The sequence below is a fragment of the Microcaecilia unicolor genome, chromosome 2 (genome assembly GCF_901765095.1).
Source record: "Microcaecilia unicolor chromosome 2, aMicUni1.1, whole genome shotgun sequence".
In the NCBI taxonomy this organism is placed as follows: Eukaryota; Metazoa; Chordata; class Amphibia; order Gymnophiona; family Siphonopidae; genus Microcaecilia; species Microcaecilia unicolor.
The window spans coordinates 113,255,874-113,400,052 of record NC_044032.1 but is presented as its reverse complement, the minus strand read 5'-3'; the positions used below and the strand labels follow the sequence as shown (position 1 = coordinate 113,400,052).

At 47.2% G+C, this 144,179-nt stretch overlaps 1 protein-coding gene across 1 annotated transcript; it reads right to left on the bottom strand.

The window, feature by feature from the left end:
* Positions 1-25,741: 25,741 nt before the first annotated feature.
* On the bottom strand, positions 25,742-121,246 carry CENPH (centromere protein H). Its single transcript, XM_030192285.1, has 10 exons — positions 121,009-121,246; positions 114,933-114,988; positions 109,486-109,534; positions 92,488-92,559; positions 68,451-68,507; positions 58,385-58,448; positions 42,538-42,589; positions 37,094-37,254; positions 25,861-28,283; positions 25,742-25,766 (listed from the first exon to the last, which is right to left on the bottom strand). Exons 1-9 carry the CDS (start codon positions 121,119-121,121, stop codon positions 28,191-28,193), a joined length of 717 nt encoding a protein of 238 aa, XP_030048145.1. The 5' UTR covers positions 121,122-121,246; the 3' UTR covers positions 25,742-25,766; positions 25,861-28,190.
* Between the last annotated feature and the right edge of the window lie 22,933 nt (positions 121,247-144,179).

Here is a 144,179-nt window from a genome sequence, read left to right as displayed (position 1 = left end):
AACCCCAGGCTCCTAGCTAGACATGGTCTGCCTATCTATGTACACCCCCTCCTCAATAATACAATGGATCAACCCCCCCCCCCCCGACCCCCCACAACCCCTTCAGACAACTGGCACACAATCCCCTGTGAAGCATGTCCCCTCATGGCGGCTTAAGCCTCACGTGTCTCCACCACCTCGAAGCCACCCCCACCCCTTTTTCCACCCTTTCCCACTTCGCCGCTTCCTGCACCGCCCTTACCACATCCCAGCTGACTACCTCCGCCGGCCGGACCTCCTGGTACAGGGACACCCTGCAGCGCGCCATCCAGAGGCAGTACCGCAATATCACCGAAATCAGAAAGCGTGTTACCGGATCCCCGCGTCCCTCTCCACCCTCTGGGCCATACACCCAGTCCGCATAGCTGTAGTTGCGGAAACTGGGATCTGCAGCAACGAGGAAACCCGGTCAGAGACCTGGACTGTAAATGGGCACCTCACCAGGAAATGCTCCATCGTCTCTTCAGTTCCAGCACATTCCTCCCGTGGGCACCCTCTATCCCGCACATTGCGATATTTCAAATTTCCTCGGACGTACAGTCTACCGTGAAAGGACAGCCACGCCAGGTCTTTATACTTCACCGGGATGCGGTTCGAAGCAATCAACCGTAACCCCTGCTGCATCCGTGGGGCCGGCGCGTCCCTCAGCGCCAGAGGAGCTGAGAACACCTGCGCCCGTACTCTGTCCATCCAGACCCCCCGTTGTCCTGCCTTCACCTCCCCCACCGTCAGCCCCCACACCCTCACCAATTTCACTAGGGTCTTGCAATAACTCACCCCCCCCGGAGCCCCCCTTCGCAGTGCCACTACCCTCCCCCCCTCCCGCCATAGGTCCCAATATCTCGGCCACCACTGCAGGACACTCCTAGCCCACCCCGGTGGCTCCCGCCCTACCGCCCTCCCCAGATTGAACTGCAGGAACAAAGCGCTGAAAAACAGGACTGGGTTTATCATGCCCACCCCCCCCTCCCTCCTAGACAGATAGGTAACATTCCGTTTTACCGGATTCGTCCTGTTGCCCCAGAGCAGCCGGAAGAACACCCCATACAAGGCCGCGTACCGGCTCTCCGGCAGCAGGCAGATGTAACTGACGAACAGAAACAAAGGAACTAAGTGTGCCTTGATGAGCTGTACCCGCTCCCCCATGGTCATTTTCCACCCCTTCCATCTATCCACCCTCCCCTTCACTTCTTGGAGACACCTATCCCAGTTGTAGAGCCTATAATCCCCCTTCTCGAAGTATATTCCCAAGACCCGTATACGTTCCACAGCTGTAGGAAACCTACCTCCCAACTCAAATTGCAGCCCCTGATCCCCAACCCACAGGCTATTGGACTTTTGAAAATTGACCTGCGACGCTGTTGCCTGCGAGTATTCCTGGATCAGGTTCTGCAATCTACCTCCCTCCCTCTGGTCCGCTACCCACACTGTAACGTCATCTGCATACGCCACGACCCTTAACTGGTTATTGTCCCCCACCTCCACCCCTTCCAGCCCCTCCGCCCCCCCCTTCTCCAGCCGTCTTATAAAAGGGTCGATGGCGTATGCATACAACAGCGGGCTGAGTGGGCACCCCTGTCGGACCCCTGCCCCTACCTCAAACCCCTGCCCTCTCCACCCGTTAACCAGGGGAAAACACCCCGCATGCCGATAGAGTAGCTGTAATTGCTCTATCCAACCCTTCGGAAACCCATAGCGCTCCAGAATGCTCCATAGGACACCCCACTGCACTCTATCAAACGCTTTTTCCTGGTCGAGTGTTACCAACAGCCTACCATGCCCTCCCACTCTACTGCGTTCTACCCCCTCCCGCACCCACGCTGCAGCTTCCAAGACCCCTCTCCCTTTAACCCCACATGCTTGCGAGGCTGCTAGCAAATCCCCAGACACCTGCCTCATTCTCTGGAATAGCATTCGCGCGAAGATTTTTCGATCCGTATTAAGCAGTGCTATAGGCCGCCAGTTGGCCAGCATCGCCGGGTCCTTCCCCTTACTTAGTAGGATAAGAGCCGCCTCTGTCAAGGAACTAGGCAAGGAACCCTCCAACTGGGCTGCCCCCCATACCCTCACCAGGATCGGCACCAGCTGCTCCTTAAAGGCCTGGTAGAACTCAGTTGTTAGCCCATCCGGCCCCGGCGAGGTCTTCCTGTGGAGCGCCCCGATGGCTTCCTCCACCTCCTGTTCTGTCCACGGGTTCAAGAGGGCCTGAAGCTGGGGTCCCCCGTGACCTATCCCCGGGGTTCCTTCCACATAACACTCCATCTGCTCCATATCAATCTGCTGGGCTGAAAGGAACGCCGCAAAGTGGTCCCTCACTGCCCCCAGAATCCCCTCCATGGTGTCCTGCAGGACCCCCTGTGCATCCCGCACCCCCTCCATCACCCTGCGCGCCCTCCGCTCCCGGCAGCATGCGAAGGGGTCCGGGCTACACATTTTCCCGAAGTCCCGCTCATACACCAAGGAGGTGTAGCGGTTGTACTGTACCTGCTCCAGGAGTGCTTGGAGATCATGTATTTCTTCCTCCCTCCCCCCTTGTGAAATCAATGTGTCCCTCTTTTTCTTTATTGCCATGCCCAACTTTGTCCTTTCCCTCCCCTCCCTTCTCGCCTGTCTGAGAAAGAATCCCCGCGTTCGTCTTTTCACTGTATCCCACCACTCCCCCAATGACTGAAATGCCCCCTGCACTGACACCTGATCTTCCAAAAACCGGCGGTACTCCTCCCGCACCTGCTCGCTACCTAACCACTTTAAATTTAGTCACCATAACCCCCTCCCTGGCCTCTGCGCTGCCGCCCCCCCCACCTGAAGGAGGACCATGTGGTGGTCTGAAAAGTCCACGTCCACGGTTCGTGGACCCCCCAGACAAACCCCCTTCTTTACCAGGAATCTATCGATTCTACTTTTACACTGCCCTCGAAAGAACGTGAACCCCTCCTGTTCCTCACAGAAGGCCACATGCGCGTCTACCAGCTCCGCCTCCCGCATGATCCCTGCCAGCCTCACCCCATCATAGCCCACCTGTACCGATCGTCCCCCACTATCCTTTTTCCGCAATATGGTGTTAAAATCTCCCCCCCAGACTACTTGGCGCGAAGTGTATAGGTAGGGCTTGATCTTCCCAAAGAGGAGCACCCTTTCCTTCTTGCTTTGGGGCCCGTACACATTCACCACCCTCAGTGCTCTATCCTCCCAAATCGCATCCACAACAAGACATCTCCCCACCCCCAGCTCCACCACTCGCTGAATATTCACCCGGTGGGACTTAAATAAGATCCCCACCCCACCATACCTCTCCCCCGCCAACCCCCACACCGAGGGACCCCACTTCCAGGCCCGCCTTGCCCGCCTGATCACCTCAATGGACCGCAGCCGAGTCTCCTGGAGCAGGAAGCAATCTGCTTGGACCCTCGCGAACCAGTCATACGCTAAACACTGCTTCTTTGGAGAGGCGATGCTGGCCACATTCAGCGTGGCAAATGTCAACACTAAGCCTGCCATCCTCATTGCGAGTCACGGGTCTGCTCACTCCCAACTTCTTTCCTTATCTCCTGGGATACCCCCTTCTTACCCTGAAGCAGGTCCTCTGCTATGCGGTCTACATCATCCCCTGCCAGATCCCCCTCCCCCCCCTGCAGCCGTCCTGTCTGCACCTTACCCCCCCCTCCCCCTTTCTTCCTTCCTTTCTTCTTTGCTCTATCCGGACCCACCCCCTGATCCCTCCCTCTCCCCTCTTCACCCCCGCCCCCTACCTCCTCCTCCGAGTCCTCCACCTCCCCCAAGTCCTCCAAGTCCTCCAGATCCTCCTCTAGCTCCACTCTGTCCCCCCAAGCCTGCACTTGGGCCTTCACCACCTGCCCGGCCCCCTCAGCTTTCCTCTTACTCCCCTTTCCCCTCCCTCCCTTCCTTCCCTCTTCCTCCTCCCTCACCCCTCCCCCTCCCCCCAGAGCCTTCCCGCCCTTCTTCCTACCACCAGTACCCTCCTCCAGTGCTTCCTCATATTTCCGTTTGCCCTCTCCAATCCCCCCTGCCCCCCCCCTCTTCCTCCATTAACTCCACCTCTTCTCCTTTCCCCTGTTCTTCCTCCTCCCTCCCAACCTCCCTATCCTCCTCCTCCTCCTCCAACACCTGAAATCTGTTCCCCCCCCTCTTCCCCTGCAGCGACCCCTCCCTGCCCACCCCTACTTTCCCCCCCCTCCGAAACTTCCCTTTCCTCTGTGGCACTTGTACCCACTCCCCTCTCCCCCCTGCTCCACTCCTGACCCAGCCCCCTGCCGCCCCCCCTCCTGCATCCCCTCCTTCTCCTCCCCTTGCCCCTCCCTGCCTATCACCCCCTGCCCTATCCCCTCCTCCATTACCCCCCCTCCCCGTCCCTTCCCCCACATATCCCACTCGTTATGGGCCGCCCTAGGGCAGTTCCGATATGCATGGCCTAACCCGCCGCAGAGGTTGCACCTGATCGCGGTGCAGTCCTCTGTGGCATGCTGATCCCCGCATCTTCCACACTTTACCACTGGGCATGACATGCTGAAGTGCCTAAACGAACCACATCTGAAGCACTGCCGCGGCTGCCCCTTGTAAAAGCACAGTATCCTGTCACGACCGATAAAGGCAGCCGAAGGAATGTGCTGGACCACATGGCTCTCCTGTCTCAATTTGACCAGGGCTCCCCAACCTCCTGCCCAAACCCTGCTTGGATCCGGTAACTTTGTAAGTGGGGATCTCAGCTCCGCGTACCTCTGTAGCCAGTAGGCTAAATCTGCCCCAGAGATAGACTCATTTCTCACGAGCAGGGTGATCTGCACCAGGTCCGGCTTGCTGACTGGAATGGCCCTGAGGTCCCGCCACTCCCCCTTTCCCCTCACCCCCTCGTACCTTTCCCAGAATATTTCCATCCCCCTCTGGGTCATGAAGCTCAAGTCATATTCTGGGATGTTGATGGGGTGTATACACGCGTAAAAGTCCTCGGGTATAAACCCCATCCCCATCACCAGCCTCAAGACCCGATCCCTGGAGGGCATTGCCCCCTCCCCTATCCATTTGAGCTGTACCACATTTCGCCGCTTAGGCAGCTGTCCACCCCCTGTCCCCGCTCCCCCCCAACCCCTCCCTGGGCCCTCAAAACCACCCGATCTCCCCCCCTCCCTCCTTCCCCCTCCCTGGACTACTGCCGCAAAGGACTTGGACCCCAGCCCCCACCGCCCCCCCTCCACACTTGTTCCAGCCCTTCCCTCTGCCTCCCCCCCCTTCTGTCCCTCTGCCCCTCCCCTCATCCCTCTCCCTTCCTCAATATCCACCGCCCCCTCCCCCTCCCGTTGTCCCCCGTCCCCTTCCCTCTCAGACAAACATCCAGCAACGTCCATAGTCAGTTCTGCGGCTTGGGCTGCCTCCAACTGATTGTCCTGCCCATCTCCACTTCCTGGAACATCCCTGCTCGTCCCTGCCACTGCAGGCTCCAGCCTCTGGGCTAATCGCCTCCTCTCCTCTGTCTCCTGGCGATACTCTGGCACCTGCCCAGTCAGGTCTGCAGCTGGCGATACCAGACTCCCTGCTCGCTCTGCCCCCGAACTCCCTCCAACCTCCGGCACCAGGGGCGAAGCCTCCGGAACTCCGCCGCTCCCCTTGGCTCCTCGCTCCCAGCCGTCCTGCTGGCAGGTCTGCTCCACCACCTGCTGCACATCTGTTAGACTTGCCATGTCCACTTCTGTAGTCAACGAAAGTCTCTCAACAATCGGGTTACTTCCCCCTTGCTTCTGGTGCAGTCCCTCCTGCGTTCTCCCAATGGCTGGCGCTTCCCGGGGGCATGGCTTGTCTGTTCCTGATTCCGCCACAGGCTGGCTGTTAGCACCCCCCGATTTCACCTCTTGTAATGGACAGCTGGTCAAATGAGCTCCCAGCTGCTGCCCGCTCCTATTCCTCTCTCTCCGACCCCTCTCCTGTAAACCGCCAGCTACTCCATGCTCAGGGAAGACCTCCCCTGCTCCCGGACTTCGTGGGCGGGGCTTCTCCAGATGCCATGCTGCTTCGGTTTCCACTTCAGTCATTGCAGACCCAGCCAAAAATACCGGAGTCTGCCTCTGCTGACCCTTTTCCAACAGGGCCTCCTTCACGGCAACTGTCTCTGCTGTTTGCACAACTGCAGGTAAGCCCTCTGAGACTTCGACCACCACCTCTGTAGAAAACAGGCTGCTACCTGCGTCTCCCTCTGCTGCCTCCATTATCTGGAGTTTTGAAAAGTTACTGAGTTCTGTCCTCCCCTCCACAGGTAGGATCTCTACTCCAGCCCCCACCTCAGAGCCATGTCCTGCCGCTGCCTCCTTATCCTCTGGCTGCTGGGTAAGTGCTCTAGACTGTGTTGCCAACTGTCTCATGTATTTTAAAGTGGGGTCACCTCTGAACCCAGACAACTCTTTTGAGTCTAATGCTGCTGAAGACACTGAAGCTTGCTGCAACTGTAGTGTTCCTGAACCCCCAGACTGTGGTATTGAAGCCATCCTTTCTCGGTTAACATAGAGCTCCCTCAAAGGATTCACAGAGCCCTTTTTTAAACAGTTCAACAAGTGTTCTTTTTTCCCCAACAACTTTGATATCCGGGCTTCCTCTTTAACATACATTTGTCTGTGCTCCGCTGGGGCAAATTTACACATAGTTCTTGCCATTTTCAGACGTTTTCCTAGCTCCACTACTTCTTTTTCCACCAGCTTAATTCGTCTTACAATATTTACCACACTACTTGCTGGATCATCAGGGTCATAGCTCACTTCAAGGAACTCCTCATCTGACGATCCACTCTCCTCACTCTCACTCTCAGCTGCCTCCAGCAAAGGCTTCTGGCAAACTTCCATCGCCTCTTCCTTCTCCCTTCCTTGGAAGCGCCCTTCTGGGGCCTGTACTATCTTCCTCCCCCCTCCACTGTCTTCTCGCTTACCTTCCGCAAGCTGGGCCATGGAGGGGGAAATGCTCTGGTGGCCTCCACTGGGCTGCTTCTCCCTTCGGTCCACTGGACTCCTTTCCCTTCTCCCGGTAGTCAAACCAGGGAGAGAGCCACTCCTTTCGGCCTTCTGGTCCCGGGCCCCAGGAGGCCCCATAGCCTGGGACTTTCCTGAGGCCTTCTCCCCAGGGACCCTCCTCATCTTTGGGGAGGGAGCTAGGTCTCACTCCCTTTCCACTGGAAGTCAGCAGAGCTCTCTAAAACACCTCCTTCCTCCTCAGCAGACTGGATGGACCGTGCAGGTCTTTTTCTGCCGTCATATACTATGTATATTACTATCTGCTGAGCTGTGATCTGCTGAGACGCTCTGGCCAAGGAAACAAGAGACAGAAGGTTGTCCGCTGTCACCTCTAGAAGATAGGCATGAGCCGTCTGCGAATCCAGCAGAGCTCCTATGAATTCTAGTTTCTGAACTGGAAGAAGATGGGACTTTGGGTAATTTATGACAAACCCCAGTAGCTCCAGGAGTTGAATAGTCATCTGCATGGACTGTAGAGCTCCTGCCTCTGAAGTGTTCTTCACCAGCCAATCGTCGAGATAAGGGAACACAAGCACTCCCAGTCTGTGTAGCGACACTGCAACTACCGCCAGACATCTGGTAAACACCCTGGGCGCAGACGCGAGCCCAAAGGGCAGCACACAATACTGAAAATGCTGTGTTCCCAGACGGAATCAAAGATACTGCCTGTGAGCTGGTAGTATCGGGACATGGGTATAAGCATCCTTTAAATCCAGAGAGCATAGTCAGTCGTTTTTCTGAATCATGGGAAGAAGGGTGCCTAGGGAAAACATCCTGAACTTTTCTCAGACCAGGTATTTGTTCAGGGCCCTTAGGTCTAGGATGGGACGCATCCCCCCTGTTTCGCACAAGGAAGTACCTGAAATAGAATCCCAGCCCTTCTTGCCTTGGTGGAACGGGCTCGGCTGCACTGGCGCTGAGAAGGGCGGAGAGTTCCTCTGCAAGTACCTGCCTGTGCTGGAAGCTGAAGGACTGAGCTCCCGGTGGGCAATTTGGAGGTATAGAGAGCAAATTTAGGGAGTATCCTAACCGGACTATTTGCAGAACCCACCGATCGGAGGTTATCAGAGGCCATCTTTGGTGAAAAAATTTTAACCTCCCTCCGACCGGCAGATCATCCGGCACGGACACTTTTACAGCGGCTATGCTCAGTTGGAGCCAGTCAAAAGCCCATCCCTTGCTATTGCTGGGCAGCTGTGGGGGCCTGTCTAGGTGCACGCTGTTGACGAGAACGAGCATGCTGAGGTTGAGCCTGATAAGCCTGGAAAGGTGGATTGTTCCTACACTTATTGTAAGCATAGGGAGCATTCCGCCTTCCCCGGAAAAAATGTCTACCTGATGAGGTGGGAGAGATTGTCCATAGCGGTTTCCCGCTGGTTGAGCTATTCAACCACTTGCTCGACTTTCTCACCAAAAATATTATCCCCCTGGCAAGGGACATCCGCTAGCCGCTGCTGGACTCTATTGTCCAGGTCAGAGGCACGTAGCCATGAGAGTCTGCGCATCACTATACCTTGTGCAGCGGCTCTGGATGCAACATCAAAAGAGTCGTAAGCACCCCTGTATAGGAATTTACAACACGCCTTCAGCTGCCTGACCACCTCCTGAAAAGGCCTGGCGTGCTCCGGAGGGAGCTTATCCATCAAGTCCGCCAGCTGCTTGACATTGTTCCGCATGTGGATGCTCATGTAGAGCTGGTATGACTGAATCCTGGACACGAGCATGGAGGACTGATAGGCCTTCCTCCCAAAAGAGTCCAGAGTTCTAGATTCCCGCCCCAGGGGCACCGAGGCAAAATCTCTAGAACTTTTGGCTCTCTTGAGAGCAGAATCCACAGCCATAGAGCGTGAGGTAACTGCGACTTCATCAACTCAGACTCCCCATGGATTCGATACTGGGACTCAGCTTTTTTGGGGATGGTGGGATTAGATAATGGTTTTGTCCAGTTCTTTAGCAATGTCTGCTTAAGGACATTATGCAGAGGTACAGTGGACGACTCCTTAGGTGGTGAAGGATAGTCAAGGACCTCGAACATCTCGGCCCTGGGCTTATCCTCAAATACCACCGGGAAGGGAATAGCCACAGACATTTCCCGCACAAAGGAGGAGAAAGAAAGACTCTCCGGGGGAGAAAGCTTCCTTTCAGGTGAAGGAGTGGGATCAGAAGGAAGACCACAAGACTCCTCAGAAGAGAAATATCTTGGATCCTCCTCTTCTCCCCACGAGGCATCCTCCTCGGTGTCGAACAAGAGTTCACGAACTACAGTCCGAAACCAGGCCCATCTCAACTCCTAGGAACCATGTCCTCTATGACAACGTCGAGAAGTTGACTTCCATGCCGGCGGCGATGAAGCTCCCTCCAGCGATGTCAACGGGGAGTCGACCTGGGTGGCAGCCGAGGCCGCAAGCAGCTTCGGCATCGGTGACCGCACCACAGGCACAGAGCTCACTGCCGCTTCCATCAATGGTACCGAAGGCGCAAGCACCCCCCGGTACTGGAACTGACTGGTGCAGCAGCCCCTCCAGGAGACCTGGAAGAATGGGTCTGAGGCGCTCGTCAAGAGTGTCTGCCGGGAAAGGCTGTGGGGCCGGTGCAGGAGCCGGAGGCAGAACCTGTGCAGAGGAAGGAGGCGGTACCGGACTGTCCGAAGACCGGCGCACTGACACCTCTTGGATGGAGGGTGTGCGCACCTCCCGGCATCGACACTTCTCGGGTGCCAAGTCCCTCGACGCCCCGGAGCTCCCGGTACCGTGTGTAGAAGGAGATCGATGCCGATGCATCTTAGCCTTTGCTTGATGTACGGCATCTGTACTCCTTGGTACCGACGAGGAGGACGTGGAATCCACACGCCTCCTCGGGGTCGGGTCCGAAAGTGGTCGGTCCCGATGGGCCTTTGCAGCAGGAGCCTTCGAGACAGGTGAAGACCCACTTGACGGCTCGCTGCTCCCAGCATGCAGTTGTCTCCGGACAGGTATTACCTGCTCTCCCAATGTCGATGCCATCTCCGGTACCGATGCTGACACCGCCAACCTCGGTACCGCTGTCGACGTCGAAGTGCCAGGCAAGGCTCCAAACAGATGTTCCCGCTGATCCTGTCTAAACGCCTTTGTCCGCTTTTTAAGGCTAAGACATAACTTACACGCGTCTGGGCGATGGTCGGGCCCAAGGCAGTGGATACACCACAAATGGGGATCGGTACCTGAGTTTGCCCGGCTGCACCGACTGCACTTCTTGAAGCCACTAGGAATCCTCTATGTCATGGATGGAAAAATAGCGGCGGCGAAGTCAAAATTCGCGATGGTGCCAAGAAAAAAGGCACTAAAAAGGAGAAACAAAGAAAAATCCTGAAAACTCGCGGCTAAATGAAGGCTCTTTCTCAGGGGCACACAGAGAGAGACAGCCAAAACAACTGCTCCCTGACGCGGAAAGAAAAAAAAAACTGATGGGGTGCCCGCGTGCGATCGAAGAGGATGATTCCAGTCTCGGGGCTGCCGCAGATGTCACCCATCAGTGAGAACAAGCAGCCTGCTTGTCCTCAGAGAAAAACTTTTACTTTTACCCCAAGAACCCTTCCCCTCCCATACTCAACTCCCTCCCTATAAGCCCACCTGACTGTTTCCACCCACCAAAATAACACAACAGATGTACAGATCAGTAGGACTCAAAGCATTTCATAACAAGTCATAAATAACAGTGTATACCAAATTGTTTAACCACACTTTGGTTATGCCTTTGGGTTTAAGAAGCAATGCCATGTGCATGTGAGGTCTAGATAAAGGGTATGATACATACCTGTAGCAGTTGTTCTCCGAGGACAGCAGGCTGATTGTTCTCACGACTGGGTTGACGTCCGCGGCAGCCCCCACCAACCGGAAGAAGCTTCGCGGGACGGTCGGCACGCAGGCCACGCCCACCGCGCATGCGCGGCCGCCTTCCCGCCCGTGCGCGACCGCTCCCGCCAGTTGAATGACAAGCAATAAAATATGAAACACACAACTCCAAAGGGGAGGAGGGAGGGTAGGTGAGAACAATCAGCCTGCTGTCCTCGGAGAACAACTGCTACAGGTATGTATCATACCCTTTCTCCGAGGACAAGCAGGCTGCTTGTTCTCACGACTGGGGTATCCCTAGCTCTCAGGCTCACTCAAAACAATAACCCAGGTCAATTGAACCTCGCAACGGCGAGGGTACAACAGAAATTGACCTACGAAGAACAACTAACTGAGAGTGCAGCCTGACCAGAATAAATTCGGGTCCTGGAGGGTGGAGTTGGATTTACACCCCAAACAGATTCTGCAACACCGACTGCCCGAACCGACTGTCGCGTCGGGTATCCTGCTGGAGGCAGTAATGTGATGTGAATGTGTGGACAGATGACCACGTCGCAGCCTTGCAGATCTCTTCAATAGTGGCTGACTTCAAGTGGGCCACCGACGCTGCCATGGCTCTGACACTATGAGCCGTGACATAACCCTCAAGAGCCAGCCCAGCCTGGGCGTAAGTGAAGGAAATGCAATCTGCTAGCCAATTGGAGATGGTGCGTTTCCCGACAGCGACCCCTAGCCTGTTAGGGTCGAAAGAAATAAACAATTGGGCGGACTGTCTGTTGGGCTGTGTCCGCTCCAAGTAGAAGGCCAATGCTCTCTTGCAGTCCAATGTGTGCAACTGACGTTCAGCAGGGCGGGTATGCGGCCTGGGGAAGAATGTTGGCAAGACAATTGACTGGTTAAGATGGAACTCCGACACCACCTTCGGCAGGAACTTTGGGTGAGTGCGGAGCACTACTCTGTTGTGATGAAATTTAGTATATGGAGCATGAGCTACTAGGGCTTGAAGCTCACTGACCCTACGAGCTGAAGTAACTGCCACCAAGAAAATGACCTTCCAGGTCAAGTACTTCAGATGGCAGGTATTCAGTGGCTCAAAAGGAGGTTTCATCAGCTGGGTGAGGACGACGTTGAGATCCCATGACACAGTAGGAGGCTTGATAGGGGGCTTTGACAAAAGCAAGCCTCTCATGAATCGAACGACTAAAGGCTCTCCAGAGATGGCTTTACCTTCCACACGATAATGGTAAGCACTAATCGCACTAAGGTGATTCCTTACTGAGTTGGTCTTGAGGCCAGACTCTGATAAGTGCAGAAGGTATTCAAGCAGGTTCTGTGCAGGGCAAGAACGAGGTTCTAGGGCCTTGCTCTCACACCAAACGACAAACCTCCTCCACTTGAAAAAGTAACTCTTTTTAGTGGAATCCTTCCTAGAGGCAAGCAAGACCCGGGAGACACCCTCAGACAGACCCAACGCAGCGAAGTCTACGCCCTCAACATCCAGGCCGTGAGAGCCAGGGATTGAAGGTTGGGGTGCAGCAACGCTCCGTCGTTCTGCGAAATGAGAGTCGGAAAACACTCCAATCTCCACGGTTCTTCGGAGGACAACTCCAGAAGAAGAGGGAACCAGATCTGACGGGGCCAAAAGGGCGCTATCAGAATCATGGTGCCGCGGTCTTGCTTGAGCTTCAGTAAGGTCTTCCCCACCAAAGGTATGGGAGGATAAGCATACAGGAGGCCGGTCCCCCAATGAAGGAGAAAGGCATCTGACGCTAGCCTGCCGTGTGTCTGAAGTCTGGAACAGAACAGAGGCAGCTTGTGGTTGGTCTGAGAGGCGAAAAGATCCATCGAGGGGGTGCCCCACTCTCGGAAGATCTTGCGTACCACTCTGGAATGGAGCGACCACTCGTGCGGTTGCATGACTCTGCTCAGTCTGTCGGCCAGACTGTTGTTTACGCCTGCCAGGTACGTGGCTTGGAGAAGCATGCCGAACCGACACGCCCAACGCCACATACCGACGGCTTCCTGACACAGGGGGCGAGATCCGGTGCCCCCCTGCTTGTTGACGTAATACATTGCAACCTGATTGTCTGTCCGAATTTGGATAATTTGGCAGGACAGCCGATCTCTGAAAGCCTTCAGTGCGTTCCAGATCGCTCGGAGCTCCAGGAGGTTGATCTGCAGATCCTTTTCCTGGAGGGACCACAGACCCTGGGTGTGAAGCCCATCGACATGGGCTCCCCACCCCAGGCGAGATGCATCCGTCGTCAGCACTTTCGTGGGCTGCGGAATTTGGAATGGACGTCCCAGGGTCAAATTGGTCCGTATGGTCCACCAGAGCAGTGAAGTGCGGCAACTGGTGGAGAGGCGGATGACATCCTCTAGATTCCCGGTGGCTTGGAACCACTGGGAAGCTAGGGTCCATTGAGCAGATCTCATGTGAAGACGAGCCATGGGAGTCACATGAACTGTGGAGGCCATATGACCCAGAAGTCTCAACATCTGCCGAGCTGTGATCTGCTGAGACGCTCTGGTCTGCGAAGCCAGGGCCAAGAGATTGGTGGCCCTCGCTTCGGGAAGGTAGGCCTGAGCCGTCTGGGAATTCAGCAGCGCTCCTATGAATTCCAGAGACTGAGTTGGCTGGAGATGGGACTTTGGGTAATTTATCACAAACCCCAGCAGCTCCAGAAGTTGAATAGTGCACTGCATGGACCGGAGGGCTCCGGCCTCCGAGGTGTTCTTGACCAGCCAATCGTCGAGATATGGGAACACGTGCACTCCCAGCTTGCGTAGGTAGGCCGCTACCACCACGAGGCACTTTGTAAACACTCGTGGGGCAGAGGCGAGCCCAAAGGGCAGCACACAATACTGAAAGTGCCGTGCGCCCAGGCGGAATCTGAGATACTGTCTGTGAGCTGGCAGTATCGGGATGTGAGTGTATGCGTCCTTTAAATCCAGGGAACATAGCCAATCGTTTTTCTGAATCATTGGCAGAAGGGTGCCCAAGGAAAGCATCCTGAACTTTTCTTTGACCAGGAATTTGTTCAGGCCTCTCAGGTCTAGGATGGGACGCATCCCCCCTGTTTTCTTTTCCACAAGGAAGTACCTGGAATAGAATCCCTGCCCTTCCTGCCCGGGTGGTACGGGCTCGACCGCATTGGCGCTGAGAAGGGCGGAGAGTTCCTCTGCAAGTACCTGCTTGTGATGGGAGCTGAAAGACTGAGCTCCCGGAGGACAATTTGGAGGCAGGGAGGCCAAATTCAGGGCGTATCCGCACCGCACTATTTGGAGAACCCACTGGTCGGAGGTTATGAGAGGCCACCTTTGGTGAAAGAATTTTAACCTCCCTCCGACCGGCAGGTCGTCCGGTACGGACACTTGTAGGGCGGCTATGTTCCCATGGATCCAGTCAAAAGCCCGTCCCCGGCTTTTGCTGTGGAGGCGCAGGGGGCTGCTTAGGCGCACGCTGTTGACGGGACGAGCGCGCTGGGGCTGTCCCTGTGCCTGACGAGGCCTTCGGGCCGGCTGGTTGTACCTACGCTTCGCAAAAGAATAGGGTGCAGCCTGCCGAGCCCGGGAAAAACGCCCACCCGCGGGCGGGTGCTGAAGGCGCCCGGTGGGAGAGCTTGTCGAGAGCGGTTTCCCGCTGATGCAGTTGGTCAACCATCTGCTCGACCTTCTCGCCAAAAATATTATCCCCCCGGCAAGGGACGTCAGCCAGTCTCTGCTGGGTGCGGTTGTCCAGGTCAGAGGCGCGCAGCCATGAGAGCCTGCGCATCACTATACCTTGGGCCGCAGCACGAGATGCCACGTCACAGGTGTCAAAAATCCCCCTGGACAGGAACTTTCTGCACGCCTTCAGCTGCCTGACCACCTCCTGATAAGGCCTGGACTGCTCCGGCGGGAGCTTATCGACCAGGTCCGCCAGCTGTTGCTCATTGGTCCGCATGTGGATGCTCATATAGAGCAGGTAAGATTGGATGCGGGTCACGAGCATGGAGGATTGGTAGGCCTTCCTCCCAAATGAGTCCAGAGTGCGAGACTCCCGCCCCGGGGGCGCCGAGGCGGTATCCCTCGAACTCCGTGCCCTCTTGAGAGCAGAATCCACGACCGCTGAGTCATGGGGCAACTGGGGCCGCATGAGCTCTGGGTCAGAGTGGATCCTGTACTGGGACTCTGCTTCTTGGGAATGGTGGGGTTAGTTAGTGGTCGCACCCAGTTCCGAAGCAGCGTCTCCTTCAGGACATTGTGCAGCGGTACCGTGGAGGACTCTCTAGGTGGTGATGGATAGTCGAGGACCTCGAGCATCTCGGCCCTCGGCTCTTCCACAGAGACCACGGGAAAGGGAATGCTTATAGACATATCCCGCACAAAGGAGGCAAAGGAGAGACTCTCAGGAGGTGAGAGCTTCCTCTCCGGTGACGGCGTGGGGTCCGAGGGAAGGCCCGTAGACTCCTCTGAGGAGAAATATCTCGGGTCCTCCTCTTCCCCCCACGAGTCCTCATCCTCGGTATCGGACATTAGCTCATGTAGCTGAGTCCGGTACCGGGCCCGGCTCGACGTCGAGGCACCAAGGTCTCGGTGTCGTCGAGCGGTGGACTCCCGCGCCGGCGGGGGACGGAGCTCCCTCCATCGACGTCGACGGGGACTCCACCTGCGTGGCGGTCGAGACCGGCACCGCAAGCGGCGGCGGTGTCGACAGCCCCGGCGCCGGGCTAGAGCTCGCCGGCGCCACAGTCATCGGCGCCGGGGGCGCAAGCACCCCCGACGCCGGCACAGCCTGGCGCATCAGCCCTTCCAGGATCCCCGGAAGGATGGCTCTGAGGCACTCGTCCAGGCCCGCTGCCGGGAAAGGCGGTGGGGCCGGTAAGGGTGTCGGTGCCAGAAGCTGCTGGGGGCCAGGAGACGGCACCGAGGTGCCGGAACCCCGACGCGTCGGTACCTTCCACCACCGACGGAGATCTCTCCTCTCTGCGATGACGCTTCGGCGTCGACTCCTCTTCAGGGTGCACGAGGGCTCCCGGTGACGGCGCTTCTTATCTTTTTTCCGGTGCACGTCACCGGCGCCGGAGGGCATGGAGGAGGAGGAGGTCGATCCCCCTCGGTCTCGAGGGTACCGGGTCCGACAGGGTTCGGTCCCGTGGCTCACGAGTTGAGGGAGTGACCGGGGCCGACTGCCCACGCGGCCTCTCAACCCCACTCTCACCGGCGGACCGGCGGGCCAACGGGACCTGTTCTCCTGGGGTCGCTGCCATCGGTGCCGATGTCTCGGGCATCGATACCGGTACCGACGAACCGGCCTTCGATACCGATGCCGTCGAGGTCGACGTCGAGGGGCCGGCGCAAGTTCCAAAAAGACGGTCCCGCAGAACTTGCCTCGCAACCTGAGTCCGTTTCCGGAGACCGAGACACAAAGCGCACGACTTGAGATTGTGCTCCGGCCCGAGGCACTGGAGGCACCAAGCGTGGGTGTCGGTCTGCGAGATCGGCCGGCCGCAGCGACCACACTTCTTAAATCCACTCGGGACCTTCGAGGACATCGACGGAAAAAATCGCGTCGGCGAAGTCAAAGTCGGCAATGGTGGCTAAAATCACACCACGAAAAATCAACCGACCGAGCGGCCACTAGGCCGCAACGTGGCGTCCCCGCTAGAAAGCGAGGGAAAAAGGGGAGCGCGTGCTCCACACGCGCAAAAAATTTCTTTTTTTTTTTTTTTTTTTCTTTAAACAATACAAACAAAAACCGAGGGGACCGAACGGTCCAAGCGACGATCCGCGTAAACACGGTCGAAAATCCGGCGGCTGAACAGAGAGAGAGGCAAACGCACCACTCTCTCAGTCGCGGAAAAAAAGTAACTGGCGGGAGCGGTCCGCGCACGGGCGGGAAGGCGGCCCGCGCATGCGCGGTGGGCGTGGCCTGCGTGCCGACCGTCCTGCGAAGCTTCTTCCGGTTGGTGGGGGCTGCCGCGGACGTCAACCCAGTCGTGAGAACAAGCAGCCTGCTTGTCCTCGGAGAAACAAACGTAAACAATCTATGCTTAAGGCATATGCCCTAAATATGTAATACTCGATAGCAATAATTAAACAATGATGGAATATTCACATAGCAGGCAGCCAACAGATTTATTTTCCACTGAAAATAATCAACTTTTTATAAACTTGGCGACTAATACTGTGCTGCTTGCTATTTTGTATTATGGCAGTGTATTGTTTGCCTGCATAATAAAATTGCACTTGTAAATATTTTTCTGACACGGCTTTAACAAAAGCTACCATAAGAGGCAGACACGGTCGTATAATTAACATTATAATTTTATTTGTATTTGGGTAATGACTGAGACAAATGCTATTAAAAATTATATTACAAAGCATGAAATTGACTTGGTTAACTTCTGCTGTAACTCAGCCAGTAGTAAATAGTAGTAATAAACAATATTAAGTGCATTTTTATAATATACCACTGCATTCTTCAAAACAGAAGGAGCAAGTTCCCACAAACCATCTAGACACAAAAAAAAAAAAAAGCTTTCAAATGCTCCCAGGTTTCAACCTAATACATGTTAAATGTGGGATATGACTGTCCTAAATAAATAAGATAGGAAGCAGAGAGTAGGATTGCGTGGCCAGTATTCTCAGTGGAGGAGGGTAGTTAGTGGGGTCCCGCAGGGGTCTGTGCTGGGTCCGTTGCTTTTTAATGTATTTATAAATGACCTAGAGAAAAGGGGGGGAGGGGGGGCGCTCTATTTGGAGGGGGAGGGGGGGGAAGGGGGGGTGGGGAGAAAATAGCACACCGTTGTTAGTCAGACACATTTGAACCAGTGGAGATGTTTGTATATGGACTATGTCTGTCAAGTTTGGTTATGACTTTATAATAAACAGATTTAAACATAAATGACCTAGAGATGGGAATAACTAGTGAGGTAATTAAATTCGCCGATGACACAAAATTATTCAGGGTCGTCAAGTCGCAGGAGGAATGTGAACGATTACAGGAGGACCTTGCGAGACTGGGAGAATGGGCGTGCAAGTGGCAGATGAAGTTCAATGTTGACAAGTGCAAAGTGATGCATGTGGGTAAGAGGAACCCGAATTATAGCTACGTCTTGCAAGGTTCCGCGTTAGGAGTTACGGATCAAGAAAGGGATCTGGGTGTCGTCGTCGATGATACGCTGAAACCTTCTGCTCAGTGTGCTGCTGCGGCTAGGAAAGCGAATAGAATGTTGGGTGTTATTAGGAAGGGTATGGAGTCCAGGTGTGCGGATGTTATAATGCCGTTGTATCGCTCCATGGTGCGACCGCACCTGGAGTATTGTGTTCAGTACTGGTCTCCGTATCTCAAAAAAGATATAGTAGAATTGGAAAAGGTACAGCGAAGGGCGACGAAAATGATAGTGGGGATGGGACGACTTTCCTACGAAGAGAGGCTGAGAAGGCTAGGGCTTTTCAGCTTGGAGAAGAGACGGCTGAGGGGAGATATGATAGAAGTGTATAAAATAATGAGTGGAATGGATCGGGTGGATGTGAAGCGACTGTTCACGCTATCCAAAAATACTAGGACTAGAGGGCATGAGTTGAAGCTACAGTGTGGTAAATTTAAAACGAATTGGAGAAAATTTTTCTTCACCCAACATGTAATTAGACTCTGGAATTCGTTGCCGGAGAACGTGGTACGGGCGGTTAGCTTGACGGAGTTTAAAAAGGGGTTAGATAGATTCCTAAAGGACAAGTCCATAGACCGCTATTAAATGGACTTGAAAAAATTCCGCATTTTTAGGTATAACTTGTCTGGAATGTTTTTACGTTTGGGGAGCGTGCCAGGTGCCCTTGACCTGGATTGGCCACTGTCGGTGACAGGATGCTGGGCTAGATGGACCTTTGGTCTTTCCCAGTATGGCACTACTTATGTACTTATGTAAATAGAAACTCTGAATGTTAAGCACCTGATTGTCATAACATGATGTCTGTTTTACTTGCCCATTATCAGGAGAAAAAAAAATCTCTGCGCGAATATAGAACTAGGGTGTCCCTGTAACCAGCCCCTCCAACTGATTAAGATTTATAACAAATTACTACTCTACCTATGAAAAGTTATCCCGTTTTTATGCTTCCTATGTGTACATCTGTATGCTGCACAAGCTGGCATGTTTGAAAATATAAGTGAGATTAAATAAAAATGCTACCAACAATAACAACAACGTAGATGCAGCAGCTCAAAGGTTTGCTTGCTTTGCTTTGAGTATACAGGCATGAGGGCTGCGCAGGGAAGGGAAAACTCAGACTGACCTAATTGGTTTCAACATTTTGACGTCACTTCATCTCCTGTCTATTAAACCTCCTTGTTATTCTCGCTGCTTGGTCTCACGCACAGGAAGTTGCCTCAAAAAGTCTGGACCGGGCAGTCAGAAGCAACAGAACGTCTTAGAGCTGCCTGTGACTTGCTGGTTTTTTAGGACTGTGGTGGGAGGGGAGGAGATACCACTGGAATTGGAGGGGTGGGGTGGGGTGGAAGAGGGAGATCTGCAGGAGGGTAGGCAGGGAGCGGCAAAAACAAAACAAAAATAAAAACAGCTGGTTGGCAACCCTAGCCAGAGACCAGGGAAGCAATGTGTGAGATCGGGCCCCTTAAAAACGTGTGAACTAGAGAAAGGGCCCAAATGCATGACTTGGCATTTCTGGCATGTAGGTGATGAGCATGTTAAGAAGGTGAAAAAAATGGTATGGGGTTTGTACCATAAGAAATATGAGAAGACCTAAATGTGTAATACTCTACAGGAAAGGCAGGGGAGATGTGATACAGATGTTTAACTACTTGAAAGGTATTAATATTCAAACAAACCTTTTTCAGAGAGGGGGAAGTGGTAGAGGACATAAATTGAAGTTACAGGGTACTTAGGAGCAACATCAGAAAATACTTTTTCAGTAAGAGGGTGGTAGATGGCTGGCATGTCCTCCCAGTTGAGGTTGTGAAGACAAAAAGCTTGACATAATTTTAAAAAATGCATGGGATTAACAGAGGACCCCTTTTTAGAAAGGGGATGGATCCAAAATAAAACTTAAATGATCTCTTGGCTGTAGATGTGTTAAGATGGCAGAAGTGATGCTTAGAAAGCAGCTCTAGCAGTGGGGAAATGAGGACTTGCTGGGCAGACTTCTATGGTCTGTGTCCCAAAAATGTCAAAGATAAGTCAGAATGGGCCAAAGAGGGCTTCCACACAAAACAAGCAGAAGTACCCCCCCCCCCTTATAGCAAAACATAACCAAATGCAAAAAAAAAAAAGTAGGGGGGTAGACCAATAGCATTTTTTTTATTTGTACCCCGCGCTTTCCCACTCATGGCAGGCTCAATGCGGCTTAGGTACTTATTTGTACCTGGGGCAATGGAGGGTTAAGTGACTTGCCCAGAATCAAAAGGAGCAGCCTGTGCCTGCAGTGGGAATCGAACCCAGTTCCCCAGGACCAAAGTCCACCACTCTAACCACTAGGCCTACTCCAACATGTTGCTGCTAAATGGGTTTCTGCCAGGTACTTGTGACCTGGTTTGCCACTGTTTGAAAACAGGATACTGGGCTAGATGGACCATTGGTCTGACCCAGTATGGCTACTCTTAAGACAGACTCGACGCTGTCCTGTGTTTTGGCGCAAGGCGCCTGCCTCTGGGAGTCAAACAAATTATCTCAGCCATTGATGAAGAACACAATAAACATGCTAAGAAATCCAAAAACTGCATGGATCAAGAAATATTGCCACGTGAAACATGCCACTTGCAAACTATGTCACTATGTTTGACTGCTGAGGCAGGCACCTTGCGCTGAAACACAGAACTGCTTCAAGTCCTTTAATAAACCTTCTTAGCCAGTCAGGTTTTCAGGATACCCACAATAATATGCATGAAAAAAAATGTGCATGTCCTACCTCCATTGTATGCAGATTTATCTTATGCATTCATTGTGGGCATCCTGAAAACCTGACTGGCTAGGTGTGTCCCTGAGGACGGGCTGAAAACCTCTGGTCTAGGACTAGGGTTCTCAGTCCAGTCTTGGTAAACACCCAACCAGTATGGATTTCAGGTTATCTACAATGAATATACACACTATATATAGACATGCATTGCCTCAATTTTATGCATGTTAAATGTAGATATCCCGAAAACCTGATATGTTGTGTGCCCCAAGGAGCTGCCAGCTTACCCATTCCAGGAAGGAGACTTTGGCTGGTCCTGGTTTTACATCCCCAAAACAGGATAGTATAGTCCATGATTCTATCCACTGAAATCAGTGGTGCATGTCCCATAATACACCAGGATGAGGTTGGCAGAAATCCAGGACAGGCCAAAACGTCTGTCCTGGATTGGGTAACTTGGCAGCTCTGCTGCTGGTCTAGGAGGGAACCTGAAGACTGCTGATACTGTGCAATTATGTTCAGGTGTGGACAACCACTGGCCTCAACCCATTCAGGTTTTCAAGATTTCTACAATGAATATGCATGAGATCGATTTGTATACAATGGAAGCAAACATGCAAATCAAGCTAATGCATATTTAATATATACTTCCATTGTATGCAAATCTATCTCATGCATATTCATTGTGGAAATCTTGAAAACTCAGTTGGATTGTGGCCCTCAGGGACTATGGTTGCCCCACCCCTGAATTAGTTAATTACTTGACTAGCAATGGTGGTTAATAGAGCTGTGGTTCTCAACCCAGTACCCAGGACACACCTGGCCAGTCAGAGTTTTAGAATACTACTACTACTACTACAAATCATTTCTATAGCGCTACCAGACGTATGCAGCGCTTCACAGTTGAACATGAAGAAAAGACAGTCCCTGCTCAAAAAAGCTTACAATCTAAATCTGGACAGACAGAAAGGACAAATAAGGGAAAAGGGTAGGACAGACAGATAGAATACCCATGATAAATATGCATGAGATAGATTTGCATACAATAGAAGTCGTGAAAGCAAATTTATCTCATCATATTCATTGTGGATATCTTGAAATGCTGACTGGTTGTGTCCTGAAGTCTGCATTCAGAGCCCCTCTTCTAGAATGATTACTGAGGAAACAATAGCAGTATTTTAAACTTACCTGCTTAAATAACCAGCTAGAAACTAGCTGTAGGTCAGGTCACTGAAGTCAGAGCTCAGCTGCAACCTTAGCTAAAGCAAGGCCATTTAAACAAAACAAAAAACCTGAAAAAGGAAAGGGAGGAGCTGGGGATGCAATAGGTTTGGTGGAGGCGTGTGTGTGTGTGGGGGGGGGGGGGGGGGGGTTCAGCTCATGGCACAGTAATGAGTTTGGTAGGGGCCAATTGAATGCAGCAGTGGGTTAGCAGTCAGTGGTGTGTATTACTGGATTTGGGGACATTCAGGATACATCAGTGGAGGGTTGGAGGGGCTCTAGAGGGAGGCAGGCCAAGTGTGTGTGTGTGAGGGGGGGGAGGGAACTATAGAGGAAGTGCTTTAATGGGGTGGGGTATGGTGAGCAAGGAGACTAGAGTAGATGGATGGTGAAGCTCTGTGTGTGTGTGTGTGGGGGGGGGTCCTTCCTCAGGTTCCCTAGATCAGAAAATCTAAAAAATGTTTAACTAAGTGGTCAGAGATGTGAGCTCATATTAAGCTTTTGTTTTACTACTGTTTACTTAAGTACCTGTAAGTGAAACAAAACGTATTTAAAAACATAGTTAACTTCCATTTTACTGCATTTTTAAGCACAGCCTCTAATTATATAACAGCAGTAAACTTTTTTAGTATGGTAGTTAAAAAAAAAGAAAAAAAAAAAAAAGCACTAAGGGGACAGTTCTAAATGTGGGCACCCCAATGCCACAGAGTATTCTATTAACATTATAGAAAAAAGGTTCCAACTATCATTACTATTGGCACCTGCAGTTAACACCAACCATAGAGCTGGTATAACTGCAGGTGCCCAAATGCAGCATGGACATGCACAGCTTACAGTATTCATGAGGTAAGTTTGCATGAACTGCCTCAACTGCATGCTAATTTCTCTCGTGCATATTCAATGTGGATTTTCTAAAAATCCAACTGGCTGGGGTCCTCCTTGGACAGGATGAGAATCACTAGTTTAGAGGAAGAAACATATTTCCAACTACTAAGAATAAGTAGTAAGTCAACAGCATGACAGTACGGCTGCCATGAAATGAGTCTCTAAAGAGCAAAGTCAGGGCATTGGAGTTGCTTATTTGTAATGAGGTTCCTCATAGATGTGGTCTGGTTTCTCCAGCAGGCTTCAGTGAAGGAACCGACTAGCAGCTAGGTTTGGCTGACAGGTATTCTGTAATTAGATGTTCTAGTGAAAACTCAGGTGGCTCACTCACATAGCTGGGTCTGGCAGACTATGCAGGGGACCTAAAAGACTTTCTAGTACTATCAACTATTTAGATCAGACTATAAAAGAATCAGTTTAGTCACTAGCCCCCCTGTTTACTAAGCGGTGCTAGTATGGGCTGTGTCGGCATTGCCACACGGCTTAATAAACAGGGGGGTAGGCCTGTCAGGCTAAAAGTACTATAAGAACCTAGAAGTAACAATGAGAATACCTAGCAAAAATGCAGGCACTTACATTGCTGGGTTGGTCTGGCAGATGACCTATAAAGCTGGATGTTCAAATAGTGGCCATGCTAGTATTGTTGGCTGCAATGATAGCTACAGAGCTTTCTAGTTGGATATCAGAAGGATGGATGTGGGAAGGATACACTTTTGGGGGGTTAAATTGGTCTTCTGCTATTGTTTACTGCCAAAAGAGATGATGAGACGTTTCCTGTCTGTTCTGAAAATGATGTAGCTACATTAGTGACCACAAAAAAAGGGGCACATCCACTATATTCTGATGTCAGTAGGATCATTTGTCACTGTGGTCCCTCCTGACCAGAAAGAATCAGTGGCAGTGGTGGATTTCCCACAAGTCTGGCTTATACCCCAGCCTTGTTTTTAAAAACAGTAGCAGAAACCATGATCCTGCTAAAGGCCCGCTGAAATGATATATGCTAGGACAACACTGGCTAAAATACACACCTATGTTCTAGTGCTGAAAGGGCAGCATCTGATTACTTGCACCATGGGAGTGTAGTTCTGAAGGTTATAGATGGAGGAAGAGGTTCTCTGCTTGACATTTGTTGTATTGTTTTCTGTTACCAGTTCAGATGAAAGTGGGATATAAAAATTATGAGTTAATATTTGCTATGAATGAAGTGATTTTCTGAACATCTTATTGCACACATGTGAAAGATACATTTTAAACCCTTCATGTTCCTAAATTGCTAAGATACTAGAATTCAAGTTATAATGATATTCTGTAATAAAGTTAGCCAACAATATTCTAGGTTTTATGTTTAAATCATTTTTATTGATGGCACAACACATACATAAGTTATACCTTTTCTCCACGCAATGAATAAACCATCTTCAATTTTTTTTAAACCCCAACTCCTCCCTCCTAACCTTTACCCTCCCTCCCTTTACCTTCCTTCTCAACTTTATCTACCCATTACATCATAAAGTTCTCATCATATTTGTCTGTCCCATCATATCAAGTCTATCTATTTAGTAGCCGGCTTCGTGCCATTGGGGTCAAAGTGTTCCAGAACAGGTTCCAACAACGTTGTAACTTCCATATGCCCCTCCTCTCTAGCCTTTAGAGTGTGATCATCGTCATTCTCCATTGTTGTCCTGTGGGGTAACTGTTAGATATCCATTCCGTCAGTATGGATTGCTTTGCAACTATTACAGCCTTCCGTACAAACACAGTCATTCCCCTCCGGGGAGATGGGTATAAAGCAGGGTAACATAGTAGATGACGGCAGAAAAAGACCTGCACGGTCCATCCAGTCTGCCCAACAAAATAAACTCATGTGCGCTACTTTTTGTGTATACCCTACTTTGATTTGTACCTGTCCTCTTCAGGGCACAGACCGTATAAATCTGCCCAGCACTATCCCTGCCTCCCAACCACCAGCCCCACCTCCCACCACCGGCTCTGGCACAGACCATAAAAGTCTGCCCAGCACTATCCCCGCCTCCCAACCACCAGTCCCGCCTCCCACCACCAGCTCTGACACAGACTGTATAAGTCCGCCCAGCATTATCCCCGCCTCCCACCACCGGCTCTGGCACAGACCATATAAGTCTGCCCAGCAGTATCCTTGCCTCCCAACCACCAGCCCCGCCTCCCACCACCGGCTCTGGTACAGACCGTATAAGTCTGCTCAGCACTATCCCCGCCTCCCAACCACCACCTCCGCCTCCCACCACCGGCTCTGCCAACCAATCTCGTCCAAATAAAAGTGCTGAGTCATATTGCCATCTCACTTTCCATATCCTCGTCACCTGCAGTGTTATTGCTTTCCAAAATTATCCAATCCTATGTGGCCCAGGGTGGCTCCTTCCACTCCGCATTTAGGACAGGCTCCTCATGGCGACACTCCCATGTGGAAAGCACGTCGGGGTGCTATGAAGCACGTAAGGCAAATTTGTATTGCATTTCCAGTGTGCTGCTGACTCCATCTGCTTACGGATTGCCAATATATGCGCTCTCAGCTGCTCCATTGTCAACGAAGTGGGAATAGCTGCCTGCCATTCTTGTAGTATCTGCGAGTAATTGAGCTCTGGGATTGTGTCTTTAATGTGACGGTAATACATAGTAACATAGTAGATGATGGCAGAAAAAGACCTGCACGGTCCATCCAGTCAGCCCAACAAAATAAACTCATGTGTGCTACTTTTTGTGTATACCCTACTTTGATTTGTACCTGTCCTCTTCAGGGCACAGACCGTATAAGTCTGCCCAGCACTGTCCCCGCCTCCCAACCACCAGCCCCACCTCCCACCACCAGCTCTGGCACAGACCATATAAGTCCGCCCAGCACTATCCCCGCCTCCAACCACCAGCCCTGCCTCCCACCACCATCTCTGGCACAGACCGTATAAGTCCGCTCAGCACTATCCCCGCCTCCCAACCACCAGCCCCACCTCCCACCACCAGCTCTGGCACAGACTGTATATGAAATGAAAGGGACACTGTCTCCTGTGCCTCTAGCGAGTACGTTGTTGACAGCTCTATCTGGAATCCTCCGTTAAATCAGTCCATGTTAACGTTTTAACATAATGTCTCAGCTGGGCATAATGAAACCCGTCTCTGGCAGAGATGTGGAATTCAGTTTGTAAGTCTTGGAAGGATTTAAGTTTTCCTTCTGGTGTTATCACTTAGGGGATAGTGTAATCTGTTACTTCTCTGCCACCTACGGAAGGCGGGGTATAAACCACCCGGTCGAAACCTTGGGTTATCACAGATTGTCAGAAATGGTGTCACCATTGCCGTAAAATTGTGCAGTCGACATACCCACTTCCATACCGCCTTAGCGGTAGTCATGATTCCTGTTGCTTTCATTGTAGTTGGTATCTCTCCACCAGCGGCATACAAGTGGGCGCTGAAATGGCAAGTGGGCGCTGAAATGCGTGTTTCCCAAAAGTTGCAATTCCATTCTTGTGTTTGATTAGTCTGATTTGGACCGATACCAGTCATTAACATGTCTCATCCCGCTGGCCACTGTTATGTATTTCTTGCTAATCAGGCCCAGTCCTTCATATTCCACTGGTATTTGTAAAACTTGTTGGGAGAGGCGTGCTCTTTTCCCTCTCCAAAGAAAGGTCCTTAACATTTTATTCAGTTTTAGTTCGTCTTTCCTTTTTAGAAATAGAGGTAATAGCTGAAAAACATAGAGCCATCTTGAAACCACAAACATATTATATAAAACTATTCTCCCCAACAATATATTGGCAATGACCCCCACGCCTGAAAGTTCCTCTGTGTGTCCTTCAAGAGGCGTTGTATATTATAATTGTACAATTATTTTAGGTCTGTAGGGATCAACACTCCTAAGTATTTTACCTTATCCACTGCCCATGTAAAGGGGAACGTCCCCTGATCAGTTATTCACTTATCTGCCACCACTGACAGGGCCTATGATTTGCTGTAATTCAGCTTAAACCCTGAGAAAAGCCCGTATGTCTCCAATACCTCCACTAATGGTCCCATGGAGCATAAGGGTTCAGACATCATCACTAGCACGTCATCTGCATATGCCAGTGCTTTACAATGTTGATTTGCTAACCTCACTCCTGTCACCTCCCCAGATAAACATATGTGCGTCAACAGGGGCTCTAGAGAAAGCACGAACATCATAGGGGACAGTGGACAACCCTGCCTGGTTCCTCAGTGAATCATGAACTCCTTGTCTCTAACCCCATTAACCACTAGTGCTGCCGCAGGTTGATGATATAAGGTTTGTATCGTACTCTTATACCAACCCCTAAACCCCATGTGTTTTAAAAAAACATGAAACATATATTCCCAGTCAATCCTGTCAAATGCCTTTTCGGTGTCTAGGCTTAGTATTAGGGATGGTGTGCGTTCTTCCTGACACTGGGCCATGGCTAATAGTAACCATCTAACACTGGTGACCGAGTGACGATTTCTAACAAAACCCACCTGTTCTCGCCCGATCAATCTGGGTAGGATGGGGGCCAGTCGCTCCAATAAAATTTAAAAAAAAAAGTTTTGTGTCTACATTAAGGAGCGAGATAGGTCTCTACGATTCTGCCTGGTCTCTTGGCTTGCCTGGCTTAGGTATTAATGTTATTAACGCGGTGTTTGCATAGGTTGGGAGAGAGCCCCTAGAAGGTTTTTTTTTTAATTGCTATACTTGTTTAATCATACATCACTGGGTTTTCTCTGTAAACTGAAATAAAAAAGAAAAAAAAAACCCAAAAAACCAAAATAAAATGTCTTGCCAAGGTAAATCTGATAAAAAATAAAATATTTAAAAAAATCTGCTAAGTCTGAGGGTCCTATTTAATAAGAATTCCAACTGTTAACTACAGCTCAAAGCTGATAAATGCATATTTTGATATAGTACATAAAACATATACAACCTAAAACGTGTAAAAAAAAAAATGTAAGAAAATGTTAATTTCTACATTTAACAATAGTCACTTTACATGAAAAGACAGATTTACAAGAAGCAATCAGCTTGGCCGATTGGTTGATCTGGTGAATAAAGCCTCACTTGTGTGTTCAATATTAGCTCCATATCATTTTATCCAAAATTTAAAAAATAAAAATACCCTTCAGACACTATCCTGCAGAATCTGATTATGCAGGGCTCCCCAGTGGATTCCCAATAATTAGTGCTTCAAAAAGATCACTAGTGAAAGACTCCCCCCACCCCCAGACAGAAAAGTTTATAATGCTTTCATTGTAGAAGAATTTTGTAGATGAGCATAAACATGTGTCATCCTGCTCAGAGAGAATCTGCATTTTTCTCCAGCTTTAGAAAAATGGCTTTTAACTGTGGATCTTCTGCCCAGTTGACTCGACTTCCAATAATAATGTTCTGCAATAAAAAAAAGTCAGCTGAATATTAATTCACTTTTCCTCTGGTATGAAAACAAACCAAATATGTTCTTCTATTCACTAAGGATAACAAATATCTTAAGGATCATTTTCAATGCTACTGTAACCTAATGTCTAGCAGAATGTTTGCGTATTGATGACAGCAGGGACTATACCGTTTACCCTTCGAGAAAGCTAGTCTTTTGTCTAAAAGAAAACAATACCCCCAAATGAAGTAATTTTGTAAATTTGGAGCTAAATTGTATGTCAAACTATTCAACAGAACTACCAGCCCACTGAAACAACAAATAGTAACCCCCCCCCCCCCCCCCCAAAAAAAAAAAAAAAAAAACAACCTTCAGACACTATCTTGCAGAATCTGATTATGCATGGCTGTGTGTGGGGGGGCCTCTAGGACTGCTTTGTAGGTGTGTGTATATAGGATGCATAGGTGGGGTGTGTGTGTCCAGATATGTATTGAGGAGGCTGGTTTTGTGGAGTGAGTGTGTTTGAATTGTTAGGGGTTTATGTAGGTAGAAGATGCTGCATGTGGTACTGTGAGACAATAGCTGTGTACTCGTAGGTAGTGTAGGTGGACTAATATTTATTTATTTGGATTTTGCTCACACCTTTTTCAGTAGTAGCTCAAGGTGAGTTACAATCAGGTACTCTGGGTGTTTCCCTGTCCCTGGAGGTCTCACAATCTAATTTTGTACCTGAGGCAATGGAGGGACAAGTGACTTGCCCAAGATCACAAGGAGCAGCAGTGGGATTTGAACCGGCCACCTCTGGATGTCAAGACTGGTGTTCTAACAATTAGACTTGAAATCTTTACGCTAAGCCTTGCAGATTCTCTAGCAGCTGGAGTGCAGGAAATATCTGGCCAGGGGCACTTGCGATTCATTTGATATTGTGTCCAGACTCTCCACCATGGGTGTAGGGATGTGCAGACTCTCATGGCTACATGTCTCTGACCTGAAACCAATGGTTCAGGAGAGGTTGGCAGATGTACCTTTTTAAGGTCAAGGTGGAAGAGGTTGCTGACCTCATCAAGAAACATACTGGGGGGCCGATATTCAGACTGCGGGAGTTACCACATACTAGGGAATAAGATCCAAGATGATAAATATGTTATTAACAAAAAGAAGAGTAAACATAAGAGATTCGCCTCTCCTACCCGCTACTTCAGACGTCCTCTAACAGTGAACATGTCAAACTACACTACAATATTAATATCTTCCCTTGAACTCAGAAAATCTTCAAGCTGCTTAGGTTCAAAAAATTGAAATTGCTTACCTCAAATACAGCAAAGCAAATACAAGGAAATCGTAACACACAGCCCCCAAAGCCTGAACCTTAGGCCTAATGGCCAGGAAGACTTTGCCAAATCAGGAAATACCCTAATTTCTGAACCCATAAACAGCGACTCAAAGTGTCAAAAAGTTTTAAAACAGTATTACAATCAGGCTGAAGAGCAAATGTCACCCCAAAGTAGTCTTTTGAGTAACTACCTCCAGGAAGATTCCAAAAAAGTTCATATCCTCTTCACCTCTAGGCTGAGAAACCGGGCCATCAGAGCTCCTAATGCCCGGAATATACTGAATCCTGCTGATAGGAAGCAAAGCATCTGAATGCATTTTCAGTATCTCTACCATGTACTTCTTAAACATCTCAATCGCAGGCAAAAGTGGAGATCTGGGAAAGTTCAGTAATCTCAAATTAAGTCTCCTAACCTTATTCTCCAAATATTCCAAACGTCATTGAGTAAAACTTTTCTCTTTAATCGAGACTGCCTCCAAACTTTCCACTGCATGCATTTTAGATTTCAGGGAGTCCAATTCCTGGGCTAATTGGCCAGTTGCTTGTGCCTGAGCCAGTACTGTATCAGAAATTATGTCCTTAGACTATGTCCTTAGAATTCTGCCTAGTAATATCCAACAAGGAAGAATGCATGTTGCCTATGGTGTTCCACAATGACTCAAGGGTCACTACAGCAGGTTTAACCAGAATCCAACTTCCATCAGGAAGTGCCTGGTTCACAGCTTGAGTGCATTTACTTAAAGTTCCCTCTCTACTACTACTATTAAACATTTCTATAGCGCTACTAGACTTACGCAGCATTGTACAAATTAACATGAAAAGACAGTCCCTGCTCAACAGAGCTTACAATCTAAATTGGACAGATGAACAGACAGGGGTGGGGAAATTGCAGTGGTAGGGGTGATAAGTGAGGGTGTTGAGTAAGAGTGTCATGGTTAGGAGTCGAAAGCAGTAGCAAAGAGGTGGGGCTTTAAGCCTTGACTTGAAGACAGCCAGAGACTGAGCCTGACGTACTGGCTCAGGGAGTCTATTCCAGGCATAGGGAGCAGCGAGATAGAAGGAACGGAGCCGGGAGTTAGCAGTGGGGGAGAAGGGGGACGACAGGAGACATTTACCCAGCAAACGGAGTTCACGGGGAGGAGTGTAGGGAGAGATGAGAGCGGAAAGGTACTGAGGAGCTGCGGAGTGGATGCACTTGTAGGTCCAAAAGGAGAAGTTTGAACCGTATGCGGAAGCGGATAGGGAGCCAGTGAAGCGACTTGAGGAGAGGGCTAACGTGAGTATAGTGACTCTGGCGGAATATAAGACACGCAGCAGAGTTTTGGACAGATTGAAGAGGAGATAGATGGCTGAGTGGGAGACCAGCGAGAAGCAAATTGCAGTAGTCTAGGCGAGAGGTGATAAGGGTGTGGGTAAGGGTTTTGGTAGCATCCTCGGAGAGGAAAGGGCAAATTTTGTTAATATTATAGAGAAAGAAACGACAGGTTTTGGCAATCTGCTGAATATGAGCAGAGAAGGAGAGAGCGGAGTCAAAGATGACTCCAAGGTTGCGCGCAGACGGGACAGGGAGGATGAGAGTGTTATCTACCGAAATAGAGAACGGGGGGGGGGGGGGGGGGGGGGGGGGGGGGGGGGGGAGGCAGGTTTAGGGGGAAAGAGGAGAAGCTCGGTTTTGGTCATATTTAGTTTCAGGTGGCAGCGAGACATCCAGGCAGCGATGTCAGACAGGCAGGCCGATACTTTGGTCTGGATTTCAGCTGAGATATCCGGTGCAGAGAGGTAGATCTGGGTATCATCAGCGTAAAGGTGGTATTGAAAGCCATGGGATGAGATCAGAGCACCAAGGGAAGAGGTATAGATGGAGAAGAGGAGAGGGTCCTAGGACAGATCCTTGGGTACACCGACTGTTAGCGGGATAGATGTGGAGGACGAACCACCAGCATATACGCTAAGAGTACGTTGGGAGAGATAGGAGAACCAGGAAAGAACAGGGCCCCGGAATCCAAGAGAGGATAATGTATCAAGGAGTAAGGTGTGATCAACAGTATCAAAAGCAGCAGATAGGTCGAGGAGGATGAGAATAGAGTAGAGACCTTTAGATTTGGCCAGTAACAGGTCATTGGAGACTTTGGCAAGTGCCGTTTCAGTCGAGTGAAGAGAGCGAAAGCCAGATTGGTGCGGGTCAAGAATAGCTCGAGATGAAAGGAAGTTGAGGTAGCGGCGGTGAACAGCACGTTCAAGTATCTTGGAGAGGAAAGGGAGGAGGGAGATGGGCCAATAGCTAGAGGGGCAGGTAGGATCCAGTGAAGGTTTTTTAAAGCAGCGGTGTGACTACAGCATGTTTGAAGGCATCAGGAACAATCTCCAAGGATTCTGTTCACAAAAAGCTGGTTCTCCCTCAAAGTAGGAGCTGCACTTACAACGGGTTGCCCCCCCCCCCCCCTTGAGTGCCGAGTTCTTCCCCCATCTGAGGCATCTCGGCGATTTGCATACCCGATGCATAGATACTTCCTGGTTATGGAGGCGCTTTACGTTCGACGAGGCTCAAGGAAACCCCACTCAAACTGCTGCCCAAAGCTTCCGAAACAGGCACGGGCAAAAAGGCAGCAGGTGCGGAGTCAGCTGCTGCTCTGAAACACTCCAATATTGCCTGTCTCATTGGGGGTATTGAGGAGGAAGGGGCTTGAGGAAACCCTCAAATCTTTGCTCTCCTCTTATCCATTAATGCTCAAAAGGAGTCCGAAGAAAGTCAAGGGGACAAGGGAGACAGAGCGCCTGCAGGTATGTCTCTCCTTTACAGCTATACTATTAAAGAGAGCTATAATTGGAGAGAATAACTACTATAAAATATAGAACATTAATATTGTTTTATCAAGAGGGAAAATACCTCAGTGGCTCTCATATCTCCTGTATGGAGAATATGAAAGAACCTCACGAGGTTACCACTATCACTGGTTATAAAATCCCTCTGAGTACCTTTTATGATACTTACACCATGTCATAACACATTATATATTAATACCCACGTTCCCTTACTTTATCTTACTAAAGCAACAACTGTTGGGTGCCGCAATCTTATTTGATGGCTTCACTATATTAAACAATGGTAAAGCTGCATTTAACTTATCTTTTAAAAGATTTGATTGAACTGCACTCCAATGGCTCCCCCTCTCATCGGTTCCTGGACCAGTTGCTCCAAGAAACAGTAATTTTTTTACATCTAGAAATGTTATCTCCCTGGCACTCCCTGATGTAACATTTATCCAGTCAATATCAGGGTAATTGAAATCACCCATTATTGTGTTGCCCAATTTGCCAGCTTTCCTAATCTTGGTAAACATTTCTTCATTCATCTGTTTGCTCTGTCCCGGCGGACGGTAGTACAGCCCTTCAAGAACACTCCTTCCCTTCACAGATGGAATTTCTATCCATAATGATTCCACTTTGCTATCTGTGTCATGTGGAATGTTTATTTTATTTGACTCAATTCCCTCTTTAACATAATAGTGCTACCATCCTCCCTCCAATTTGATCCTATCATTGCGATACAATTTGTACTGTTAACACAGTGTCCCATTGACTGTCCTCTTTCCACCAAGTCTCTGAGATGCCTATTATATCTACGTCATCATTTAGTGCTATATATATATATATATATATATATATATATATATATATATATATATATATATATATATATATATATATATTCTAACTCTCCCATCTTATATTTAGGATTCTAGCATTTGTATATAGGCACTTCAAATTGTGCCTTTTCCTTGGATCTACAAGCTTCTTAGAAGTTAAAGGGGATAATGTGCATCCTTTATCCTGCTCTCTCATTAAGCACACCTGGCTTACTTTCAGCACTGTTGAAACCTCTCTACTGGGATTCCCTAAATGTCCTGTTTCAATAGTATCCTTCAAGGATACTCTACACTGAACCATGCGCTCCTGGGCAACTGCCGGTCCCCCCCCCCCCCCCCCCCCCCCCCCCCCCCCCCAATTCTATTTTAAAAGCTGCTTTATCTCCTTTTAAAAGTTAGCGCCAGCAGCCTGGTTCCATCCCAGTTAAGGTGGAGGCCATCCTTTCGGAACAGTCTCCCCCTTTTCCAGAATGTCGCCCAGTTATTAACAAATCTAAATCCCTCATCCCTGCACCATTGTCTCAACCATGGATTGAGACTTCAGAGCTCTCCCTGCCTTTTGGGTCTTGCGCGTGGAACATCTCTGAAAATGCTATCCTGGAGAATCTGGACTTCAGCTTTCTACCTAAGAGCCTAAATTTGGCTTCCAGAACCTCCCTCCCACATTTTCTTATGCCATTGGTACCCACATGTACCAAGACAGCCGGCTCCTCCCCAGCACTATCTAAGATCCTGTCTAGGTGACACGTGAGGTCCGCCACCTTCGCAACAGGCAGGCAAGTACTAGGCAGAGCAGCGGGCAGGAAAGTGTGGGCTTCTTTTCTGCCTCAAAAAGATTAGTCAGCCCAGCAAGTAAGCAAAGCCAGCTGAGCAAGCTAGCCAGCCAAGCCAAGCCAGCTTCTACATGATCGAATCACCAATTACAACAGCTGTCCTAACCCTTCCCACCTGGGCAGAAGTTCTTGGAGACATATCCTTGGTGCAAGAGGATAGTGTATTCCCTGGTGGGCAGGTCCTGGCTACAAGAGTACTTCCTACTTCACCAGGGTGATGTTCTCCTTCTAGAAGACCTCCGTCCTCCAAGGCAGCACAGGGGCTGCCAGACTGGGACTTCTCTACAATGTCCCTGTAGGTCTCCTCTATGTACCTCTGTCTCCCTCAGCTCCACCAAGTCTGCTACTCTAGCCTCAAGTGAACGGACCTGTTTTCTGAGAACTAGGAGCTCTTTGCATCAGGGGCTGCCAGACTGGGACTTCTCTACAACATCCCTGTAGGTCTCCTCTATGTACCTCTCTGTCTCCCTCAGCTTCACCGTCTGCTACGCTAGCCTCAAGTGAACGGACCTGTTTTCTGAGAACTAGGAGCTCTTTGCATCGGGCACACACATATAACTGCTCACCAACTGGGAGAGAATCATACATGTGACACTCAATGCAAAAGACTGGATAGCACCCCTCTTGCTGCTGAACTGCTGTCTCCATCTTACTATTTTTGAGTTTTTCAATAATAAACTTGCTAAGGTATTAAAGATATTAGTCTAATATAAAAATGTCTTTAGCTTATATGATAAGTGTGATTTATTTAGTGTTTTCTTCTTAGAAAGTAATGAAATATAATTAAAACTCTGTAAGAGCACTCCTCACTTGTTATCCTAATTAGAATAACTGACCATAAACAAAGAGTTGTGCTACAGGTGGGTGGGTGGAATGAAGACTAAACTAGTTCTTGCTATGCCTGCTAGAGATTATCTGTTAATGCTGTGGTACAATGTTCAAGTTTTAAAACTAGGGGGAAAAGAGTATGGAGATTAGTTGATAAAGTTTGCTTTTTTATATTTTTATTCTGCCTATCACTAACCTACAATGCCTCCTTTAAACCCCCATCTTTAAGTTCCCAAAGCACAAAGCAAAATAATGTTCACTTACCAGAGAAATGTCCTCTTCTCTCAGAACTTCTCAGAAAGAAAATTAAGTTGGACCTTTCCTCTTTATATATTTTTGAATCTAAGGGGACTGCTTCAAACAGAGCCTTTCAAGCTAACTCAGTAATCAGATTGCCCTTCCTAACCTCTGCAAATATTCTACTTCCTCACACCTTAATTGACATCTTAGCTGGTGGTTCCCACCAGAATGAGCTGTCAATTCCACATCATGTCTATCAATGGACACATCAAATTCTTGCAACTAAACACTGCAGCTTTTTAACTGCCTCATTGCAAGATGGCTATATTAAATCAAAGTTACATAGCTCTTCATTAATTTAAACTTACATGCTTGACAAACTAACAGAATGGCTATTTCTATATCCTAAGATATCACAAGATTATGCCAGTCACAATTCAATACTACAGAATAAACTCTTATAACTTTCACCACAATCATGGACCATGAAGCAATTAATCACTCTAGTGAACATGGCATAACTTGGGACATCTATATGTAGCCTTCCTCCTCCATGATTTTTTCTTTAACATCTCTACTTGGACTCTCAGTTTTTGCAACTTGGTGTCTTTTCTCATCCCAGTAAGCTCTGTTCCTTGAGGTCATCTAGTCCTCGATGGTGAAATGCGATATTGCAAAGTATTTGCAATTTCTTCCCACTGTTTAAAGGGCAAGCCTATTAACTAATATCTTGTACTCGGAGAAAGAAAGAGAGATAAGAATTCAGAAACCAGCTTGTCTACTTCACAGCACACACCATATACCCTAAACACCATGATCCCACTTATATTTGGAATCTTCTTTGGTTGTATGTCTCTAAAAATAGATGCAATAACCTACAAGACATTCTTTGTTTCTGGAGTGGAGGAGTAGTCTAATCGTTAAAGCAGCAGGCTGAGATCCAGGACTGCCTGGTCAAATCCCATTGCAGCTCCTTGTGATCTTGGGTAAGTTGCTTAACCCTCTATTGCCTCAAGTACAAACTTAGATTGTGAGCCATCCAGGGACAGAAAAGTTACTGTACCTGAATGCACACAGTTTCAATAGATTCTGGGCTTGCAGGTGGTATATAGATTTTTTTTTAAGTGAAATTTAGGATTTTCAAAAAAAAGGTGGTGTGAAGAAACAGTGTGTTTTAAGCCTGTAAAATGTATTGGATATCTTCCTGTCTTAAATATGTCTGAAGTGTATTTTTCCTGTTTGGCCAGCAGATGGTGCATGTTTATGCTTAAAGGTGTTACAGAGGACTGACTTTTTTTTCTTTTATTTGGCACACAGATAATAGAAAGTGCCTGTAGTGATGTAACCAGTTTTTATTTGAAACTTGACTGTTCTGGGCTCTGATTGGCCTGGAGTTTTGAAACTACCCAGCAGATGCTGGCTGTTACGTCAGTCTTAGCCTGGAAGAAGAGGGAGACAGATCTGTTTGCTAAGGCTCTGTGAACAATTATATGTCCTGATCTTCCCAGGTATGGTTTACACAGTATATAGATGTTTAATTAGTTTTCTAATTGATCCATTTTTCAATTACTTGTTACTGTTTGCTATTTGCACATTTTTATAATAAACACAATTGTTTGTTCATTCTGCCTGTCTGGACTGATAAAGAATCCTGGTGGTTTGTGTGTTGGGTCTGTCAGTGCTTTCTGGGAACTGTGGATTCAGTAACCTAGAAAACACGGGGGATAATTGGAGAGCGGGAGACTCACCCAGAGGCGGTTGTGATCCAGTCAGTGAGAGGTGGGTGCTAGTGTAGAGCACAAGCGGCAGGTGCAGGCGGACCTGAACTGTGCTGGGGATAGACCCTTTAAGCTGCGGGGTAACCCCAGGTGGGTGGCTAGGTGTTTCGTGACAGGTGGTATGGAACTGTTTCATTGTCCCTGCAGAACAAACTGCTAGTTTACCTGAAAAACACTCTGAACCAGTGTGGTCATCCGTATTTCTTTTTCTAAGATAATGCGTATCCGTTTTAACTTCTCAGTTTCCTTGTCATTCAAGTCCTCTTTCTGCTTCTTCTTCATGCTCTGAAGTTGTAACAGCTTCTCTCCTCCAAGTTTTTTTAGTGCTTTTAAGATACCAATGAAATATTATACATCGCATAAAACCACCTACATAACAGATCATAGTATACAAAGTGAAAATATATGGGGACAACACTAAGCACAGGGAATCCAGGTTCAGTTCCTCGTCTGCCATATAAAAGCCAGCAAAGCCTGGGTGTACCACAGAGCTTACTGAAGGAGACAAGGTAACAGATGGTGCTAGGATTCTGCTTCAGAGGCTGTACTTCTCTTACCTCAGGTTGGCGAGTGTGCCCTGAGCTGTGAGGACATGCTGTCTGGTTATGCTCAGTATTCTCTCCAGAATTTTGCAGCTGGGGTGGCATGAAGGAGTAGCTTGATATGGGTGGGAGGAGTACTGCAGCTGAGATAACCTAGCTGAAATAACATTTTTATCTCTCTGACCTCATGTGCAACTTTCTTTAAATTTGTCACCCTATTTTCTAACACCTCTTACTTTCTAACCTATCTATATCCTTCTTTGCTTATACCCTACACTGTCTATTAAAATGTGTTGACATTGGAAGTAGTGTACTATGCCATACTTTGTATTGTTATTTGAATATTTTTACTGCTGTAACTGTCTATTGCTTATGTATGATTTATTCTTACTGTACACCGCCTTGCATGAATTCTTTCAGAAAGGTGGTAAATAAATCCTAATAAATAAATACAATTATAAAATTTTCCATTAGGTTAGCCAAATGGACAGTAAAATCAGCTGGGTGGCATGCCCTGTCAAATGATCCTGGGAAGAACACTAGTGCTACTGATGGAGTTGGTGGTGACAAACTGCATGGGTGGGGGTGGGGGGTGGGAAAGCTAATGCTGCCTTCTCCCCAGGACTTTTTGAATGGGCGTGCCACCCAGCTGATTTCATAATATTGTGCAGTACTTCCCTGCCTCCATCCAACTAGTTTTTCATGTCACCAAGCTGGCAAACATTTCTGGGGAGAACACCATAATGGTAGGAAATGATGTGCTAATAAAATTATACTGAAAGCCTGAGTGAAACATAAGTACGTAAGTATTGCCATACTGGGAGAGATCGAAGGTTCATCACGCCCAGCATCCTGTTTCTAACAGTGGCCAATCCAGGTTACAAGTACCTGACAAGATTCCAAAAAAGTACAATACATTTTATGCTGCTTATTGTAGAGATACCTTCAATTTACATAAAACACAATTGCCAAAAAGCAATTGCTTAAGAATCAATGATAGAAGTTCACAGCCATGTGTTACAATACCAACTCAAATTTGATCTGAGGGGGAAGGAAGAGATCTCATATAATCTCCATGGGCTATCAAATAACTTTGTGTACCCAATATTAGGGTGTTTGCCCAGTGGTATCCTCATGTAATCATCGACTAATCCCCCTCCTACCAAATTAATTTTTCTGGTTTTTAAATACTTTTTTTTATTTATATTTTTTCTATTTCTTCTTATTCACTTTGTCAATGTGCACAATACAGTCTCTCCTGGTGTGCATAAATCCCTTTTTATGCAATGTCATTGAAAAAAGGACAGAACTCTTCTATACGACACAACTTATGGTGGCAGATGGACTGAAGCACTCAAAAACAGCCACTTATCTGAATTGTGTCAGCCAACGGGACCCCGACAGGTACCCATTTCGCAGAAGGCTTTATCAAGGGGTCACAGGCAATATTTATGATAAAAAAATTATTTCGTAAAATTATTCATATTCTAAGTACATATTGCCATACTGGGAAAGACCAAAGGTCCATCAAGCCCAGCATCCTGTTTCCAACAGTGGCCAATCCAGGTCACAAATACCTGGCAAGATCCCAAAAAAGTACAAAACATTTTATACTGCTTATCCCAGAAATAGTGGATTTTCCCCAAGTCCATTTAATAATGGTCTATGGAGTTTTCCTTTAGGAAGCCGTCCAAACCTTTTTAAAACTCCACTAAGCTAACCGCCTTTACTACATTCTCTGGCAACGAATTCCAGAGTTTAATTACACGTTGAGTGAAGAAAAATTTTCTCCGATTTGTTTTAAATTTACTACATTGAAGCTTCATCGCATGCCCCCTAGTCATAGTATTTTTGGAAAGCGTGAACAGACGCTTCACATCTACCCGTTCAACTCCACTCATTGTTTTATAGATCTCTATCATATCTCCCGTCAGCCGCCTTTTCTCCAAGCTGAAGAACCCTAGCTGCTTTAGCCTTTCCTCATAGAAAGTCATCTCATCACCTTTATCATTTTCATCACCCTTCTCTGCACCTTTTCTAATTCCACTATATCTTTTTGAGATGCGGCAACCAGAATTGAACACAATATTTGAGATGCGATACAAAGGCATTATAACGTCCTCATTTTTGTTTTCCATTCCTTTCCTAATAATACCTAACATTCTATTTGCTTTCTTAGCCGCAGCAGCACACTGAGCAGAAGGTTTCAACTTATCAACGACGACACCTAGATCTCTTTCTTGGTCGGTGACTTCTAACGTGGAACCTTGCATGACGTAGCTATAATTCGGGTTCCTCTTTCCCACGTGCATCACTTTGCACTTGCTCACATTAAACATCATCTGCCATTTAGACTCCCAGTCTCTTAAGGTCCTCTTGTAATTTTTCACAATCCTCCTGCGATTTAACGACTTTGAATAACTTTGTGTCATCAGCAAATTTCATGATGAGAGACTAATCATGTGGTTGCATGACCCTGCTGGGCCTGTTTGCCAGACAATTGCCTTTTCCCACTAGATATGCGGCTCCGAGTACAATGTTGTAAGTTAGAGCCCACTGCCACATCTGAACTGCTTCCTGACACAAGGGGTATGAGCTTGTACCCCCTGCTTGTTTATATAATACATTGCAACCTGATTGTCTGTTTGAATTAGAACAATTTGATCATCCGATCACTGAAAACCTTTAAAGCGTTCCATATTGCTCGGAGTTCCAGGGAGGACCAAGTCCCCTGAGTGTGAAACCCATGTACATGAGCCCCCTAGCCCAGGTTAGATGCATCCATGGTCAAGAATTTGGAATGGTAGTCCCTGGACCAAATTGGATCGAATTAGTCACCAGCATAGTGATTGCTCGAGCTGTAGAATGACCTGGATGATATCATCAAGATTCCCAGTGGCCTCATGCCACTGAGAAACTAGGGTCCACTGGGCTCTCCTGAAATGGAGACGTGCCAAGGGGGTGACATGCATTGTTGAGGTCATGAGGACTAGCAATCTAACGGATACCTGCTGACTGCTGTAAACCTGGTTGGCGATTGACATTAGAGCAGTCGCTAGATCCTGAGAAAGAAAGACCCAAGCTTAAACTGTGTTTAGCAGGAGTCCCATATATTCCTGTTGTTGAACAGATTGGAGATGAGACTTTGGGTAGTTGATTACAAACCCTAGCAGCTCCAACATCTGGATCGTCTCTTGCACTGATTCCTGAGCATCCTCCTACGACGTGCTCTTGACCAGCCAATCGTCCAGGCAGGGAAACACATGAACTCCCAGTCTGTGAAGCGACACTGCGACTACAACAAGGCATTTGGTGAAAACCCTGGGTGCGGATGCGAGGCCAAATGGCAGAACGCAGTACTGAAATTGGTGCTTCCCTACAACAAAAGTGAAGAGGACAGCACGCTTTATATTCTCACAAGTGGGTGACGCTGATCCACGTCGCCCAGTCCGGCATTTGCCATAGCTAAAAGAGAGCTTTGTGGAGTGCTAGCAGCGCTCCACCATGAATGAGTGCCTTCCTGCCCGTTGAGCAAACGAACATGGAAGTCTCGCGAGGCCGCCGCTGGAAGTCTCGGCAGCCAAGTTAAAAGAGTAGAGAGGAGAGAATCAACGCCATAGCAGCGGGCAGGAAAGAGTAGGAATCTTTCCGAAGAAGTCACTAGACCACTAGGCTACCTCGAGGTATGTGCCCAGAGGGCACCCTGTGCTCGGGGGAGGGAAGGCACTTCCGCGGGGATCCCGCAGGATCTAGGTCCATCCCCACAGGAATCCTGCAGACCCGAATCCATCCCAATGGGATCCCCACAGACATGGAGGGGATCGCCACAGGAATCCCGCTATCCCAGTTCCTGTGCAGCTCTCTATTCTGAAAGTGCTATAATGTTAATAGGTTTAAGTTTCTCTCCCAAAATTTGGAAGTCTCTCTGCACTTCAGAAATCCTGTTCTAGTCAAGTCATTTGTTCCCAGTTCAGTATCAATCAATTTTAGACTTCTTACTTTCTTATGATTTCACTAAATTTGTTTGTGTTCTTGTTAGCTGAGGATTCTGGGACATTTATGGGGCAATTATATAACTTGGCACCTCCAGTTAGATGTGACCATGCTGTGTACTGAGCACCAATTCTATCATGGCATCTGTGCATAAATAGAAAGTAAACACTCCACTGCCAAATTTCTTAGTACTTATGCGTGCATTGCAGGCACCCAGTTATAGAATTGCCCGGTTAATATTTTTTTATTCCCTGAACTGTTTTTCTAAATTAATGACTGTAATAATGGAGTCTTCAAGGAGTAACAATTTTCTGTTTTGTTTTGATATTGCCTGAGGTCTTTTTGGTACACTGAATGTCACTTCTCTTCTCTAAAGCTAATTTATGTTCTGCTTTGTAGCATCACTTCCCAAAGCAGATCAAGCATTTCGTAAAGGTGTCCTTTGGAGGGGGGACTGGGTGTCATTTTGAAATGTATTTTTGAGACAGCAGAAAGTGAAAAAATGTATAAGGGTATGAAGACCTTTACAAGGCACTGAGGGAGGCAACTGGAAACTAACGCTGACAAGTCACAGAGCCAAAAACTTCACAACAGTTGGACACTAGAAAAAAAGAGGAGCTGAGGGAGGCCCTACACAACCACTGACACAGGATTCTCTGCTTATATACATTATAGCATGTCAAAACTCTTCAAAGCTTGTCAGCCACTTAAGACATCCATGTTTAAGTCTTTCATCTTGCTTGTCCTCAGAGAATCAATCTAATGATTCAGTAGAAAAGAGGAAAGATGATTTCCCCTTTTTTTCTTTCCAGAGAGTTATCCACAAGAGGGATGCAGAGATGCCTCATTAATATACACCCTCCCACCTGTGCTCTTTGGAAAGAAGCCTTAAAATTTCCTTTATGTCCTTTCAGTGTCCTACAAAATAATGAAAAACCTACCATATTCCCAAGTGCAGCACCTCACAGAAAGCAATCTATCATCCACAGATATAAACATACCACTCTAAGAGCCATGTAACCTACATGTGCAACAAGCTTCCTAACTGACAATAAGACACACATACATACTTACTCAGTCTCTTCTTTCTAATTTCACACAACTGGTCTTCTAATACACGGGCCTCCTGTATTATTAAATACAAGTAATTATTAAAGAGGTGTGACACAGTGGACTCCACATGCAAACCTGAGAAATATATGCTCTTTTGTCAGCTGCACTGAACCCTATTGGGCATTAGTGGCATATAAGATTTTTATGTAATGTAACAGAGAAACACAGTAAATGACAGCAGATAAAGACTAGTGTGGTTCATCCAATCTGCTCAGTAGTGGTTAGGGTTATTGTAGCTGGTAGAAACAGCAATTATAAACTGTATTTTGTGCTCATTTTTCTACACTGTTCTATACAATACAGATGGCCAAATTTCAGTTACAATATCTTGTTTCCTAATGGGTTCATCTTAACTGTTGTTGTAATTTGCCTTAGGAAGCCTAGTGTTATAAAGATGATGGAATATATTGCAATGAAATTGAAGTATAATTAAACTCTCCTTTCAATGGGGCACATGGAATCACATCTGCATCTGTTTTGTAGAAGTTTACCTTTTAGATACACAAATGGATTATTCTGATTTGAACATGTTTCAGGGGCAAGTAGTTTTGTAAGTCAAAATAAAAGTAAATATTTTGTTTCATGCAGATCTCATTTGTTTAAACATAACTAAATGGGCTATAAGCCCCTAAAATAGTCCATTAGTTTTCTTACAGTTTGTTCCTGTGATGACTTATACTGTGCCAAAACTGAAAACTCTTATCTGGTCGATAATAAAAGGAGCTCATTGTGAACACTATCCACTCTATAAGGTTGTTTTGTGGCTGTACATAAGGAATTGTGATATTGAATAAATAAATGTATGTTTGTACCTCTAGTCATGCATCCAAAATTTATAAAATCTTTTCAAGAAATCCAGTTAATTGTTTAACTTATTAATGGACCATAACCTCAAAGACATGGTATGGTCTCATTTTCAATATGTTTCCGTATGTTTATGGTACTGTATTGTAAAATTGGATTCTTACAACAAAATTACTTTCTTATGCATTATTCTTTTGTTATGTATCCTATACTGTTTATTGTATGCCACATTGAACTCAGACTTGTTTGGGATAATGTGGGATATAAATGTCACAAACAATGTCCTGATCATTGAAGCAGCAATTTAAGTCGGATTCCCATGCTCCCTTGAAGCGAAAGGGGGCAGGGTCACTGCCTCTCATAAATTTGTATAGCACCGAGATGGATCTAGGCACCCTCCGTAATATACCCCATAAATTCTCCAAGCTCTCCTTATCCTGAGGGCTGCCCCCCCCCCCCCCCCCACATCCCATCGCTACCCATAAAATACTTAATCTGTAAGTAAGAAAAACGATCTCCTTCAGGGAGTCCATATTGTAACCTCAATTCCTCAAAGCTCTTAATCTCGGCCCCTTGGAGCACATCTCGAAAACTCGAAAGGCCCAAGTGATCCCATCACACAAAAACCAGATTATCCTTCCCGGCCCCGAACTTCGGCTCCCATCTTATCCCCGCCCTAGTGGAGACCCCCATCTCCCTGTCCCCACTTCCTCCGAAACTCCTCCCATACAGCCAAAATGTACCTAAGATATGGGTTATCCACGCCCGCCAACAACCCCCCCCCCCAATCCCTCAGTGGTCCATAGTAACGATTTTAAACCCCTATGTGGGAAGTACAATTGTTCCACTTGACCTGTTGGCTTAAGCCTGCCCCCTTCCCACTCCAGCACCATCTTGACCTGAGCAGCCTGATAATACCACTCAAGCCGAGGCATTGCTCAACCCCCTCTTTCAATCTCTCCCCATATCACCCTTCCCGCTAACTGGGGATGTTTGCCGTCCAATACAAATTGCAATATCTGGCGTTGTAATTGCTGCATCTCCCGCTTGGGGACCGCCACCGGCAAACACTGAAACAGAAACAACAGCCTAGGCAAGACGTTCATCCTTATTACCGCCATCCTCCCCCACCACGACAGCCACAACCCTTTCCACCGTGATAATTCATTTCTAATGCACTCCACTATTTTGCCATAATTAAGTCCATAGACTCTACTCAGATCTCTAGGAATACAAACCCCCAGATACCTAATATGACTTCCGGCCCACTTAAAAGCAAACCTCTGCTTCAAACAGTTTTCTTCTTCCTGGGAGACCGAAATGCCTAATATTTCGCATTTCTCCATATTAATCCACAACCCCGCATACTGTTCAAATTCCCCCAGGACATCCACCACCACCTCCAACGTTTTCCCTGGATCTGTCACATAAAGCAACAGATCATCCGCATACAGTGCCATGCGATGTTCCCTCTTCCCCACTGTGAAACCCCGAAACTCCGGATGGCCACGTAACCTCTCTGTCAAGGGCTCTATATATATAGCAAATAATAGGGGCGACAGGGGGCAGCCCTGCCTGGTTCCACATTCAATAGCAAAAAAGGAGGTATACTGGCCATTGATCTGTATACAGGCCTTCGGCGCCGCATACAAGGCTGCTATCCACCTGCAGAAATTATCCCCAAGACCCATACGCTGCATAACCTCTTTCAGAAACACCCAGTCAACCCTGTCAAACGCTTTCTCTGCGTCTAGTGTTAACAGTATTGCCCCTGGGAGTCTCTTCTGTGCTTCCCATTGCAAGTGGAGGGTACGGCGAATGTTGTCACCCACCTGTCGACCCGGGATAAACCGAGACTGGTCATCCCCTATCAACTTTGGTAGGACCTGTCCCAACCTGTTGGCCCACACCTTGGCCAGTATCTTTACGTCAACATTTAAAAGTGAAATGGGTCTATAGGAGCCACATACAGTGGGATCCTTTCCTGGCTTAAGCAACAAAGAGATCCCTGCTTCCATCATTGAATTCGAGATCCCCCTTCCCTCCAATACTCCATTCCCTAGCCTGAAAAGCTGGGGCCCCAACTCCTCCGCATAACACTTAAAAAACCGAGCGGTGTAACCATCCAATCCCGGGGCCTTCCCATTCGGGAGGTTCTTAATTACCCCATATACTTCCCCCCATCTTATCGGTTCTCCCAATCGTACTCGCTCAGCTTCACTAAGACACGGGAGCTGTAGCTGATCTAAAAATTGTCCTATTTCCCCCCTACTCATATCCTCCCCCTTCTTATACAATTCTTCATAGTATGTCTCAAAGCTTCTAGATATATCCACATTTGCATAATGCCAACCCCCCTTACCATCTCTCAGCCTTTGAATAAGTGTCTTCACTCGCCTCGCCCGCAACCAACGTGCCAGAAAAGCGCTTGATTTATTAGCAAACTCAAAGGTCTGCTGTTTCAGCTTGGTTTGCATATATTCAATCTCTATCATTTGCAATTGTGCCAATGCTCCCCTCACTGCTGAAAGCTCCTCCCCCAACTTTTTTGTGGGTTGCCTCTTATGTTGTTTTTCCAGTTGCACTAGGTGAGCTCGTAACTCCAAGGTTTTCTGACCTCTTTCTCTTTTTCTCCGTGCACCCCATTTAATAAAAACTCCTCTAATCACTGCTTTCATAGCGTCCCATAAGGATCCATCATTAACCTCACCATTATCATTAAGTTGATAAAATTCCTGTATCGCCCTCCTGATGTCCTCCCTCACTGTTTCATCTCCCAATAAAGTCTCATTGAGCCTCCATAGGCCCCCCCTCTGCCTACCCCCCAGCCCCTTAAACCTAATCCATATAGGAGCGTGATCAGAGACCTGACAAGTCTCTATTTCTGCTGCTTCTATCATATGCCAACTGTTGCAGTGTACCCACAAACTGTCTAACCTCGCATAAGACTGTGCTGCATGTGAATAATGGGTGTAATTTCTCTGTGTTCCATGTAATAATCTCCAGCAATCCACTACCTCACATTCCTTCAAAAAGTTCAACAACGCCTTACGACCGGCGCTTCCAACCCCCCTCCTTCCCATGGAATGATCCAAATCCGCGTCTGGGGCAATATTGAAATCCCCCCCTATGATCACTTGGCCTTTAATAAAACCTTGGATTTCCTCCTTCAGAGAATCAAAAAATTGCTTCTGACCTTCATTAGGTGCATAAATATTAATAAATGTGATCTCCTTACCTTGTAGAAGTCCCCTAATCCCCAAACATCGGCCACTCGAGTCCCGAAATTCTTCTTGTATGTTTAGCCCACAGGTGTGCCACAGTACAAAATATTTTATGCTGCTTATCCCAGAAATAAGCAGTGGATTTTCCCCAAGTCCATTTTAATAATGGTCTATGAACTTTTCCTTTAGGAAGCCATCCAAACCCCGCTAAGTTAACAGCCTTTACCACATTCTCTGGTAACAAATTCCAGAGTTTAATTACACATTGAGTGAAGAAACATTTTCTCTGATTAGTTTTAAATTTACTACTTTACAGCTTCATTGCATGCCCCCTAGTCCTAGTATTTTAGGAAAGAGTAAACAGAAACTACACGTCTACCTGTTCCACTCCACTCATTATTTTATAGACCTCTATCATATCTCCCCTCAGCCGTATTTTCTCCAAGCTGAAGAGCCCTAGCTGCTTTAGCCTTTCCTCATAGGAAGTCGTCCCATCGCCTTTATCATTTTCGTTCCCTTCGCTGCACCTTTTCTAATTCCACTATATCTTTTTGAGATGCAGTGACCGGAATTGAACACAATATTCGAGGTGCAGTCATACCATGGAGTGATGCAAAGATATTATAACATCCTCACTTTTGTTTTCCATTCCTTTCGTAATAATACTGAACATTCTATTTGCTTTCTTAGCCGCAGCAGCGCACTGAGCAGAAGGTTTCAATGTATCATCAATGATAACACCTAGATCCTTTTCTTGGTCGGTGACTCCTAACGTGGAACCTTGCATTACATAGCTATAATTCGGGCTCCTCTTTCCCACATGCATCACTTTGCACTTGCTCACATTAAACGTCATCTGCCATTTAGACGTCCAGTCTCCCAGTCTTGTAAGGTCCTCTTGTGATTTAAAAACTTTGAATAACTTTGTGTCGTCAGTAAATTTAATTACTTTACTAGTTACTCCCATCTCTAGGTGATTTATAAATATGTTAAAAAGCAGTGGTCCCAGCACAGACCCCTGGGGAAACCCATTAACTACCCTTCTCCTTTGAGAATACTGACCATTTAACCCTACTCTCTGTTTCTATCTTTTAACCAGTTTTAAATCCACAATAGGACTCTACCGCCTATCCCATGACTCTCCACTTTCCTCTGGAGTCTTTCATGAGGTACTTTGTCAAACACCTTTTGAAAATCCAGATACACAATATCAACTGGCTCACCTTTATCCACATGTTAGTTCACCCCTTCAAAAAAATGTAATAGATTGGTGAGGCAAGATTTCCCTTCACTGAATTCACTTTGTCTCTAATCCATGCTTTTGAATATACTCTGTAATTTTATTCTTTGTAATAGTCTCTACCATTTTGCTTGGCACTGACGTTAGGCTCACTGGTCTATAATTTCCTGGATCACTTCTGGAACCTTTAAAAAAAAAAAATCGGTGTTACGTTGGCCACCCTCCAATCTTCCAGTGCCACGCTTGATTTTAAAGATAAATTACATATTACTAACAATAGTTCCACCAGTTCATTTTTCAATTCTATCAGTACTCTGGGATGAATGCTATCCGGTCCAGGAGATTTGCTACTCTTCAATTTGTCAAATTGCCCCATTACATCCTCCAGGTTTATAGAGATTTCATTCAGTTTCTCCGACTCGTCAGTTTTGAATACCATTTCTGGCACCGTTTTCTCTCCCAAATCTTCCTCGGTGAAGACTGATGCAAAGAATTCATGTAATCTCTCCGCTATGGCTTTGACTTCCCTGATTGCCCCTTGGTCATCGAGCAGTCCAACCGATTCTTTTGCCGGTTTCCTGCTTTTAATATACCTAAAAAAAATTTTACTATATGTTTTTGCCTCCAACGCAATCTTTTTTTTTCAAAGTCCCTCTTTGACTTCCTTATCAGCGCTTTGCATTTGACTTGACATTCTTTGGGTACTTGTGGCTGTGGACTCTGTCCCTCTCTGTCCTTGCTTCTCATCCAACATTAATTCCGGGCTATTCAAGGATGGGGTTGACACCAGGGGGCCACCAGAATCCGTCACCCCCTTGCCTCTACCTCTGTCATAGCATCAAGCTTGTGCTGCAAAGCAGCCAACTGTACCTTTAAGTCATCTGAGTCCGGTATTCTCTCTCATTTTCAGGGGTGAGCCCACTGCACTCCTCCCCCTTTTCCATGAGCGCAAAAAATGCAGCCATAACTCAACAGTTTCTTCCCGTCCTTTCCCAGGAACTTACAGTTGTGATGTTATCTCTCAGGTCCATTTGCATGGGCTGTTGCAGGGCGGGAGAATCCAGACTTTTGCAGCGTCTGCTCCAACAAAGTATCTCTGGTATCTTTCCCAGCCGACCTTTCTTTCCCTGCCATTGGTTGCGACACTGTCGGCTACTCTGCCTCTCAACGCTTCTGTTTCTCTTTCAAGCTCTGCCTCTGCCCGTGCCCTGCTCCTTTCGCCCCTCCTCCTCCGGCTCTGGTGTTCTACGTGACGTCAGCCTGATCTATGGAGCCTAGCAGACCAACTCGGAAGAAAGCCATGGACACAGGCAGCAAGAATAGAATGTTGGAGGTGAGAATTATTATACAGGAAGGATGATAGAAAAATCCGAGGCATTTGGTTGATCAAAATTTGATTACTGACGCTCGTTAGAGCAGTGTAGTGAGAACTTAAGAACAAAAGATGTCCGACACCAAAAGGCTAATCAAGCTCAGCATCTTGTCTTCAGCAGTGGCCAATCTAGATCATATTTTTTATTTTTTTATTTTTGTTACATTTGTACCCCACACTTTCCCACTCATGGCAGGCTCAATGCGGCTTACATGGGGCAATGGAGGGTTAAGTGACTTGCTCAGAGTCACAAGCAGCTGTCTGTGCCTGAAGTGGGAATTGAACTCAGTTCCTTAGTTCCCTAGGACCAACGTCCACCACCCTAACCACTAGGCCACTCTATCCAGAAGGATCCCAAGAAGTAAATTCATTCCTTGTTGCTCATAACCAGAGACAAGTAGTGGCTTTCCCAAGCCTACATGGCTAATAATAATTTATGGACTTTTTGTCCAGAACTTGTCTAAAACTCTTTTTAAACCAAACTATGCTACCCGCCTTGACCACATTTTCTGGCAAATAATTCTACAGCTTAATTGTAAATTGAGTGAAAAAAAATATTTTCTATGTTTCACTTTAAATGCGCTATTTCTTTTATGGAGTATTCTCTCATCTTAGTACTACACAAAGGGGTAAAAACTTCTTTTGGATCAGGGTCCCCACTCAACTTTGTCCAATTTTGACTACATTTTTTATGAATGTTTTAATCTAGGTTGTCTCCAAGTAAATGGTTCAGAATTTTAGGAACAAGTCTTGTAGTCGTGAAACTGTAGGCCACAGACAAAAAGCAACGTTGCAAATACCAAATTGTTTCTAGTAATAGTCCACCTTCTCTCACTTCAGGGCCGAAAACCCCCTGTAAATTTAGTCTAAAATACAAAAACAATTACAGGAAGAATTGCAACTCTCTAAAGAAGGAGAAAGAAAAGACTTTAAAAAGAATAGGGTGGGAGTATGTTATGGGGAAGGCACGGTCCTGGTGCCCCCATTGCCCCTTTCCCACTAGACTTGCACATAAGGAGTGTAAGAGAGTCCTAAGAAACTCATCTCCAGGGAAAGGGCTCTGGGCCATAGATACAAGGGAGAGAAGGAAGACCTGGGGTGCCCTCAAAGAGAATGGAACAGGGTAACCCCCCCTTCAGGAGTTGAGATTAACTTACCCTGGGTGGTCACTAGGGGGAGCCCCAGGGATGAAGCCCAGTTCCTTGGGTAAAGAAATAATATGGGATGCCTCCTCTCAAGGGAAAGGGGGTGGGGGGGGGGGGGAGGTTGAGCTTTCTGAAGCCCAGCTGAAAAACAGACAGAGCTCAGCATGGCGTGGGACTGAGCAAAGAGGGTGAGGACCACCTCCTGACACTGAGGCCATAGGCAGCCTTGAAGCAGGGGACCCCCCTTTCCTTTTCTGGCCCTTTACAGACTCATACACAGCAGAAAAAAAGCCCTTACTGTCTTGCTCTTGCAGGGACGCAGCAGAGGAAACAGCCTTGCTATCGTGGCTTGCAAGGACGCGACTTGCGGGTACGCGGCAGAGGAAACAGCCTTGCTATCGTGGCTTGCGGGGACACGACTTGCGGGGACGCAGCAGAAGAAACAGCCTTGCTATCATGGCTTGCGGGGACGCGGCAGAGGAAACAGCCTTGCTATCGTGGCTTGCGGGACACGGCAGAGGAAACAGCCTTGCTATCGTGGCTTGCGGGACACGGCAGAGGAAACAGCCTTGCTATCGTGGCTTGCGGGGACGTGGCAGAAGAAACAGCCTTGCTATCACTGCTTGGAAATGGAAAAAAGCAAAAAAAGCACGTTTTGTCATGCTGTAAAGCGAAGATACTTACCTGTAGCAAGTATTCTCCGAGGACAGCAGGCTGATTGTTCTCACACTTGGGTCGACGTCCACGTCGGCCCAGGATCGGAAGTTCTGGTATCAAAAATCTGTCAGAGTCTTCTGGTGCATGACCGGCGCGCACCACGCACACCAGTTTCCCGCCTGTCGTGTAAGGACCTCAGTGTAGTCCAAAAGCAAGAGGAGAACAAGGAACAACTCCAAAGGGGAGGAGGGCGGCTTTGTGAGAACAATCAGCCTGCTGTCCTCGGAGAATACCTGCTACAGGTAAGAATCTTCGCTTTCTCCGAGGTCAAGCAGGCTGCTTGTTCTCACACTTGGGGTATCCCTAGCTGCCAGGCTCACTCAAAACAATGAACACTGGTCAATTGGGCCTCGCAACGGTGAGGACATAACAGAGATTGACCTGAAAAGAAACACAACTAACTGAGAGTGCAGCCTGGAACAGAACAGAAATGGGCCTAGGAGGATGGAGTTGGATTCTAAACCCTGAACAGATTCTGCAGCACAGACTGCCCAAACCGACTGTCGCGTCAGGTATCCTGCTGAAGGCAGTAGTGAGATGTGAATGTGTGGACTGATGACCACGTTGCAGCCTTGCAAATCTCTTCAATAGAAGCTGACTTGAAGTGAGCCACTGACGCAGCCATGGCTCTGACATTATGAGCTGTGACATGGCCCTCTAGAGTCAGCCCAGCTTGGGCATAAGTAAAGGATATGCAATCCGCTAGCCAATTAGAGATTGTGCGTTTTCCGATGGCGACTCCCCTCCTGTTGGGATCAAAAGAAACAAACAACTGGGCGGACTGTCTATAGGGCTTTGTCCGCTCCACGTAAAAGGCCAGTGCTCTCTTATAGTCCAAGGTGTGCAACTTGTCTTCACCAGGGCGGGTATGTGTACGGGGAAAAAATGTTGGCAAGACAATTGACTGGTTCAGATGGAACTCCAACACCACCTTCGGCAAGAACTTAGGGTGAGTGCGAAGGACTACTCTGTTATGATGAAACTTGATATAAGGTGCATGCACTACCAGGGCTTGGAGCTCACTGACTCTATGAGCTGAAGTAACTGCCACTAAGAAAATGACCTTCCAGGTCAAGTACTTCAGATGGCATGAATTCGGTGGCTCAAAAAGAGCTTTCATCAGCTGGGTGAGAACGACGTTGAGATCCCATGACACTGGCGGAGGTTTGACAGGGGGCTTTGACAAAAGCAAACCTCTCATGAAGCGAACAACTAAAGGCTGTCCAGAGATAGGCTTACCCTCTACACGTCGACGATAAGCACTAATTGTACGAAGGTGAACTTTTACGGAGTTGGTCTTGAGACCAGACTCTGATAAGTGTAGAAGGTATTCAAGCAGGGTCCAAGTAGGACAAGAAAAAGGATCTAGGGCCTTGCTGTCACACCAGACAGCAAACCTCCTTCATTTGAAAGAATAACACTTTTTCGTGGAATCTTTCCTGGAAACAAGCAAGACTTGGGAGACACCCTCTGAAAGACCTAGAGAGGCAATTTCTAAGTTCTCAACATCCAGGCCATGAGATGGGATGTAGAAGCGACCCCTCGTTCTGGGTGATGAGGGTTGGAAAACACTCCAATCTCCACGGTTCTTCGGAGGACAACTCCAGAAGAAGAGGGAACCAGATCTGACGAGGCCAGAAGGGAGCAACCAGGATCATTGTTCCGCGGTCTTGCTTGAGTTTCAGCAAAGTCTTCCCTACTAGAGGTATGGGAGGATACGCATACAGAAGGCCTGTCCCCCAATGCAGGAGAAAGGCATCTGACGCTAGTCTGTTGTGGGCCTAAAGTCTGGAACAGAATTGAGGGATTTTGTGATTGATGTGAGTGGCAAAAAGATCCACCGAGGGGTGCCCCACGCTCGGAAGATCTTGTGGACAACGCCCATGTTTAGTGACCACTTGTGAGGTTGCATGATCCTGCTCAACCTGTCGGCCAGACTGTTGTTTACGCCTGCCAGATATGTGGCTTGGAGAAACATGCCGTGACGATGCGCCCAAAGCCACATCCTTTAGAAGGACGGAGAGTTCCTCTGCAAGTACCTGCTTGTGCTGGGAGCTGTAAGAATGATCTCCCGGTGGACAATCTGGAGGCTTGGATTCCAGATTGAGATTGTATCCTAACCGGACCATTTGAAGAACCCACCAGTCGGAGGTTATAAATATTAACCTCCCCCCAACCGGTAAGTCATCCGGAATGGACACTTGCACTGTGGCTATGCTGCACTGGAGCCAGTCAAAAGCCAATCCCTTGCTTTTGCTGGGGAGCCGCAGGGGCCTTAGGTGCACGCTGTTGACGAGAACGAGCGTGCTTGGACTGAGCCTGGGTAGGCTGCCGAGAAGCAGGAGTGTACCTACGCCTATTATAGGAATAGGGAGCACTCCTCTTCCCTCCAAAAAACCTCCTAGATGAGGAGGTGGTAACAGAAGACGCCCGGCGGGAGAGAGAATCCATAGCATCATTATGCTTTTTAATCTGATCGACCACATCCTCTACTTTTTTCACCAAAAAGGTTATCCCCCTGGCAAGGAACATCTGCTATTTGCTGCTGGATCTTATGTTCCAGGTCAGACATATGCAGCCATGAGAGTCTGCGCATCACTATACCTTGAGCAGCTATTCTGGATGTCACATCAAAAGTGTCGTAAGTACCCCTGGCCAGGAATTCTCGACACGCCTTCTGCTGCCTGACCACCTGGTGAAAAGGTTCAGCCAGCTTCGGAGGAAGTGCTTCGACCAAACTAGACAGTTGCCTCACCGAGTTCTCTTCCTCCCAAAAGAATCCAAGGTCCTAGACTCTCTGCCTGGGGGCGCCAAGGCATAGTCCCTAGTACTCTTGGCTCTCTTGAGAGCAGAATCCACCACCATGGAATCGTGAGGTAGCTGAGACTTCATTACCGGCTTTCCATGGACTCTGTACTGGGACTCAGCTTTTTTGGGGACGACTGGATTAGAGAGAGGGAACGACCAGTTTCGCATAAGAACTTTCCTGAGTGTGTTATGCAAAGTTGCCGTTGCAACCTCTATAGGTGGAGAAGGATAATCCAAGACCTCTAGCATCTTGGCCCTGTGCTCATCCACAACCTCCATAGGGAAGGGAATATCCTTAGACATTTACCAGACAAGGAGGAAAAAGAAAGACTCTCAAGTAGAGACATCCTTCTCTCAATGGGTGGAGTAGGATCAGAGGGGACCCCATAAGACTCTTCTTCAGAAAAGTATCTGGGATCTTCCTCTTCCTCCTACGAATGCTCATCCTTGGTATCGGACAAAAGCTCTCTAAGAGCAGCCCGAACCTGTCTTGACGTCGAGGAATGACGACCTCGAGGGCGATGTCGAGAAGTCAACCCCTGCCTGGACTGCGACGAAGCTTCCTCCGCCAACATCGAAGGACAGTCGACCTGGGTGGCAGCCGACGCTGCAAGCGGCACCAAGGTCGGGGACCTCACCACTGGCGAAAGACCAGATGCCACTTCAACAGACGGTGCAGAAGGCGCAAGCACCCCTGGCACCGAAATAGACTGGCGCAGCAATTCCTCCAGAAGCTCTGAAAGAAGGGCCCTGATGCGCTCGTCGAGAGCTGCCATCGTAAAAGGCTGCGTAGCCGGTGCAGGGGCCGGTGGCAGAATCTGTGGGGGCTCGAGAGCCGGTATCAGGCTGCCAGAAGACCGACACATTGGCATCTCCTGTATAGAGAGTGAGCAGTCCTCTCAGCACCGATGCTTCTCAGGTGCCGAATCCCTCGGCTCCCCAGAGTTCTTGGTACCACGCATGGAAGGAGATCGATGACGGTGCTTCTTAGCCTTCGCTCGACGCCCGTCATTGTGACTCCTCGGTACCGAAGATGAGGATGTGGAATCCTCACGCCTCCTCGGGGCCGGGGCCGACAAAGGGTGGTTCTGGGGGGCCTGCATAGCAGTAGGCCTCGAGACAGGTGGAGATCCACTCGATGCCTCGCTGCTTCCAGCGCAATGTGGTCATTCAGCAGCCATTACTACCTGTGCTCTCGAAGTCGATGCTTCCCTCGACTTTAACGCCGCCGACCTCAGTACCGATGCCGATGGACCAGACCGATCCGCAAAAGGTTTGTCTCGTTGAACCTCCCGAGACATTTGGGTCCGTTTTTTCATCAAAGGACATAGCTTACAAGCAGCTGGTAGATGATCGGGCCCAAGGCACTGGAGACACCACGCGTGGGGTCGGTACCCGAGATGGTCCGGTTGCACCGAGTACAACGCTTAAAGCCGCTGGGTGTCTTCGATGACATGGATGGAAAAATGTCTGCGAAATTAAAGGACACAATTGTGGCAATTAAAAAGGCACAAAAAAGGAAACAAAACCCAGTCGCGCGGCCTAAAAGATGGCCATGGTGAAAAGAAACAAACCTAGTGACAAAAAAAGAAGAAAAAGGAAGCAATCACGCACAGACTCTTTCCTGGGCCGAGAGGAACACAGCGGGAAAAAAAAAACGTGTAACCTCACACGCGGAGAAAAAAAATACTGAGGTCCTTACTCAACACAACGGGTGGGAATCCGGTCCACGCATGTGCTGTGTGCACCGCTCGCACGTCAGAAGACTCTAGAAGATTTTTTGCTAGCAAAACTTCCAATCCTGGGCCGCCGTGGACGTCGACCCAAGTGTGAGAACAATTAGCCTGCTTATCCTCAGAGAATCTTGTTTTCTTTACAGAAATTTTATATGTCCAATTATCCAGATGATTACCTGAACCACCCTCTGCAGAAGATAGTCCAGATTATCAGAGTTCTACTGTATATCTATCTACATATATATCTATCATATTTAACCCTTTACGGGTTACACTATTAAATTGTTCAGCAGTTGACAGTGATAATTTGCAATCTTTCAAGTCTGTCTGCTCTTTATCTAAAGAGACATGGTCTACTATGGCCTTTATTGAACCTTCAATATTGGGATGCCGTATCTTCAAACTATGTGCTTTTTTGTTTTTGTATAAATTTTATTGAGAAATTTTTGGTTTATAAAACTATGTGCTTTTGAGCAACTGTCATCATTCCCCCAGTTTCTAGTTTACAAGCTGTTCTATCTTGTTTTTAAATGTTGATGCAAGTAGCTTGTTTCATCCTAGTTAAGGTAGAGCCCATCATTCCGGAACAAACTCCCCCTTCCCCAGAATGTTGCCCAGTTCCTAACAAATCTAAATCCCTCTTTCCTGCACCGTCTCATCCACGCATTGAGACTCTGGAGCTCTGCATGTCTCTTAGGTCCTGTGCGTGGAACGGAGTATTTCCAAAAATGCCACCCTTCAGGTTCTGGATTTCAATTTTTTAGCTAGAAGCCTAAATTTGGATTCCCTCCCACATTTTCCAATGTCGTTGGTACCCACATGTACAAAGACAGCCGGATCCTCCCCAGCACTGTCTAAAATCTTATCCAGGTGACTCGTGAGGCCTACTACCTTTACACCACGCAGGCAAGTGACCAAGCATGTCGACCAGCCATCCAGCTATCCTTTCTTTCCTTGTTTTAACTTTAAACTAAATGAGCTGTATTTGAACTAGCACTCTCCCATGTGAGTGCTATATAAATCTTAGCATCCTGTCTATATTGATCCTTATGAATGTATATGTGCAGTGCCCATAATGACCAATGGTTGTTTTACGTGGCTTTTGTAATGAAAATTTATAAATAAAATACAAAATGCACAATACATACCTAAATTAGGGATTGATCTTGCAATGTAGTAAAGCTGGTGAAATGTATCATTAAAATAGCAGTATATTTTGACTAATCCAGATAAACTTATCTGATGTTATCTACCAACTTATACTGTATGTCTTTTTTGACTTAAAACATTCCTAGTTTTGTTCCTCCTTTATAATGGTCAAAACCTGTTTTAAATTATTCAGCTGCTCAAACTGTATTTACACACCATATGGTAGTAAAATTTGTCATACAGATTCTAACTTCTTTAAATTGTGTTATTTTGGTACTTTCCATACAAAATTTATGGAATCCAAAATGGTACATCAGACAAAGGACTGATGAAAGCAGCACAATAGCATTAATTATTCAGAAAACAATGGAGTTGCTGAGGCTATCAGGCTTATTTTTGAAAGAGAAGGGCGCCCATCTTCCAACACAAATCGGGAGATGGACGTCCTTCTCTCAGGCTCACCCAAATCGGCGTAATCGAAAGCCGATTTTGGGCAGCGTCAACTGCTTCCCATCGCAGGGATGACCAAAGTTCACGGGGGGGGGGGGGGGGGGGGGGGGGGGGTCGGCACCGTAGCGAAGGCGGGATTAGAGCGGGATTAAAAGATGGCGTCTTCGGACGATAATGGAAAAAAGAAGGGTATCCCTGACAAGCACTTGGTCAGCTTTACTTGGTCCATTTTTTCTTGCAACCAAACCGTGAAAAGGTGCCCGAACTGACCAGATGATCACCGAAGGGTATCGGGGATGACCTCCCCTTACTCCCCCCAGTGGTCACCAACCCCCTCCCACTCTAAAAAAAAAAAAAAACTTTAAAACATTTTTTTCCCAGCCTCAAATGTCATACCCAGCTCCATGACAGCAGTATGCAGGTCCCTGGAGCAGTTTTAGTGGGTGCAGTGCACTTCAGGCAGGCGGACCCAGGCCCACCCCCCCTACCTGTTAAACTTGTGGTGATAAATGTAAGCCCTCCAAAACCCACTGTACCCACATGTAGGCACTCCCCCTTCACCCCTTAGGGCTATGGTAGTGTTGTACAGTTGTGGGGAGTGGGATTTGGGGGCCTCAGCACCCAAGGTAAGGGAGCTATGCACCTGGGAGCAATTTCTGAAGTCCACTGCAGTGCCCCCTAGGGTGCCCGGTGTCCTGGCATGTCAGGGGGACCAGTGCACTACGAATTCTGGCTCCTCCCATGACCAAAGAGCTTGGATTTGGTCGTTTTTGAGATGGGCGTCCTCGGTTTCCATTATGGCTGAAAACTGGGGACAACCATCTCAACATTTAGGTCGACCATCTCTAAGGTCGACCTAAATGTTGAGATTTGGGCGTCCCCGACTATTATCGAAACGAAAGGTGGACGCCCATCTTGTTTCGATAATATGGGTTTCCCCACCCCTTCGCGGGGCTGTCCTGCGAGGACGCCCTCATGAAAACTTGGGCGCCCCGTTCAATTATCCCCCTCCATGTCTCTTAGTGGAAAAATAATAAAATCAGAATAGAGGAATTATTTGTTTCATCTGCCAAATAACTTATTTGAACACCTGTTCTCCTAGTTTTGTTGTTTCAGTGTCTGAGATTTTTCTCTAGAAATGATTACAGACAGATGGCACTTGCCTGTTGTGATTTCAGTATCGAAGAACAAAGCATTAGCCCATGTTTTATCACTTCCAGGATTACCCTGCCAAGGCAAAAATAAATTGTGAAATTCTGGCTAAATAAACCCGCACCATGAACAACACAGAATGGTTTTATAGTACATAAAGGGAGGAATAGGTGGGGTGAACACTCACAGTTACTGCCTATGACATCAGTACATAATTAGCTACAGATGGGCCACTGCATCAGTCTAGAGCAGAGGTTCTAAACCTAGTCCTTGGGACACATCCAGCCAGTCAAGCTTTCAGGATATTTACAATCGATAAGCATGACAGAAATTTGCATGCACTGCCTCCATTGTATGCAAATCTGACAAATATTCATTGTAAATACCTTGAAAAACAGACTGGCTTGGTGCATCCTGAGGACTGATTTGAGAACCCTGGTTCTATAGCTATGTTCACTGCCTAAATCATAGTAGCAGAGTGGCGCAGAAGGAATGGGCTGGGTCCATAACCCAGAGATTAATGGATCAAAACTATTTTAAAATTCATAAGAGAAAACACTTTTTCATTCAATGCATAGTTACGCTCTGGAACTTTTGCTGCCAGATGATAGTAACATAACAACATAATAAGTGATGGCAGATAAAAACCTGCATGGTTCATCCATTCTCCATGCAGGATACAGTCATTTAGGATTAAACACTGATAGGCAATTTGCCATCATGCCAACCACATATAAATATGACATGCAGTCTTGGAATACATGTTTAAACCAGCAATATTGTTTATTTAGGTATCAACTTGGTGGGACAACAATCTAGACCCTGATCCTGGAGGCACCCTAGCAAGCAGGTTTTCAGGATATCCACAATGAATATTCATGTGATATTTGCACTACCTTCACTGCATGCAAATCTCTCATGCATATTCATTGATGTCAGTTATGGCCAGGTTATATAGAAAGCCGCAGGGATAAACTTATCTTTTGGGGGGGGGGGGGCATACAGAAGTGGTTAAGATGATGGTATTACCCCAGTTACTATTTCTTTTCCAAACACTCCCAATTGGGGTCAATAACAAGGTACTTCATAATCTGCAAATATGTATGCCTAAATTTATCTGTCGCCCCAGGGTAGCTAGAGAGATTTTCCAGACGATATTCAGCCCACAGGAGGCAGGCTGGCTAAGTGCCGCGATCATTGGTGAGCCCAGATATTCACTGCCGAGCCGTTTCTGGTGACTGGCATTGATTATCCAGTTTTTTTCTGGCTGGTTTAAACTTAACCGGCTAAGATAATATTCAGCGCTGGCCAGTTTATAGTGACCACCTTAGCCCTGCACAAGTCTGCTGGCCCCGACGGTTTTACGAGGGAGTTCTATTGCTTGTTGCAACCCCAAGTGGCCCCTGTATTGGAATCATATTTTGAACAAATTTTACAGGTGGGGGATTTTCCACTGGAGGTTAATCATGCATTCATTATTTTAATTCCCAAGCCGAACAAGGATCTTAATTGTGTGTCCTCTTACAGACCAATCTCATTTTTGAATGTAGACTGTAAAATCTTAGCTAAGCTTATGGCTTTGAGGCTTAGTACTATCCTGCGTCACCTGATTAAAAAAAGATGAGGTTGGCTTTGTACGCGCTCCGCATTCTGTTTATAATATTAGGAAAATTCTTTTGGCTTGGGAGTATTATAATATGCATGGACTAGAGGCTTTGACCTTGACGCTAAAAAGGCCTTTGATTTAGTCTCCTGGCCTTTTCTTTTTCGGGTCCTCAGTTATTTTTTTGCAGGTGCTTCAGGCTAGAGAGTTCCATGGGGACAGAAATTTCACCAGTCCCGGCTGGAATCTAAGCCCCTGCAAGTAATCTCCTCCATCCCCAACATCCCTTGTACTAAAATAAACCGACTTGTGGTAAAATAACCCAATGTATGCCCACTGTGTCTAGCTCTGCCCCAGTCCAGCCCCACTTTAGATCCCCCCAAACATCTGAGTCACCAACCGCTTATGTCTGGGAACTTGGTTTATTGCTTCAGCCCCTCCCCCCTTCAAATGATATGCTGGGAAAAAGAAAGGAGGGGCTGGAAAAGGAGCGGAGCAATTGCTTTTGACTCTGCAGAATTGACTCCTTAGACAGGTGAAGCTTATGAGGTGAGAGGAGAGGCAACAATACCAGGGCGTATGCAGCAGGGAGAATGCAGAAAAGGACCTCCATTCTCTGGTGCCTAAGATCCCCACTTTCAGTGATAACCTATAGATACCAAAGACAATCCAACCCTAGCAGAAATCTTCTTAGAAAAGTAGAAGACTTCATACAAAAGAGAACAAAGACATTTGCTCGTCTAGTACCTTCACCATGCAGTTAGTTGAGTAAACGTAGCTGTTTACTTTCTAGAGTTGCTTTCTTGTCTCCCTCATAAAATACTTGGTTTGGTGTGTCAGTAGCTTTGTCCATTATGAGGTGGGTTTCCAGATCAATTATCATAAAACAGTGGCCATCTCAATTAACATTGCCAGGGAGGCCTTTTGCTGTAGGTTGCTTTCTTTTTCAGTGGGGCGGACCTTCTACCAGATATTTGGGTGTGCAGTTACCCGATTTCTTGGACAAGTTATATGAAGTTAATATTAAGCCCTTTCTGCTTTTTACTACAACCTTGTTGACCAATTGGTCCTTATTGCCTTTGTTCCTCCTGGGCTGCTTGGAGATATTTTGCATGGTCGTTCTGCCAAAATGGTTTTATGTTTTTTAAACCTGTTGATGCTACACAGGAGGGACCAGCTGCAACTTCAGGTATTGGTCCAGAAATTTCTTTGGAGGGGTAACAAAGTGCAATTTACTTATAAACAGTTGACATGCATCTAGACAAGGGGTGGGGGGGGGGGGGGTTGGCTATGCTGGACTTTGATCTTTATAACAGAACTTGTCGTCTTCGGCAGAAATATACCGATCATTTCACACTCCACTTAGTTATGAGAAAGGGCTTATACCCCCTTATCTCCTAGTTATGTGTTTCATGCAGCCCCTAGTATATTGTCCAAGCCCATTAAGAGTAGTTGCCTCATAGCGCCTTTCCGCAAAGTTTGGGTTTGGTTATGTATATTCAAGAAATTGAATTATAGAATGACAGCTTGGTTGCCCCTGTGGGCTAATTGTGATTTTCTAATGGGCATGACTAGATTATTTATAGTCTGGGGGACAAAGGGCCTTCAGTTGCCGCTACACTGTCTGGATGATGGGAAATTGCTTTCTTTTACTCAGCTGTGTACCCGTTATGATCTTTTTCCTGGAGATTCTTTTTCTTATTTACAATTGAGACACTATGCTTCTCTTTACCAGCTTTTGGTATGACAGAGGATGCAACTGAACAGGTACAGGAGATATTTTTGTTAGGTGGTACCACCACCCACAGGTTTTTTTTTTACTATAGAGTTTTAAGGGCTGACCTCCCACTATGCCCTTTCAGAAAGGGGCAGGCACATGGTCTCAAGACTTGGCTATTGAGGTCACTGAGGATTTGTTTAAGAAGTTGGTGTGTAAGCCTTTGGTAAAGGTGACTTCTGCAGTTCACCAAGAACAGCAATATAAGTTTTTGTTTTGTACCTATATTTCTCCAAGTGAGCTTTTCGGATGGGACTAGCAAAGAACAGTCAATGTTTGAAATGTTCTGAGCCAGAAGCCTCGTTGGATCATATGATCTGGTCTTACCCATGCATACAACACTTCTGGCGCCAGGTTTCCTTGAAAGTGCATCATATTTTTCAATTCTGTTTACCTTTGTAGCCTAATTTTTTTGTTTGATGACTATACAATTTGTTCTGTCAAGCCTAATAAAGCCAAGTGAACTTTGTTGTTACTTGTTTCTCCTGGCCCGCTGTACCAGAATGAGCCCAGACACTCCTACTTTGATGCAATGGCTCAACCTGGTTTATGCTCTGCTGATTTTGGATCATCATAAAGCAGGCTGCGACCATCAGGGTCACTTGCGGAAATTTCAATGGATTTAGGAGCCTTTCTGGACTGTCATACCTCACCGAGTTCGGAGTTGGACTTTGAACAACTTTGATGTTGTTCGAACTGTTGATGTTGTTTGAACCCACCCCCTGGGTGCCTTTAGACTTGGATAAAAAAAACCACCAAGTCTGAGGGGCTGTTGTGTTGGTTTCTGGGGGGGGGGGGGGGGGGGGGGGTTTGCATAGTGGTTATACCCAAAATTGAACCTTATGGATCTTGTATTGTGGATTCTTGCATTATTGATAAAGATAATTAAAAAAAAAAAAAAGTTTATATTGGCCAAAGATAGAACCGCTATTTAAGTGGTCCAATCTGGCTGCTAAACTTATCCAGCGAAGCGCTGAATATTCGCAGCTAGCTGGTTATATTGCGCAATATAGCTGGTTAGCCACTATATACTAATATTCAGTGGAGATAACTATCTCGCGCTGAGTATTAGCACTCAGCTGGTTAAGTGCTATTTAACCAGTATGGGTCGTTCCTGGCCAGTTAAAAAGTGCCGGATCAGGCATTTTTCCAATCAAGAGCGCTGGATTTGGTCATGATTGTGCTTTGCATCTGTTCTTTTTCTTATGAACTCTTTGAGTACAAGCATTATAGTTTCTGGAATTTGCTTGGGTTTAATTTTCTTATTTGGAACATTGTATTTTAGTTGCTATTCTGTCTTGTACTGCACTGTTTTACTTTTGCAGTTTATTTTTTTAAACAAGCTGTATTTGTAAGGCAGTTAAAATTACTTCACATATAATGAAATTGATTGATATTATTGGCTTGCTTAGGGCTTCTATTCTTAGATGTTTATAAATTGTAAATTTGTATTTACCAGCTAATTAAGGGTACAAAAAAAAAATCAGTGTTTATTGGTGTCTTTGCATCACAGATAGCTCCTATGCCACCAAATAAAGTTAACTTTTCAAAATGATTGGGGGGCGCTAAAGCCCAGCAGAAATTACCCCTCCCTCTACATAGGCAAGGAGTTTGCTGTCACGTCTGTGGCCGTGACCACCCTTAGCCTTACCTTCTTTCTGGGGGTCAGCAGCTCTGCTGGCTGCTGTCTGTGTTTGCGTTTGTCTTGTCTCTAGTCTCTGGGCTGATTGCTTCACTAGACCTCACCTGTGTGGGCTATGCCTCTCTAGGGAGCCAGCATCTAAGATGGCTGCCACTGGCTCTGTGCCAGCTTCCAAGATGGCTCCTGCTTGTCTTTCCTGTGGGCTCACTTCCTATGTGTGTCAAGCCTCTCTTTGGGGTCAGTGTACTTCCTGCCTCTGTCCTGCTGCTGGTGACTCATCAGTGAGAGCCTTAATAAGGAAGTGCTGTGCTTGCAGTCAGGGCTTTTGCATAAGTGTTATGCTCTTAGGCCAGGTCAGGTTAGTAAGTGTCTGCTGCACTACTGCTTAGCCTCTCTCTGGGTTCCAGCCCAGTTTCTTTCTGTGTCTGTGTCTCTGTTGTCCTTCCGTGGGGGGTCTTCCCTGCCACTGTCTGTCTGTGGACTGCGGGTTCTTCCTGGCTTACCCTGTGTTTGGGGTGAAGCCTCTGTTCCTGGCTTACCCTGTGTTTGGGGTGAAGCCTCTGCTCCAGGCTTACCCTGGGTTGGGGTGAAGCCTCTGCTCCAGGCTTACCCTGGGTTGGGGTGAAGCCTTTGTCCGGGTTTGTTCTCTGTCTGTATGCGAAGCCTCAGCCTTTGTGGGTTCCCCAGTCAGTGTGTGGAACGGCTGTGGCTTCAGACCCTTGGCTTGTTCTTCCTGGTTTGCTCTCTTTACCCTGAACCCTGCCTTGCCTAGCCTGTGTGCCTTCCCTGCTTGTATATCCTGACGGTATATCCTGAATCCTGTATCTGTCTGGCTAGTGTGTTTTCCTGTGTGATTTCCTGTATCCTGTCTCCACCTAGCTAGAGGGTGTACCCTGTGGGTATTCCCGGATCCCCGTTCTGCCTAGTGTGTTGCTGTCCTAGTCCTTGCTCCTGCTAGCTTCTGTATGCCTTGTGTTCCTTGGTCTGTCTTCTGGGTCTTGCTAGTGGCTGTGCAGCAGCACACTGTCTGAGTCTAGTTCCGTGCCCTGTCGCCTTCGTGTTTCCCAGACCCAGAGTGGGTCCTTGGGATCTTCAGTTCCTGCCTTATCCTGCAAGTCCTGCCAGCCGCCTGCACTTCGGAGCTCAACTCCGGAGGAACGGTGGCTAGGTGCAGGTGAAGCTGTTCCTGTCTCATCTGTTCTAGTTGCCTGCCTTGTACTACTCCAGGCCAGAGTTCCAGTACTGCTCTTCTGTGTTTCCAGTCCCGAGGTGGTCTTGCCTGCCGCTGCCGCTCCTCGGCAGTGGCCCAAGGGCTCACGAACTCCAGTCCTGCCTCGAGGACCTGACAGAATGCCAAGGCCCTCGAGAACGCAACATTTTCTCAATATTGGGGGTACTAAAGCACCCACAGAGCTGGCTCCTATGTCTGGTGGAACCAAATATGTACATTTGAGTCACTTAGGAGTCAGTGCAGAAATGTACAACAATTGAGAGGAGGATACAAGACAATCTGGGGAGAGAAGAGAGTGCTAGAGCAAGTGGTGTTTTTCCAGTGCATATCCAACACACACCTTTTTTTCTTTGTTTTTTCATCAGAGTATTTTAATCGGTGCTTATTGGTTAAAAAAAAAACTCAGAAACCCTTGTTACATGCACACCCACACACCATAAACAGATCAGACAAGACAGATGGGGAGTCATTATACAAAGCTTTTTCTACATGTAAAGCCTGTTTTATAAGCAGGAAGGGACTTTTATACAATTGTGCAACAGCATATGTACATAAAAATTAAGTGCACAGAAAACACACCTACTTTAACATGATCTGTGCACAGTGTTTCTAGTGGTGTAGTTTGGGCAGAGCTGTATTTTATAAGATATAAAGATACACGCCTAATGTATATGCACATATATTGGGACTGGTTCCGGGAGAATATTTTATAAAGGCACATAGGCACCTATGTTGCCGTTTCAAAACAAATACCTTTTCAACTTCTCTCACAGACTTCTTGTTATAAAATTACCCTCATGACGTGCTTTTAGATACAATTTGAATATAGAAGTTTTCAGGGTTTAAGAGCACCTTAAAGAATAACATAAAGGTGAACACTAATTGATATATGGTGGGTACTTCTACATTTCATATGAAATTATTCAGTGCATGGATACTTGCAACATAGTATATTATTTAATTAATTAAAAATGAACATCAGCTTCCTTCAGTAAAGAGATCCTCATAGACAATGCTAAAATATAAGTCATGTGCTCAAATCATTCATTAGCTTTCATTCTAGACCAGGCTTGTCCAACCCACAGCCCGCGGACCAGAACTCAGCCCACCAACCTCATTTTCTTGGCCCACAGAAGCTCCAGGCGAAGTCCTCTGAAAGGATCCGTTTCTCTGCCGCAACTGGTCTAACCAGGAGCTTGAGCTGTGTGGCACTGGAAGTTGAGGCTGTTCCACGGTATCAAGTCTTGCGAGATTTAATACCGTGAAACCAACCTCAACTTCCGGTGCAGAACGGCTCAACCTTGTGGTGAAACCAGTTGTGTCGAAGAAGCAGGGATCCCATAAGTACATAAGTATTGCCATAATGGGACAGACCAAAGGTCCATCAAGCCCAGCATCCTGTTTCCAACAGTGGCCAATCCAGGTCACAAATACCTGGCAAGATCCCCAAAAAGTACAAAACATTTTATACTGCTTATCCCCAGATGTAGTGGATTTTCCCCAAGTCCAACTTAATAATGGTCTATGGACTTTCCTTTAGGAAGCCGTCCAAACCTTTTTAAAACTCTGCTAAGCTAACCACCTTTACCACATTCTCTGGCAACGAATTCCAGAGTTTAATTACACATTGAGTGAAGAAAAATTGTCTCCGATTCGTTTTAAATTTACTACTTTCTAGTTTTATCGCATGCCCCCTACTCCTAGTATTTTTGGAAAGTGTAAACAGATGCTTCACGTCTACCCGTTCAACTCCATTCATTATATCATTCTCGTCGCCCTGCTCTGCACCTTTTCCAATTCCACTATATCTTTTTTGAGATGCGGCGACCAGAATTGAACACAATATTTGAGGTGCAGTCGCACCATGGAGCGATACAAAGGCATTATAATGTCTTCATTTTTGTTTTCCATTCCTTTCCTAATAATACCTAAAACATTCTATTTGCTTTCTTAGCCGCAGCAGCACACTGAGCAGAGGGTTTCAACATATCATCAACAATGACGCCTAGATCCCTTTCTTGGTCCGTGACTCCTAACGTAGGACCTTGCATGACGTAGCTATACATGCATCACTTTGCACTTGCTCACATTAAATGTCATCTGCCATTTAGACGCCCAGTCTCGTAAGGTCCTCTTGTAATTTTTTACAATCCTCCTGCGATTTAACAACTTTGAGTAACTTTGTGTCATCAGCAAATTTAATTACCTCACTAGTTACTCCCATCTCTAGGTCATTTATAAATATGTTAAAAAGCAGCGGTCCCAGCCCCCTGGGGAACCCCACTAACTACTCTTCTCCATTGAAAATACCGACCATTTAACTCTACTCTCTGTTTTCTATCTTTTAACCTGTTTTAATCCACAATTGGACAGTACCTCCTATCCCATGACTCTCCAATTTTCTTTGGAGTCTTTCAAAGGTAATTTGTCAAACGCCTTCTGAAAATCCAGATACACAATATCAACCGGCTCACCTTTATCCACATGTTTGTTCACCCCTTCAAAGAAAATGTAATAGATTGGTGAGGCAAGATTTCCTTTCACAAAATCCTTGTTGGCTTTGTCTCATTAATCCATGCTTTTGAATATGCTCTGTAATTTTGTTCTTTATAATAGTCTCTACCATTTTGCCCGGCACCGATGTCAGACTCACCGGTCTATAATTTCCCAGATCTCTTCTAGAACCTCAGAGAACTTCACCCGGAGCTTCTGTGGACCACTTACGGGGAAGCACAGAGCCCGAGGCAGGGAAGCATCGGAGTAAATCAGGTGAGGGGCACGAGACAGAGTGAAGGCGGGGGGGGGGGGGGTACATATAAGAGAGGGAGAATGGGTGAAGGTTGGGGAGGGCATGGGGAGAGAGAGAAAGGAATAAAGAAAGAGAAAACTAGAGAAAGTATTTTTTTTTATCAATGCAGTATTAACCTGGGTATAAACATGGTTTGGACTATTTGTTGCAAGGAAATTCCATTAACAAGACTGGATGGATGGAAAGAAAAACACAAACAGGGCAAGACTGAAATGGAGGGGAGAAAGAGAAAGACAGAACAGGGCAATGCTAGATTAAGAGGAAGAGAGAGAGAGAGAGAGAGAGAGAGAAGGGCAATAGTGAATAGGAGGTGGTTGAGGGAGAGACAGGCAATGCTGAATGGGCTGGAGAGACAGCAGAGAGGGGACATACTACATAGGAGGAAGAGGGAGAGAAAGAGAGAGGGGCAATGCTGCATAGGAAGAGGAGGGAGAGAAAGAGACAGGGGCAATGTTGCATTGGGGGGGGGGGGGGAGAAAAGACAGGGGCAATGCTACATGCCAGGGGCAGGGGGTACATATGAGGGAAAGGGGAGAGAGAGAGAAAGACAGGGGCAATACTGCTGTATGGGGGGCGAAAGAGAGAGAGGCGGGGGGATACATATGAGAGAGCGAGAATGGGTGAAGGCAGGGGGATACATATGAGACAGGGAGGGAGAGAGAGAGAGAGAAAATGAATGGTTGAAGGCAGGGTAGCATGGGAGAGAGAGCACAAATGTACTCACACGCACACATGCGTCTTGGCCCTCTGAATGTTACAAAATCTTAAATGTGGCTCCTGATTTTAAAAAAAAGGTTGGATAAGCCTGGTCTAGACCATGGTTCCTACTAAAAATTTGATTGTTAACATGTCACTCCAGACTTGAAGGAAGAGCCAACAAAACTATTATTTGGGTTTCTGCCAGGTACTTGTGACCTGGATTGGCCACTGTTGGAAGCAGGATATTGAGCTAGATGGACCATTGGTCTGACTCAGTATGCCTTTTCTTATGTTCTAAAACTAAATAGCAACTTACTTTGGTTCATTGTCATTTTCTTTTAATCCACTTAACAAAGCATTTGCCATTTGAATTCTATAGAGAAAAAAACAGAACAAAATCAAATCACATTGGTTACAGTATCTTCTAGTACCAGGTCAGTCACCATATTTGAACTATAAATTTAAATCTTATTCTACAATTAGAGTCCACTGCACAACCACTAGGCTGTGTGTCTGCAGTTCTCAAGTCTTCCTTCTACCCAGTGTGGGATTTCCAAAGTTCCCACATAAAGCGAAGATACTTACCTGTAGCAGGTATTCTCCGAGAACAGCAGGCCATCAATTCTCACATATGGATATCATCCATGTTGCCCGGTGTAGAATGCTTTTACAGCATACTATATCTTTAAAGCACATGACAGTGTTCCCACCACACAAGCGCGAGTGCCTTCTTACCCGCCACAAGAGCGCAGGACCATCAGTACAGTAAAATAGCTATACAAGACAACTCCAAGGGGAAGTAGGAAAGTATGTGAGAATTAATGGCCTACTGTCCTCAGAGAATACCTGCTGGAGACCAATAAGGCTTCTGTTATGTGGGCCCGATTCAGCTTCAGAGACCCCCAACCTTCACTCTCGAGTCCATTTGGAATGCAGTTTCAGACTTAGCCATTATGAATGCCAATATACAACTGAATTCAACTAATACTGAGCAGCTTTGCACAGATTTGAGTCCAACTGCAGATAAGGTGGTGGATAACACTGAACAGATTAAGAACTCTCTAATATTGGTTACGTCTTTGGTAAAGGAGAACTCTATTCTAAAAAGGAAAATAACATTTTTGGAAAATTCTGTCATTTTCTAATTTAAAATTGATCAATTTTCCTAAACTTTCTCTGGTGTCTGCTAGAGATATGTTTCAGTATTATCTGAAAGAAGTTCTCTAGATTCGCAAAAAGCAATGCCTCCACTGACTCATATTTCTTATTTGCCTCAGGCCAAGAAGGAACCTATACAAGCTGCCCAGGTTGTGGGGTTAGCTGTTGATCCTGAGACTGACATATTAAATGTATCAGAGTTATTGGAGACTTCGGATTCTGAGGATGTTTCCTTGGCTACTTTGATAGTATCACTGGCTCTACCATCTAATTGTGAATGGCTATTAAAACTTTTCTTCAGAAAAAAAAGAGATGTTTCCTTCTTGGGCTGTCATGTCAGGATTTTTCCTGACTTGACTAAAGAGACTCAAAGAAGAAGGAAAAATTTTCTTCTTCTTAAACCAGTTGTCCTCCAACTAGGAGCTCCTTTTTTTCTTGAAATATCCCTGTAAATGTCTTAAGTGGAAATCATTGCATATCGTTTTCTTTGAATCCTCACAGCTCTCAGTCTCTCTCAGTGACAAGAGACCTCTGTATTGCAAACACTATATACATCTTTTATTTGGGTGACATTTATATATATATATTTTTTTTTTTATCGTGTTTGCAATACAGTCCCTTCTTATTCATCCCTTTTTTGCATAATGTCCCATCCTCCCGTTTTTTTAGTAAGACTTTTTAGTTTCATTTATTTATACAATTTTCAGCCAAGCCTACTTGAGTGTTCAAGTTGTTAGTTCACTACAGATATTGCTCTGTAAGTTGAGGACAATGAAGATATACATTTGTTGTATTCATTTGATAGCCATCTTGTTTTTGAAGCCATACTAGATGTCATTTTTGCTGTCATGCAAAATGATGTTCACATAATTATTTACAAATCGCATGAAATTTCTAAGATGTTACAACACAATTTGTTCACATATTTGATGTTTTTTATGGGACTTTGACAGCAATTTATGACAAGTTGTTTTTGTGTCTCTTAAAGAACAAGTATATATGTACAAAATTTTACATTTTACATCTTGTTTTGTATCGTAAATAGGAAATTTTTTTTTTTTTACAAACTTTTCTGGAAATATGTAAGATATGACAAATTCCTAGGTAGGAACTCTTTTTTACACATTATGTATGATTTATATGTCTTAAGTTTCTTTGTATAAAAATGTATTTATATATCTTTTTAAATTTACTTATATGGTATAGGTATTTATTTATTTGTATTTTTCAGAAACCTCATGCAGGCCAGTAGGGCCGAAACATGAGTCGTGTCAGGTCTCCTTTTTTGTTCTTGAAGTTCACTGAAATAAAGAAAGTTTTTTGGACACCATCTAAGAGAGGTTTTCCTTTTTGTTCCTCTACTGTTTTTTGCCCAGTAGCAACCTGTGTTCCATTTTTCCTTGGGAATAGGAACCATTGCCCCCCCAAAAGTGTAGCAGCCCTTGTATGGTGCTCTGCACCTCCGCCCACAGTACTGCACAGAAAATCAACAAAGGACTCTGCAGGAGAGTATACAGATTGACCATACCATGTCTAGGACCCACTGGCCCAATATGATCTGAGTTCCTTCAATATAACTGGACAGATGACCCCCTGGACTAGGGGTAATATACCACAAACCCTAGTAACTCCAACTGGATGGGCATGCATATCGGTTTTTCTGCCTCCTCTCAAGATGTGTTCTTTACCTGCCAATTGTCCAAATAAGGAAAACACATGCATTCCCAGACTGCAAAAATGCACTGCTATGACAGGGCATTTTGTGAAAGCCCAAAGAACTGATGCAAGACTAAAAGGTAGAATATGATATTGGTAGCGCTCTTTCCCTATGACCAATCTGAGATATCTCCTATGTCTGGAATGTCTCCCTATTTGGATGTAAGCACCCTTTAAGTCCAGAGAATATAACCAGTTTCCCTTTTGAGGAAAAGGAACTAGATTGCCCAGGGAAACCACCCCGAACACCTCTTACTTGTTCCAGGCCCCTAGTTCTATGGTAGTATGGAATTCACCCATCTTCATCATGACCAGGAAATACTTGAGAGTAAAATTGCGTTCCTCTTTCCCCTGGTGGAACACGTTTGACTGCATGGACACTAAGAGGGGAGGAGTAGCCTAGAAGTTAGTGCAGTGTTCTGAGAACCTGGGGAACTGGGTTTGATTCCCACTGCAGCTTCTTGTGACTCTGGGCAAGTCATTTAACTCTCCATTGTCCCAAGTACAAAATAAAGTACCTGTACATAATATGTAAACCGCTTTGACTATAACCACAGAAAAGTGGTATATCAAGTCCCATCCCCTTTGCTAGCATGCCTGAGATTGAGAACTTGACTCCAATGCTCCCAGAGGGCAATTTAGTAGAAGTTTCCAACAGATGCAGATGGTATCCCAGATGGATGAAATTCAGAACCTATTGATTAGATGTTATAAGGTGCCATGGAATCAGGGACACTGGCTGTGTTCTTGAGGAGGCAGAAAGAACTGTGTCCCTAAGTTTGGTTGTGATGCTGGTGACGACTTCCGAGCCCTCTGCTGTCTGTGTAGAGGGCAAGATCAACGTCTAGATTTCAAAGAGTGGGGGGGAGAAGGATATTTACGCTTTGAGAGTATTAGGATCTTTTTTGCCCTCCAGTCTGATACCACCTACAAGGGAAAACCAGGTCAGAAATGGGCCTGGAGTGTCACTTGATCAGGGTCCCATACTCCTGACATTATTTCTTTTTTTTTTAAGCATTTATTTATAATTTTAACATTTTAAAACACAGTACATATCCATATATTGATTCTGTAGATACATGTCTTCACATAGTAGCATAAGAGTTTCAAACATTATCTAATAATTTCAACTAAACAGTTATACACCTCTATGTAGGTTACCTATATTCCCCTCCTCTTAAGCCTTCCCACCCCCTATATAAGTATGTGCGCCACAAGTTTTATGGTGCAGAGGTTGCTTTCCATTTAATATACGGGTCCCAGATTTTATGGTAATGTATAATCCGACCATTTCTCATAGCTGTAAGTTTTGACATCAATTGTATTCTATCCAATTTTTCCCGGACTACGTGTATTCCCGGAATCATAGGCTTCTTCCAAGCTGAAGCAATGATGAGTTTGCCTGCCACAAATAACTGGGTGGCAAAGCTGTGTGTGATTTTTTTAATCCCTGTGGGTTTAAAGTGAAGCAGACAGCTCTCTGCCTTCATGGGATACGTCTGGCTCGTCACTTTACATAGGAAGCCTATCACCTCCATCCAAAACTTCTGGGCATGACTACAGGCCCACCACATGTGAAACATATCCCCTTTTATCTCACATTGCCTCCAACAGTTGCCCATGCCCTTTTTATACATTGTGGCTAATCGGTGGGGAGTGTAGTACCACCAATACAGCATCTTGTGCCCGTTTTCTATCAGGGTACTAGAGACTGATACCCTTAGTAGTGACCGAAAGGCTTGTGCCCATTGAGAGGGGTCATAGGTGGAACCCATTACTGTCTCCCATTTTGTAGTGTAGTGTTCTATTGGGTTCTCCCTAGATAAGAGGGCCCCATAAAGTTTAGTTATCCCCCCTTTACTACCCCCTTTCGTCAGACTTTTCTCCAGTATTGTCTCTGTCAGACTAAGCTCTTCTACCACTCTCCTCTTTATAAAGTCACGAACCTGGTAAAATTGAAAAGCTTGCAGGGGGGAAAGTCCATGTTCTCGGCATAATTCTGTGTATGAGGTCCTTACCCCTTGTTCCCACATTTGTCCCAGTTCACACAAGCCTCGCTCTTCCCATTCTAGGTACGCCCCGTCTAATTGACCCGGCCCAAACTGCGGAGCAAATCTGAGAAACATGTGCGTAAAGTATGTCCTTTCTGGGAAATGCTGCTTCCTTATTTGTCTCCAGGTCGTAAGAGGCCACCGCAGCATGGGAGGGCTTCTCTTAATTACTTCATCTAATTGTTGTGTCGGTAGCCATGGCACCGCTCTCAAGGGAATGGGATCTACCCATCTTTGTTCCATTTTAATGCCTATCTTTACCGGGTTCTGCTGCCACGCAGCTATTATTTTTAAATGCGCTGCCTGATAATAGGTCTTAAAAGATGGGACCCCCATCCCGCCCCGCTTACGCGATTGATATAGCACCTCTCTCCGCACTCTCGGGGGTTTTTTCTTCCAAATGAACGCAAATGCCTTTCTCTGCAAATTCCTCAGAAAGCCCTTTGGGAGATTGATTGGTAATGCCATAAAAAGATATAAAAGTTTGGGGAGAACTATCATTTTTAATGCACTGATTCTTCCCATCCATGACAAAGTCAAGCCCTCCCATCGCTCCATTTCCAAAAAGAGTTCTCGCACTTTGTCTGGGAAGTTGTATTTGAAAATGTCTTCTATTTTACGTGGAATATTGACCCCTAAGTATCGAATGTATTTGGTCGCCCACCTGTATTGAAATTGCTGTTGGAGCTGTGTCATCTGTATATCAGGTATCCCCACATCTAATGCTTCAGACTTGTCAAAGTTAATTTTAAACCCTGACACTTCCCCATATTTTTGTATAACTTCATTTATTTTTGGGAAGGAGACCAGGGGCTCCACCAACGTGAGCAATATATCGTCCGCGAACATAAGAACTTTAGTCTCTATTCCTCCCCATCTTGGGCCCCTGATCTCTCTCTGGGTTCTAATTTGAATAGCCAGCGGTTCCATTACTAGGGCAAATAAAAGCGGGGATAGCGCACAGCCCTGTCTGGTGCCCCTGTTCAGCTGGAACGCTTGAGAGAGATGGCCATTAACCCGCACTGCCGCTTTTGGGGATTTGTATATTGTGTGTAACCAGGACCCAAATCGCCCTCCAATGCCTATTTGTCTTAACACCTCAAATAAAAAAGCCCAGCCCACCCTGTCAAACGCTTTTTCGGCATCCAGAGATAAGATGCACAAGGTGGTATTATGAATTTGTGCATTCTGGACCATAAAAATGGCTCTCCTGACATTGTCAAAAGTTTGCCGACCTTCCACAAACCCTGCCTGATCTTCATGGACTAAATTCGGGAGATATCTTTGTAATCTAGTTGCCAGAATTTTAGTAAATATTTTGTAGTCCACCCCCAGTAGGGAGATGGGCCTGTATGACCCACATTTCTGCGGGTCCTTGCCTGCTTTGGGGATCACAGTTATAGTAGCAAGATCCCAGGTTGGCGGCAACCCCGTGGCCATATCTATGGAGTTGAAGACTCTCACCAAAATGGGGGCCAGCAACTCTCCAAAGATTTTGTAAAATCGGTTTGTATATCCATCGGGGCCCGGCGCCTTGTGGGGAGCCAGATTTTTAATGGTGGACTTGACCTCCTCTAACGTGATGGGCTTCGATAATATTTGCTGGGCCTCCTCAGATAATTGAGGGAGCTCAATTCCCGCCAGAAACTCCTCTATATTTTCTAGATTTGGGGCCGTTTCTGGAGTATATAGTTGTTGATAAAAGGATCTAAATATGGACTTTATTGACTCCTGATCTGTATGGAGCTCACCTTGTTCATCTTTTAAGCTTCCTACTCCATTCCTAGCAGCTCTTTGTTTTAATTTATACGCTAATAACCGACTGGGCTTATTGCCAAATTCAAAATGTGTTTGACCTACTCTTTGCAATTGTACAGTCAAGTCTGCCAATTCCAAGTCCAGAATCTGGTGTCTTATCTCCTGTGCCCGTCTCAGCAACGTTGGACTGGGCTGCGCATCCCCTTGTTGCAACTCCCCCTCCACTCGCAACAACTCCTCCCGCAATTTCTGTTCCTCTGCAATTCTCTTTTTCCAACAGTGTGAGCGCAGCGCAATCAATTGGCCCCGCAGCACTGCCTTAAGTCCCTCCCAGAGTGTGGCCGGGGATACCTCCCCATTGTCATTATAAGTGAGATATTCTTTAATATATTGTTCAATGGAGATTAGGTTATCTGGGCTCACTAATAGTGTGTCATCTAGATTCCATATGCGCTCTTTTCTTGGCATCCCCATGTTTGCGAGTCGTAGCAGCACTGGGGAGTGATCTGACCATGTACGTGGTAGTATTTGGGATGTGGCCCTCATACTCGATATCATTACGTCTCCCAGCCACATGTCTATCCGGGAAAAGCTATGATGCACTGAAGAGTAAAATGTATAGCTACGTGTGGAGGGGTTATCCCTGCGCCACAAGTCTATTAATTGCCACCTTGTGAGTAGTTCTTTAAGCTGGCGTCTACCCTGTTGGCCATAAGTGACTCCTACTGCGGAGTTGTCTAAATGTGGATGTAGAGTAATGTTAAAGTCTCCTCCTACTAATAGGGATCCCTCAATGTGTTGTGTGATTTGTCGGTCTAGTTCTAGGAAGAATTGCTCCTGATTGGCATTGGGACCATAAATGTTTAATATCGTGTAAGCTTTTCCCGCTAATTGCAGATTCACAATCAAATATCGCCCATCTTTGTCCCGTATTACCTTCCGTACCACCCAGGGCTTGGAATTGCTTAGTGCTATCAGAACTCCCTTACTTTTTGTGTTTGCATGGGAAGAGGCGAAATATATATGAGGGTATTGTCTATGCGAACAGAGTCTCTCATATCTGGGTTTAAGGTGGGTTTCCTGGATCAAAGCCACATCCACTTGTAGGCGGCAAAGTTCCCTAAATAATAATTGTCGCTTTCTGGGTATGTTTAGCCCCTTTACGTTTAATGATAGCCCTATTATATCAGCCATAATTATCTCGAGATATCATTCTTCGCCTCTGCAGTGTATCTCTACCCTGATAAGCCTGATTTGCCTCATGTACTGTGTCATCTTTGTTCCCCTCCCTACTCCCCTCCCCCTCCCAATTCCCACCCTTCCCCCCATCTTTGTAATTTGGGTGTCTCTCAATATTGACAGGCACCCAAGCAAAGAGAAAGTGACTCACCAAACATTTACCGCATACCCCTTGAATATCAGTTAACGTAACATAGGCAAACTAACATTACTTAAACATGTCCTTCGTCTTGGTCCCGAATCGCTGCTTTGGTGTCTAGCAGCTTTTCACCTTCTATTAATTCTGGATCTTCTCGTCCCGTGGCTTCATGTAACTTTAGCAGCAGATTGTTGTCGCTGAAGTCTCCGTGGACCTTTTCCCGCTCTTTTCCATTTTGTTGGTGCAGACTGCGTGGTACTTCTCTTATCCCCGTTAGGAGCAACCAAGTCCGTTTCCACTTCTAGTTCTGGGCAAATTGTTCTGGCCTCTTCAAGTGATCTTATTTGGTGCAACTTGCCGTCTTTATAAAATGCCAAGGCAAAGGGATATCGCCATCTGTACTGTATGTTGAGGTCACGCAGTCTTTTTGTAAAAGGCTTCAGTTCACTTCTTCTTTTCAACGTCGCTGTTGCCACATCTTGGTAGATTTCAATTCTATATGAGTCCCATTTAAATTCTGAGGCTTGGCGTGCTGCTGTTAAGATTTGTTCTTTGAGCTTAAAACTCGTAAAGCAGGCTATTATATCCTTTGATATGTTGTTGCGGCTCGGGCCCAGCACTCTATGGGCCCTTTCAATCTGAACTGCTTCTGCCTCAATAGCCGTATTGTTTGCTGCCATCAATTCGACCACCATTTTTTGAACCACCGTTGTGCTATCTTGATATGTGGGCGTCTCCGGTAGCCCACGAAAGCGCAGGTTGTTCCGTCGGCCTCTATTTTCTAGGTCTTCAACCTTGGCCCATAGTTGCTGTTGCTCTTTATGCAATCCTGTCATATGTTGTTCCATCTGCCCCAGAGCTTCACTGTGGCCTTCCACCTGGTTTTCTGTTTCTTCCAAGCGCGTCCCAAGCTCCCGAATTTCTCCTCTAAGGTCAGCTCCAAGCGTGGCTACTTCTGTACGTAGCGCTTTCAGGTTTGAGCTGATTTCCTGTAGCCAGTTTTTTAGCGCTGGAGCGATCTCTCCATCTGCCGCTTCCAGAGCGGGGCGCTCAGGCGATCCTTCGCCTCGGCGTTGACTCCTCTCCTCTTGTTTTTCTTGCTCTTCGCGGGCCGCCGCCATCTTGGAGCTTGGCGCACCGTCTCCGTTCGGGTAGGCAAATCGCGCTAGGTCCAACCCCGCCGCTTTCTGAGTCATCTTAACTCGATTGCTGACTGAAGGAGGGGGTATTCAGACCCGCTGAGCTTCGTTTGCCGCTGTTCGCTCGAGTTTATTAGCAGATTTCTTGCGGGGCAGCGGGAGCTCCGCTCTCAGACGTCCATTCTATCTGGTGACGTCACTTCCTCTCCTCCTGACATTATTTCTGAAGAAGATGTCTCCAAGGCACGGCAGGTCAGTAAGCTTTGCCTGCATATCACATCTGAGATCTGAAGCCTGGAGCCAGGTAAGTTTCCCAGCGCTAATATTCATTACAGAAGCTCTTGATGTCATATCAAAAATATCGTAGATTGCTTTGACCATGTATTTTCTGCATGCCTTATTCCCCCCCCCCCCCCCCCCGTGAAAAGAGTTACTCAACCTTCTTTCCCAAAGGAGTGTCTGTAAATTCTCCAACACTACTCATGATGTTCTGCCAATACATACCCATGGAAAGCTGATAAGAATCTACGATCTATACAGGAAGTGAGGATAGCATTCTGAAAAAACCTTTTCCCAAAAGACTCCAATGTCTGAGCTTCTCTCCCCAGGAGCACCAAGGTATGAGTCTTTGTTTTGAGAACAGATTCGACCACCATAGAATAGTGAGGAAGATGCTGCTTCTCAAGAGCCTTCTGGCTCTATGTATAGAGCCAACTTTATTGTTAATAGGTGCTAGGTGCTACAGGCGGGGGGGGGGGGGGGGGGGGGTGAGGAGAGAGAGAGGGAGAGAGCTCACCCACATTCTCATCTGCATGTCCTTCAGGATTCTGTGAACTGGCACAATCACAGCCTCCTTGGGAGGTGGTTGAGGAACTGGAGAATGCCCAATGTTTCTGCCTTGCGTTCCTCCTCTGTTTATAAATAACTTAAGTGGAATGGCTTCAGCCATTTCCCTCACAAAATCAATGAGAAAGGAGTTCCTTTGCTGACAATTTCCTTCTGTTATGTGGGTGAGATTGGTGTGATGGTAAGCCACTTGAACCCTCTTCATAGAACACACTTGGCTCATAATCCGAATCCCAAAAAATACTCCAGTGGGCCTCTGGCTGTTGCAACCTACTGCATCTGGTATCAGGCCTTGAGTGTGGATGCCTAGACACCAAGAATTTCCATTGCCTCAATGAAGCTTCTCCCCCAATGAACTGCAGAACAGTAGTGGTGCAGAAGTTGTTAACCCTGAGGCTTTTCAAGGTCTCAGTGTCAATGCCTCTCCTCCATCGACATCAATAATGTCCAAGCTGTAGCATGTGCTGAGCAAAGATGTACTCCATTTGCTCATAAAATCTCCTCATGAGTTGCTCCTCGAAGGCTGTCATCAATAAAGATGTAGGGAATGCAGAGCAGCCGTGTCTTCTTGAGTTACCTGGGGAGTATCGGAAACCAAGTCTTGGGTACTTGGAGGCTGAGAAGGATGAGCAATCCTCACTTCAAGGATGCTTTGAAGACATCAGCAAGTTCGATATCTCAATGCCTTTGGCTCCACAGTCTGCTGAGGTGTAATGTCAACATGCCCTGGCCTCGGGATTGAAGTCAAAGATGAATTCTCTCTCTTTTTCAGGCGGAGATGACTGGTCAATGCTCAATGTTGAGAGTGAATGGTGCATTCTGGATTCCAATGCATCCTTGGGGTCCACTGAGACCACTGCTTCCAATGCCAAGGTCTATGGAGGTCTTTTTCTGGGACATCTTATCCAGAAAAAAAAGTCATTGCAAAATCAAAACAACTATTTTGAACACAAGTATCCTGACTGAGCCCCCAAGATCCTCAAACCAAGCTTAAACTAGGCTAGTGTAAAAACAAAGGAAATGTGAAAATGGCTGAAAACCTAGCCAAGACTAATGAGGAAACAGTACTGTGTGACAGTGATGGGACATGAGAAACTTACAAAATTAAAATTAACGAAAAAAATGTCTTGAGTGAGCTTTGGTGACATGCATCCCAGCAGCTCCATGGAAAGACAAAAACTGAGGTGGTCCCATGTTGTGAATACTTGCTATCCTGCTTGTACTCTGAGAAAGAAAATTTGGTCTTCTCATCTCATTTTTGTTGAACTAGTCTCCCTCTCTCAGTCTCTACCTCCTCCCTTCTATTTAAAGGGTAAGGTAAAATTATGTATCATACCTGATAATTTTCTTTCCATTAATCATAGCTGATCAATCCATAGACTGGTGGGTTGTGTCCATCTACCAGCAGGTGGAGATAGAGAGCAAACTTTTGCCTCCCTATATGTGGTCATGTGCTGCCGGAAACTCCTCAGTATGTCGATATCAAAGCTCCATCCGCAGGACTCAGCACTTAGAGAATTACACCCACGAAGGGACACACTGCCCAGCTCACCACCGCCGAAACGGGGGAGGGGAATTAACCCAGCTCATCCCCACACAAGTGGGGGAGGGGAATCCGTCCAGCTCATCCCCGCGGAGCGGGGGAGGGACACCACACCGCCGATGCGGGGGATCTGGCTTATCCTGCAACCGCAACCGCGGGAGGAGCTGACTGACCCTAACACCGCCGAAGCGGGAGGGGTACAAAGCTGCCCTACAGCCACACGAAGCGGGAGGGAGTGCCGGCAGAATTTAAATCTCAATCCAGCCCCGTAAAACGGAGGGGAGAGGAATGCAGCAGCTCACTGTAACACAAACTCGTCTCAACTCTTGAAGAATCCAAGTGAAAAAACTTGAACACGAAGTCTTTCTGAAGTAACTGAAGACTAAACTTGAACCTGAAATGCAACCAGAATAAAATCAGTACAGATATCTGGGAGGGCTATGGATTGATCAGCTATGATTAATGGAAAGAAATTATCAGGTATGATACATAATTTTACCTTCCATATCATCAAGCTGATCAATCCATAGACTGGTGGGATGTACCGAAGCAGTACTCACCCAGGGCGGGACATTGAAATCCCTGACCTCAACACTGAAGCTCCAAACCGGGCCTCCGCCCGTGCAGCCACAGTCAAGCGGTAATGCTTGGAGAATGTATGAACCGAAGCCCAAGTTGCCGCCTTGCATATCTCTTCCAAGGAGACGGACCCGGCCTCTGCCATCGAGGCCGCCTGAGCTCTAGTGGAGTGAGCCTTCAGCTGGATAGGCGGCACCTTCCCCGCGGCCACATAAGCCGCTGCAATGGCTTCCTTGACCCATCTTGCCACTGTAGGCTTAGCAGCCTGCAGACCCTTACGAGGACCTGCAAACAGGACAAACAGATGATCCGATTTCCGGAAATCATTGGTCACTTCCAAGTATCTGATGATGACTCGTCTCACATCCAGATATTTAAGAGCAGAGTACTCCTCTGGGTAGTCCTCCCTACGAAAGGAAGGGAGACAGAGCTGCTGATTCACATGGAAGCGAGAAACAATCTTGGGCAGGAAGGAAGGCACTGTGCGAATAGTCACTCCTGCCTCAGTGAACTGCAGAAAGGGCTCTCGACATGAGAGTGCCTGGAGCTCGGAAACTCTTCTGGCTGAAGTGATAGCCACCAAAAAGACCGCTTTCAACGTCAGGTCTTTCAGAGATGCCCTCGATAAGGGTTCAAAAGGCGGCTTCTGCAATGCTCTTAGCACCAGGTTGAGATTCCACACAGGCACCACTGAGTGCAGAGGAGGCGCAGGTGATTAACTCCCTTGAGAAAGCGCACCACATCTGGCTGCGAAGCCAGGGAAGCACCCTTCAGGCGGCCCCTGAAGCAAGCCAGAGCCGCTACCTGGACTTTAAGGGAACTGAGCGACAGGCCTTTCTCCAGACCTTCTTGCAGGAACGCCAACACTGAAGAAATTGGAGCAGTGAAGGGAGAAAGTGAGCCTGCTTCACACCACGCTGCAAATATACGCCAAACCCTGGCGTAAGCAGTAGAAGTAGAGCGCTTCCTCGCTCTCAGCATAGTGGCGATGACCTTGTCTGAGAAGCCCTTCTTTCTCAGACGCTGCCGCTCAATAGCCAGGCCGTAAGACCAAAGGGGGAGGGATCCTCCATCACCACGGGACCGTGATGTAACAGGCCCTGCTCCACAGGCAGCCGCAGAGGATCGTCGACTGAGAGCCTGATCAAGTCCGCATACCAGGGACGTCTGGGCCAATCCGGACCCACCAGGATTACCCTGCCGGGATGCTTTGCCACCCGGTCTAGCACCCTGCCCAACATGGGCCAGGGCGGGAACACATAGAGAAGCTCTTGAGTCGGCCACTGTTGGAGAAGAGCATCTACTCCCAGGGATCGAGGGTCCCGTCCTCTGCTGAAAAAGCGCGGCACTTGGCAATTGGCCGATGACGCCATCAGATCTAGGCTCGGCTGGCCCCAGCGCTTCGTGATGTCCAAGAACGCCTGAGCACATAGCTGCCACTCTCCGGGCTCCAAGGTATGGCGACTGAGAAAGTCCGCCTTGACATTCATGACTCCGGCAATGTGGGCCGCTGAAAGCTGCTCCAGGTTCGCTTCTGCCCACTGGCATAGATTCATAGCCTCCTTGGCTAGAGGGGCGCTCTTGGTACCTCCCTGACGGTTGACATAGGCCACAGCCGTGGCATTGTCCGACAGGACCCGTACCGGCTTCAACACCAGTACCGGGATGAACTCCAAAAGCGCCAACCGAATGGCTCTGAGTTCCAGGAGGTTGATAGACCACTTTGCCTCTGCAGGAGACCAGAGCCCCTGCGCTGTCCTTCCCAAGCAGTGGGCTCCCCAGCCCGACAAAGAGGCGTCCGTCGTGACCACAATCCACTCTGGGGTCACCAGAGGCATTCCCGCAGACAACTTGTCTGTCTGCATCCACCAGCTCAGCGCCTTGCGCACTGCTGGGTCCAAGGGAAGGCGCACAGCATAATCCTCCGACATCGGAGTCCAGCGCTGCAGCAGAGATTGTTGTAGTGGTCTCATATGAGCCCTGGCCCAGGGCACTACTTCCATCGTGGCCGTCATAGAGCCCAACAGCTGCACATAGTCCCAAGCCCGAAGAGGAGAGGCTACTAGGAACTGGTCCACCTGAGCCTGAAGCTTGACAATCCGATTGTCTGGCAGGAACACTCTGCCCACTTGGGTGTCGAATCGAACTCCCAGATACTCCAGGGACTGAGTCGGGCGCAGCTGGCTTTTCTCCAGGTTGATGATCCATCCCAGGGAGCTCAAAAGAGCAACTACCCGGTCCACAGCTTTGCCGCACTCTGCATAAGAGGGGGCTCGGATCAACCAGTTGTCCAGATAAGGATGGACTTGTACTCCTTCCTTTCGCAGGAAGGCCGTGATGACCACCATTACTTTGGAAAAGGTCCGCGGAGCAGTAGCCAACCCGAACGGGAGGGCTCTGAACTGGAAGTGTCGGCCCAGGACTGCAAAACGCAGAAAGCATTGATGAGGAGGCCAGATGGGAATATGCAAGTACGCTTCCTTGATGTCCAAGGATGCCAGGTACTCCCCTGCCTTCACTGCCGCTATAACAGAGCGGAGAGTCTCCATGCGAAAGTGCCGCACTTTCAAGGCCCGATTGACCCCTTTGAGGTCGAGGATAGGCCGGACAGAACCTCCTTTCTTTGGTACCACAAAGTAAATGGAATAACGCCCCTTGCCAAGCTGACTTTCTGGCACCGGAACGACCGCACCCAGGCGGATCAGATTGTCCAAAGTCTGCTGCACTGCCACAGCTTTGACCGGAGACTTGCAGGGAGAGAGTACAAACCCGTCTCTTAAGGGTCGGCAGAACTCTAGCTTGTAGCCGTCTCTGATGACTTCCAGCACCCAAGCGTCTGAAGTTATTGTGGTCCACTCGCCCAGAAACGAGGACAGCCGTCCTCCAATCTGCACTGGGGCGTGGACCAAGGCCCCGTCATTGGGTACGAGACCCTGGGGGAGGACCGGAGGGAGCACCTCCGGGACGGCGGTCTCTGCGAAAGGAATGCTGCTTGGGGGAGAAATTCCTCTTAAAGGAAGAGGGGGCAGAGGAACCCGACCTGCCCGGGCGGTACCGACGGGCTTCCTGAAACCGTCCTCTGGAGGTACCGGGACGAGTACTAGCCCGAGCCCTGACCTCTGGTAACTTCTTGCCCTTAGACGTGCCGAGATCGGTCACGATTTTGTCCAGCTCGGCCCAAAGAGCAGCTTGCCTTTAAAAGGCAATCTAGCCAGGCGGGATTTAGAGGCGTGGTCAGCAGACCAATGTTTCAGCCAAAGCCACCGCCGCGCAGAGATTGTCTGAGCCATGCCTTTCGCTGAGGCCCTCAAGACATCATACAGCAAATCTGCCAAATAGGCTAAGCCCGATTCCAGGGCCGGCCAATCAGCCCTCAAGGAATGATCCGAGGGGGAAGCCCGCTGCACCATAGTCAGGCACGCCCTGGCCACATAGGAGCCGCAAACTGAGGCCTGCAAACTTAAAGCAGCCGCCTCAAAGGACGACCTTAAGGCCGCCTCCAATCTTCTGTCTTGGGCGTCCTTTAGGGCCGTGCCACCTTCCACCGGCAACGCCGTTTTCTTAGTCACCGCAGTGATTAAAGAATCCACGGTAGGCCACAGATAGGCCTCACGTTCACTTTCAGTCAAAGGATAGAGGCGGGACATAGCCCTAGCCACTTAAGGCTCGCTTCAGGGACATCCCATTGAGCCGAAATTAAGGTGTGCATGGCATCATGCATGTGGAAGGTTCTAGGCGGGCGCTTCGTCCCCAGCATAATGGCAGAGCCAACAGGGGCTGAGGGAGAGACGTCCTCTGGAGAGGAAATCTTCAAAGTGTCCATGGCCTGTATCAACAGGTTGGGCAAATCCTCTGAGCTAAAAAGCCGCGCTGCAGAGGGGTCATCCGCTCCATCCGAGCGGGGATCCGTCTCCTCCAAGGAATCCGCAAAGGACCGTTGGGAGAACTCAGATACGCTGCCCTCATCTACATCGGAGGAGACAAAGTCCTCCAAGGCCTGGGAATCAACCCGAGGGCGTTTACCTCTGGGAACCTCAACCTCTTTACCAGACGAGGGAGCAGGGGCAGCGTTTTGCATAAGGAAGGCCTGATGCAGCAGCAAAACAAACTCGGGGGAGAAACCCCCCCAGACTGTGCACTTCCGCAGCCTGGGCTACAGCCCTAGACGCACCCTCAACCGGCGCTCGCAAGAGCGGGGGAGAGACATGCTGCGCATCCAAAATGGCGTCCGGCGCGACACTCCGTGAAGGAGCCGCGCGGGAAGAACGGCGCTTAACTTTAGCCGCTTTTATGCCGTCGCCCAAATTAAGGGCGTTCATGGCATTAATGTCTCCAACCTCAAGGGCGGCCCAAGAAGAAGTCGTCCGAGCCGCGTGGCCGGCCAAGATGGCGGAGGCGAGGAGCGGGGGATGGGCGTTTATGGCGGGAAAAACCGCCACACCGGAGGAAGGACCGGGACATTCATCGGTCACGAAACTGTCACCCAACAAGGGCGAATCAGGCTTTAAGACCCCCGCATCCCCTCTAGAAGCGCTCAAGCGATCCGGGGAGCGACTCTTTGCGCCCTCGCCCTCCGACGCCATATGCCACGAGGAGAAGAATCGGGGAACCCCCTGCCCGCTATAAAAAGGTAAAAATTACCTGCTTCTTGCTCCGAGCTGTAACGACCTGGTGTCCCAGTGAGTAGCTGCAATAAACGTTTAAATAAACGTCGAAATAAACGCCTTTAAGGACGTTCAAAAATTTTTTTTTTTTTTTTTTTTAACGGAGCCAGCGGGAGGGGGGAGAAAAGGAGGGACCTGGCACCACCAGGTTTGCACTTGCTCAAAAGAGCCCTCAACCCCAGGCACTCAACAAAACCTAAAAATTAGGCTTGGAGGCCTAGCCAGAGCTGCTGCTGTGTGTGACCACCACCTGCTGAGATAGAGAACATACTGAGGAGTTTCCGGCAGCACATGACCACATATAGGGAGGCAAAAGTTTGCTCTCTATCTCCACCTGCTGGTAGATGGACACAACCCACCAGTCTATGGATTGATCAGCTTGATGATATGGAAGGTAAAATTACGTATAATCATACCTGATAATTTTCTTTCCATTAATCATAGCTGATCAATCCATAGACTGGTGGGTTGTGTCCATCTACCAGCAGGTGGAGATAGAGAGCAAACTTTTGCCTCCCTATATGTGGTCATGTGCTGCCGGAAACTCCTCAGTATGTCGATATCAAAGCTCCATCCGCAGGACTCAGCACTTAGAGAATTACACCCACGAAGGGACACTCTGCCCAGCTCACCACCGCCGAACGGGGGAGGGGAATTAACCCAGCTCATCCCCACACAAGTGGGGGAGGGGAATCCGTCCAGCTCATCCCCGCGGAGCGGGGGAGGGACACCACACCCGCCGATGCGGGGGGATCTGGCTTATCCTGCAACCGCGGGAGGAGCTGACTGACCCTAACACCGCCGAAGCGGGAGGGGTACAAAGCTGCCCTACAGCCGCACGAAGCGGGAGGGAGTGCCGGCAGAATTTTAAGTCTCAATCCAGCCCCGTAAAACGGAGGGGAGAGGAATGCAGCAGCTCACTGTAACACAAACTCGTCTTAACTCTTGAAGAATCCAAGTGAAAAAACTTGAACACGAAGTCTTTCTGAAGTAACTGAAGACTAAACTTAAACCTGAAATGCAACCAGAATAAAAATAGTACAGATATCTGGGAGGGGCTATGGATTGATCAGCTATGATTAATGGAAAGAAAATTATCAGGTATGATTATACATAATTTTACCTTCCATATCATCAAGCTGATCAATCCATAGACTGGTGGGATGTACCGAAGCAGTACTCACCCAGGGCGGGACATTGAAATCCCTGACCTCAACACTGAAGCTCCAAACCGGGCCTCCGCCCGTGCAGCCACAGTCAAACGGTAATGCTTGGAGAATGTATGAGCCGAAGCCCAAGTTGCCGCCTTGCATATCTCTTCCAAGGAGACGGATCCGGCCTCTGCCATCGAGGCCGCCTGAGCTCTCGTGGAGTGAGCCTTCAGCTGGATAGGCGGCACCTTCCCCGTGGCCACATAAGCCGCTGCAATGGCTTCCTTGACCCATCTTGCCACTGTAGGCTTAGCAGCCTGCAGACCCTTACGAGGACCTGCAAACAGGACAAACAGATGATCCGATTTCCGGAAATCATTGGTCACTTCCAAGTATCTGATGATGACTCGTCTCACATCCAGATATTTAAGAGCAGAGTACTCCTCTGGGTAGTCCTCCCTACGAAAGGAAGGGAGACAGAGCTGCTGATTCACATGGAAGCGAGAAACAATCTTGGGCAGGAAGGAAGGCACTGTGCGAATAGTCACTCCTGCCTCAGTGAACTGCAGAAAAGGCTCTCGACATGAGAGCGCCTGGAGCTCGGAAACTCTTCTGGCTGAAGTGATATCCACCAAAAAGACTGCTTTCAACGTCAGGTCTTTCAGAGATGCCCTCGACAAGGGTTCAAAAGGCGGCTTCTGCAATGCTCTTAGTACCAGGTTGAGATTCCACGCAGGCACCACTGAGTGCAGAGGAGGGCGCAGGTGATTAACTCCCTTGAGAAAGCGCACCACATCTGGCTGCGAAGCCAGGGAAGCACCCTTCAGGCGGCCCCTGAAGCAAGCCAGAGCCGCTACCTGGACTTTAAGGGAACTGAGCGACAGGCCTTTCTCCAGACCTTCTTGCAGGAACGCCAACACTGAAGAAATTGGAGCAGTGAAGGGAGAAAGTGAGCCTGCTTCACACCACGCTGCAAATATACGCCAAACCCTGGCGTAAGCAGTAGAAGTAGAGCGCTTCCTCGCTCTCAGCATAGTGGCGATGACCTTCTTCCTCAGACGCTGCCGCTCAATAGCCAGGCCGTAAGACCAAAGGGGGAGGGATCCTCCATCACCACGGGACCCTGATGTAACAGGCCCTGCTCCACTGGCAGCCGCAGAGGATCGTCGACTGAGAGCCTGATCAAGTCCGCATACCAGGGACGCCTGGGCCAATCCGGACCCACCAGGATTACCCTGCCGGGATGCTTTGCCACCCGGTCTAGCACCCTGCCCAACATGGGCCAGGGCGGGAACACATAGAGAAGCTCTTGTGTCGGCCACTGTTGGAGAAGAGCATCTACTCCCAGGGATCGAGGGTCCCGTCCTCTGCTGAAAAAGCGCGGCACTTGGCAATTGGCCGATGACGCCATCAGATCTAGGCTCGGCTGGCCCCAGCGCTTCGTGATGTCCAAGAACGCCTGAGCACATAGCTGCCACTCTCCGGGCTCCAAGGTATGGCGACTGAGAAAGTCCGCCTTGACATTCATGACTCCGGCAATGTGGGCCGCTGAAAGCTGCTCCAGGTTCGCTTCCGCCCACTGGCAAAGATTCATAGCCTCCTTGGCTAGAGGGGCGCTCTTGGTACCTCCCTGGCGGTTGACATAGGCCACAGCCGTGGCATTGTCCGACAGGACCCGTACAGGCTTCAACACCAGTACCGGGATGAACTCCAAAAGCGCCAACCGAATGGCTCTGAGTTCCAGGAGGTTGATAGACCACTTTGCCTCTGCAGGAGACCAGAGCCCCTGCGCAGTCCTTCCCAAGCAGTGGGCTCCCCAGCCCGACAACGAGGCGTCCGTCGTGACGCCAATCCACTCTGGGGTCACCAGAGGCATCCCCGCAGACAACTTGTCTGTCTGCATCCACCAGCTCAGCGCCTTGCGCACTGCTGGGTCCAAGGGAAGGCGCACAGCATAATCCTCCGACATCGGAGTCCAGCGCTGCAGCAAAGAGTGTTGAAGTGGTCTCATATGAGCCCTGGCCCAGGGCACAACTTCCATCGTGGCCGTCATAGAGCCCAACAGCTGCACATAGTCCCAAGCACGAAGGGGAGAGGCTACTAGGAACTGGTCCACCTGAGCCTGAAGCTTGACAATCCGATTGTCTGGCAGGAACACTCTGCCCACTTGGGTGTCGAATCGAACTCCCAGATACTCCAGGGACTGAGTCGGGCGCAGCTGGCTTTTCTCCCAGTTGATGATCCATCCCAGGGAGCTCAAAAGAGCAACTACCCGGTCCACAGCTTTGCCGCACTCTGCATAAGAGGGGGCTCGGATCAACCAGTCGTCCAGATAAGGATGGACTTGTACCCCTTCCTTTCGTAGGAAGGCCGCGATGACCACCATTACTTTGGAAAAGGTCCGCGGAGCAGTAGCCAACCCGAAAGGGAGGGCTCTGAACTGGAAGTGTCGTCCCAGGACTGCAAAACGCAGAAAGCGTTGATGAGGAGGCCAGATGGGAATATGCAGGTACGCTTCCTTGATGTCCAAGGATGCCAGGAACTCTCCTGCCTTCACTGCCGCTATAACAGAGCGGAGAGTCTCCATGCGAAAGTGCCGCACTTTCAAGGCCCGATTGACCCCTTTGAGATCGAGGATAGGCCGGACAGAACCTCCTTTCTTTGGTACCACAAAGTAAATGGAGTAACGTCCCTTGCCAAGCTGACTTTCTGGCACCGGAACGACCGCGCCCAGGCGGATCAGATTGTCCAAGGTCTGCTGCACTGCCACAGCTTTGACCGGAGACTTGCAGGGAGAGAGTACAAACCCGTCTTTTAAGGGTCGGCAGAACTCTAGTTTGTAGCCGTCTCTGATGACTTCCAGCACCCACGCGTCTGAAGTTATTGTGGTCCACTCGCCCAGAAACGAGGACAGCCGTCCTCCAATCTGCACTGGGGCATGGACCAAGACCCCGTCATTGGGTACGAGACCCTGTGGGAGGACCGGAGGGAGCACCTCCGGGACGGCGGTCTCTGCGAAAGGAATGCTGCTTGGGGGAGAAATTCCTCTTGAAGGAAGAGGGGGCAGAGGAACCCGACTTGCCCGGGCGGTACCGACGGGCTTCCTGCAACCGTCCTCTGGAGGTACCGGGACGAGTACTAGCCCGAGCCCTGACCTCTGGTAATTTCTTGCCCTTAGACCTGCCGAGATCGGTCACGATTTTGTCCAGCTCGACCCCAAAGAGCAGCTTGCCTTTAAAAGGCAACCTAGCCAGGCGGGATTTAGAGGCGTGGTCAGCAGACCAATGTTTCAGCCAAAGCCACCGCCGCGCAGAGATTGTCTGAGCCATGCCTTTCGCTGAGGCCCTCAAGACATCATACAGCAAGTCTGCCAAATAGGCTAAGCCCGATTCCAGGGCCGGCCAATCAGCCCTCAAGGAATGATCCGAGGGGGAAGCCCGCTGCACCATAGTCAGGCACGCCCTGGCCACATAGGAGCCGCAAACTGAGGCCTGCAAATTTAAAGCAGCCGCCTCAAAGGACGACCTTAAGGCCGCCTCCAATCTTCTGTCTTGGGCGTCCTTTAGGGCCGTGCCACCTTCCACCGGCAACGCCGTTTTCTTAGTCACCGCAGTGATTAAAGAATCCACGGTAGGCCACAGATAGGCCTCACGTTCACTCACAGCCAAAGGATAGAGGCGGGACATAGCCCTAGCCACTTTAAGGCTCGCTTCTGGGACATCCCATTGAGCCGAAATTAAGGTGTGCATGGCATCATGCACGTGGAAGGTTCTAGGCGGGCGCTTCGTCCCCAGCATAATGGCAGAGCCAACAGGGGCTGAGGGAGAGACGTCCTCCGGAGAGGAAATCTTCAAAGTGTCCATGGCCTGTAACAACAGGTTGGGCAAATCCTCTGGGCTAAAAAGCCGCGCTGCAGAGGGGTCATCCGCTCCATCCGAGCGGGGATCCGTCTCCTCCAAGGAATCCGCAAAGGACCGTTGGGAGACCTCAGACACGCTGCCCTCATCTACATCGGAGGAGACAAATTCCTCCAAGGCCTGGGAATCAACCCGAGGACGTTTACCTCTGGGAACCTCAACCTCTTTACCAGACGAGGGAGCAGGGGCAGCGTTGTGCATGAGGAAGGCCTGATGCAGCAGCAAACAAACTCGGGGGAGAAACCCCCCAGACTGTGCACTTCCGCAGCCTGGGCAACAGCCCTAGACGCACCCTCAACCGGCGCTCGCAATAGCGGGGGAGAGACATGCTGCGCATCCAAAATGGCGTCCGGCGCGAAACTCCGCGAAGGAGCCGCGCGGGAAGAACGGCTCTTAACTTTAGCCGCTTCTGTGCCGTCGCCCAAATTAAGGGCGTTCATGGCATTAATGTCTCCAACCTCAAGGGCGGCCCAAGAAGAAGCCGTCCGAGCCGCGTGGCCGGCCAAGATGGCGGAGGCGAGGAGCGGGGGATGGGCGTTTATGGCGGGAAAAACCGCCACGCCGGAGGAAGGACCGGGACATTCATCGGTCACGAAACTGTCACCCAACAAGGGCGAATCAGGCTTTAAGACCCCCGCATCCCCTCTAGAAGCGCTCAAGCGACCCAGGGAGCGACCCTTTGCGCCCTCGCCCTCCGACGCCATATGCCACGAGGAGAAGAATCGGGGAACCCCCTGCCCGCTATAAAAAGGTAAAAATTACCTGCTGTCCGCTCCGAGTTGTAACGACCTGGTGTCCCAGTGAGTAGCTGCAATAGACGCTTAAATAAACGTCGAAATAAACGCCTTTAAGGACGTTCAAAATTTTTTTTTTTTTTTTTACGGAGCCAGCGGGAGGGGGGAGAAAAGGAGGGACCTGGCACCACCAGGTTTGCACTTGCTCAAAAGAGCCCTCAACCCCAGGCACTCAACAAAACCTAAAAATTAGGCTTGGAGGCCTAGCCAGAGCTGCTGCTGTGTGTGACCACCACCTGCTGAGATAGAGAACATACTGAGGAGTTTCCGGCAGCACATGACCACATATAGGGAGGCAAAAGTTTGCTCTCTATCTCCTCCTGCTGGTAGATGGACACAACCCACCAGTCTATGGATTGATCAGCTTGATGATATGGAAGTGCGCATTACTAATGTTAGATTATTGGTGGTAAAAACACTTCCAACTGTCAAGATCCTGAAAATCACATTAATACTCCTTTGCAAACATGTAAACAATGTGACTGGTATGGGGAGTTGGGCGAAGTAGAAGCTCAAGAGAAGGGACACAGTATATATTCACTAGGATAAAAGACAGAAAAAGTAGAAGTCTTTCTTCCTCTTTTCTGAGGCCTTCCAATCTCTCTCACCTTGCCTGTCTAGGAGTAATGAGGGAGTTAACAGGCAGTGCAGCTCAGCTCTAACATTTTTATTTTGTTACATTTGTACCCCGCGCTTTCCCACTCATGGCAGGCTCAATGCGGCGGGCAATGGAGGGTTAAGTGACTTGCCCAGAGTCACAAGGAGCTGCCTGTGCAGGGAATTGAACTCAGTTCCTCAGTTCCCCAGGACCAAAGTCCACCACCCTAACCACTAGGCCACTCCTCCACATAGGACCCTGGAGTTAAACAGATTGGGATGCGGAGGACAGACTAAATTTCTTAACGTGCCATTGTTTGGCAAGGGGTATACCCAAAAGAGGCTATCTAGTCTTGACTCTCCCCAATGCACCTAGTAGCGCACATTAAGGAAACAGCTTACAGTAATCCTAAAATCCTATACACTCAAATTATGTAGATTACTCAAAATACCAAGCCATTTGCTTTTCAGCTCTACTACAATTTGTCTCTCATAGTCTTCTAAAAAAATTGTCTTAATATTTTTTCTTTTAATTAATGGAATAAATGGCCACACTCCCCTTATTTATTATTTTTTTTAAAGCTGTGTACTCTTAATCTGTTCAGGTTTTGCATTAAGTTTTGATAGTGATAGCTACAGATTCAGTAGGACAGGAGTAGCAAAATAAAAGGAAAGGGGAAGATACTAGATTTAATTCACACATTTTTCAGCAATAGTTCAAAGCGAGCAATATTCAGGTTCAGTAGGTACCTGTTTGTCCCTGGAGGGCATACAATCTACAAGGAATTCTCGGCAGCTTGAAATGCTAACATCCCTTTAGTGGTTAGATAACAGAACAAAATCTTTGAATTTGCCTCTTAGTTGTACACCGAGGGACCTACCAATGATTTTACCAGTACTGCTACTTGTACTGCTTTTTATGGAACATAGTTGAAACATTCCAAACAATCCCAAAATTATCTCTTGGAAAGGTGAAAGTCTACTGTGGAGGTGGTGCGTAATGTGTGATCCAGCAGCATTTACACAGTAAAACCAGCCTTATAAAATAAGTTGTCTACTCACCTTTGTAATACCAATGTTTTGTTATAACACGAAGTTCTTGCTTTCTCTATTTCTCTTTCCAGCTCTTTAGTACTATAATGAGGAAAACATACAGCAGAGAATTTGGAAATTCAATCAACCAATAGCTATAGAAGAAGAAATCCATAAAGAACAGCAACAACAAAAATCAAAATGTTGAAAATCTCAGAAACCTGGCCTGAAGAAGGCATTGCCTTCAAAAAGCTAGTCAAAAAATGTATTCAGTTAGTCCAATAAAAACAGTATCATCTTATTTTATTTTTCTTGTTATGTTTAAATAGGTGGGAAAATGTGGGGTATAAATATAACAAACAAACAAATAAATTACCATTAAAGTGGGCTAACAGGGCAACCACACTATTTTATCAAAGCTGTAGAGGAAAGTACAACAGCTATATAGTATGAAACAGTTCACACTGAATACTGGTAGCAATAAACAGCCTTAGACTTTGTAAGGGTGTTATTTTTCCAGAGGAGTTAAAAACACAGGATCTTCCCCATGAGTTGGAAGCATGGCTATGTGGGAGAAGAATGGATATGGGGCCCAACAGAACCAAAAGTTTACTAATTTTTGATGCCCTTTATTTTGCTTGGTATGAGTTTCACTGGGATTCAAACTCATGATCCTAGAGGGTAGAGCCTACAGGTGTAACCAGAGGCACTATACAGATGGCTGATAGAGCACATTGGATTTTAATGTCTAGATTTGTAGGGACAAAGCATGTAGCACTACAATCAAGCACTATGGGAAAATTAGGTTCTTACCGTGATAATTTGCTTTCCTTTAGTCACAGCAGATGAATTCATTAACTGATGGGTTGTATCCGCCTACCAGGAGGTGGAGATAGAGAACACTGAAAGCACATGATGTTCCTGGACGCCCAGCCCCCTCTGCCTTCAGTATATGAAATTCCCAAAGCAGAGTGAATAAGAAAGGTAAAATAACAAACTTTCCTCACGGAGAACAAACGCCCCTGAACCGGAGCAATAACCAAACAAAGGAGGGACGTTATCAACCTGCTGCAATAAAAACAGCATGTAGTAACTCTGATAGCTTGTCTTCAAGTACTCCTGATGAGACACAATGTCTGTATGCAACATCTGTACAAAAACTAAAAAGTCAGACAGGGAGGGATCATGGATTCATCTGCTGTGACTAAAGGAAAGAAAATTATCAAGGTAAGAACCTAATTTTCCCTTCCTTGTCATCAACAGCAGATGAATCCATTAACTGATGGGATGTACCAAAGCACTCCCTAAATAGGGTGGGAACAGGGAACTCCGCGAGCAAACACTTGCACTCCAAAATGCGCATCCTGCCGCGCTACCACGTCCAGCCTGTAATGCCGCACAAAAGAGAGCTGAGAAGCCCAGGTAACCGCACGACAGATCTCTTGAAGAGAAAAGACACCCTTTCAGCCCACGAAGAGGACATTGACCTCGTACAGTGCGCTTCGGGTAAGCAGAAAAAATGAGTTCCTTAAGCCAGCGGGCTATAGTGGCCTTAGACGCCGGAAACCCCCGTCGGGGACCTGCCAACAGAACAAATAAATGATCAGAATTCCTAAACTCATTTGACATCTGCAGATACTGCCACAGAGCCCTGCGGACATCCAAAAGGCGCAATTGCCCAAAGGAGTCCAGAAACTCCTCCTTACAAAAAGGAAGGAAGAAAAATGGGCTGGTTCAGGTGAAAAGCTGAAACCACCTTAGGCAGAAAGGAAGGCACCGTACAAACAGTTACCCCGGATTCTGAAAACTGTAGAAAGGTATACCAACAGGAAAGAGCTTGAAGCTCAGACACTCTCCTTGCCGATGTCATTGCCACTAAAAAAAAACTGTCAAGAGTCACATCCTTCTCAGAAGCCCGTTTAAGAGGCTCAAACGGAGATCGCTGGAGCGCCTTCAACACGAGCCCCAGGAGGATGGAGATGAAGCGCCCCTCTGAGAAATCGGACAATATCCGGATGAGCAGCAAGGGACAAGCCGGACTCTTTCCCCCGGAAGCAGGCCAACGCTGTCACTTGAACTCGAAGGGAATTGTAGGCCAGGCCCTTTTGTAGCCCGTCCTGCAAAAAGTCCAGCAAAAGCGAGACAGCCTTTGGAGTACACCACGCATCAAAAGTACGCCAGATCCGAGCATAAGTTGCAGAGGTAGACCGCGTGTGAGCCCGCAAGAGCGTGGCAATAACCTTATTAGAATAGCCCTTGTCCCTCAATTGCGCCCTCTCAAGAGCCAGGCCGTAAGACCAAAGCGGCAAGGATCTTCCACAGTCACCGGACCCTGAACTAACAAGTTCGGAACCCGAGGCAAAGGAAGAGGCGCATCCACCAGCGATCCGCGTACCACAGACGCCTTGGCCAATCCGGGGCGATGAGAATCACCAATCCTCAGTACAGGCAAATCCGAAGCAGCACTCGCCCTATCAAGGGCCAAGGAGGGAACACATACAGGAGGCCCAAGGGCCAAGGTTGAGCCAGGGCATCCAACCCTGCCAAGCGAGGATCTCTCCTTCTGCTGAAAAAGCGAGGGACTTTGGCGTTTACGCTTGACTCCATGAGGTCCAAGTCTTGAGTCCCCCATTTGGCACAAATCTGAAGAAAAACTTCTTCCGCCAGTTCCCATTCCGCCGGGTCGATTTGATGTCTGCTGAGGAAATCGGCTTGTACGTTGCTCTGACTAGCTATGTGAGCCGCAGATCTGAGACGCCTCCGCAGCCAGGGCCCTGCACTGAGTGCTGCCCTGACGATTGATGTAGGCCACTGCTGTCGTGTTGTCCGACAGAACTTGGACAGAAAGACCCTTCAGCGTCCTGTGGAAGGCCAGAAGAGCCTGGAATATCGCTCTCAGTTCCAAGCGATTGATGGACCATCCCGCTTCCGCGGTAGACCACAGACCCTGAGCATAGCATCCCCGGCAATGAGCTCCCCAGCCCAAAAGGCTGGCATCCGTTATCCCCAGACACTAAAACGGAAGAGCCGGTGGCATCCCCTGCCGCAGCATGCTGTCGGAAAGCCACCAATCCATACTGCGCTGGGCCGCAGGAAGCCACCTTAGTCTGCGTTGGTATTCCTGGGAAATCGGAGACCGTTGCTGAAGCAGAGCAAGCTGCAGCGGCCTCATGTGAACTCTCGCCCAGGGAACCACCTCTATGGTGGCCGTCATCAATCCCAGGAGCTGAATGAAGTCCCAAGCTCGAGGGTGAGGCATCCGCAGGAGCAGGCGGACCTGATTCTGAAGCTTGAGACGCCTGTTGTCAGGAAGAAAAACAAACCCCGAAGCCGTGTCGAACCGGACCCGCAAATACTCGAGAGACTGAGAGGGGAGTCAGGTGACTTTTGGGCATATTGACTACCCAGTCCAGAGTCTGAAGAACTGTAAACAACTCTGGCTGTGGCAAGTCGGCTTTCGTCTGCTGAATCCGCTCTAATGAGCCAGTCGTCAAGATAGGGGTGAACTCTGATACTCTCTCGCCTGAGAAAGGCAGCCACCACTACTACCATCACCTTGGAAAAGTCCGAGGGGCAGGTGCCAGGCCGAAAGGCAAGGCGCGAAACTGGAAATGTTGGCTCAATACCGCAAACCGGAGAAACCGCTGTTGCGGCGGCCAGATGGGAATATGCAAATATGCTTCCTTGAGGTCCAGAGACATGAGAAACTCTCCTGGCTGTACCGCAACAATGACGGGGCACAGGGTTTCCATGCGTAAGTGTCGCACTCCTAAGGCCTCGTTGACTCTGCGTAAGTCGAGGATAGGTCTGAATAACCCGCCTTTTCGAGACACCACAAAATAGATGGAGTAGCGGCTGCAGCCGCGTTCGGCGGGAGGAACCGGAACCACCGCTCCGAGCTTCAGCAACACCGGCAAGGTCTCGTTTACCGCCGCCCGCTTGACAGCAGTGCCACATTGGGACTCCAGAAACGCATCTCCCAGCGGGGCAGCGAATTCTAGTCGGTAACCTTCACTGATCAGGTCCAGGACCCACCGATACGAAGTAATCTTGGTCCACTCCTCGAGAAAGAGGGAGAGACAATCCTCTACTGCGGGAACCGATGAGTGGACCGGCGCCCCATCATTGTGGAGGACGCCCCTGAACTCCTGGTGTTGCCTGGACGCCGCAGCACGTTTGTCCGAACGAAAGGATTTCCTCTGCTGGAAACAGGTACATTGACCAAACCCCGCAGAGCGCCACGGGCGATACCTGTGAGCTTCGCGAAAACGTGGCCTGGAACAGGAGGGAAAAGAAGGACTTTTGGAAGAAGGCCTCGGCCTATCCTCAGGCAACTGTTGGTCCTTAACAATCTTCTCCAAATCCTCCCCAAATAAAAGAAGGCTCCGAAAGGATAACCTCACCAGCCTTTGTTTAGAGGCCGTCAGCTGCCCAATGCCGGAGCCAAAGAAGAAGGTGGGCAGCAACCGCCACCGACATCTGCTTAGTCGAAGCTCTGACCAGATCATAAAGAGCATCAGCCAAAAAAGACAGTGCAGACTCCATACGCGGGCCGACCTCAGTGAGGGAACCCGCTCCATCGGCAGGCTGCTAAACCGCCTGCTGCAACCAGGAAAGGCAGGCCCAGGCTGCATAGGAACTGCAAATAGCCGCCCGTAAGGAAAGGCCCGAGATTTCAAAGAACCGCTTCAGTGCGGATTCCAGCCGCTAGCCCTGCATATCTTTCAAAGCAACTCCTCCCTCCACCGGGAGAGTAATCTTTTTAGTCACAGCCGTGACTAACACATGCACTTTAGGCATCCCAAAGAGGGCCAACTGACTTTCACTCAGAGGGTAAAGGTGACACATAGCCCTGGCCACCTTCAAGAGACCATCAGGGTCAGACCATTGAGCTGAAATAAGCTCTTGGATGCATGCATGCATGGGAAAAGCCCGAGAAGGCTTCTTAGTACTAGCCATCCTAGGATTAATAGAAGAGGCAGCGTCCTCGTCAGGATCTTCAATACAAAAGGCCTTTAAGGCATCAGAAATGAGAGCTGGCAGCTCGTCACGGTGGAAAATCTGAACCGCTTTAGGGTCATCCAACTCCTGTGGCAAGCAGCCACCCTCGTCTGGATCATCAGTCCGTGATGGCCTGCCCGACTCCTCAGACTCCCCAAAACTAGACCACAGGGGAGAACAGGGTGAAGAGTCCCCCTCAGACAGGGTATTCACTCGTCTACGCTTAGCGTCAGCCACAAGCTCGGGGGAAGAAATAAAGTCTCCAGCAGGCGCTGAGCTATCAAGAACTGGAGGCAACCCAGTCCGAAAGGAATTGTCAGGAGCCTCAGGGAGTGCTAACATAAAAGCCTTATGCATCAGCAGCACAAATTCAGGGGAGAAAAACTCACCCTGTACCTCTGTCCCCACATTGGGGGAAGCAGAGGCAATAGCTCCTCTAGAAACCTCGAAACGAGGCGTCCCCCTGCACTCACACCCCTCCGCAAATGCGAGGGTCGAGTCACGCAGCGCCTCCAAGATGGCGCCCGCTGCCTACTCCGTCGGGAAGACTCACCGCCCGCCATGCTCGTGCCAGCATTAGCATCTAGGCAGCATGAGCTGCAAAGCCCCGCTGCTGATCTGAGTTTCCCACAGTGGGAGCAGTGCTTAACCCCTTCAGCAGCCATCAAATACAAAAAACAAAATGGTGCCTTTGCGCTAAAACTTACCCCACACAGAGCGCTGTCAGCGGGAACCTCCCTGGAGGAGCTGGGCACCACTCTCACCTCAGGAAACCAAGTCAAATGAGCTTCGGTCAAGCTGCACTGAACCAGGAGCTCTGGAGAAAGCCTCAGAAATTGCCACGCTGAGAAAGCGAGCCTCTCTCTTTTTTTTTTTTTTTTTACCTGTGAGAAAAGTTAGAGGCAGGCAGCCACAGAGGAACTCAGGGAGGAGGGGGAATGGGATAAGGCAGGGACAGGGAAATCCAAGTATGCCTTTAAAGTGGGCACCACCAGCCACAACACCCCCCTGCTCTACTGGCAAAGCACAGGAGCCACCCCAGGCAGAAATCCAGGAGCTGAGAAAGCGACGTCCACACCTGCTGGGAGAGAGATATACTGAAGGCAGAGGGGGCTGGGCGTCCAGGAACACCATGTGCTTTCAGTGTTCTCTATCTCCACCTGCAGGTAGGCGGATACAACCCATCAGTTAATGGATTCATCTGCTGTTGATGACAAGGAATCTACATTATGAACTTGACTTTTCACACACTTAGGCCATGTCAGTTTCCTTGCAGAGGCTTGTTCCTGTAATAGACCTCAAGCACACTGCTGACACATCAAGGCTAACTGAGGCAAAACTGTTCACAACAACGTTTGTTTACTGTGCTGGGGACCTTCATGGACAAGAAGAAAACATCTATGGTGGCAAGAACCGGGTCCTTGGGCCCCCAAAGACAACACTGGAAAACACCGGACTTTGTTAATCTACTAGTCAGCATGGCATGAAACCAGAGGAAAGTGTATAAAACCCCCTTTCATAAGGTAATAGCTAGCTGACATCTGAGGTAGTTGACGTGAGGGCTGCTAAGGTTCCTTAAACATATGTGCACACACCCCTCCCTGCCTGCATGATCACCTGCCTGGGTACAGCTACCATCTGCTGACCAGCCTGGGGTCTCTGCTGCTGCCTTGCCTGATTGTAAGGTGAAACCAACTTGCCAGTCTCTGTCTCCCTACGAATCCAGTGTTTGTGAGTGTTACCATCTGTCAGGTTGAACTGCTTTCTCCTTAGTGTTTAGGGTGTCAGGTGCCCTATAAATTTCAGGATTAGTGACTAGTGTGAGTTATCTTTGCCTTATTTTACCATTAGTGTAGGTGACTCTGCATAAGTATTATCTCTGATTATATTTGCTGCCATTATCTTTTAACAGCTTTTCTATTTTTCTAATACCTAAGCCTGGTGTCCTTTATTCTCAATGTTTATAATTTGAACTGTTCTGAATTTGGATTGCATGAGTGGGATGTTGTGATCTAATCCCAGAATGCTAAATTACCATTGTCATATTTGTACTTCCCTCTCTTTGCCGGTCCTTTAACAAGGTGATGATTGTTTTTAGTCCCCACAGATTGAGTTGGGTCAAAAGGCAGAGAGAGAGGATGGAGTCTACTTTTACAGTCCAGTGATATCATGTAACATGCTGAATAATGGACACAGTATGTGATATTCCTGTGGTGAAAAAGTAGAATGCTGAAGAGAATGAACTGTCTTCCTGATATTGCTGGAATGAGAAAATACACTGAATGCCAACTCCTGCTTGGTGTCAGATCATAGGTCATTTTACTTGTATATGCTCATAGAAGGGATTGAATCTTTGAAGAAGTTGGAAATTATCTGTCCAGATAATTCTGCATTCATTTATTGTGACCACAGTGCGTGCTTTGCCATGGATTCTAGGACTATTCCTTTGTTGCGTGGTGCGAGTTTTTTCTTTTTTGCAACTTAGGAATTGCAGTGCTGTAGAAATGGGGGGAGAAGTGCAACAGTCTTTTATATAGTTGAATGTAACTGATGCCTTCTTAGTGCAAGTTACCTTTAGGGAGACTGAGCATTTCTCTACTCCTCAGAGGGATCACAATTAAAGTGTGTGCATGAGGCAACAGAGGATAGACACTTGCCCTAGGTAGAGCGCTGTTTTTTTAAATATTCACCATCATGGTTGTTGTCCTGCTGTAGAAGTGCCCACTAGAAGATTAGCAAGGGATAGCTGTCCTAAACATGTGTCAAAGGAGCTGGATATAGCTCTGATGTGGTGCCGAGGAACCAAATATGTGAGCTGTGATGCAATTTTATTTATTTACTGCATTTGTATCCCACATTTTCCCACCTCTTTGCAGGCTCAATGTGGCTTACATTATGCCGCCATGACAATCGTCATCAGCGAAATAAGAAGAACAAAGTATTATTTCAGTTAAGGTACATAGGATATCATGAAAATTAGAAATAAAGAAAATGATTAATACATTAAAGATATGCAGAGAGTAAAATGACAATATGATTAAAGTAACCAATTTAAGGAATTCAGTGTTGATTGTTCTAATACAAATGTGAAATGAGTCTTTTATGAAGAATTCACTAATCCTGAAATTTATAGGGCACCTGACACCCTAAACACTAAGGAGAAAGCAGTTCAACCTGACAGATGGTAACACTCACAAACACTGGATTCGTATTATAGGTCTTGTTGAATAAGCTCGTTTGCAGTGACCTCCGGAAAGTTGCTAGGTCGTGTGTTGTTTTCAAGGTCTTCGGCAGTGCATTCCAACGTTGCGCGCAGACTTCGCGCCTTCTGTCTCGCTGCACCCTACGCCTGGAATAAACTTCCTGAGCCTCTACGTCTTGCCCCATCCTTGGCCACATTTAAATCTAGACTGAAAGCCCACCTCTTTAATACTGCTTTTGACTCGTAACCACTCGCCTCCACCTACCCTCCTCTCCTCCTTCCTGTACACATTAATTGATTTGATTACTTTATTTTTTGTCTATTAGATTGTAAGCTCTTTGAGCAGGGACTGTCTTTCTTCTATGTTTGTGCAGCGCTACATATGCCTTGTAGCGCTATAGAAATGCTAAATAGTAGTAGTAGTAAGTTGGATGCATATAATGATTTGTATTTGAGTCCTTTACAATTAGGGTAATGGAGGTTTAAGAAAGTACGTGAAGAACTTTTAGTATTTCTTGCTGGTAGGTCTATTAGGTCTGACATATAAGTCGGGGCCTCTCCGTGGATGATTTTGTGAGCTAAGGTGCAAATTTTGAATGTAATTTGGTCTGTTAATGGAAGCCAATGTAATTTTTTCCTAAGGGGTCTAGCACTTTCGTATTTCGCCATTCCAAATATGAGTCTAGCTGCAGTATTTTGGGCTGTCTGAAGTCTCTTAATAATTTGGACTTTACATCCGGCATAGATGGAGTTACAATAGTCCAAATGACTCAATACGAGTGATTGCACTAAGTTACGGAATACTTCCTTTGGGAAGAAAGGCTTCACTCTTTTTAACTTCCACATTGTACTGAACATCTTCTTTGTTACATTTTTCACATGACTATCTAATGTAAGGTTACAATCAATTGTGACTCCTAGGAGTTTCAAGGTGTCTGCCACGGGAAGAGTGTGATTTGGTATATTTATGTTAGTATAATTAGTTCTATTGTAATGCGATGAGAGGATAAGGCATTGTGTCTTTTCCGCATTAAGTTTCAATTGGAATGTATCTGCCCATGAATTCATTATTTGGAAGCTATGGTTGATTTTATTTGTGATTTCTGATAAGTCTTTTTTAAACGGGATATATATTGTAACATCATCAGCATAGATGTATGGGTTTAAACCTTGGTCGGATAGTGATTAGGCTAATGGTAGCATCATCAAATTAAAGAGGATTGTTGAAAGTGGCGATCCTTGAGGCACACCGCATTCAGGTTTCCATGGTGATGAAAACGGTAACGGAATTCAAACATGCATGGAATATGCATAAAGGAATCCTGTGCAGAAGGAATGGATCCTCAGAAGGTTAGCCGAAATTGGGTGGCGGAGCAGGTGGGGGGAAGAGGGGTTGGTGGTTGGGAGGCGAGGATAGTGGAGGGCAGACTTATACGGTCTGTGCCAGAGCCGGTGATGGGAGGCGGGACTGGTGGTTGGGAGGCGGGAAATACTTGCTGGGCAGACTTGTAAGGTCTGTGCCCTGAATAAGGCAGGTACAAATCAAGGTAAGGTATACACATATGAGTTTGTCTTGTTGGGCAGACTGGATGGACCGTGCAGGTCTTTTTCTGCCATCATCTACTATGTTACTTTATAATCGATTCTGCCATCATCTACTATGTTACTTTATAATCGATTTTGATATTACTTGGTAAGTTCTTGCAGTTAGGAAGCTTCGGAACCAATTCAAAACATTTCCAATGATTTTAGCATTGTTCTCCAGTTGGGGGGTTGCAGCTTTTTGTGGTGGTGGTGTGTGTGTGTGGGGGGGGGGTTATAGTGAGCAAGGACATACTTATCCTGATGCTAACTGAACATTGTACTGGATTTAAAAATGGGATTAGCGTGTACTGGGTTTGAAAAGGGATCAGAATATATCAGACATGGAAATTTATTCCAGGTAAGGTCCCAAAAGGGATCCCTGGAAATGACAGACCAAGCTGGGAGAAAATAAGGAAAAAACAATATAACAAAGTAAATGACAGAAGATAAAGATCCGCCCAACAAGGCGACCAAAACCGCACAACAATGTTGCACACTGACATTTTACTTGCTATCAGTCTTAAGGTATCTTTCCCTCCCCCTCTGAGTTTTACTCCTAGCTTACGACTTGAATGTGATATAATGATATAAAACACCAATATTTGTTCTTGATTTATTCTTGCTATTTTTGGGTCACACACATTAGAAGTCTGCCCAGCACCAGTCTTACTTCCCAACTGCTGGAGTTGCCATAGAAACTCACTCCAGCCTGTCCAGATCTGTTTTTCCATAAAATGGGACGCAGACCGTAGAAGTCTGTCCGACAGTGGCCTTATTGGCTTGTTACTGGAGTTGCTGACTAGGCACTTTTAAGTTTTGTTCCGATGATATCCTCTTTCCATACAGGGATCCTTTGTCTTAGGAAATAAAATTACTTTGGTCCACTCCATGGAACAAAGTTCTCTCATGGTATTTATGAGGGATGAGGTCTTTGAGAGTTTTGAATTCATGAGACGTGAGTTCATATTGGAGATGGGCACTCTTGAAGAAGTGGCGAGCAAGCATCAGAGATTCAGAACATAGGTGAAGGTGCCTAGGTTCAACTAGCAGGCTTGTGGTGAATGAAAACAAAGATCTGAGGCATAGGTATGGAAGAGGAGGAACAGCCCTGAGGTCTGGAAAGAAAAAAAAGACTGTAGAAATCCTTCTCCATAAAGCTAACTTACAGGGGCAAGCCTGTGAATAGCAAGAGAAGGCGTTGTGCTAGAGGCAGCAACCTTTGCTGTTTTCTGGACGAGTCGGAGAAACTCACTGACTTCACGGTAAACCTGGAGGACGTAATGGGGGAGTTCGGCAAACTGAAGAGTAGCAAATCTCCTGGACCGGATGGTATTCATCCTAGAGTACTGATAGAACTGAAAAACGAGCTTGCGGAGCTACTGCTAGTGATATGCAACTTATCCTTAAAATCGAGCGTGGTACCGGAAGATTGGAGGGTGGCCAATGTAACGCCCATTTTTAAAAAAGGCTCCAGGGGAGATCCGGGAAATTATAGACCGGTGAGTCTGACGTCGGTGCCGGGGAAAATGGTAGAGGCTATTATCAAAAACAAAATTACAGAGCACATCCGAGGACATGGATTACTGAGACCAAGTCAGCATGGCTTTTGTGTGGGGAAATCTTGCCTGACCAATTTACTTCAATTCTTTGAAGGAGTGAACAAACATGTGGACAAAGGGGAGTCGGTTGATATTGTGTATCTGGATTTTCAAAAGGCGTTTGACAAGGTACCTCATGAAAGGCTACAGAGGAAATTGGAGGGTCATGGGATAGGAGGAAATGTCCTATTGTGGATTAAAAACTGGTTGAAGGATAGGAAACAGAGAGTGGGGTTAAATGGGCAGTATTCACAATGGAGAAGGGTAGTTAGTGGGGTTCCTCAGGGGTCCGTGCTAGGACCGCTGCTTTTTAATATATTTATAAATGATTTAGAGATGGGAGTAACTAGCGAGGTAATTAAATTTGCTGATGACACAAAGTTATTCAAAGTCGTTAAATCGCGACAGGATTGTGAAAAATTACAAGAGGACCTTACGAGACTGGGAGACTGGGCGGCTAAATGGCAGATGATGTTTAATGTGAGCAAGTGCAAGGTGATGCATATGGGAAAAAAGAACCCGAATTATAGCTACGTCATGCAAGGTTCCACGTTAGGAGTTACGGACCAAGAAAGGGATCTGGGTGTCGTCGTCGATAACACACTGAAACCTTCTGCTCAGTGTGCTGCTGCGGCTAAGAAAGCGAATAGAATGTTGGGTATTATCAGGAAAGGTATGGAAAACAGGTGTGAGGATATTATAATGCCGTTGTATCGCTCCATGGTGCGACCGCACCTTGAGTATTGTGTTCAATTCTGGTCGCCGCATCTCAAGAAAGATATAGTAGAATTGGAAAAGGTGCAGCGAAGGGCGACTAAAATGATAGCGGGGATGGGACGACTTCCCTATGAAGAAAGACTAAGGAGGCTAGGGCTATACAGCTTGGAGAAGAGACGGCTGAGGGGAGACATGATAGAGGTATATAAAATAATGAGTGGAGTGGAACAGGTGGATGTGAAGCGTCTGTTCACGCTTTCCAAAAATACTAGGACTAGGGGGCATGCGATGAAACTACAGTGTAGTAAATTTTTTTTTTTATAATTTCTTTATTATATTTTAACATAATAAGTACATCTCCACATATTTGCAACAATCAACCTATGCATAACATATTCATCTCTTCTGCTATAACAATATTTGCGAATAAACACTTAACAGTCTTTCTCTCATTCCTCCCCCCCCCCTTTCTTAGTGTGGTGATTTACATGTTTCTTTCATCTTTTCATAAGGTTGCCAAATTTGTTGAAACCTATGCAATTGGCCTTTTCTCAATGCGGTCAGTTTCGCCATCTGATGTAGGTAATCAAGTTTGTGCTTTACGACTTGAATATTTGGTACCTCTATCTGTTTCCATGCTCTTGCCACTATCATTTTGGCCGCTGCAAAAATTTGGCTAGCCATTTTATGTTGGTGTACCTTACATTTTCCCGGTCGGAAGTGCAAGAGACAATATTCCGGCCTATGTGGGTATTCTATCTTTATGACTTGGTATACCATTTCTCGAATTTGGGTCCAGAATGTTTGCATCTTGGGACATTCCCACCATATGTGCATAAATGTACCTCTATTACCACATTCCCTCCAGCAATTCGGCGATATCTTATGATATATTTTTTGTAATCTATCTGGTGTATAGTACCACCAGTACCATATTTTATAACCATTCTCAGCCACTGATTGAGTGATAGAGGCCTTCAACAAATATCTAATTCCCTTCATCCAGCCTTCTCTTGTACAGTGTAGTAAATTTAAAACAAATCGGAGAAAATTTTTCTTCACCCAACGTGTAATTAAACTCTGGAATTCGTTGCCGGAGAAAGTGGTGAAGGCGGTTAGCTTAGCAGAGTTTAAAAAGGGGTTGGACGGTTTCCTAAAGGACAAGTCCATAAACCGCTACTAAACGGACTTGGAAAACTCCAAAATTCCAGGAATAACATGTATAGAATGTTTGTACGTTTGGGAAGCTTGCCAAGTGCCCTTGGCCTGGATTGGCCGCTGTCGTGGACAGGATGCTGGGCTCGATGGACCCTTGGTCTTTTCCTAGTATGGCATTACTTATGTACTTATGTTCTGAATCAGCTCTGACCAGCCCATTGTCAAGACAGGGGTGTACTCTGATGCCTTGGGAACGTAACTGGGCCACCTCCACCATCACCTTCAAGAAGGTGCTATGGGTCAAACAGAAGGGTGCAGAAGACCTAGCAGAAGGGTGCAGAACTGGAATGCTTCCCCAAGACACAAAAGTGTAAAAATGCTTGTAAGCCGTTTTGATGGAAATATGGAAGTAGGCCTTCACCAGATCCAGGGAGGTAAAAAATTCATCCAGCAGACACAAGAAAAGAAGGTGGTCAAAGGAAGGAGACACCAGAGATCATTCAGCAAAGTTTATTGAGGGAAGACCCATTTGAGAACAGATGTTGATTTGCAGTGGCATGATATTTTCTCAAAGAGTGATGTTTTGTTATCGCTTTTGATCACATATTTATGAGCGTCATTGAAGTTCAAATGACACCCGATGAAGGCTATTTAGCCAAAACTTGGCCAGTTCAGGTCTTCCCTCAATAAACTTTGCTGTATGATCTCTGGTAACTCCTTCTTCCTTTGACCACCTTCGTTCCTTGTGACTGTTTTGTGCTCTGCGGAGATTTTCTTCTTTATGTTGAAGAAATTCGTCCAGCCAAACGGAGGTGACGACTGAATGCGTCTTTATCCGAACCCATGATAATTGAAGCACCATGTTGATGCCTTTGAAGTCCAGGATAGGTCTCTGAAGGAGCCTCTGTTCTTTGGTACTATGAAATAAATGAAGTAGCAGCCTTTGTCCTGCTTCATGGGAGAGAGAGCCTCCATTGGTCCCAGCTACAGCAAATGAAGAAACATATCAGCTACAACCTGGCATTTTGCAGCCAAGCTGCAAGGGGAGATCATGAAGGCATCTGGGATGGCTCATGTCAGTCTAAGGCGTAGCCTTGTCTTACCACCGCCAACAGTAGTTGGAGATGATGTGGGTCCATTCATGGTAAAACAGAGACATTCTGCCACCCACCTGAACCAACGAGGGGCCTGGTGCATTCTCACTGTGCTCGTTTGATGATGCCCATTGCCCAAGAGGAACATTAGGCTTTCTTGGCTCCCTTTGACCTGTCTCCCCACCCCAGCTGGAGCTTCTGAGTGCACTTATTCTGGCAGAAATGGCTGCCCCCTTCAAGTGAGCCTTGCTTGGATTCGACCAGCCAGGGGCTTTTTGCCTGAGCCTCTCTCATATTCCTAACTTCTCCAGATCCTCCCTGAAGAGCAAGCACCCCTGAAAGGCAGTATGATCAAGTGCATCTTGGAAGACATCTGCCACAACCAGTGGTGGAACCACAACCACCTCCTGGCTACAACCACTGAGGTGACCAAATGAGATGAAATGCAATCCAAGTAGTGTTAAGACATTCACCAGAAAAGCCACCCTGGACTCCAAATGCATCACCCCCAGGGATTCAGGAATCTGCTGAAACCAATGCAGCATAGCCCGTAACACATAGCCTCCATAAATGGTGACTTGCACTAGACAGTGACTGAAATCAAATCTGCTGCTCAGTTTCAGGTGAAGCTAAAGCCTAAACTGGCAATTAGGGGCTGCCCAGACCCTCCTGCATGGGGAAGGGAGAGTGAGTTAGGGTAAAGTTTTGGTTCCAGCCAAAAATGCCCTAGCATTTTTGGCCAAAACAAACAAGGCTGAACGCAAATTTCAGGCTGATTTTGATGCTGAAACTGAAATTCAGTCTCTCTCTAATCTGCACTCCTGCCACTGCTGAGGTGGCCTGCTTCAAAAGGTGCTCCATCTTCCTCTCATGTCTCCTTAAGTGCTGCCACCCACTCTACTGGCAGTCTTCTTGGTCACAGCCAACATGAGGGCATCCACCATGGGGACTCACCGATACTTCTCAACTTCAAGTGGCATGGGGTAGAGCCTCTTGAGAGTCTTTGCCCCCATAAGACCCACTCAGGAGACTTCCACTCTGCCAGCATCATAAGCATGAGAACTTTGTGGAGAGAAGTGGTCTTAGGGTGCCCCCACCAGGCCCTCTAGGAATGGGTCCTCTTTGGCTCTGACATGAAGATGGATAACAACCGAAATGCTTCCACGATGGAATCAATGAAGTTAGGGAACTCTTCTTGCCTTGAAAGTCTGATGACTAGACAGCATGCCTCCTCCTCCACTTGAGGAGGTTCAGGGTAAAACCCTGCATCCGAAGTAGAGTCCTGGTGAGAAGAGTGTATTTTGCTCTTTGAGTTCACCAAGAGTACCCCTTGAGCTCCACATGGTCCAAATCTGCTCTGGGCAACTTTGCTTGAAGGGATGCAGCCCCCAAAACTCCTTCCCCGGATTGGGTCATGACTCCCTCCCCAAAGACACGGGAGAGGCTTTGTCTTAGCCAGAGCTTTCTTCATAAGAGCCACATTCTGAAGCCACGTTTGTGATGGGGCCATGGGGCTCCCCTGACTAACCCAAATGCAGGTTGTGTAGTAGGAGTCCTCCACAAAATCCTCTCTTCCCAAGGGACTACTGCACAGATTCCTGTAACATAAGTGAAGGAGTCACAGGAAAAATGGATGCTGTTCCCACCAATTCCATCGGGACCTTAGCTGGTTCCCTCAAGTAGCGCATCTCACCCAGGCCAACATGCCCGACCAGTGTGCTCCTGCCCATACCCCAGTCAACCGCAGCCTGCCACTCTCCGGATCTCCACTGTTTCCCTGGGCTTCCTAAACTGTTTCTGCTCACTCTTTTTTTTTTTTTGCCCAAACTGGGCTTGCTCTCTCTCTCTCTCTTTTTATTTAATTTAAACATTATTTTCCTGAACAGGGTAAATACAGTAAAACTGGGAAGAAACCAGCTTTTTTTTTTTTTTTTTTGGGGGGGGGGGGGGGGGGGGGAGAAGGGTCTAAGTCAGTAGTTTTCAGGATATCCACAATGAATATGCATGAGAGATTTGCATGCACTGCCTTCTTAGTACACAAATCTCTCTCATGCATATTCATTGCAGATATCCTGAAAACCCAACTGGCCAGGTGGTCCCTAAGGACGGGGTTGAAAACTACTGATCTAAGCTACCCAGTGCTGTAGGGCACACCTGGGGAGGGAGGTAGAGTGGGGAGAGGGATTGGGGACCCACATCCACTCAGGCAACGCTCCCATGAGGACCAATCCCCCTACTAGCTTGGGGCTATACAGCCCTAGCTCCATGCTCAACTGGCTCCGGCTGATGGACAGAGGCAGGACCAAGGGCATTAGGTTCGTCCATCACAATAGGTCAAAAACCTGTGAACTGAGGAGCTCTGCCTAGGACCAGCACCAACCTGAATAACCTATCTACTGGTGGCAGAGAAATACTGGAGGGATCCAGGACAGCATCAGCCTATATCCTAGTGATGTCACTGAAAGTCTTAGTTCTCTACTATCATCTGCTGGTAGAAAAAGGGATGCAATTCCACTTGTTCAGACCAGTGTGGCTGGGACGCCAAGAAAGATCATCTTACAATAGTGTACTGAAATATATGTATCATTTCATGTAAAAATTGAAACATGACACATTTGCTTTCAGGCAATGATTTAACGAACAGATACTGCATTAAGAAAAAAAAAAAACATACGTTTCTATTAGCTTCTCTTCTGGGACAAGGTCAAGAGTGCTTTCTTCACCTGCAATTAAAAAAAAATAAGGCAACATTAATTGCGAGTAGAGAATTTAATCTTGCTGTGGCGTCTCCTGTCTCCTTCAAATGTCTCTTTTGCTCTCTTCCACTCCTAACCCCTGTCCTCAGCATGATCCAGCATCTTTCCCCCTCCAACCAGGATTTAACATCAACCCCCCCCCCCTTGCACATCAGCAAACCATTAAAATGGTCTTCTGTTGGTCCCCAGCAACGGCAGTGGTGCACATATGCCGCCAGCGGTCTGCTCCAAAGCTTTCCCTCTGGCCTGTTCTGCCTCCTTTGATATCACTTCCTGTTTTGCATTGGTGGGATGGGGATGGGTCAGAGGGAAAGCTTCGGATCTGGCCACAGGCAGTCACTGCCAGGGACCAGCAGAAGACCACCCTGAAGGAAGACTTGGGGAAGAGGGGAATTGAGAGGGGGCAGATGCCGAACCCTGAGTTGGGGGAGTTCAGTGAGCTGAAGATCTGCAAGCAGAACTAGAGGGGTCACTAGTAGAAGCTATTGCCAAAGCAGTAAGCTCCAGCAGCCACGAAAATTATTTTGTGTTGCTCACCACCAAGTTTGTGCTGCTACTCATGAGGGTGGAGGGGAGAGAGGGTAAAGGTGCTGAACAATAGGAGGGAAGGAGAGAGAGAGAAAGAGAAAGGGAGATATGTTGGGTCTGGGGGCAGGAGGGAGGGAGATTATCAGTTCTTTAAGGAAGGGAAGGGGGATGGCATTTGATATACCGACTTTCTGCGGCTACAATCAAAGCAGTTTACATATTATATACAGGGACTTATTTTGTACCTGGGGCAATGGAGATTTAAGTGATTTTGCCCAGAGTCACAAGGAGCTGCAGAGGGAAATAAATAAACTCTGATCGCACGATTAATTGCAATTAAATGTTTTCATCGTGTGATTTATCGCAATTATATATTTTTTTAATCAGACTGCAGCCCTATAGAAAATAAAAGTCGTAATTACCAAGGCAGAGATTACTTTTCTTTTTGGCCCTAATATGAATAAAATATGCAGGCTAGGAAAAGGTGCAGAGAAGGGTGATACAGGGGATGGGACAGCTTCCCTATCAGGATAGGCTGAAGAGGCTGGGGCTCTTCAGCTTGGAGAAAAGGCAGCTGAGGGGAGATATGATAGAAGTCTATAAGATAATGAGTGGAATGGAACGGGTCGATGTGGAGCATCTGTTTACGCTTTCCAAAAATATTAGGACAAGGGGGCATGCAATGAAGCTGCAGTGTGGTACATTTAAAATGAATCGAAGGAACTTTTTCTTTACTCAACGCGTAGTTAAACTCTGGAATTCGCTGCCGGAAAAGGTGGTTAAGGCGGTTAACTTAGCGGACTTCAAAAAAGGGTTGGACGGCTTCCTGGAGGAAAAAGCCATAGAATGTTATTGAATGGACGAGGGAATACAGCATTTCTAGGATGGGCGGGACAAATTGCTTGTTCTTTTGGCTGCTGTCGGTGACAGGGTGCTGGGCTCAATGGACCCTTGGTCTGTCCCAGCATGGTGATGCTTATGTACTTATGAATGACTGACCTAAGATAAATATAGCATTCCTGTATGTTTTGCTGAGCAGCAAAATATATTAGAGTTTGAAAGAGAAATACTGACAGAAAGTGATGGTCAAAATTTGTTCTGGATGCTGAACCCTCCCCCCCCCCCCCCCCAAAACCAAAAAAACAAGCTAACATGTACATGGTTACCAATGATATACAGAGGTAAACACAGCAGGGGGACTCAGTAAATGGTATCAACCGCTTCCCTTCCACCCATCCCTTTCTATCCACTGCTTGCTGACTTCTTCCAATGTGCAGCAAGTAGCTGTTGCCAGTCCCTTCTTTCTCAACAGCACTCACAAATTAACATAAGTAGGGCCATACATGATCACAGCAAATATTCATCCAGCTGAAATTCCTGCTGACAGTAGCCAATCCAGGATACAAAGCATTGGCTGGATTCCAAAGAGAAGATTCATGCCTTGATGCTCATACCCAAGGATAATATGGTGGCTTTCCCTAGGACTAAATCAACTCATCTAAACCATTTTCAAACCCTGCTATGCTAAATAACCATCACTGCTCCAGTACAACCAAATTTCTGCCATGTCACACCAGTTAGGAACCCACATTGGGGGCTGAGACAGTTAAGGATTCACTGACTAAGGATCCTGGAGCATACTCCTTCTGATCTCTAAATAATTGCATTTTTTGTTAAACAGGTTTCCTTCATCAGAAGAAAGTTACCTGATAAATCATCATTTCTTTGAATGAACAAACATGCTAGTACTAAAGCATTCATGAAATTAATCATCTCTACTGCAGAGAAAGGAAAGTGGTAAAACTAGAGGACATGAATTGAGGTTGTGGAGTGGTAAACTTAGGAGTAATGTTAGAAAATTATTTTTCACGGAGAGTGGTTGATGCTTGGAACGCCCTCCCAAGGGAGGTGATGGAAAAAAAAAACTGGCAGAATTCAAAATGGGGTGGGATGAACACAGAGGATCTCTAATTAGAAAATGAATGATACAAAAAACAAAAAGGGTTGCATGTGTGCTTGCATGTCAAGTGGTGCTTAGATGTTGACTCTGGCTGTACCAACTAAGGTCGGTGCTGGGCTGGTTTATATGGTCTGTGTCCCGCATATAGCAATCTGGTTTAGGATGGGCTGGAGAGAGCTTTGACGGAAACTCCAGTAATTTGAAACATGAGGACAGTGTCGGGCAGAGTTTTATGGTCTTTGTCCCGCAAATGACAAGATGCATTTGGATAGGAAGGAGTGAGTTTGGATAGCAACTCTAGTAGTTGGACTTCTATGGTCTATGTCCTAAGAAAGACCATGAACAAGTATTTAATATCACGCTCACTGTTGATTTAATCTTGAACTGATGATGAATGTGACTGTTGGGCAGACTGGATGGACCATTCAGGTCTTTATCTGCTGTCACTTACTATGTTACTTTTGACAAACTGCTACAATAAGATATTTGTGAAAGCTAGCAGTAACCTGTAAAGTACGCCCTTATGGGACTCTATACCTTTCCAACAGGAACCCAAAATGAAATCAGGATCATGCTTTACTTTTGATTAAAACTGATACACCAGTGAACACATACCACTATTTTTAAATTAAAAATTGTAAAGAACAGAGACCAACGAGCATATGACAGGGATCAGTTCCCTCCTAAACTTCAGCCCATTGCTTTCCATTTTCTAATCTTATCTGAAGCATTTGGACATTTCGAGGATATGCTTTAATCCTTCAGAGCCTGGCTGTACTAACGGTTCCTTCCTTTACTGCTCTTGACAAATCTACTTGACAAAATAAGGTCCAGTCCCTCATTTACTTTATTTCAACCAATGAGTTTGTAATTATTTTGAAAGAATGCATTGTTACCTTAGAAGGTACTTAAAAGTGATTTGAAAATACATTTAGTAGAGAAAGGTAAATGAGGACTGCAGGATCATAAGAACAGTTAACATACTACATTTCTTGCACAAGCAAAGGGATGCTATATATCACTTTCACTGGTAAACAAACAAAAAAAAAAAAAAAAAAAAAAGAGAGAATACCACACATTTTCTAGATAAAATAAATGAGCAGAATATGATAACCTATGCAAACTGGCATCATAACACAGTATTTGCTAGGTTTCTCGCCTGTCAAAAGCTCTTTTGAGGCATATACCCACTAAGAATCTTTCTTTCACCCACATTCATGCACACATTTTAACTTACTGTCATGACCTAAAAATTCAACCTTTCAAAAACAGATACAGGAAGAACAGGGTTTTTTCAATTATATCAGTACTCTGAGATGAATACCATCCAGTCCAGGAGATTTGCTACTCTTCAATTTGTAGAACTGCCCCATTACATCCTCCAGGTTTATAGAGATTTCATTCAGTTTCTCCAATTCGTCAGCTCTGAATACCATTTCTGGCACTGGTATCTCTCCCAAATCTTCCTCAGTGAAGACCGAAGCAAAGAATTCATTTAATCTCTCCGCTATGGCTTTGTCTTCCCTGATCGCCCCTTCTACCCCTCGGTCATCTAGCAGTCCAACAGATTCTTTTGCCAGCTTTCTGCTTTTAATATACCTAAAATGTTTTTTACTATCAGGCTTATTTTGAAAGAGAAGGGCGCCCAACTTCCGACACAAATCGGGAGATGGGAGTCCTTCTCTTAGGGTCGCCCAAATCGGCATAATCGAAAGCCGAACTTTGGCGTCCTGAACTGCCTTCTGTCGCGGGGACGACCAAATTTCATGGGGGCGTGTCCGCAGTGTACCGAAGGCGGGACGGGGGCGTGGCCAACAGATGGGCATCCTCAGCCAATAATGGAAAAAAGAAGGATGTCACTGATGAGCATTTGATCGACTTTATGTGGTCCCTTTTTTTTCACGACCACGTCTAGAAAAGGTGCCCGAACTGACCAGATGACCACCGGAGGGAATCGGGGATGACCTCCCCTTACTCCCCCAGTGGTTACCAACCCCCTCCCACAAAAAATAAATAAATAAATAAATAATAAATTTTTTTCAGCCCCTATGCCAGCCTCAAATGTCATGCCCAGCTCCATCACAGCAGTATGCAGGTCCCTGGAGCAGTTTTCAGTGGGTGCAGTGCACTTCAAGCAGGCGGACCCAGGCCTCCCCCCACCTGTTACACTTGTGGTGGTAAATATGAGCCCTCCAAAACCCACTGTACCCACATTTAGGTGCCCCCCTTCACCCCCAAGGGCTATGGTAGTGGTGTGCAGTTGTGGGGAGTGGGTTTGGGGGGGGGGGGGTTGGGGGGCTCAGCATCAGGGAGCTATGCACCTGGGAGCAATTTGTGAAGTCCACTGAAGTGCCCCCTAGGGTGCCCGGTTGGCTCCCTGGCATGTAAGGGGGACCAGTGCACTATGAATGCTGGCTCCTCCCACGACCAAATGCCCTGTATTTGGTCATTTTTGAGATGGGCATCCTCGGTTTCCATTATCACCGAAAACCGAGGTTGCCCATCTCTAAGGTCGACGATCTCAACATTTAGGTCGACCATCTCTAAGATCGACCTAAATGTTGAGATTTGGGTGTCCCGACCGTATTATCGAAACGAAAGATGGACGCCCATCCTGTTTCGATATACAGGTTGCCCCGCCCCTTCGCGGTGCTGTTCTGAGAGATGGGCGCCCTTAGAGATGGTCGTCCACGTTTGAAAATGCCTCTCTATGTGCTCCTTAATTTGTAAATGCCAGTTAACACGCTACAATTTTTCATCTAGAGTAAATTACACATTTGTAAAAAGTCAAAGTAAAATGTCTTATTATAATGTATTCCAGCCTCTTACCATTATAGCCCTGTATCAGTTCACTTTTCAAGTTCAAGTTATACACACCTGCTTCAACTGCGGTATGACATTCCATATGCTGTTGACTAACTTGCTCCCCAAGTCTATAAGAGAAAAAAAAAACAAACAGTCACACAAGTATGTATGTACCACTGTTTTACTCTTTTTTAAGCAGTTACCATAATTTTTTAATTTTTCAGCACAGAATAAAATGTTATCTATACAGAACTTAGAAGTTACACTATTGCTATAAATAAGAATCATCATAAGGAAATGAAATCTACATTACCAGGACCCAAGCAGCAGTAGAAAACTGACATCTCTAAGATGCTGCTGCCACCATCATCATTCCACAGCATTATGGCAAGCGTTAGCACTAAATTTGAGAGATTGAAATCATACTCCCCATACCCAGGGCTAAGAGTGAGGTTCAGTACTGTTATGGTATGTGCAAAATTAACCCATTAGGAGACACACTGCCTCTTTTAAGAACACAAACAACATTCTGATGTACACTTTGCCTGAGTTCTGGATAATGATTATGCTAAGCTACTGCCATGCTAGAGAAACAATGATGCTACTGTGGCTAAAACTTGTACATTTATTAATAAAGATGTTTAGTGTAAAACATTTTGCTTTCAAGATGGTCACATAGCAACAGGGCTCCCAAGTATGCTACAGACTTCTGGGTTAGAAGGCAGAGGGTACGCACGGAGCCTTCTAACCCAGAAAGAATTTGCATTTCTCAATAAAAGAGCACCACGCATCCCTGTCTTCTACACCCTCCCAAAAATACACAAATGTTTACAGGACCCACCAGGTCAGCCAATAGTTTCAAGTCGAGGGTCTTTACTAGAACCTTTGTCTATATGTGGCCACGTTTCTGCGTCCATGTGTACAGCATACGAGATCTTACATAAAGGACACTACAGATTTTTTTTTAACCGTCTACATGCAATTGATGATATGCAGGAAGGATGGTATATGGTCACCATGGACATAGTAAGTCTGTATACAATTATTCCCCAGGGTGAGGCTATGGATGTACTTAAGGAAGTCCTGGATCAGAGAGAAGATCAAAGGATCCCAACGAGGTTTATCATGGCTTTGGCTGCCTTAGCCCTGAAGAATAGTGTTTTTCAGTTTGAAGGGAGGATGTTTAGGCAGAAATCAGGGGTAGTGATGGGAGTTACAATGGCCCCATCAGTGGTGAACTTATTTGTAGCCAAGTTTGAAGAGACCAAGGTATCTCCTTTTTTTCAATAAAATTAAACTATGGGTCAGATTTATTGACGATGTCTTTTGTATATGGACTGGCACAGTGAGTGAGTTAGAAGAGTTTGTGAGTTATCTTAACACCGGCCACCCCACTTTACGTTTCACTATGCAGTACAGCGACAGCAGCACTGCATTTCTGGACGTCCTCATCTATCAAACAGGGGGGTGACTACAGACAACAGTCTTCCGGAAAGACACTGATAGGAACACACTCTTAGAGTATTCTAGCTGTCACCCCCCGAAGTTAAAGGACAGCTTACCGTTTTTACAGTTCCTACGCTATAGAAGAATATGTTCTGAGGAGATAGACTTTAAGAACAAATCAAGGGATCTGGAGAGAAGACTGCATAATAGAGGATACCCTAGACCTATAATATGGAAAGTTTATAGACGGGCAAAGTACAATAATCGGGAATACTTATTACTGCCTAGGGACACGAAACACAGCAATGACGATGAGACCATAACTTGCGTTCTGCACTACTCGTCTACGGCCCCTCGCATCGCTGCATTGATAAAGAACAACTGGAACATAATACAAACCCTACCAAGGTTCTCAGGAACTAAAGTTAGATTGGCATATAGCAGGAGGAGGAACCTGAAAGAGATCTTGGCACCTGCAGCATTGCGATAAGCCCCTTTAGAAACAGATAGGGAAGGGGGGCACTCTAGCTGTGAATCTTGTGGAGCGTGCAACATTATGTTGGACACGCAAGAATTCATAGACCCACAGTCAGGGAGACGGTTTAGGCTCCACCAGAGGACCACGTGTACATCAGAATGGATAGTCTATGCAATCATCTGTCCCTGCAATAAAGTATATGTAGGGCAGACATCTAGGAAATTGGTTATGTACCTCACAGAGCACAAAAGCAATATCCACGCTAAGAAAACAACAGCACCACTTACTGCACACTGTATCATGGAGAACCACGCTTTTGAGTCATTAAAATGTGTTGCACTACAACAAATGCAGTTTCACATAAAAGGAGGTGACAGGAAACTCATATTGTTGCAGCAGGAACAGAGGTGGATTTACTGATTGTGTACTCTTTACCCTAAGGGATTAAACACGAGGATAGAATGGAACCAATTTTTCTAGTATGCGATTACTTCGAATAGAAAATGTATTGAGAAAACGCACGGGATAACTCTTTAAGAAAGAGGAACTTAGTCCAAGTCTGACCTATCAAAGACGGTCACAGTGCTGAAGGCGTGTGATGTCAGGACTATAAAGATCCCACGCTACGGTGGGATCTCTCTCCGGACTGAGAGAACAGAATTGAGCAGTAAAAGTGAGGCATTGAGACAGGATGTGGGGTAAGAAAACCGGTAAGGAATAGTTCACTGATTGAATATGTTCTTTTGCAGAAACAGTCAAGTATGCCACAGGAACCAAAACCTTGGCCAAAGTCGGCCGTGGGCGGGTACACGAGACTGACCAGCTGCAAAGATAAGTTTGAATTTGTACATCTCATGTCTTGGAGAGCGTAGCTGACTAATCATTAAGGTTTAGCTCAATTTGGAGGTTTTTATGCCCATGAAGAGTGAGGGGGCTCCTTAAGGTTGACGGAGCTGGTAAAGCAGTCTACAATGGAGTAACCCTGATATCTACTGAGGCTTTTCCTCCATAATTTAAAAACCACCACAACCAAGTTTAATGATAGGATCATATTTTGATGTGTTAGACATTTTTTCATAACATACAGTAAACAATCCTTCCACCACAAACCCAAATGAGGACAAAGATGACAAAGACAAGGAACCAGATCAAACTCTCCCAAAGGCAGCTGAAGAAGTTCAAGCATTGGAACTTGGGATGAGTTGGCTAGAAACCACGAGACAGATCATCTAAAAATTCTCCAGCTACAGTCCTTTATCGACTTAGCTAAATGGAAGAAAAGGGAAGGTATGAAACAAATTTCTATCACATTATTTATCCAAAAATGAGCTCACCCTCATCCTGAGTCAGAAAACTATTATGTCCTCATGCAAGATATTGAATGTTTTATTAATGCCAAAATCTTTGTGTACACGTTTTTACATGTTGCACATGGCTTCAGTTTCCCTTGTATTCTTTTTATTTATGAGCTATGACAGTGGTTCCCAAACTTTTTCAGTTCATGGCATCCTTCGTGTCCGAGCAATATTTCACGACACCCCCCCATCCAGCCACACCGATCTTCATTCCCCCCACCGGCCACATAGGTCTCCGCAGTGTGTTTTTTCTAGCGAAAAAGGTGCCGGTACTTAAATGTCAGGCCACCTTTCAGGTGTGGGGTGATCACTGAGGGATGTACCCCACAATAGCCAGGCAGAATCTATGATAAGGCAGATTGATGTGTAGAGACTGAGCTCTTTCATGTCAATTTAGCAGTCAATGGAAAAGGTGCCGGTACTCAGTACCCCCAAGTACCCCCTCAAAAAAAGCCCTGGGTCTCCGCCCCCTCCCTCCCCCCCCCCCAGCCATACAGGTCTCCATCTTTTTCTCTGTACAAATATAACAGTGCTAGGGTGTTCTATAACCAGCCCCTCCAAATGACACAAATTACTACTCTGCCTATGAAAAGTTATTCCGCTATTATACTTCCTCTTTGTATGCTGCACAAGCCAGCATGTTTAAAAATATAAGTGAGATTAAATAAAAAATGCTACCAACAATAAAGAATGGATGCAGCAGCTCATAGGTTTGCTTGCTTTGTTTTGAATGGGAAGGGAAACAGAGACTAACCAATTGACTTCAACTTTTTTACTTCATCCCGTCTCCTGTTTTCACCCAACCTCCTTGGCAGTCGCCTCTGTGAGTCCTGAAGGCCATCTGCTCCATGTCTCCAGCGGCCATGACAAAAAAACAAAACAAAAAAACATAAGCACTGGGCCGCAGCAGCCTTCAGTTCCGGGGGGCAGAGGACCGGCAGAACTGACAGCACATGCTTGAAGGCTGCTGCAGCCCTGCGTTTACTTTTTTTGTTGTTGTTTTTCTGCCGCTGCTGTCTGCAGTGGCAGTTCGGGCAGGAGGGAGATTGGGAATTTCCATGGCACCCCAGAGTTCACTGTGGCACACCAGGGTGCCACGGCGCAGTTTGGAAAATGCCGAGCTATGAGATAACAATCTTGTTCATTCAGTCAGAATCACAATACATGCACTATGCTATGTATGTTTGCTAATAAATACATTCAAAAGTAATGTACATGGCTTCAGTTTTCCTTGGAGTGGAGTAGTAGCCTAGTGGTTAGTGCAGTGGACTTTGATCCTGGGGAACTGAGTTCGATTCCCACTGCAGCTCCTTGTGACTCTGGGCAAGTCACTTAACTGAGCAATGTACTGTAGTTAACTTTAATTCAACGGAGAAAGGGTTCCTCCTTACAACGCAACCTCATGAACGTGATCGAATTTCTTGGACCCCCCAAGGACAGCGTTATATCGAGTCACTAGTGTATATATGGCAGGTAGCTGAATTAAAGCTTGCTAACAAATGCACAACCCTAATAGCTAGTAATACTAGGTGAATACATCAGAGCTATACAGATACACACTATCCCTTGATTATGTCAAGGTCGCAAAAAAATTGCACGCGCAAATTTAGGCACATTCCCAATTTGTGTGCACAATTTAACTAAACAGCGAGACAATTAGTGCCAATAATTAACTTTTTAACAAGCAATTATTGGCACTAATTAGATTTAATCTGGATCAACGCACATAAAGTTAGGTGTGTTCTAAAAATGGCAGCACAGAAATGGGTCATTGGCTTTTCAGATTGTGGCTTCGAGTTACATACATAATTACAGGATAATGGTGGTACACATTTAAATTTTGGCACAGGCATTTGCATGTTTTTCTTGGTGCAAACGGCCGCATCTACTACTACTTAACATTTCTAGAGCGCTACTAGGGTAAAGCAGCACTGTACAAAATAAACAAAGGACAGTCCCTGCTCAAATGAGCTTACAATCTAAAGAACGAAATGTCAAGTTGGGCAGTCTAGATTTCCTGGGTAGAGGTGTAAAGGTTAGGTGCCGAAGGCGACATTGAAGAGGTGGACTTTAAGCAGAGATTTGAAGATGGGGAGGGAGGGAGCCTGACGTATGGGCTCGGGGAGTTTGTTCCATGCGTAGGGTGAGGCGAGGCAGAAAGGGCGGAGCCTGGAGTTGGCGGTGGTGAAGAAGGGTACTGAAAGGAGGGATTTGTCTTGAGAGCGGAGGTTATGGGTAGGAGGGTTGAGAGGTAAGGAGGGGCTGCAGATCGAGTACATTTGTAGGTTAGTAGCAGAAGCTTGAATTGAATGCTACCTGATCGGAAGCCAATGAAGTGACTTGAGGAGAGGGGTGATGTGAGTGTATCGGTTCAGGCGGAAGATAAGACATGCAGTAGAGTTCTGAACGGACTGAAGGGGGGATAGGTGGCAAAGTGGGAGACCAGTGAGGAGTAGGTTGCAGTAGTCAAGGCGAGAGGTAACGAAAGAGTGGATGGGCGTGCGGGTGGTGTGCTCAGAGAGGAAAGGGCGGATTTTGCTAATGTTGTAGGCCGCATCTACTTACACACACCTCTACACTTAAATGTGCATTCTATATACTGCAATGAAACTTAAGGCGTGGCCTATAAAATAAGTTTAAGTGTTTTTGTTTCGGCGCTGATTTATTAGGCACCTCAGGGGCACACAACAGTTGGAATATGCATTATGTTAAGTAGTAGTAGTAGTAATTCAACTGCGGTGGCACACACGCTAATTTATTTCATCTTCATTAAAAAGTGAAAAATCAGAGACGAGTATGTGCGCCTGGACGCAGTACAGCTGAGCCTTCCCCGGGCTTTCAGCATACAGAGACCCGCTATATCACCAACCTGAGGAGACTCGAGAGATCTTCCCTAGTGGCGGAAGCGGAGGTATTGCAGATCGGTGGGGCCTGCACCACGCACACACTCCTCAGCTGCTCACATAGAGCCGGCAGCGCCATACTGTAATCAACAACGCAGAGAGAGCTACAGCAAACAGACCAGCACCATTCGAACTTCGCGCTCCAACAGCGGGCACACAGAAGCCAGCACGAGCACGCACGCACTTATCCTGCTCCCCTGACCTGCTTTGACCCGCCTATAGCTAGATTGTGACAAAAACGGAAGTTGAAGAAAGCAGGAGACGGAATGACGTCCAAACGTTGAAGCGACTAAGTTAGGTTAGCCTATGTTTTCTGTTCCCCGCGTAGCCGTCATGTAGTACACTCAAAACAAGCAAGCAAACCTGAGCTGTTGCATTCTCATTTAATCTCACTTACATTTTCAAACATGTTGGTTTGTGCAGCATACAGATGTACGCAGAGGAAAGTATTGGTTTCATCGGCTAGAGTACTAATTCGTTCTACATTTTAAATCATTGTGTCATTTGGAGGGGCTGGCTATAGGCATTAGGTTGAAGCTGGGAGTATTTCACATATTTTTTTCCTGTTCATACATCAAAAGAAAAAGATGGCGTGTTGGTAATTGCTCCTTTTTGTATTGTGGAATGCAGTGGTATATTATTAAAATGAAGAGAAGAAGAAAACCCAAAGGAATCCCACGTAGAACGTAGCAAAGCAAACGACAGTGGGAAGGTGGAGGTGGCTTAAGAAAAACCAGGTCATAAATGACTAAAAACAAGCTACGCAGGTTGATCATAAATTACCAAAACCAACCGTGTTTTGGTAATTTATGATCAACCTGCGTACCTGTTTTTTCTCAAGCCATCTCCACCTTCCCACAGGTTTGCTATATTCAGTGCTTTTTTTGTAGAAAAAAAGGTGCCGGTACTCATTGTGGGCGGGGTCACCACACATGGCACCGCCCCTATTATAGCCACACCCCTTATACCAGCCATGGCGCATATAAACAGACATCATTGAAAATATTATACTAGTATAGGAGAAAAAATAATGTGATTTTTTTTCATTATAAATAATTTCTGTAAGCTGTTACAGCTCCAGTATATACCCAGTGCAAAATAAGACAAATTCCAAATACTAAAATGAAAATAAAATGATTTTTTTCTACCTTTGTTGTCTGGTGACTTTGTTTTTCTATCCATATTGGTCCCAGTCTCTGATTCTGCTGCTCTCTATCTGTTCTCTTAACTCCGTTTCCAGGGCTTCCTTTCCATTTATTTCTTTACTTTCCTCCTTTCTTCTTCTTTTGTTGCCCTGCATCCATAAGTAAAAGCTGGGTCCTCCTCCATGGAATTGACTAGAGGAGGTATAACATGGATCCAGCTTTTGCCTATTTTCTCCATCCATGTGCAGTTTTTCTCCTCTCTTCCCTTTCCCTCATCTCCATCCATGCGCATCTTCTTTTTTCTTTCCTCCCCTCCATTCATGTCCAGCACTTCTCCTCTCTCTTTCCCTCCATCCATGTCCAGCATTTCTCATCTCTCTTCCCTCATCTGTATCCATATAAAGCAATAATTCTCTCTCTCCTCTCCTCCATCCAAGTCAGCATTTCTCCTCTTTCCTAGCCAACTCCTCCATCCATCCATGTCCAGCAATTCTCCTCTATCTCCTGCTCTCCTCTCCATCCATTTCTAGCATTTCTCCTCTATCCCCTCTCATCCATGTCCAGCAATTCTCTCTTCCCTGTCCTCCCCTCCCAGCGATTCTCCTCTCTCCCCTCCATGTCCAGCAATTCTCTCTTCCCTGTCCTCCCCTCCCCGTCCAGCGATTCTCCTCTCTCCCCTCCATGTCCAGAAATTCTATCTTCCCTGCCCTCCCCTCCATGTCCAGCAATTATCTCATCCCTGCCCTCCCATCAATGTCCAGCAATTCTTTCTCCCCTGCCCTTCCCTCCCATCCCATGTCCAGCAATTCTCTCTCCCTTGCCCTTCCCTCCCATCCCATCCTATGTCCAGCAATTCTCTCTCCCTTGCCCTTCCCTCCCATCCCATGTCCAGCAATTCTCTCTCCCCTGCCCTTCCCATGTCCAGCAATTCTCTCTCCCCTGCCCTTCCCTCCCATCCCATGTCCAGCAATTCTCTCTCCTCTGCCCTTCCCTCCCATCCCATTGATTTCTAGCAATTCTCTCTCCCCTGCCCTTCCCATGTCCAGCAATTCTCTCTCTCCTGCCCTTCCCTCCCATTCCATTGATTTCTAGCAATTCTCTCTCCCCTGCCCTTCCCATGTCCAGCAATTCTCTCTCCCCTGCCCTTCCCTCCCATTGATTTCTAGCAATTCTCTCTCCCCTGCCCTTCCCTCCCATCCCATTGATTTCCAGCAATTCTCTCTCCCTGCCCTTCCCTCCCATCCCATTGATTTCTAGCAATTCTCTCTCCCCTGCCCTTCCCTCCCATCCCATTGATTTCTAGCAATTCTCTCTCCCCTGCCCTTCCCATGTCCAGCAATTCTCTCTCTCCTGCCCTTCCCTCCCATCCCATTGATTTCCAGCAATTCTCTCTCCCCTGCCCTTCCCATTGATTTCCAGCAATTCTCTCTCCCCTGCCCTCCCCTCCCATTACTTCCAGCGATTCTCCGCCTCTCTCCTGCCCTCCCATCGATGTGCAGCGATTTTTCCGTCCCTCCCCTGCCCTCACCTCTCCCATATCCAGCGATTCTTCGTCCCTCAGCGTCCTCCTTCACTGCCTGCCAGCCAGCGTCGGACTCAGAAGCGAACGGTGCAGGCAGCGATTGGCTGGCAGCGTCGTAGCTTCCCTCTGCATGTCCCGCCTACAACTTCCTGTTTACGCATAGGCGGGACTTGCAGAGGGAAGCTACGACGCTGCCAGCCAATCGCTGCCTGCACCGTTCGCTTCTGAGTCCGACGCTGGCTGGCAGGCAGTGAAGGAGGACGCTGAGGGACGAAGAATCGCTGGATATGAGAGAGGTGAGTGCAGGGGAGGGACGGAAAAATCGCTGCACGTCGATGGGAGGGCAGGAGAGAGGCGGAGAATCGCTGGAAGTAATGGGAGGGGAGGGGAGGAGGAGAAAAAGGTGCCGGTACGTCGTACCGTTGCGTACCGGCACAAAAAAAGCACTGGCTATATTATAAAAATGCACATGCTTTTTTTTTTTTTTTTAATTACTACTATTTCACAGATCTGTATTGAATAAAGAGATAGTGGCTTCCTTCATGTTCTCTCCAGAGGCAGTCTAAATTAGAGACCTGCACGGGAACTGATATATGACAATAAATGGACAGCACAAACAGAAACCATAAACTACCTCTCGGAATGGGACAAAAGATGCAACACATATTAGATGAAATAGCACCATTACGAACAAGATCCACAAGTAAGCATAGCTTGATACCTTGGTTCAACGATGAACTGAAAAAACTAAAAACACAAGTCAGGAAATTCGAACGAGCATGGCAAAAATCTAAAGATGAACACGCACTCAACACATGGAAACAATCACAAAGAAAATACAAATACGCAATAAAACAGACCAAAAGATCTTACTATAAAACTAAAATAGGGATAGACCACAATGACACAAAGAAACTATACCAATTAGTGAACAAACTACTAGATACCAACCCGGTCACTGCATCGAACACAGGCATCCCATCTGCAGACAAACTTGCAAAATACTTCTACGAAAAAATAGTAAACCTACGCAACACGCTACCCAAAGACAACACCGACATTGAAAACTTCCTTGACGAACTTGTCCCACCCATGGGAGAATACCCATCCGACTGCATCTGGCTGAACTTTGCCCCCCTTACTACTGACATAATAGCACGGGCGCTCAGCAGGTTCGGCAATAACTACTGCAAACTAGATACCTGCCCCAACTATCTACTGAAATCCACCCCTGACTGCTTCATAGAGGATCTCACATCCCACCTAAACTACATGGTTCAACAAGGTCTCTTCCCGAAGGAACATGGCAATATTCTACTCACCCCGATACCAAAAGACACCTCGAAAAAAGCAAATGAAATCACCAACTACAGACGGGTAGCAACAATCCTGATGGCAATCAAAATAATGGAAAGCATGGTGACCAAACAACTTACAGACTACATAAACAAATTCTCAATACTACATGAATCACAGTCAGGCTTTCACCCTCTACATAGCATAGAAACAGTACTCCTCAATCTCCTAGCCAAATTCAAACAGCAAATAGCAATAGGTAATAACATCCTCCTCCTCCTCCATAATATGTCGAATGCACTAGACATGTCAAATTGGAGGCTACTCAACAAGATCGGGATCGGAGGAAACAGTCAAATGGCTTGAAGGTTTCCTAACCACAAGAACATATCAAGTAAATTCAGAGTCAAGCATATCATCACCATGGAAGAAAGCAGGCTGTGGAGTACCACAACGATCACCACTATTGCCGATCCTCTTCAACCTAATGATGACCCCATTAGCTAAGACCTTATCCAGCCATGGCCTTAACCATTTCATCTGTGCAGACGATATATACATTCCTTACAGATCCACCCTGACAGAAATCACTAATGAAATCAAGGCCTGCTTACACATCATGGACGCATGGGCAAAGGCATTCCAACTAAAACTCAACAATTAAAAAACACTGTCTCATCCTCTCATCCCAGTACAGCACGGACAACCCCACAACCAGCAGCATCCCGGATCACACCCTCCCAGTCTCAGACAGCCTGAAAATCTTCCGTGTAACATTGGACCGCTACCTAACACTAGAGAGCCAAGTAAAATCCACAACAAAGAGAATGTTCTTCACAATGTGGAAACTCAAATGAGTGAAACAGTTCTTCCCGAGGGAAATATTTCGCAACCTGATACAATCAATAGTGCTAAGCCATGCTGACTATTGCAATGGAATCTATGCGGGATGCAAAGAACAAATCTTAAGGAAACTTCAGACCGCTCAAAACACGGTGGCAAGACTCATCTTCGGAGAAACACGATTTGAAAGCGCAACACCCCTTCGCGGAAAACTACATTGGCTCCCAATCAAAGAACGCATCGCGGAGGGGGTCTAAGATGGCGGACGCTACTCTTTAACGCTCATCGAGGCTCTGCGGACTCCTATTCCTATTTTCCTGAATTTACTTTTAAACTACAACTATGCCCCATACAAAAAGGAAAGGGCTGGTTAGGGGCTTACTGACTGCGCCTAGAGCCTCCCAAGTAGTCCAGCGGACCCTTGATGAATTCGCGACGAGTACTCCACGGGATAGAGAGGCGAGGAGCCCTGCTGTGGGAGCGATCGGAGGAGCGGCGCCTCCCCTGGGGCTAGAGACGACGCTTTCCTCGGCCGAATTGAACCCGCCTCCATGTCCAGCAGAACTCCGAGGGGAGGTGGAACCTTCGGAGGCGACCGGAGAAGGCGCCGAGGAGAGTATCGCAGTCGGGACCCCCCCCCCCCCCCCGGAAATGCTGTTGAAGGTTTTCATCAGGAGCCAGGAGCCCGCGTGGAGGTTTCTCTGGAAAGCATTTGGGCAATGCTACAGAATCTCCATAAGACAACCTCGAAAGCTGCCTTGGACACGGCTTCATTAGTGATTAAGGTAGATTCCTTGCATGACTCTTTTGAAAAATTAAAATTAGATTCTGAGAAGCAAAAGACTTTATTTCAACAAGAACTTACCTCATTAAAAAATACTACTGAAAGTTTGATTAAGGATAAGATTATTTTACATAATAAGTTAGATCAAATTGAAAATTTCAACAGACGCCTCAACTTGAGGGTATTAAATTTTCCAATTATGACAGAGTTGGGCCCAATGGAGTTATTTAAAAAATATCTAATTGAAGTTCTCCACTACTCCTCTGATTGTATTCCTCCGATTAATAAAATATACTATCTCCCAATTCCACGAAAAAATGAGGAGCAGCAGAGAACAAAGGTTCAACAGGATTTACAACCTTCAGGATTACAGGATTTGACAGCATTTCTTGAGAAATCGTTGACTGAGATCCAATCTCGTGCTACTTTATTGGTATCTTTTATTTTTGAGCCTGATGTTAATTCAATTATGAAACTATTCTTTAAGAACTCTCAAAAATTATTCTATGGTGCTCGAGTATGGATCTATCCGGATGTGATAAAGACCACCCAAGAAAAGAGGCGGAAGTTTTTGTTATTGAGAGAGGATGTTAAAAAGCTAGGAGCCAGTTTTTTGCTGGCTTATCCTTGTAAATGTCTTATAAAGTATCAGGAAAATAAGTACACTTTTTTTGAGCCTGAACAATTGAGAAGTTTTGTTGAATTAAAGAAGCTTGCTAAATGACTTTCCAGGATTAGGGTTCAAGATAGTGTTAATATTACCTGTGGTTAGGTCTAGGCCTTAATTTCTATAAAGTATGATTGTGTTAAATTTCTCCTCAATTTTTCTGACCCCCTTCCTTATAGTTGTGGTCTAAGAAAGGGAGATTCGTTTTCTTTTTCCTGTAATTATTTACTTGATTCAATATGACTTATGTCTCTGTATTACCTAAAGCAAGGTTATCTTGTATATTATTGTTTGAAATTATAAATAAATAAATTTAAAAAAAAAGAATGCATCGCCTTCAAAATCTGCACTATGGTTCACCAGATCATTTATGGCAAAGCACCGGGATATATGGCGAACTTGATCGACCTACCAACCAGAAACACATCCGCATCAGCACAACAATACCTAAACCTCAACTACCCAAGCTGCAAAGGACTAAAATACAAATCAACTTATGCATCCAGTTTTTCCTGCATCAGCACACAACTATGGAACGCACTACCAAAAACCGTGAAAACCACGTATGACCACCTCCAATTCAGGAAAAAACTAAAAATCCACCTGTTTCAAAAGGCTTACCCCCCCCCCCCCCCCCGACCCAACATAAATGCCTGAACCCCGCAACACTACAACACCATAGTTCATATTGATCACCAAACAATCTCATCTGTTCTTGTTTTCTTCTATGTGGTCCCACCACATGTTCCTTTATGTGGCTCCTACCACATGAACCTTCCTACCACAACATAACCATTATTTGTATTTGTTTTACTCCGGAGTCTATCAACAACTCTCCAGTACCATGTAAGCCACATTGAGCCTACAAATAGGTGGGGAAATGTGGGGTGCATTTCTTCGCATTGAATTTTAATTGCCAAACGTTAGACCATTCTTCTAGCTTCTTCAGCTCTTTTTTCATGTTTTCCACACCCTCCGGGGGGTGTCCACTCTGTTGGAAATCTTGGTGTCATCCGCAAAAAGGCAAACTTTACTTTGTAACCCTTCGGCAATGTCACTCACAAATATATTGAACAGAATCGGCCCCAGCACCGATCCCTGAGGCACTCCACTACTCACCTTTCCCTCTTCCGAGCGAACTCCATTCACCACCACCCTCTGGCATCTGTCCGTCAACCAGTTCCTAATCCAGTTCACCACTTCGGGTCCTATCTTCAGGCCGTCTAGTTTATTTAACAGCCTCCTGTGGGGAACCGTGTCAAAAGCCTTGGTGAAATCTAAGTAGATGACGTCCATAGCACATCCTTGATTTAATTCTCCTGTCACCCAGTCAAAGAATTCAATGAGATTCGTTTGGCACGATTTCCCTTTAGTGAAACCATGTTGTCTCGGATCTTGCAACTTATTGGCTTCCAGGAAATTCACTATCCTTTCCTTCAGCATGGCTTCCATTACTTTTCCAATAACCGAAGTGAGGCTTACCGGCCTGTAGTTTCCAGCTTCTTCCCTATCCCCACTTTTGTGAAGAGGGACCACCTCCGCCGTTCTCCAATCCCTCGGAACCTCTCCCGTCTCCAAGGATTTATTAAACAAGTCTTTAAGAGGACCCGCCAGAACCTCTCTGAGCTCCCTCAGTATTCTGGGGTGGATCCCGTCCGGCCCCATGGCTTTGTCCACCTTTAGCTTTCCAAGTTGTTGATACACACTCTCTTCTGTGAACGGCGCTCTATCCACCTCATTCTCAGGTGTACTTTTGCCAGTCCCTCTCGGTCCTTCCCCAGGGTTTTCTTCAGTGAAAACAGAACAAAAGTATCTATTTAGCAAATTGGCTTTTTCTTCATCATTTTCTACATAGCGTTTTGTTGTATCTTTTAGTCTCACAATTCCCTTTATAGTTTTTCTCCTTTCACTAATATACCTGAAGAAGGTTTTGTCTCCCCTCCTTACATTTCTAGCCATTTGTTCTTCCGCTTGCGCCTTCGCCAGACATACCTCTCTCTTGGCTTCTTTCAGTTTCATCCGGTATTCCTCCCCGTGTTCCTCCTCTTGAGATTTTCTATATTTCTGGAACGCTAACTCTTTAATCTTTATTTTCTCAGCCACTTGCTTTGAGAACCATATCGGTTTCCTTTTTCTCTTGCTTTTATTTACTCTCCTTACATAAAGGTCTGTGGCCCTGTTTATTACTTCTTTTAGCCTGGACCACTGTCCTTCCACTTCTCGTATGTCCTCCCAGCCCATCAGCTCCTTCCTCAGGTATTCTCCCATTTTGTTAAAGTCAGCTCGCTTGAAATCCAGGACTTTGAGTTTAGAGTGGCCGCCATCCACATGAGCCGTTACATCAAAACAAACCGTTTGATGGTCACTGTTTCCCAGGTGTGCAGCCACTCGGACATTTGACACACTATCCCCATTTGTGAGCACCAGATCCAACGTGGCTCCCTCCCTCGTGGGTTCGTTCACCATTTGTCTGAGCAGAGCACTTTGGAAAGCATCCACAATCTCTCTACTTCTTTCCGATTTCGCAGACGGAACCTTCCAATCTACATCTAGCAGATTAAAATCTCCCAACAGCACCTCTCTTTTCTTCCCCAACTTTTGAATATCAGCGATCAGATCTTTATCCAGTTCTTCCAATTGTGTCGGGGGTCTATAGACAACACCCACGTGGAGCAAGGTTCTATTCTCTCTTTTTAAGGTGATCCATATCGCTTCTTCCTTTCCCCAGTTCCCTGTCATTTCAGTCGCTGCGATATCATTTCTCACATACAGAGCTACTCCTCCACCTATACGTCCCTCTCTATCCTTCCTAAAAAGATTATAGCCTGGTATGTTTACATCCCATTCATGGGAACCATTGAGCCATGTCTCTGTGATTGCAACTATGTCCAAGTCAGCCTCTAAAATCAGGGCTTGAAGGTCATGAATTTTATTGCTTAGACTGCGAGCATTTGTGGTCATTGCTTTCCATGTACATTTCCTAGTATGTGTTTTGGTTTTAGTGATTTGTGAGGGTGTTTTGTCTTTGGGTACCTTCTCATATTTTTGTTCCCCCTTCCTTGCTTTTTCTTTTTTTTCCGCTTCAGTTTTATTTTCAGGAACATCACAGTACTGTAGTAGTAGTGCTGTAGACACGGGGCGAGATCCGGTGCCCCCCTGCTTGTTGATGTAGTACATCGCAACCTGATTGTCTGTCCATGTAGTACATCGCAACCTGATTGTCTGTCCGAATTTGGATAACTTGAAAGAACAGCCGATCTCTGAAAGCCTTTAGCGCGTTCCAGACCGCTCTCAACTCCAGGAGGTTGATCTGCAGACCTGATTCCTGGAGGGACCACAGTCCTTGAGTGTGAAGCCCATCGACATGGGCTCCCCACCCCAGGAGAGATGCATCCGTCGTCAGCACTTTTTGCGGCTGAGGAATTTGGAAAGGGCGTCCCAAAGTCAGATTGGACCGAATCGTCCACCAGTGAAGTGAATTGCGAAAACTGGTGGACAGTTGGATTGCATCCTCTAGATTCCCCGCAGCATGATACCACTGGGAAGCTAGCGTCCATTGAGCTGATCTCATGTGAAGACAAGCCATGGGAGTCACATGGACTGTAGAGGCCATATGGCCCAGGAGTCTCAACATCTGCTGAGCACCTGCTGAGATGCTCTGGCCCGGGAGGCGAGGGACAGGAGATTCTTCGCCCTCGCCTCGGGGAGATAGGCATGAGCCGTCTGTGAATTCAGCAGAGCTCCTATGAATTCGAGGGACTGGACTGGGCGGAGATGGGACTTTGGGTAATTTATCACAAACCCCAGTAGCTCCAGAAGCTGAATAGTCATCTGCATGGACTTTAGAGCTCCTGCCTCCAAGATGCTCTTCACCAGCCAATCGTCGAGATAAGGGAACACATTCACTCCCAGCTTGCGTAACGACGCTGCAACCACTACCAGGCATTTTGTAAACACCCGTAGTGCAGAGGCGAGCCCAAAGGGTAGCACACAATACTGAAAATGCTGTGTTCCCAGATGGAATCGAAGATACTGCCTGTGAACTGGTAGTTTCGGGATGTGGGTATAGGCATCCTTTAAATCCAGGGAGCATAGCCAGTCGTTCTTCTGAATGAGGGGAAGAAGGGTGCCCAGGGAAAGCATCCTGAATTTTTCTCGGACCAGATGTTTGTTCAGGCCCCTTAGGTCTAGGATGGGACGCATCCCCCCTGTTTTCTTTTCCACAAGGAAGTACCTGGAATAGAATCCCAGCCCTTCTTGCCCTGGTGGAACAGGCTCGACTGCATTGGCGCCGAGAAGGGCGGAGAGTTCCTCTGTAAGTACCTGCCTGTGCTGGGAGCTGAAGTACTGAGCTCCCGGTGGACAATTTGGCGGGGTGGAGATCAAATTGAGGGAGTACCCGCACTGAACTATTTGTAGAACCCACTGGTCGGAGGTTATGAGAGGCCACCTTTGGTGAAAAAACTTTAACCTCCCCCCGACTGGTAGATCGTCCGGTATGGGCACGTTTATGGCGGCTATGCTCTTCCAGATCCAGTCAAAAGTCCGTCCCTTGCTTTTGCTGTGGAGCCGCAGGGGCCGGCTTGGTTGCACGCTGTTGATACGAATGACCACACTGGGGCTGAGCCTGGGCAGGCTGATGGGAAGGAGGATTGTACCTATGCTTGTTATAAGCGTAAGGAGCAGTCCTCTTTCCCCTGAAAAACCGTCTACCTGATGAGGAAGATGCTGAAGGCGCCCGGTGGGAGAGGTTGTCGAGGGCGGTTTCCCGCTGGTGGAGCTGATTGACCAACTGCTCGACTTTCTCACAAAAGATATTATCCCCCCAGCAAGGGAAATCTGCCAGCCGCTGTTGGGTCCTGTTGTCCAGGTCAGAGGCACGCAGCCATGACAGTCTGCCCATCACTATACTTTGGGCAGCGGAACGGGATGCAACATCAAAAGTGTCATAAATACCCCTGGACAGGAATTGGCGACATGCCTTCAGCTGCCTGACCACCTCCTGAAACGACCTGGACTGCTCCGGTGGAAGCTTGTCAACCAGGTCCGCCAGTTGCCTCACATTATTCCGCATGTGGATGCTCGTGTAGAGCTGGTACGACTGGATCTTGGCCACGAGCATGGAGGAATGATAGGCCTTCCTCCCTAAAGAGTCCAGAGTTTGCAACTCACGCCCCGGGGGCGCTGAGGCGGTGTCCCTCGAACTCTTGGCTCTCTTGAGAGCAGAATCCACCACTGCGGAGTCATGTGGCAACTGGGTCCTCATCAACTCCTGATTGCTGTGGATCCTATACTGGGACTCAGCTTTCTTAGGGATGGTGGGGTTAGATAAGGGCTTCAACCAGTTCCGAAGCAGCGTCTCCTTCAGGACATTGTGCAATGGAACCGTGGAAGACTCTCTAGGTGGTGATGGATAGTTGAGGTCCTCGAGCATCTCGGTCCTAGGCTCATCCACAGTGACCACAGGGAAGGGAATGGACACAGACATGTCCCTTACAAAGGAGGCAAAGGAAAGGCTCTCAGGTGGCGAAACCTTCCTTTCCGTTGATGGAGTGGGGTCGGAGGGAAGACCACAGGACTCCTCGGAAGAGAAATACCTGGGGTCCTCCTCCTCTCCCCACGAGGCCTCCCCCTCGGTGTTGGACATGAGTTCTCTGACTTCCGTCCGAAACCGGGCCCATCTCGACTCCAAGGAACCAGGTCCTCAATGGTGACGTCGAGAAGAGGACTCCCGTGCCGGCGGCGACAAAGCTCCCTCCATCTACGTCGACGGGGAGTCCACCTGAGTGGCGGCCGAGACCAATGCCGCAAGTGGTACCGGTGTCGGCGGCCGCACCACTGGGCCAGAGCCAGCCGGCGCTTCCATCGACGGTGCCAAGGGCGCAGGCACCCTCGACACCGGAGGAGACTGGCGCAACAGCCCTTCCAGGATACCTGGAAGAATGGCTCGGAGGCGGTCGTCTAGGGTGTCCGTCAGGAAAGGCTGAGGGGCCGGTGCAGGAGTCGGAGACAGAATCCGCACGGGGCCAGGAGACAGTACCGGACTACCCGACGACCGGCGCATCGACACCTCTTGGATGGAGGGGGAGTGGTCCTCCCGGCGCCAACGCTTCTCGGGTGCCGAGTCCCTCAACGCCCCGGAGCTCCCGGTACCGTGGGAAGGAGGAGACCGATGACGATGCTTCCTAGGTTTCTTTCGATATACGTCATCGGCGCTCCTCGGTACCGACAAGGACATGGAATCCACACGCCTCCTCGGGCGATTCTCCGTCGCCCCCACCCTCCTCTCCTGCTCCCATCCATCTTTTTCTATTACCTCCTTCGAAGCGCCGCGTTATTTAAAGCCCTGCTGCCCATCTCTAGCCTTCCCTGCTTGCTTCTGATGAGTTTGTTAGTTCCCTCAGTCCCGCCTTCGCGGAAAAAGGAAATGACATCAGAATGACGTCAGAAGGCGGGACTCAGCGCACTAACTCATCAGAAGCAAGCAGGGAAGGCTGGAGATGGGCAGCAGGGCTTTAAATAACACGGCGCTTTGAGGGAGGTAATAGAAACTGACAGATGGGAGTGGGAGGGGAGGGTGGGGGCGAAGGACATCGCTGGACATGTTTGGGAGCGGGAGGTAAGCATGGCCTGTGATGGCGCCCTCCTGCCATGCTTACCTCGTGCAATGGAGCCTGCTCGCCCCGAAGAACAACCGGCTCGCAAGAGCTGTCAAAATTTAACAAGCGGCTCTTACAAGCCCGTGCGAGCCGGCTCCAGCACACCACTGGGTATAGAACAGTTTAGAAAAATGAGCACAAAATACAAAGGTTATAACTGCTGTTTCTACCAGCTATAATAATTTTAAGCTGTTTTAGTGATACTCAGTTTTTATTTCATGATATTTATATGTAGATATGGGAAGCTTTCAAATAAATTAAAACGCTGTCAAGTAAACACAAAAACATAATCTTTTGTCCTCCACCTTTTAAGGTACTGCCTATCCAACTGGAACAGCTTTAGACTTTTTACAGATGAACCACACATTTATTTTTAATAATCTTGCTATTGTTTTCAATTGCATTTGCTATTGTTTTGGGTGAACTAAAGCTCCGCCTACTGCTGGCAAGCTCCACCTACTGGCTTCAGCCCGTATAATGGACTAGATAGGAACACCCTGTTTCCTTTCTCCAACCTTCTTGGTGCCCAAGCAGGGAGGTTGGATGTAATCAGGAAACGGGATGACCTCAAAATGTTGAAGCCAATTTAATATATCTCCCTTTCCCTCTCCTCTACGCAGCCGTCATCCCCATTCACTCAAAACAAAGCAAGCAAATCTATGAGCTCCTCTATCCGTGTTATCTTTCAATATTATTGGTAGCATTTTCATTTGATCTCACTTATATTTTTAAACATGCCAGCTTGTGCAGCACACAGACGTACACAGAGGAAGTGTTGGTTTAATTGGTTAGAGTAGTAATTAGTTCTAAATTTTATATCATGGTGTCATTTGGAGAGGCTGGTTATAGGGATTCCCTGTATTCATGCAGAGATGTTTTCACCTAGTAAAGGGCCACCAAAACAGACATCATATTATGAGAATCAGGTGCTTAACAATCATTCTTACTATTTATGAGTACAATTAAAAAAAAAAAAAAAAAAAAAACATTAATTAGATTGAAACCTGGGAGCATGTAACAACTTTTTTTCCTGTGCCTACATCCAAAGAAAAAGATGGCATGTGGGAACTTGGTTTGTGGATTGCACTCAGGGATGCCAAGTATGTGTGTGTGTGTGTGGGGGGGGGGGGGGCAGAGCAGTGGCGTACCAAGTGGGGGCGGTCCGCCCCGGGTGCATGCCGCTGGGGGGGTGCCGCGTGCCTGTCGGCTCCGCTCGTTCCGTGCTCCCTCTGCCCCGGAACAGGTTACATCCTGTTCCGGGGCAGAGGGAGCATGGAACGAGTGAAGCCGACAGGCGCGCGGCACCCCCCAGCAGGTAAAAATGCACCCGGGGGGGGGGGGCGCATCGGCGATCCGCCCCGGGTGTCAGCCACCCTAGGAACGTCACTGGGGCAGAGGGAGCAAAATTCCCTAGGCCTGGCCTCTTGTTTTGGAGTGCTTTGGGTCCTACTGATCTGTACATCTGCCGTCTGGAATGTTGGAAGATGGAAATAAAAATATTAAAATTTGGACATACTCTGTAGAAGTTGTTTTGTACTTTTGCAATGTGATGGATGCCTGTTCGTGTATGTGCATGTGATAATCTTTGAATAACTGCCTATACTTATGGCTATGATTTCTGAACATGCGGCATCATTAAAGGACAGACTTTTAAATGCCCAGTTGGGTATATATGGTAATCTGTTAAATGTTTCAGACATATCCACGTACTTGCTCCCATGATGAAACTGAATTCTATTACTCTGTCTCACTGAATTTTCAAATCCAAGTTTGCTTGGGATAATGTGTGATATAAATGTCAAAAAAAGACACAGCCTATCCACCTGGATGGTGATGAAAGCAAGTTTGGTCCAATGAAAACTAACTCAAAATAACCTGTTCCTTAGCTGGACTCTAGTATTACCTTATTGAAAATGTGACCATACCATGCCTCTGTGGTTATATTCCACTAATAAGTTAAATGATTAACTGGCTTTCTTGAAAGGATTATATACTACTACTACTAGCCTTTGGATGCATGACTAGGAACAAAAACATATACTTATTTATTCAATATCACGATTCCTCAGGTACAGCCACAAAACAACCTTTTATGGTGGATAGTGTTCACAATGAGCTCCTTTTATTATCGACCAGATCGAGATAAGAGTTTTCAGTTTTGGTACAGTGTAAGTCATCACAAACAGAAAATATAAGAAAACCAATGAACGGCATTAGGGACTTATATCCCATTTATGTTTCAACAAAAAAGATCTGCATGAAACAAAATATTTATTTGTATTTTGACTTATAAAACCACTTGCTGCTGAAACATGTTCAAAATAGAATAATAAATTTGTGTATCTAAAATGAAAACTTCTACAAAACAGATAAAGATGTGATTCCATGTGCCCCAATGAAAGGATTGTTTAATTGTACTTCCATTTAATTTTAATATATTCCATCTTTATAACACTAGCAGGCTCATTTTTGAAAGAGATGGACGTCCATCTTCCGACATAAATTGGTACTTGGACGTCCATCTCTCAGAGACGTCCAAATCGGTATAATCGAAACCTGATTTTGGATGTCTCTAACTGAAGTCCGTCGCACAGACATCCAAATTTCAAGGGGGCATATCGGAGGCGTGGTGAAGGCGGGACTTGGATGTTCCTAAGTCTTGGACATCTTCGAACCATAATCGAAAAAAGCAGAGACGTCCATGACTACAACTTGGACGTTTTCATATGGACCTGTGTTTATTACGAATAAGGCACAAAACGGTGCCCAGAATGACTAGATGACCACTGGAGGGGATGACCTCCCCTCACTCCTCCAGTGGTCAATAATCCCCTCCCACCCTCAAAAAATATTATTAAAAATATTACTTGCCAGCCTCACATGTCATATTCAGGTCTATGACAGCGCATGCAGGTCCCTGGAGCAGTTTTAGTGGATGCAGTGCACTTCAAACTGGTGGACCCAGGCCTATAACCCCCCTACCTGTTACATTTGTGGAGGAAACAGCAAGCCCTCCAAAACCCACCAGAAACCCTCTATACCCATATCCAGGTGCTCCCCTTCACCCGTAAAGGCTATGGTAGTGATGTACAGTTGGGGTAGTGGATTTTTGGTGGCTCAGCACACAAGGTAAGGGAGCTATGTACCTTGGAGCATTTTATGAAGTCCACTGCAGTGCCCCCTAGGGTGCCCAATTGCTGTCCTGGCATGTGAGGGGGACCAGTGCACTAGAAATACTGGCTCCTCCCATGTCCAAATGTCTTGCATTTGGACGTTTTTGACTTGGACATCTTTGGTTTCGAAAATCGCCGAAATTCAAAGACATCCAAATCTAAGGTATTTTTGAAACGAAAGATGGACGTCCATGTTTTTTCGAAAATATGCTTTTCCCCGCCCCCAGATTTGGACGTTTTACACAGACGTCCAAATCCCAACTTAGACGTTTCTTTAGAAAATGCCCCTCTAGGCTTCCCAAGGCAGATTACAACAACAGTTAAGATGAACTCATCAGGAAACAGGATATCCTCACTGAAATTTGGACATCTGTATTGCATGTAACAGTGTAGAAAGATAAGCACAAAATACGGGCGCCAAAATGGAGTTACTGCCCAGCTACTGCGTGGCTCTTGCGGTAATTTCATTTTTGGCGTGCAATATGTGCGGCTGAAAAATAATTTTTATTTTTGGAAATGCGTATTGGGCGCGCCAAGTGGCATTTGATGAGCGCAGATCATTACCAATCAGTTACCGCATGAGACTTTACCGATAGGTCAATGGCTGGCAGTAAGGTCTCAGACCCAAAATGGATGCGCGGCAATAAATGGAAGTAAAAATGGTCAATGCAATAAAAGGTTTTTGGGGGAGGGGAACAAGGCATTTTTTAGATATGTTAGTAATAGGATGAATTGCAAAAGTGGCATTGTGAGACTCAAAGTTGAAGGGGAGGAATATGTAAAAGCTGATGAGGATAAAGCGAATATTTCTGTTCACAGATGAAGGGTTGGAACTTGAACTACAGAAGACAAACACAAATAGGAATGGAAGTGATGCAGACCTTGAACAATTTTCAGAAGACTATGTTTGTGATAAACTAGCTAAACTAAAAGTAGGCAAAGAAATAGGGGTGGATGGGATACATCTGAGGGTACTAAAGGAATTTAGGAAGTTCTCGTGGTTCCACTGTCTAACCTTTTCAATGCTTCTTTAGAGTCAGGAGTGTCCTGGAGGACTAAAGAAGTGTGGATTGTAGTTTCTCTCCACAAAAGCATAAAAGGAGGTGGCTGGGAACTACAAGCCAGTTAATCTGATCTCTGTGGTGAGTAAATTAATGCAAACACTTTTTAAAACAGAGGATAATGAGGTTTCTGGAATCCAATGGATTGAAGGACCCAAGATAGGGTTTACTAGAGGTAGAACTTGTTGGATCAAGGGGGAGCACTAGATGGGGTGTACTTAGATTTCAGCAAAACCTTTGACAAAGTCACACATAGGTGATTTACCGAGTGTGTTCAGTTTATGAAAATGATGTTACCACTAGGGTGCCATAGGGATCGGCCCTTTATCTGGTTCATTTTCAAATTTTTGTAAGTGATATTGCAGAAGAACTGTTAGGCAAGGTTTGCAGGTGTCATGTCCCCTACCTCAATGCAAGCGGCGTCCTTGGGCTGCGCGGGGTCCAGTTGACACGCACACTTGACTGGCACTGCCCTGAGCCATGTGTGTGTAGTTCTTCTCTGGGTTTGTTCAGAGATCGGTGGTTGCAGGCTCCTTGATTGCTTTGCTTCCACCCACCTGTGTCTGCTCTCCTCCTGCCTGGCTTCCCTTGCTTCTCTCCTATTGGTCTTTTGGTTCCTCCTTCTCCTGCTCTTGTCCAATGGCTGTGCTCCTTCTCCCTGTTGGTTCCTGCTGATGTCAGACACCAGTGCTTTATCAGCTGAGCTCTTCCTGGACTCCATGCTTCGGCTTCTACTTTGGTAGGTGTTACTTGCTCAGTAGTTTGCTTCTTATCTACTTGTCCCTCGTTGCTGACTTTGCCTGTACCTGGATCATTCTCTTGCCTGCTGCCTTCCTACTGACTTTGCCTGTACCTGGATTACCCTCTTGACCTGCTGCCTGCCTACTGACTTTACCTATGCCTGGATTACTCTCTTGCCTGTTGTTTGCCTATTGACATTGCCTGTACCTGGATTACTCCCCTGCCTGCTGCTTGCCTATTGACTTTGCCTGTACCTAGATCACTCTCTTGCCGGCCGGCTGCCTGCCTGGCCGATACGTTCACCACCCCACTTCCAGTTCCGTCTTGTAAGTCCTACAGGCCGCCCGCACCTAGGGGCTGAACCTCTAGGGAACGGCGGTCAGCGCAGGTGAAACCCGGGGTTGTCCGACTGCCAAGCAGAACCTGGTTCGAGTACCGGGCTCAGCAGCACTCTACTTGGTACAAGAACTCACAAGTCTGACAGCAGGTGACACAAAACTCTGCCATAGAGTAGACAGTCTCTAGGATAACACTAGGAGGAATCTAGTAAAGCTTGAAAAGTGGTCTAGAATTTGGCAGTTAAGATTTAATATTAAAAAATGCAGGGTCATACATCTGATCTGCAGCAACCCAATTTAGAAAAAGCAACAGCAAAAGCTAGAAGGATGCTTGGCTGCTAGGGAGAGGAATGGCCAGCAAGAAAAAAAAGAAATGATAGTGCATCTGTATGTCTCTGGTGAGACCTCATTTAAAGCAGTATTTCTTGGGGTTTTTAGGCTATCCAGAATGAATATGCATGAGATAGATTTGCATATCTAGGAGGCAGTGTGTACAAATTTCTCTCACGCATATTCATTGAGAATATCATGAAAGCCTGATTGATTAAGTGTGCCCTGAGGACTGTGTTGAGAAGCACTGATTTAGACTACTGTGTACAATTCTGGAGACCGCACCTTCAGAGATATATAAACAGGATGGAGTCGGTCCAGAAGGAGGCTACTAAAATGGTCAGCGGTCTTCATCATAAAGCATTAGGGGGAAGACTTAAAAGAACTCAGTATGTATACTTTGGGGGAAACAAAGGGGTGGGAGGAGGAGATATGTTAGAGACCTTTACATACTTTCATGGCCACATCAGCGCTGTTCAATCCAGTCCTTGGGGTACTCTCAGGTTTTAAGGATTTCCACAACGAATATGAATGAGAGATTTGCATTCTAAGGAGGCAGGGAATGAAAATCTCATACATATTCACTGTAGATATTCTGAAAATCTGACAGGCTGGGTGTGGCCCACTGACTGGGTTGAGAAGCATTGATCTATGCCATGGAGTTTTTATATGTCCATCATATCTCCTCCACACACTTCCCCCCCCCCCCCCCCATATCTTTTACATCAAAAACTCTGGTACAAGGGGTCATAGAATGAAGGTGAAAGGGGAAACATTCAAGAGTAACCTAAGTAATCTCTTCAACAAGGCATACCACAATGATCCACAATAGGAACTGTAACACATCACTACTCACTTGATATCCTGAATGTTTTCTCCCTATACCTTATTGGTTATTTCTTTTTTATCATCCATATTATTAATATAATACCAATTGTATCCTTTACTTTGGAATGGCAAACTATTATGTTATCTGTATAATCTATTATGTCGTCAAAGCGAATGCTACATACCTGTAGAAGGTATTCTCCGAGGACAGCAGGCTGATTGTTCTCACTGATGGGTGACGTCCACGGCAGCCCCTCCAATCGGAAACTTCACTAGCAAAGTCCTTTGCTAGTCCTCGCGCGCCCGCGCGCACCGCGCATGCGCGGCCGTCTTCCCGCCCGAAACCGGCTCGAGCCGGCCAGTCCAGTATGTAGCAAGACAATACACTTCAAGGGAAGACACAACTCCAAAGGGGAGGCGGGCGGGTTTGTGAGAACAATCAGCCTGCTGTCCTCGGAGAATACCTTCTACAGGTATGTAGCATTCGCTTTCTCCGAGGACAAGCAGGCTGCTTGTTCTCACTGATGGGGTATCCCTAGCCCCCAGGCTCACTCAAAACAACAACCATGGTCAATTGGGCCTCGCAACGGCGAGGACATAACTGAGATTGACCTAAAAAATTTACCAACTAACTGAGAGTGTAGCCTGGAACAGAACAAACAGGGCCCTCGGGGGGTGGAGTTGGATCCTAAAGCCCAAACAGGTTCTGAAGAACTGACTGCCCGAACCGACTATCGCGTCGGGTATCCTGCTGCAGGCAGTAATGAGATGTGAATGTGTGGACAGATGACCACGTCGCAGCTTTGCAAATTTCTTCAATGGAGGCTGACTTCAAGTGGGCTACCGACGCAGCCATGGCTCTAACATTATGAGCCGTGACATGACCCTCAAGAGCCAGCCCCGCCTGGGCGTAAGTGAAGGAAATGCAATCTGCTAGCCAATTGGATATGGTGCGTTTTCCTACAGCCACTCCCCTCCTATTGGGATCAAAAGAAACAAACAATTGGGCGGACTGTCTGTGGGGCTGTGTCCGCTCCAGATAGAAGGCCAATGCTCTCTTGCAGTCCAATGTGTGCAGCTGACGCTCAGCAGGGCAGGAATGAGGACGGGGAAAGAATGTTGGCAAGACAATTGACTGGTTCAGATGGAACTCCGACACGACCTTTGGCAGAAACTTAGGGTGAGTGCGGAGGACTACTCTGTTGTGATGAAATTTGGTGTAAGGGGCCTGGGCTACCAGGGCCTGAAGCTCACTGACTCTACGAGCCGAAGTAACTGCCACCAAGAAAATGACCTTCCAGGTCAAGTACTTCGGATGGCAGGAATTCAGTGGCTCAAAAGGAGGTTTCATCAGCTGGGTGAGAACGACATTGAGATCCCATGACACTGTAGGAGGCTTGACAGGGGGCTTTGACAAAAACAAACCTCTCATGAAGCGAACAACTAAAGGCTGTCCTGAGATCGGCTTACCTTCCACACGGTAATGGTATGCACTAATCGCACTAAGGTGAACCCTTACGGAGTTGGTCTTGAGACCAGACTCAGACAAGTGCAGAAGGTAATCAAGCAGGTTCTGTGTAGGACAAGAGCGAGGATCTAAGGCCTTGCTGTCACACCAGACGGCAAACCTCCTCCAATGGAAGAAGTAACTCCTCTTAGTGGAATCTTTCCTGGAAGCAAGCAAGATGCGGGAGACACCCTCTGACAGACCCAAAGAGGCAAAGTCTACGCCCTCAACATCCAGGCCGTAAGAGCCAGCGACTGGAGGTTGGGATGCAGAAGCGCCCCTTCGTCCTGTGTAATGAGGGTCGGAAAACACTCCAATCTCCACGGTTCTTCGGAGGACAACTCCAGAAGAAGAGGGAACCAGATCTGACGCGGCCAAAAGGGAGCAATCAGAATCATGGTGCCTCGGTCTTGCTTGAGTTTCAACAAAGTCTTCCCCACCAGAGGGATGGGAGGATAAGCATACAGCAGGCCCTCCCCCCAATCCAGGAGGAAGGCATCCGATGCCAGTCTGCCGTGGGCCTGAAGCCTGGAACAGAACTGAGGGACTTTGTGGTTCACTCGAGATGCGAAGAGATCTACCAAGGGGGTGCCCCACGCTTGGAAGACCTGGCGCACCACTCGGGAGTTGAGCGACCACTCGTGAGGTTGCATAATCCTGCTCAACCTGTCGGCCAGACTGTTGTTTACGCCTGCCAGATATGTGGCTTGGAGCACCATGCCTTGACGGCGAGCCCAGAGCCACATGCTGACGGCTTCGTGACACAGGGGGCGAGATCCGGTGCCCCCCTGCTTGTTGACATAGTACATGGCAACCTGGTTGTCTGTCTGAATTTGGATAATTTGGTGGGACAGCCGATCTCTGAAAGCCTTCAGAGCGTTCCAGATCGCTCGTAACTCCAGAAGATTGATCTGCAGATCGCGTTCCTGGAGGGACCAGCTTCCTTGGGTGTGGAGCCCATCGACATGAGCTCCCCATCCCAGGAGGGACGCATCCGTGGTCAGCACTTTTTGTGGCTGAGGAATTTGGAAGGGACGTCCCAGAGTCAAATTGGAGCAAATCGTCCACCAATACAGGGAGTCGAGAAAACTCGTGGACAGGTGGATCACGTCCTCTAGACCTCCTGCGGCCTGATACCACTGAGAGGCCAGGGTCCATTGAGCAGATCTCATGTGAAGGCGGGCCATGGGAGTCACATGAACTGTGGAGGCCATGTGGCCCAGCAATCTCAACATCTGCCGAGCTGTGATCTGCTGGGACGCTCGCACCCGCGAGACGAGGGACAACAAGTTGTTGGCCCTCGTCTCTGGGAGATAGGCGCGAGCCGTCCGAGAATCCAGCAGAGCTCCTATGAATTTGAGTCTCTGCGCTGGGAGAAAGTGGGACTTTGGATAATTTATCACAAACCCCAGTAGTTCCAGTAGGCGAATAGTCATCCGCATGGACTGCAGGGCTCCTGCCTCTGATGTGTTCTTTACCAGCCAATCGTCGAGATATGGGAACACGTGCACCCCCAGCCTGCGGAGTGCCGCTGCTACCACAGCTAGGCACTTTGTGAACACCCTGGGCGCAGAGGCGAGCCCAAAGGGTAGCACACAGTACTGGAAGTGGCGTGTGCCCACCTGAAATCGCAGATACTGCCTGTGAGCTGGCAGTATCGGGATGTGTGTGTAGGCATCCTTCAAGTCCAGAGAGCATAGCCAATCGTTTTGCTGAATCATGGGGAGAAGGGTGCCCAGGGAAAGCATCCTGAACTTTTCTTTTTCGAGATATTTGTTCAGGGCCCTTAGGTCTAGGATGGGACGCATCCCCCCTGTTTTCTTTTCCACAAGGAAGTACCTGGAATAGAATCCCAGCCCTTCTTGCCCGGATGGCACGGGCTCGACCGCATTGGCGCTGAGAAGGGCGGAGAGTTCCTCTGCAAGTACCTTCTTGTGTTGGAAGCTGTAAGACTGAGCTCCCGGTGGACAATTTGGAGGTTTTGATGTCAAATTGAGGGTGTATCCCTGCCGGACTATTTGCAGAACCCACTGATCGGAGGTTATGAGAGGCCACCTTTGGTGAAAAGCTTTCAACCTCCCTCCGACTGGCAGGTCGCCCGGCACGGACACTTGGATGTCGGCTATGCTCTGCTGGAGCCAGTCAAAAGCTCGCCCCTTGCTTTTGCTGGGGAGCCGCGGGGCCTTGCTGAGTCGCACGCTGCTGACGAGAGCGAGCGCGCTGGGGCTTAGCCTGGGCCGCAG

Coding starts and splice junctions, on each gene's coding strand:
- CENPH (XM_030192285.1), bottom strand. CDS start 121,121: ATGGCGCTGCCGGCTCTATGTGAGCAGCTGAGGAGTGTGTGCGTGGTG. Junction 114,989..121,008: donor GATCTCTCGAGTCTCCTCAG/GTTGGTGATATA, acceptor TTTCTCTTATAG/ACTTGGGGAGCAAGTTAGTC. Junction 109,535..114,932: donor TCATACCGCAGTTGAAGCAG/GTGTGTATAACT, acceptor TTTTAATTGCAG/GTGAAGAAAGCACTCTTGAC.